The sequence below is a fragment of the Nannobrachium achirus genome, assembly GCF_963921795.1.
Source record: "Nannobrachium achirus genome assembly, chromosome: 8".
In the NCBI taxonomy this organism is placed as follows: domain Eukaryota; kingdom Metazoa; phylum Chordata; class Actinopteri; order Myctophiformes; family Myctophidae; genus Nannobrachium; species Nannobrachium achirus.
In genome coordinates, this window is record NC_137817.1 from 5,466,674 (window position 1) to 5,610,852 (window position 144,179).

Here is a 144,179-nt window from a genome sequence, read left to right on the forward strand (position 1 = left end):
CCGTTCAAAAGACTGGCTCATTAGTTACTTTGTAGATTTTGATATAATTACAAATAACTTCAACCCTATATTTATTTCTGCCATATATAGGTAGGCCTACATACCTGCCATTTGTTGCATTGTGAGCTTGTAGATCGGCTATTTTCAAAAGATTTTTCTACATTTTATTCATTGGAAAATCTGTGAAACAGGACATTCTGCCTACTTTCTACTATTGGTACTCTGTAGGCTACATTAATTAAATGTTGAATGATACCAATACGTTTGTACTTTTACTCAAGTATATTAAAAACCTCTACTTGTGGCAGAGTATTTCCACATTGATTGCAGTAGGCTATTTTCCCACCACTGTTCATTAGAAAGGAACGGCTCCCTACTGCGAACCGGATCCCATCGTTCATTTCAAAGAGCCGTTCAAAATACTCGATTCGTTCGCGAACGTCCCACCTACTTGCAAGGGATGTGTGCTGGTCGCGGTCTTTCTTCTGTTTGTTGTCTCCACCAGCCGAAGGCTGAGGGAGAGTATGTTTTCCCCTCCGTCCGTGTGTCCGTCCGTGCGTCCGTGCGTGCGTCCGTGCGTCCTCGCAGTTTGTGAGTGCCAAATCTCAGTCGCCGTTGGCCCGGTCGCTGCCAAAGTGAGCACACACATTCCCTGGATGCCAATCTAGAACCTCTGCCCTAAATTTTTCAAATGAGCCTTTTCTAGCGCCAACTAGTGGCCGATGTTTGCTAAACACATTTCTGTGCATTACTCTTACAGATTTTGTCCAAAAATCCTACAAATCGGTAGGCAATATCTCGACAGTCATGTGATCGACACGGATCTGTCCGATTTTGCATATTCCATCCTGATTGGCTAAGATTGGCTTCCAAAGTTTGTGGGATTGAGCCGTTTTGAACAAAATGCCTCAAATCACAAACGCAAAGTGCAATTATCATGAAATCGCGCACACACGTTCCCACTAGGCCGAGGAAGAAATGCCTCTTAATTTTTTTTTAATCAGCCTCATGGTGGCGCTATAACAGCCCGATTTGTGGTTTTACCTATAACTCCACCGATCAGTTTCAAACTTTGTAAGCGCACTCCCTAGAGGCTAAGAATAAACTTTTGCCCTGCATTTTTCACATCAGCCTTTTATAGCGCCACCTTTGGGCCGACTTATGTAAAACACAATTTTGGATATTACTCCTTGATATTTTATCCAAAAATCATGCAAATCGGTACACAGTATCTCTATAGTCATGTGATCAAGTCCGATCCGTCTGATATTTCACATTCCATCCTGATTGGCTAATATTAGCTTCCAAAGTTTGCAGGATTGCTCCGTTTTTGAACAAAATGCCTCAAATCATCAACGCAGCTTGCGATTACCGTGACATTTGCCACACATATTCCCACTAGGTCAAGGAACAAATGCTACCTTTTTAACATTGTCCTGTTATAGCGCCACCAGCAGGTAGACTTTAGCAAAACACATTTTTGGAACACAATGCTTGAAATCATGCATGCAGCGTCCGATTGCCATGAAAGATCTAAGGTGAAGAACATATGCCACCCTTTTTACATTGGCCTATTATACAGTAGCACCACCAGGACGCACGGCCTGGTGGAGACCTGTGCTCGGAAGAGCACTGCTTCTAGTTTGATATGCGCTGCCGTTGAGTTTTAATTTAAATCCCAATCATTCATGACCTGATGGACGGACGGACGCTTTGAAAAGTGTGTCTGCGCGCGCGCGCGTGCGTGCGCGCGTGCGTGCGTGCGTGCGTGCGTGCGAGCGAGCGAGTGAGAGGGAGAGGTGGAGAGAAAAAAAAAGAGATGGATCTGTCACTCAGTCAGATGTATGCTCAGAGACTTGCGTCTATCAGCGGCTGCTGTACCTATTTTCTCTCAGTCCCCTGCTGCCCTTCCAGTCTCAGACCAGTAGACCTACTGATCCAGGAAAATATCAAACATGTTTGAAAATTATTTAATTACCCTCCCGACAATCGGGCTGCCTCCGACTGAAACTGGCCCGACTATCGGGCATGAACGTCGTCTAGCGTGAGGTCTCACAGATCCACTCGGAGCCCAGCCGAGTGGCTCGGAGGACGATCGGGGGTAGCCCGACTCTTTTCAAACATGTTTGATATTTTCCTGGATCAGTACTGGTCTGGAAGACTGGAATAGCAGCAGGGGACTGATTGAAAATAGGTACAGCAGCTGCTGATAGACGCAAGTCTCTGAGCATACATATCTGAGTGACAGAGCTATCTCTTTTTCTCTCTCTACACACACACACACACACACACACACACACACACACACACACGCGCGCGCGCGCGCGCGAAATCAATCAATCAATCAACAAAGGCGTAAAACTAGGCCAAACCAATTAGTGCAAGAGCCACAGCTGATCTGGACTCGCTAATACCTTTCCAGCTCTGCTCTCCTCCTCCAACTCCAAGTTACATTAAACTTATGGTTCTCACTCTCAAATGTATGATAAACCTGTGCATTCTCCATGTTTCCACCTCAAAATGCTGGATTACAGTTCTTCAAATGGACCAGACAGAACCGTCCTCTCTTTCTCTCTCTCTCTCTGGGACATTGGATTTGAATCAGTATTTTGTCTGTTGCATATACAGTCTTTTGAGGCCAAAAAACTACCCGACCTGCCGGAGACCTGTTCAAAACGGCTAGTCTGAGCCTGTTTAGATTATCTGGTAAAATAATCTGAAGAAATTATCCTGTAGTGTTTAATTCTACCCGATTCAGTCGGGCCCGATTATCTTGTAGTGTATTGCCAGCTTTAGTTTTATTTGAAATCCCCCAGTTTAGTCTTTCAATTGGTACAAATGACACGTTTACACAGCACAGTACAGTCCAGTAGTCTACCTGTCAACATTATTGAGCGCTATTCCAATATAGTCCGGATACGATGCCTAATTATTAAGCTATGAGAAGTATCATTCAGAAACTACCTGCGTAATCTGATACTGTACTATAACCTTTGTTCTCTGTGTGTAGAAATGGCGTCTGCCAGCAGTCTCCTGTCTGAAGAGCAGTTCCTGTGTTCTATCTGTCTGGATGTGTTCACTGATCCAATCACCACTCCATGTGGACACAACTACTGTAAAACCTGTATCACACGTTACTGGGACACGAATGATGTGTGTCAGTGTCCATTGTGCAACAAAATCTTCTCTAGAAGACCAGAAGTCTTTGTCAATACTTTTATTTCTGAGATGGCTGATCAGTTCAGGACGTCACTACAGCTGAAAATAAATTCCAGCCCAAACCAAGAACCAGCTGAACCAGATGACGTGTCCTGTGACGTCTGTACTGAGACCAAGCTCAAGGCCCAGAAGTCCTGTCTGGTGTGTCTGGCCTCCTACTGTGCGACTCACCTGGAGCCTCACCAGAGAGTCACAGCATTAAAACGACACAAACTAATCAATCCTGTAAAGAACCTGGAAGACATTATGTGTAAGAAACATGACAGACCTATGGAGCTGTTCTGTAAGACTGACCAGATGTGTGTTTGTCAGTTCTGCGCAGTGTCAGACCACAAGTTACATCAAATTATATCTCTGAAAGAGGAATTTGAAGGTAAGAAGGCTGAGCTGGGAAAGACTGAGGTTGAAGTTCAACAGATGATCCAGATAAGGCAACTGAAGATTCAGGAGGTCAAACACTCAGTAAAGCTCAGCAAGAAAGATGCAGACAGAAAGATAGCAGACAGCGTGGAGGTCTTCACCGCTCTGATCAGCAGTATTCAAAAAAGCCAGGGCGAGCTTGTTGGTGTGATCGAAGAGAAGCAGAAAACAACAGAGAAACAGGCTGAAGGCCTCATTAAAGAGTTGCAACAGGAAATCTCTGAGTTAAAGAAGAGAAGCTCTGAGCTGAAGCAGCTCTCACAAACTGAATACCACCTCCACCTCCTCCAGAACATCACATCCATCAACACCCCTCCACCCACCAAGGACTGGACAAAGGTCAGTGTCCATCAGTCTTCATATGGGGAGACTGTGAGAACAGCTGTGGCTCAGCTGGTGAAGACACTCAGTAAAGAGATGGAGAAGAAGCTGTGTAGTGCTGAGCTGAGGGGGATCCAGCAACATGCAATGGATGTCCCTGTTCCAATCCCCTTCCATGATTGTTGTGACCTTTCCCACCCAGACCCCATGTTTGCCTGTGTCACCTGCTGGGCCTTCCACTCTGGTGCCTGTAGAGGGGTAGAACACTGCCAAAAGTATCATAAGATCCGCCCACTAAGGGTCTGCCCATGCGGAAGGACGTGCCCCAGAAAGCCTCTCATCTTGTGTAGGTATTGTGGAACAGAGTATTGTAATCTTTGTTGGTATAGGAATCCTGTTGCATGCACCTGTGGCCAAGCATTTGACCAGTCATACTCAGTGTGAATTACTGTACACTTGAACAAATTGCACTTAATAGGCACATTTAGATCAGTTAATTAAGTTCACACATATATATCAAAATTCCATGCTATACATGTGGGCAAAATGTAACATAAATCACAAGTGTAAATGTTGCCTTGCATTTAGAAATACATTTTAATATCAAGCAAGGTCTTAAGCCTATATATATATCTTTTAGGAAAACAAAGTTGATAATGTCATTTGTCCAAGTGTGGTACAGCCCTATGGAATGTATGGAACACATTTGCTAATAAAAAAAACAACTTAATACTTCATGAGGTCAATATGAGCATCCAAGCAATATTTTAAATCTTTTTTCTTTATTAGTAAATGCATTCCATACATTCCATAGGGTTGGACGAAATGACATCAACTTGCGACAGGAGTTGTCCCTATTGAGTGAAATATTAACTATTTCTAAAATAAATGTGGAAATTTTAATGTATTAAGGCAGTGGTTCTCAACCTTTTCAGGCCGCGACCCCCAAAATAATCATATTTTAACTGGGGACCCCCCCACCCTGACGAGCACTAAGAGTTGAGCCATTACATTTTGTATATTATGGTTCTATTGTGAAGATAGCAGATATTATATGCTCACAACGCCTCGCAAACGCGAGGCGTTGTGAGCATGTAGATCTACTATTTTCACAATTTCTGCCTCTACTTTTTGACAATTTGGCCAATGTTTAATTGGTCATTTTAGAGGTATTAAAATATGACCCCCCTGGGGGACCCGACCGGCCGACCCACAGGTTGAGAACCAGTGAGGCATAGAAGGTTTATTAGCCGGGGGTCCTTCTATGGAAAGTTTTCCTATGAGGTTAAAGGGAAGAGAACGTGGCGTTAAAGTTATACCATGTAACTTTTTTTATAAAACAAATCTTAAAATGGTCCTAACTGTTAAATCGCTAAAGTTTTAGGGGAGGCTCTCTCCATTCCGACATGTCGCCACTCCGAAATGGACTTCTTATTGTCGGAGTGGCGACACTCCCCATGGGCCTAAGGTTTAGGGTAGGGGTTTTAGAACCCCCACTCCGTTATTTTCAGCTTCAAAAGCCTTCTCTTTATATGTTTTCTATGAGCCGTGAGGGGGGGAGAATTTCGCGGCAAAATGACGTCATCATACTACCGGCCAATCACAGAGAGGGTTATACACTGCCGGCCAATCACAGTGCATCTTGGAGTGGGGTCGCTAGGGCGGCCATATTTGTAATCTCCCGTGTCTCTATACTCGGGTGCACGGTGAAAGCATGGGTGAAGGAGTGTATCTCCGGAATGGCTGAACGCACAGGAACCAGGGACCCCTCAAAAGATAGATCTCGGCGAGGTGGAGGCAGACGCGGGGGTGTGAGAACCGAAAAATGGCCGAAAGACGCGGACGCGACCGAGGTTTGCTATAGAGCTACTGACCACAAGTTGAGCAACTTACACAGTATAGCTTTAAGGAGTGGTCAGAGAGTCCATCATCAGGAAGAGAAATATTCCACCTAAGGCCAACAATAATGGAAATGAGTACAGTGCAGTGCTGCTGCTGGTCTTCCCGTCCTGTCCTCCCTGTGAGGGAAGAGCTCCAGAATGCAGTAGTGCTGATTGTGAGGAGGGTGTGGCCTGGTCTCCTTTTATGATGTGGACTCTTGTGGAGGCCAGAGTTCCTACTGTTTCAATGGCTGCACCTTCACTGCAGAAACTATTCATTTTGTCCGGGTCTTGATGATGATGATGGTAAAAAGCTCTGCTCCTCTGATCATCCCTCCTGTCAATCACACAGACTAGATTGATCCTTATTATGAGGGATGATTTGCATTTGCAAGATATCTTGATATTATTATTGTTGAACTGTTTACCTTAATGTTTTATTTCAAATATTTTGCTTCAATGTCTCACTATGGGAGAACACCCTCTGGCGTGAAACAGAAGCAAAAGGAAGTAGTCTACTCATTATGCAGAATGTTGTCTAATTTCACAACTTTTCAAATGTATTCTACTCTCCTTCAAAACCACACTTACAGGTGGCTTCAATTGGAAACTGGCCCCTGTAAAAGGTTGAAGCCACACCCCCACCCCCTCCCCCTGCACTAAATTTCATTGAATTGAGTGCAAAGGTCCCCAATGGAAACAAGCCATAGGCTTTCTTGGGTTTAAAATTCTCTTAGCAGAACTTTTATTGAACTGTACATGTGCTTTTTTCCCCTGCAAACTGCTAATAAAGTATTCAATCAGTCAGTGTGAAATGTATGAAAATATTTTGAAAATAGCAGATCTACAAGCTCACAATGTGTCACATCGCGACACATTGTAAATCGTCTATTTTCAAATGGACGAAATAGGGCTGAAGCTTAATGTGTGTATTGTAATAGTGGTAAAAAAAAAAAAAAGATTGTAATGGAATAAAAGTATAATATTTGCCTCCAAGTCTGAGATGTGGACTAGAAGTAAAAGTACAGGAATTTGGAAATACTCCATTAAGATACATAAAAAACAGCGGTGGCTCCTGCAGAGAATTATGGGGGAGCTGGCTTTTTTATTTTTATTGCAGGGGCTAATGAATTTCGCCAATTAAACAATAATGAATAGTGCTATATGACAAATGAGATTGTCTCTCTTAGGGTATGGATAGTCTCGCGAGGCCAGACTGTTCCCTCTGCGATTTGGGCAAATGCTCCCAGTCTGGCAAACTGTAATAGAAACGATGAGTGCGAGATAAAGCGGAAGTGAAGCCTCCTCGTCACTTCCGTTTCTGTCTCACATCGCACACATTTATCATTATATAAATAAAAATCATATAAACATGTTTAGCTTGCTGCTTGGCAGAAATGACATTTTAAAATATATTTTCTTGAACGGTAATGCCCATTTCCATTACTCGCCGTTAGGGAGCTGCTGTTCCAGACTCTATATAGCATTCAGAGATTGTGGAATAGTTGTCTGGCTACGCGAGACTAGGGTATGGATAACTGAACAGACCAGATCATTCATTGGCAGTTTCCAGCTCCAAACCTGAGGACTGTAAGTGATTGGATAGGGGTTTTGTGAGGCTGAAGATGCTTTCCAGCATAACAAAGTATGATTTTATACTATGGTTTACATCAGTTTTCTTATTTATTTATTCCTTAAATATTTTTCATCACAATTGGGTTTGTGGGGTGGGGGGCTAAAGCCGGCATCATAGTCGGCTCGGCGGTGGAAGGCTTTACACCGCGGTGTAGTCTTTTCGAGTCTTTTTGAGTCATGAAACTACAACGTTACATCATTCCTCGCGATGGAGAGCTTTCCACCGCGAGTCCCAACACCTCTCTCTGTTTTTACTATCAGACAGACAGGCTCTACACCTCGTTCACTGATTGGTCAATCTAGACTAGTCAGTCACAGTGAATAGGACTCCACCGTGGCGTACTATGATGGCCTGCACTTATTTTCTGACTTGAGGTGGAAAGCTTTCCACCGGTGGATAGCTCTCCACCGTACACTCTGATACGGGCTCAAGCCTTCACCAGGGGGGGGCAAAAGCCTCCTCTAGCCCCCCCCTGGAGCCGCCCCTGATAAAAAAGAAAAGTACACTAGGCTTACTTGATTAAACGTACTTAGACTACTTTACACCACTGTCACTTGTGCTGTACATACATAAAACATAGGGATTCAAGAACAAACTGGTGGTAAAAAATATCAAGACAAATTGAACCAAAGAAACAGATGTAACGTATGGGGCTTTTAAGCCGTGACATCATTTTGTAGGCAGAGGAAAATCTGCCCCCAGAGCATTTTCTGTCCCTCGCTATTTTCAACAGATCCGAGACAAAAATAACGACCAAAGTATAATTCTAACACTTTCCTTTCAACAACAAAGAGAAGAAAAATGTGTAAATAGTAAAAATAGTAAAAAGATTCACGGAAACTGGGGGCAGAAATGCTCCTCTGCCTACAAAATGATGTCATACTTAACAGCCCCTGTTATGACATCACCGCAAGATTCGGGGCTTAACTCCGCCCACTTTGGCGGCCATTGCCATTGCTAGGTCTTGGATGCATCAAGATCAGTCTGTACTAGTTCTACTTGTTGAGCAAGCAACAATACTTTTACTTCAATTGCTCTAGGCTTTGATTGCATTTCAATAAAACCATATTTGATCAACATAACGATCACACACATTTTACTGTTTATAGGGAATGTTATATTATTATAAACCGATCTTTATTTCCAAAGCAATGGATGAATGTGATGGCTGTTCTGATCTGCTTGTGCTCTTTCTGCGCTCATGCATAGACAGATTTTAGCGTGATATCTTTTTATTGGGAGACAATAATGAGCACCAGCAAATGAAAGCAGACATTCCAGTGAATATGGACACGTTTAAATTTTATTTTTTTGATGAAAATTGACCGAGTAATGGCCGAGTCAAATTGCAAGTGGTCTTGGCAGTGGCCCAATAACTGGCTGTAGGCACGCTATGTGGTATAAAGTAATTAAGTATATTTACTTAAAGGGGGCGTGACACCGGCCGAAATTTAACATTATGATACAGTAAGTCACGTGGTGTTTCTTCAAACGGTCTGAAAAGGAGGCGGGGCCGTATCAGTTAGTAGTGAATGTATACTTCGTCCGTTGTGCGGTGCCTCGCAATGTATACTTCGTCCGTCCTGCCGTGCCGCGCACCAACGTGATGTTGTTGTTAGCGTGTAGCAGCGCCGCACCGTAAGGCTATTTTGGAGAGCTATTGTGTGTGTACACACACACACAGGCTACACACACAGAGTGTATGAGCCACGGACCTCAGTCCTCCGAGACAGCAGGACATATGTCTGCTAAAAGGGCTCAAAGCTGCCGAGGAGAAGGAGATCGCTGGACGCTCGTTCTCCATCTTTCCCAGTGGGATCCATAATCACGCGTCCCGGTCAGGTCCTCCAGTCAGGTTTAGCGGAAGACACAGCAGGGTATGGCCGTCAAAACCGTCCCTTAGACGGGGAGAAGCGTGTTGACCCTCGTAACGAATCTCTGACACCTTTTTTTGAAGAAGACATGTACTTTTTTACCATTTTATAGCGAATGGTGTATAATTTTTACCCCTAGAACTGATAGTTTTAAAGTTGGTTTAGAAAGTCGGAAACATGCCTCGGACAGCTTTTTTTGGGGCAGTTTCAAAAGATAATGATATGGATACTCGACTCCGCGAGTCTCCGCCCCTCCCCCCATATTAGCCCAATCAAATTAATGTATTGCCGTTACTGTACAGAAAGTACTACTTTCAGTACAGTAACTACAATAAATTAATTTGATTGGGTAATTTAACATGGGGGTACATGACATCATTAAAAAAATTGGCTAATTTGATAGCCATAATTAGCTGTTTTGGCCATGTCACGCCCACTTTAAGTACTGTACTTAAGTAGGCCTACACTTTTGTACTTTGCCAATATTTTTACTTCTTCTCCACTACATCTCTGATCCAAATATTGTAGGCCTGCTTTTACTCCACTGCATTTATTTCAAAACTTTAGTTAGTAATGCTAGGCCTACTATACTTTTGATTATTATTACAAAACATCATCAACCACTTCAGCATATACATATATTTTGACCATTTGAAAATAGCCGATCTACAAGCTTACAATGTTAGATCCATGCTATTTTCAAAAGATGTTTTGATAACTTGAAAGGGACATTCTGCACAATGAGTAGGCCTACTTTTACTGTTGGTACTTTAAGTACATTTTGATACCATTACCAATACTTTTATACTTTTACTCATGTCAATTTTGAATAGGCCTACTGGACTTCGACTTGTAATAGAGTACACTTGCATTGACCAATCCATCTTATCTACAACAACCAGCGAACTGTCAATGCTGTTCTCCGGTCATCGCTTCCTTTTATCCAAGAGTCTTACAAGAAAGATAGCAACGAACATGGCGGGCGGAAGTGGCCGATTTTTGCAAGGCCCCGCCCAGTCCTCACACCCTATACAACTGAAAGGCTCTGGACTACAGTACCCACAATCCCCGTGATGACGTGACCTACGTCCTTTACGACACCCAGGGAACACACACAGCTTTACGGCAGTGTCATGGCGACGTACGGAGGCAGTTTTGAAAGTACGAGCAGCATTGACGAAAGAAAGGAATCTAAACGGAGAGCACGCCAGGATGCTCTGCACAAGGTAACGTGAATGTGCTGTTGTTTATTTATTCCACTGGGGAGTCACAGTAGCACTGGACAGAGCAGAAGACCTGCTGAGGTGTTGGAGCACCGGTGTCCACCAACTCTATGGTGTCCACACTCTCCACAGGCTTTTCTATTACAAAACAATACACACATATCAGCTAAAGAGCAATAGGAATACAGGGATTAAATATCGTATTATATAGCCAGAATTTATCTCTGGTCCGAGTTCCTTCTAACGCCATGAGATACTTAAATGGTTTCCTGTGGAAATAAGCTTATTCTTTTCTAGGATCTCCTTTTAGTAGACCTTGTACCAGTGAACTGTACCGTCATGAAACTGTACCTTTTCCTATGCAAACTTCTAATAAAGTCTTCAATCAATCAATCAAAAATGGATAGAGCTAGACAGAATTAAACATACATAATATTATAAGCTACAGACAATTTGATTGATTGATTGATTGATTGATTGATTGAAGACTATTAGAAGTTTGCATAGGAAAAGGTACAGTTTCATGACGGTACAGACAGTTCACTGGTACAAGGTCAACTAAAAGCTTATTTACACAGGAAACCATTGAAGTATCTCATAACATTGAATGACAGACGGATAGAACAAAGTATTATGCAGTAGATATAGTCAGGAATAAATAAAAATGAAAGAATAAAAGACTCTACAGGAGGCTTTTCTATTACAAAACATTACACATAATCTAAAACAGTGGTTCTCAACCTTTTCAGGCTGAGACCCCCAAAATAATCATATTTTAACTGGGGACCCCCCACCCTGACGAGCACTAAGAGTTGAGGCGTTACATTTTGTATAACACGGTTCTATTGCTCACAACGCAAGGCATTGTGAGCATGTAGATCGTCTATTTTCACAATATCTGCCTCGAATGTTTGACAATTTGGCCAATGTTTAATTTGTCATTTTAGAGGTATTAAAAAAAAATCCTCAAATTGTCACTTTAGAAGTGCAGATACCCTCTATACACTTAAACTTTATGTTGGTCTGTTTACTGTTGAGTGAGAAAACAATGTTGCACATTACGTTAATCCTCTGGGGACCCCCCGAAATAATTTGGGGACCCCCCTGGGGGTCCCGACCCACATGTTGAGAACCACTGATCTAAAAAGATGTAGGAATGCAGGGATTAAATATCGTATAGCCAGAATTTAGCTCTGGTCCGAGTTCCTTCTAACGCTATGGTCCAGAGCTAGACAGAATTAAATATACATATTATAGGCTACATACAACATGAACCATAGGACATGAACAGACTCGATCGTTCTGTCAAAATATGTTCATGACTGTGAAGTAGCCGCAAATTGCAACACTAGATTTTTTTTATAATCGGTTGAATCTAGGGTTGCAATACCTCCCATAGGGATCCAATGCATCAAAACAGTTTTTTGCTATCTGATTGTATTAAACGACTTCAAACTCACCAATATTGTGGCTCTATGGAAAGCTTGGAATTTACTCTTGCTATCTGCAAAGTGTTTGTTTCTGAAAAATCCACCGTATAATTGTTATGATTTATTTTCTGTCAAGAAATCCGAGCAGACATGGTTTATTTTCTAAGTGTTGAACTTCGGAAGCGCTCGTCTTCTATAACGCCATGTCCCGCTGCCTCCTGCATGCATTATGTGACATTTAGAACCAGGTGGTCACAGGACCGTTGAGGGATTTTCCACGAGCGCTTCCAAACTCCAGGACTTAGAAAAAATTACCACCTGAACCAAATTTCTTGGATAGAAAGTAGCTCCTAACATGTCTACTGTGGATTTTTCTGAAACAAACACTTTTGCAGATAGAAAGAGTAAATTCCAAGCTTTCCATAGAGCCACAATATTGGTGAGTTTGAAGTCGTTTAATACAATCAGATAGCAAAAAACTGTTTTGATGCATTGGATTCCTATGGGAGGTATTGCAACCCTAGATTCATCCGATTATAAAAAATCTAGTGTTGCAATTTGCGGCTAACTGTGAAGTGTGAACAGTGTTTATTAGAAGCGTGCTGCATTTATGACTACAGTGGTGGAAATAGTAGGCTACTCACATCTTATCAATCATCAAGTATCAATACTGCAATGTAGAAATACTGTTACAAGTGAAAGTCCAGAATTCAAAATTTACTTTAGTAAAAGTATGAAAGTGTTGGCATCAAAATGTACTTCAAGTACCAAATGTAAAAGTACAAAATGTCTGAAAAATAGCAGATCTACAAGCTCGCGATGCGTTATGAGCTTGTATATTGCTATTTTCAAATAGCCTAGGTATGAAATAGGGCTAAAGTGGTTAATGTATGTTTCATAATATTATGTTTAACTGGAAAGTAACTAGTAACTAAAGCTTCAAATAATTGTAGTGGAGTAAAAGTACAATATTTGGATCTGAGATGTACTGTAGTGGAGTAGAAGTGAAAGTACTGGAAATTGGAAATACTCAAGTAAGGTACACATAACTCAGAAGACTCGATCGTCCCGTCAAAATCTATTCATGACTGTGAACAGCGCTGTTTAGAATACTTTATTAGAAGCTTGCTGCATTTATGACGCATACGTCGTAATAATTACGTCACAAATGCTACGAGAGTCTGAATCTAATGGAAAAGGTACAGGACAGGACAGTACATTTCACTGACACAAGGTCAACTAAAAGGATGAGCACCACAAGAAAGCTGTTATGCTTGTTTAAATTGGGCTTTTTGAGCGGTGGTAAACTGCTCCATAGAGTGGCTGTGCGTGTGTCTGTAGCCACCTTTCCTCAGCGTTTTGCCATAGCAATGTGTTTTCCTCAGCGTTTTGCCATAGCAATATATGTGTGTGCGTAGCCATATTACATCATATTACATCACCAATTATCTGTAGCCACTTTTCCTCAGCGTTTTGCCATAGCAATGTGTTTTCCTCAGTGTTTTGCCATAGCAATATGTGTGTGTGTGTGTGTGTAGCCTGTATTACATCACCAATTACATCCTAGACCTATCTGTAGCCACTTTTCCCTCAGCGTTTTGCCATAGCAATGAGTTTTCCTCAGCGTTTTGCCATAGCAATGTGTGTGTGTGTGTAGCCTGTATTTAGGGTTGTTCGATATGGCCAAAAAATAAAATCTCGATTATTTTCTCTGAAATCCCGATTTTCGATTTCGATTTCGATTTTTTGTTAAAAGAATAATACATTGTTTCAACTATTTTGTTTTCATTTAAAAAATGCAAGGAAATGATTTTTGTTTTCATTATTGTTTCATTTTTTGATTTTTTTTATATAGCCAAATAGCAAAATGCAATAAAACAATAAGGGTATTAATAATAATAACTTTAGTTGTGCAACAATCACATACAACTTAGCGTCCTTAGTGTTTCATTATCAATAGTGAGTGACAAAACAGCCAAAACAAGCCAGCTCTTGGAGGCTGGTGAGGCATTTTGGTAGGCATTTCGCCTACCAAAATGTAATTCCTGGCTACGCCCCTGCCCTGCACCACTCATGCACGGAGATGTTGACTGATTGTAAACGGAGGCGAAGCGCTTCGCTTCCCGACGCAAAATTAACACAGTGACAGGGACAGTAGGACTAGGAGTAGACTACAGTCAGTAGGTGGGTAACACAGAATTAATAAGCTTCTTTCAAACTACAACAAGTAAGTAAGTTTACCAGCTCAGCAGCGTTTTGTTCTGTTTGCTGCTTGAACCATCGCGAGTGAGCGCAGTGCGGTGGTGAACTGAACTCTGCTCAGTCTGACGTGCGCTAAACGCGCATCAAAGAAATTACACATCAGATAGAAAGTAGTATTAATTTGGTGTCGGACCTTGTCGTCCTGCTTTAGGAGGACGGGGCTGTGTACTTTTTGCGCGTGCAAGGCTCCAATGAGTAAGAATTTCCCTAATTAAAGTGAAAATCGATTTTACGATTTCCATTTTTTTAAATCGTCCAAAGGAAAAAAACCGGGTTACGATTAAAAATCGATTAATCGAACAACCCTACCTGTATTACATCACCAATTACCAATTGAAGACGTTATGCAGGCACAACCACCGCTCACTTAACATTGGGTGTGATTTTTTCTCAATTCATACAAAATCATCACAAGACGGTTACCTCCCCCTGACCTTTCCATTGTAAATACCATTTTACAAGCTCAAAAGCTTTTGAGGTGTCCTTGTACCAGTGAACTGTATTGTCATAAAACTACCTTTTCCTATGTAAACTGACAATAAAGTCTTAATCAATCAGTCATAGTCTTGTATCAGGACACATTTTAACCATAATTTGCGTATCATGTTAAAAAATGTAATAAATGCCATCTGTCTTCTTTATATCTAAAGAGTAGGGCCAAAAGTGTGACGTGTCGTGACAGACAGACAGGTTGACAGACGAACAGCCGGTGGAGCTTTTCATTGTAACTTGCGACCTGATGGTTGCAATACATTGGACTGTGAATGGAGGGTATTATTATTAACAGTGGTAGCACTTTGTAACCCAGTTTTGAAAGGTGGTGGAGATTGGCTGCTCACAGACTGACACATGCACAGACAGACATACCTCTCTTTAACCCTGCAAGGCCCGAATTAATTTCTACTGGCCAAAAAAAATTGAAAAAAATCAGATGGTGTTGTAGGAGTCCTAATCACAGGAAAATGTAATTTAAAAAAATTAATCATGTTTTTGTAAGGTTTTATAGCCATAAATCATAAATCATAAATCATGCTCTAATTTGCATTTTGGGAATATTTTTCACATTATTAACATATGCACGTGTTCTAGACATTCTAATGATCACGAAAAAATATATTACAGGCATTTTACTTATGTTTTAGTGAGGAATAGCTTCAGTTAAAAAATGAGATGTTGTTCGTCCAGACGCTGGAATTTCAACTTCTCTGGGAGGTGTGAATGTCAGTCTCAGTGGGAGGTGTTTATATGCAAATATCGTGGCCAATGGCATTGTAATCCTAAACAATAGGATTTAATGGTGATGTTAATGTGAAAAAAGAACAAGAAAACGAATTATAACATTTTTTAAAAAATGATTTAAAAAACGTTGCCAAAAAGCTACGCTGGGCCTTGCAGGGTTAAAAATGAAGATGACCATTTGCGAGGCAGAACCACTGAGTGGCGCAATTGAGTTACATTACATGACCGACCCCATGACAATACAAGACAAATCAAATGTCCCTGTTCTGGGCATAATAGGCAGCCATTCAGCAAAAATACGGTAGGCAAAGATTTGGTGAAAATTATGTGAATATCTGGCAAAATACAAAATAGCAGATCTACAAGCTCACAACTCGTTGTGACATCACAGGCTCAGAGCAGGGATAACGCCTGATACTGTGGTTCCCCTGACACATCACAGGTGACATCACAGTCAGATACTCAGAACAGGGATCTCTATATATGGGCATAAATAGGTGACATCACAGTGGTGTGGCTGGTTCAGACAGGGATCTATGTATGCCGGGCATAAAATGTATTGTATGTTGTGATGTCATGGGAAGCACTCTAACAGAATCCCTTTTATGCCCATACTGTATATGGAGATCCCTGATGTCATCAATATTAAGCCCACATCTAACAGGACTTCATATGAGAATGCCCATATATGGAGGAAGACAGCCCATATCTGTGCGGCTGGTTCAGACAGGGATCTCCATGTATGGGCATGAAAGGGATTGTATGTATGATGTCAGATGTGGTAGACGTCATAGGATTTTCACATAACAAATAACTGAGTAAGCATGTTTGGGGGTCTCACAGCATATCTCCATATACACTCATGGATCTCCATCCAGACGGCCAAGACATGGCGCGACCTCGCATGTCGCCCTGAGGCGTCTTACTAGTTACTATATTTGAGAGGGCCGAATGTCCCCATGAATATAGTAGATGATGATTGAGGACCATTTTCCTGGTCCTCTCAAAGATTAAATTAAGATTAAGTTAAATATTTTCGGCTTTTAGAAATAAAAGGGTCAGAAATTACTCGTGTACTAAAATGTTGTCCTCACAAGTATAGTAATTAAAGTGTGTGTGTGTGTGTGTGTGTGTGTGTGTGTGTGTGTGTGTGTGTGTGTGTGTGTGTGTGTGTGTGTGTGTGTGTGTGTGTGTGTGTGTGTGTGTGTGTGTGTGTGTGTGTGTGTGTGTGTGTGTGTGTGCGTGCGCGCGCGCGTGCGTGCGTGCGTGCGGCTCTGTAATTTGTGTACATTGAATGAGCGTTGTTGCTGCTGTTAGAATCGAGACAGGAAATTGCAGAACAAATACTGTCCAATGCGATAAGAGCCCCGACTGTTCCAGGGTTTTCATTAACTCTCAAATACCTGGAACGCGCCCAAGTCGCGTTAGATTTTAACCACTTTAACCACGCGCTGCGAGCTTGTAGATCTGCTATTTTTGAAAAATCGTGAAAATGAGTGCAAGTCTTTGAATATCTTTGACCCGATCTTTGACCCGACTTCTAAATCCTTCCTCTAAATCAGTGGTTCTCAAACTTTTTCATGTCAAGGACCCCCAAAATTACAGGTATTTAGCCACGGACCCCCATCTCAAAATATGTTGTCCCAGGGACCCCCCAGAAGCAAATATTTGAGTTATAAATGTTCGCTTTTAAATAGATATATTCAAAGACTTGCAAAGAAATATCATGATTTTTCAAAAATAGCAGATCTACAAGCTCAAGCTTTGTATATCTGCTATTTTTCAATAGTTAAAGCAGTCAATAATTCTAGGCCTAAATGGGTTACATGGCCAGTTTCTACCGTCACACGTTGGTGTGCACACTGTCCAGTAAAGACAGACCGTCACACGCACGCACGTGCACGCATGCACACCAGTGTTGTTTTTGACAGCAAATTTTGATTTAGTTTTAGTTATAGTCTTTTGAATAAAATGTCATTTAGTTTTAGTCATAATTTAGTCGACTGAAAAGTATTAGTTTTAGTCTAATTTTAGTCGACTAAATCTACAGTTTATTTAGTCAACTTAAATGTATTTTGGCAGGCCTTGATGGCATCGTAATGACTGATTTTACACTTGGTTGTGTGCTGAAAATAGCATATCTACAAGACTATTTTCAGCATGCAACACCTGAGAGCAACCAAACATAAAATGACTCTCTTCTCCACCAGTCCCTCCCTAACATTTTAGGCTAGTTTTTATTTTGTTGACAAAATTGTCAATATTTAGTCACCACAGCTTAGTTTTTGTTTAGTTTTGAAAAAAACAGTTGACAAACATTTTTCGTTTTAGTCGACAAAATCAACACTGATGCACACCACTATACTTGCTGTGTAAGGACAGGACATCAACATGTTTGGACGTCATTTTTACAAATACCGTTTTTTAAATTTTTCTTTTGCTAAAGCTTAGTTGCGATGTCACACTTCACAATGCGCCGCCACGCAATGTTGTGAGGTTCGTAGATACAATTTCTGCTTGACACCAGCATGAAACGAATTATAAATCCGGCATAACTCCGACCCTAATCCCAACCTTTTATTTTTTTACCTTCAATTTGACAATTTCTCTTGTGAGGACAAGGGAACTGTCTATTTCTCAAATTCTGGTATTGCAGCAACTTGGCCCTAAAAAGTAAAAAATGTGCGCGCACGCACGCACGCACGCACGCACGCACGCACGCACGCACGCACGCACGCACGCACGCACACACACACACACACACACACACGCGTGCTGCGTGCTATCTCTTCGCAGAGCAGCTGTGTTTGCTTTGTGGCGACACAAGCACAATCACAAACACACTGGTTCTGCTCTGTACTGTTCATTCAATCACAAACACACTGGTTCTGCTCTGTACTGTTCATTTGTGTTTTGGAAATGGTGAAAAAGCATTGGAAAAGAGACACAGGGAACTGAAGATTGTCTTTTTCTTTTTTTGTAGTTTGTATTTGTTACTTTTTTTGTTGGCCTATGCAAATACTTGTACATAGATAATTGTATCCAATGAGGGGCTATGATTTATTTTTCTTTTAAATCAAGAACTTTGTGAAAATACCATGGTCAATAATCCAAACGACTCAATCGGTGATCGTCAATTTACCCGGTAGGGAGAAACCTGATTAGTATAATATGTGTGTGACAGGCTTAGACATGCTCCCCTTCTCCCTCACACACACAGGAATAGTTTTTAACGTGGGTTTTGACATATAATAATTATAGATTTAAAAAAAAAATGACCCCTTACACACAAGATCGGTATCGGCCGATGGTGAGAGAAAAATAAATCAGTGATCGGTGATCGGCCCCAAAAAAACCTAATCGGAGCTTCCTTAGATGGGTGGGTTGTGTGCATTTTCAGAGAATGTTATGATCAGTAAATCAATTATGAACTAAGATACTATACTTTAAGTTCATACTTTGTGGTATGAACTTAAAGTATGGAACAGCATATTTTGAGATGGGGGTCCCTGGCCAAATACATGTCGTTTTGGGGGTCCTTGGCATGAAACATTTTGAAAACCACTGACAGAAACATAATTTCTGTCAGCGGCACCGTGCGGCACTCGGTGCCGCGCTGTGAGCTTGTATATCTGCTATTTTTTAATATTTAAAGCTTAAAATATTGCGTAATAATGTGCTTAGGCCTAAATGGGTTAATCTGACATAAGGAACTAACGTAAACAGTAATGCTTTAGGCAGACGTCATGTGATCTATGAAATGCAATTATCAAAGGTGGGATGCAGTGGGCGACGCAGAGTTAAATATTTGCGTAAGTTCTTTTCATGTGACTCATGGGGAAAGAAGGCTTGAATGAGCTGAAATTAAAACAAGCGATCGAAACATGAAAGAATCATTATGACTGGCTGCCTTCAAGCCTACATGCAGGGCAAACGGACCTTGGTCTGTCACAATTCTTACATAATCGTCTAATCGCAATTATTTGACATAATCGCGATTATTTTTCATAATCGTCATAGTTGTGAGCTTGTAGATCTGCTATTTCCATTATCAATGTTCTTTTATTTAAGTATAAAGTTGTCAAATATGTCTTAACTCACTCAGTGCCAAACGACTTTCAGATCAACTATCTCACTATGGACTTCCCTGCCAAGCGACTTTAATCGACTTTTACTAAATTAAATCTAGTAAACATGATTTAAATCGCGATTTTGCATGTTCCACCCCCATACAACCCCACCTTTCATAACAGGGCAGCCATCTTTGCTTACATAACATGTAAAACATAATGGCTATTTTCTCAAGAATGCCTGAACGGATTTCCAATCGGATTTTTTTGTTTGAAAGCTGTGAACAGCCTGATCTGTGCATGGGCGTGCATGATCTGTGCACTATAAATTACATGGAAGTCTATGGAGATTTATGGCAGGGAGATCCTTTGAAGGCATATTTAAATGGCAGTAAATGTGTTGTCTTTGTATATTTAGGGTATGTGTCATATCTGCCATGTGCATGTGCAACTTCAAAGCCTAAAAGCCAAACAGAAATGTAATTGTCGAATGCAGTGGTTCTCAACCTTTTCAGGCCGCGACCCCCAAAATAATCATATTTTAACTGGGGACCCCCCACCCTGACAAGCACTAAGAGTTGAGGCATTACATATTGTAAAACACGATTCTATTGTGAAAATAGCAGATTGGCTTATTTTTATTTTTATTTATTATATTCAGGCGGCTAACAATGCTCCCTAAAAAACTAGTCTCTTTGGCACTTCTAGGAGCCGCAGTCTGCCTCCAAAACTATTATTTTATCTGTAAGAAGCTTTGTCATTAGCAGCTCATTGGTGCATGAACCAGCCGACCGGGGCTAAAAGGATTGACAGACAGGTCAACCAATCTGAACAAGAACAAGAGGTGGTCCTGATTGGTCTGTTATTTTGGATGGGCACCAGAGCATGTGAGCGAAGTGGAGCGGGAACAAAAGCCGATCCGCGCTCCAGACGGTTCTTGTCCCGCTCGCTCTTTGCTCTGGTCGGCCACCGGGCCGCTCCGCTCCACGCCGCTCCGCCGCTCACCTTGATTTGCACATTTGTCGCTCCACGCTCGCTCCACGCTCCGCTCAGCAGCCAACATAAAAAAAGTATTTTGCTACCATGTCCGAAACACTTTCTCCTTTGCTTTGTCACAAGTGTTCCCAACACAAATGCCTGCTGTTGAGCCTTTGAGGGAGAGCTGCCTACAATGTTACAAAAGACGCCATCTAAAGCATTTTATTTTTTAATAAGACAGGCAATCGTAAATCCAGTTGGTTATTGATTAATCACCACATTCGAGAAGGAGGCGACTTGTTGTGTGCTTTTTTCATCAGTCTCACTTGCATTTCAAATTGTATCCTTTGACTGGCTGGTGATAGGCCTATAACTTAACTGACACAAGGTAGGCTATTTATTATAAACATAGCCACTTGTATGGATGATATAGATACATTAAACTTGAGTGAAATCTTGATAAAGGTTCTCCTCTCCGCTGTGCTTTCTCCCTCCTGCGACATGGCTGCAGCTGCACTACCATGGACTGCACACGCCACTGTTTTGTTGGAAACATGCGGTGCGCGGCCCCAACAGGGACGGCTAGGAGCGGAGGAGGTCGGCGCTCCAAGGAGCGGAGGAAAATCCTCGCTCCAAAGCCGCTCAGACCCATTTGAAAAGTAGCTCGCTCACGTCAAAAACGGCCCGCTCCGCTCTGCTCACATGCTCTGATGGGCACCCAGTTTAATCGACCAATGACAGAAGTTCTCACAGATAAAAAATAATAGGTTTGGAGGCAGATTGTTGCCCCAGGAAGTGTCACACAGCACACACACACACAACATTTATTTAGGAAGCATTGTTAGCCGCCTGAATACACATTTTTAAATAAGCAATTGCATGATTCCTGCTTATAATGGATGGAGAAGAACGCCCGCACACTGTTTATATAATATGCTCCAAAAAACGTACTTTTATTATAGGCAACTGCAACGTTTCGACTTTACGTCTTCATCAGGCAAAACAGTGTGCAGGCGTTCTTCTCCATCCATTATCTGATACCTTGATGTCCAGCACCTGGCCTGAATATAGGCTTGAGATGTGCACACAATCTTGTCTATGAAATGATTCCTGCTTATGTCAGCAGAAAACTGCTTATTTCTGCTTTAAACTGTATGTTGGTTTGTTTACAGTTGACTGAGAAAACAATGTTGCACATTAAGCTAATCATCTGGGGACCACCCCCACAATAAATTGGGGACCCCCACACAGGTTGAGAACCACTGCTCAAATGGAAGTGACAATAAAAGTGTTTCTCCTCCTTGCAGGCTAAACAGCAGTACGAGAAGGAGGAGCAGAGGAAGGAGCTGAAGAGGCTGAGAGGAGAGGACACCTGGATGCTCCCCGACGTCAACCTGAGACTGGAGCAGATAGAGGAGGTCTGTAGTAGAGCTCTTCACGGGGGCCCCGACCCCCAAATTACACGAGCACCCGAGAGAGTCAGTGTTTTATCATAGTCACTCGGAGCCGGGTCGGAAACGGCCGCATTTCCCTCGGAACACCTCGGAACACGGGACTGTATTATCTAGGGATGTCAAAAATGGACCTTTATCAAAATCGATTATTCTATAGCAATAATCGAATATTATTCGAAAATCGATAATTAATTATTATTATTATTTTATAAAAAATAAAATAAAAAAAATCTTCTGTTTTTTTTTTTTTTTTACTGGATTTCAATGCACATTTACATATGTACAACATGGCTCTTCAGGTAATTGGTAGCCTAACTACTACTCTTCATCTTTCTTTTTAGTGTGCCAGTGTACTGTTCACCTAATCTCTCAAGAACAGATTCTGTGATGCTTTACAATACAGAGGACGCTGTTTTCCCTTTTCTTTGATGATGGCCACCAAGTACCAAACAATCAAGCCTGAATCAATCACACCTGTGTCTGAGACAGGGGGGGAGGGGAGTGTGTAGCAGGCAGCTGCCACTCTGCTGTGCTCCTTCACTCTGTCTACACAGTTTACAGTTGGTGCTGGTGTGAATAATAAATCAATGGCCATTTACTATTATCATTAATACTATTTTTAGCCTATATTCTATATTTTGGTTGAAACTAACTAACTAAGCCAAAAAATAGTATAAAAAAAATAAAAAAAAAAAAATAATATTTTTTCGATTTTCGATTATGAAATATTAAAATCGAATATTGATTAATCGAACGAATATTCGAAATTCGATTATTCGGTGACATCCCTAGTATTATCATCATGTGTATAACCCGAGAGGACCCGATAGGACCTGTACTGTGTGTGTGTGTGTGTGACGTGTGTACTTTTTTATGCAAACTGTAAAGCAATCAATCAATGTGTGCGCTGGCGTGCGCTGGCGTGCGCTGCTACGCTATGACCAGGATAAGAAACGAACAGGAGTTGTGTTTAACCTGTGCCCTGTGCGGTGTTTAGGCTGTCCTAGGATCAGATTCAGGTCAGTTATTAGCCGCGAGGCAGCGACATGAATAATGGCTGTGTAGCTGTGAGATGATAATGCTGGTCTAAGATCAGATTTACAGCGGGGGAAAAAAGAGCTTGGTGCGTGCGTAATGCATGCGTGTGCGTGATGCATAGCTTCTCCTGCTGTCAGGCTGATGAGAAAGTACAAGTTAAACCATGACAAACAAACCGAAAATGACTTACCTCTGTAGATAGAAAATAGCCTAAAAGTATTCCTTTATCCCTGGTTTTTGTTTCGATTTAATAATAGATTCCTTGGCAGCCTTCGTCTGCCTGTCAATCAGTTAACAGCGCACCCCGCACGGCTGCTGTGAATGAGGGATCTCGCCATCTCGGTACATGAAAGAGGGGTTTAATAATGATTAAATGGACAGGTTTCTCGGAACATCAGAAATAAAAGGATTTCGGGATAACATGTCACGGGTTACGGTCGGGTTACGGGCTGTAAAAAAAGAGCTCTAGTCTGTAGGGCTGCAACGATTAATCGTTATCAAAAATCAATCATTCAATTAGTTGCCAACTTATCTAGTAATCGTAATCGAATGGGCAACTAATCGCTGGAATTTGTATTTATACCGTGAAGGAATATAGGGTCGAGAACAAAAAAAATATGACTTGAATTTGAATATTTGAAAAGAATACTGTTACCCTATAGCCTGACAAATGCGTAGCTATTCTTTAATCAGCATGCAGTCAGAAAAAGGTGTTTATTTTTTGTATTTATTAGGAACCCAATCAGCAGCTGAGCAAAATGTAATAAATGATGTGTTTTTGAATGAATTATTCATCTTTAATGTATTTTTTTGTTAGTTAAAACATGTCTACAAGAAATTCAAATCGAATGTATAAGGTAATAGCTAATTAAATGCCACAATCTGATTAATCGATCAATTGTATAAATAATCAACCTATTAATCGATTATGAAACTAATCGTTAGTTGCAGCCATAGAGTTCTGATTAGGGTTCTCACCATTATGGCATTTTACATTAAATAATTGCGATTAACGATTTAATTGTGTTTTTTGTCGTTGACCGTTACATTTCCGTTTGGCTTGTGGGCTTTGGAGTTGCACGTGGCAGATACTGTATGACGCATTACCTAAATATTGTCACTGTCGGGCAGAAACCTTATATGTCCAAGTTTCAAATGTGTACGTTTTTTTCACAAAAAGTAGTGAAAACAGCAGATCTACAAGCACATAACGCCTCGCACCGCGAGGCGTTGTGTGCTTGTAGATCGGCTGTTTTCACTAGTTTAGTTAATTTTTTTTAAATGATAAAAAGGAATGGTTTTAGACATACAAGGTTTCCTCAAATCAATGACGATATATAAAGACATTGCTGACCTGTTTGGAACTTTTGTTGTCTGCTGTTGCACCACAGGAGGGCGCTGTCAAGAGCAAGAAGAAGAAAGAGAAGAAATCTAAAAAGGCCAAGAAGGAGAAGAAGAAGAAGAAGGACAAAAAGGAGAAGAGCAAGGCGGAGGCGGGACATGGATCTGACGACAGCTCAGAGGTGGGAACCGGAACCAGCTTCTCACGAGCTGCGTTTCCATAAAGCTTATTCGAAAATAGGAAGCCAATTGTCAGAAATTCGAAAAAAGAAAAAGCGATGATGAAATGCGATTCTTGGGAGACCTGCTGTAAATTACTTCCCGCGGGCCTGCACACACAGTGCACAGAGCTGGGATCGGCTGATTTTTTTTCAGACCGAACCTGATACGTGACCGACAGCTTTTTGTCCGCCCCGAATCGACGTCTCAACCTGCAAGTTTCTGCGTCTGGAAGGTGGCCGATCTGCAAGCTCACAACGCGGCGCGGATGCGAGGTGCTGTGAGCTTGTAGATCGTCCACTTTTGGCACGCACGACGAAGTGTTAGCCAGGATTTACTTGGGTGATGTGACGGACGAGGCTTGCACACAACAGCGCCGTAAAATAAACATCCGATGCAAGGTACAGCAGTTGGGAACACGGCGCCAACAAGTTGAGGAGCTCCCTTCAGCCAAATCGATATCATGCGAGTTCAATGCATTTTAATTAAAAACCTATTCGCTTAGTGTTTCCATTTCCCTTTGCGCATTTAGTTTTTTCGCTAGAGCTTCAAAATCCACCTCCTCCAAGTGCATATATGTTTTTGCGAATAATGAAAGTTTGTTCTAATTTTGAAGTGTTTCTATTAAAAGATTTATGCGCAAATCGAAACGCCACTACTGAGAGATCAGCGGGAACTTTCATGTTTTTAGCTACCATAGCTACAGTACCTATATTTTGTTCTGTGCAAGAATGTAATTTTCTAAAACAAAATTGGTGCAATCTAGGAACTTGTGGATCTTGGGATCTACCTAGCATCTACGGTCCTACCCTAATTTACAGTACAGAATAAAACAGAATAAAGCCATAATAAGAAATATTGTTTTTGGAATTAGGAATACTATGTTTTCATTAGGCAGAAACAAACACAGTTATACCTTAATTACCCCTGCATTATGTTCTAATTAGAAATCAAATAATGGCTCGAACACACTGCCCGACTTTTTGAGACGATTTATGCTGTCGCCGACCATTTTTGGCGCTCGCCGACAAAAACGGCGATCTGCCGCAAGATCGGGTTGCTCGCCGAGGTTTTGCTCGTCGTGTGTGAACACGAAACGTAATCATGATGCTGGTGTTCCCTAGCCTAGTGAACGACCAACTTCCGTAATCCAGTAGGATTTCCGGAAGAGGGCGGGTACGAGGCTAGGTGTTACCGGTGTAAAAAAAGTAAAAAACGCAGCCTTCCCAAAATGTAAAACAATTTAAGCAACATGTTTTTATCAATCTATTAATCTTTTCACTGGTATATCTTTCCACCATAACCATACCATACAAATGTGTTCTCTAAACTTCTCTAAACCCTATGTGTAGTCGCGAGTGTCTGATGATTGATTTATTGAATACTTTATTGACGAAAAATACAGGCAGTAATGTTGCGAAGGCCCTCTAAGATCAAAGTGGAGTGACTTTTCGTGGTTTTGTTTTTTCAAACTGAATTCTGGGATTGGTACTTCTAACAAGCCATAGACATAGGCTGTAATGACAACGGAGCTACCGGAGGTGTCGAAAAAATGACTTTACCATTTGCATTGTGTTTGTCTGTCAGGACTCGGAGGACCAGTGGGTGGAGGCTAAGCCACAACAAGAGGCTGCTAAAGCCTGCCAGAGTCCTGCTGAAGACCCCAGCCCTGACCGCACTGCCCAGGTAGGACCTGGGCTTTGCATTGATTGATTGAGAGAATACTTTAACCCATTTAGAACAGGTACACATTATAGTGTATCATTATGTTATGCTTTAACTATTGAAAAATAGCAGATATACAAGCTTGTAGATCTGCTATTTTTGAAAAAATCATGAAAATTAGAATTTTTACCCGATTCTATAAGTGTCTTTTGAATCCTTCTAAGATCTTTTGAAAAACCGATGTTTCTATGTCAGCAATCTGGCCAGCCATCGTCAAAGAAAAGGTCCTTTTCACTTCAACTGGAGCTCAGTTAGTCTGTTCTTGAGAGACTACTATGTCAGTGGTTCAAAAACCTTTTCATGTGAAGGACCCCCAAAATGAAATGTATTTGGCCACGGACCCCTATCTCAAAATATCTAGTTCCAGGGACTACCCAGAAGCAAAATTTGAGTTACAAACGTTCGCTTTGAAAATAACATATATTCAAAGATTTTGCACACATTTTCACGACTTTTTCAAAAATAGCAGATCTACAAGCTCGCACTGTGAGCTTGTATATCTGCTATCTTTTAATAGTTAAAGCATCCACTAATTTTAGGCCTAAATGGGTTAAGGCACTCTTCTGGTGGAAAAAAGTAAATAGCCTTTATTGAAGTGGCTAGTTCATTGTTCAGGGGGTCATTCAGGACAGGGTACCATGAAGAAGGTCCTGCTGGCCGATACACGTGGGTTATCCCAGTTTGTTTAACTTCCACTATGAACTAGCCACTTCAATGAAGGACTTTAAACTTGTTTTCACGCCGTCAACACGTTTGTTGATGTCATTGATCGTGCCGTTGTGGTCATTGTGTCTCGTAGAGAGATGATTGGATGACATTTGACTTCTTGGCGATGAGGACGACGTCCACAACAGAGAAGAGGGCTGAGAAAGAACGGCTGAAGGAAGAGGAGCGGGCCAAGGCCCAGGCTATTGAGCAGGTAGGAAGAGGAGCGGGCCAAGGCCCAGGCTATTGAACAGGTAGGAAGAGGAGCGAGCCAAGGCACAGGCTATTGAACAGGTAGGAAGAGGAGCGGGCCAAGGCCCAGGCTATTGAACAGGTAGGAAGAGGAGCGAGCCAAGGCCCAGGCTATTGAACAGGTAGGAAGAGGAGCGGGCCAAGGCCCAGGCTATTGAACAGGTAGGAAGAGGAGCGGGCCAAGGCCCAGGCTATTGAACAGGTAGGAAGAGGAGCGAGCCAAGGCACAGGCTATTGAACAGGTAGGAAGAGGAGCGGGCCAAGGCCCAGGCTATTGAACAGGTAGGAAGAGGAGCGGGCCAAGGCCCAGGCTATTGAACAGGTAGGAAGAGGAGCGAGCCAAGGCACAGGCTATTGAGCAGGTATGAAGGAAGAGGAGCGGGCCAAGGCCCAGGCTATTGAACAGGTAGGAAGAGGAGCGAGCCAAGGCACAGGCTATTGAACAGGTAGGAAGAGGAGCGAGCCAAGGCACAGGCTATTGAACAGGTAGGAAGAGGAGCGAGCCAAGGCCCAGGCTATTGAACAGGTAGGAAGAGGAGCGGGCCAAGGCCCAGGCTATTGAACAGGTAGGAAGAGGAGCGGGCCAAGGCCCAGGCTATTGAACAGGTAGGAAGAGGAGCGGGCCAAGGCCCAGGCTATTGAGCAGGTATGAAGGAAGAGGAGCGGGCCAAGGCCCAGGCTATTGAGCAGGTATGAAGGAAGAGGAGCGGGCCAAGGCCCAGGCTATTGAGCAGGTATGAAGGAAGAGGAGCGGGCCAAGGCCCAGGCTATTGAGCAGGTATGAAGGAAGAGGAGCGGGCCAAGGCCCAGGCTATTGAGCAGGTATGAAGGAAGAGGAGCGGGCCAAGGCACAGGCTATTGAGCAGGTATGAAGGAAGAGGAGCGGGCCAAGGCCCAGGCTATTGAGCAGGTATGAAGGAAGAGGAGCGGGCCAAGGCACAGGCTATTGAGCAGGTATGAAGGAAGAGGAGCGGGCCAAGGCCCAGGCTATTGAGCAGGTATGAAGGAAGAGGAGCGGGCCAAGGCCCAGGCTATTGAACAGGTAGGAAGAGGAGCGAGCCAAGGCACAGGCTATTGAACAGGTAGGAAGAGGAGCGAGCCAAGGCACAGGCTATTGAACAGGTAGGAAGAGGAGCGAGCCAAGGCACAGGCTATTGAACAGGTAGGAAGAGGAGCGAGCCAAGGCCCAGGCTATTGAACAGGTAGGAAGAGGAGCGGGCCAAGGCCCAGGCTATTGAACAGGTAGGAAGAGGAGCGGGCCAAGGCCCAGGCTATTGAACAGGTAGGAAGAGGAGCGGGCCAAGGCCCAGGCTATTGAGCAGGTATGAAGGAAGAGGAGAGGGCCAAGGCCCAGGCTATTGAGCAGGTATGAAGGAAGAGGAGCGGGCCAAGGCCCAGGCTATTGAGCAGGTATGAAGGAAGAGGAGCGGGCCAAGGCCCAGGCTATTGAGCAGGTATGAAGGAAGAGGAGCGGGCCAAGGCCCAGGCTATTGAGCAGGTATGAAGGAAGAGGAGCGGGCCAAGGCCCAGGCTATTGAGCAGGTATGAAGGAAGAGGAGCGGGCCAAGGCCCAGGCTATTGAGCAGGTATGAAGGAAGAGGAGCGGGCCAAGGCCCAGGCTATTGAACAGGTAGGAAGAGGAGCGGGCCAAGGCCCAGGCTATTGAACAGGTAGGAAGAGGAGCGAGCCAAGGCACAGGCTATTGAACAGGTAGGAAGAGGAGCGGGCCAAGGCCCAGGCTATTGAACAGGTATGCAGGGTTGAAGTTCTCAGTCTGGGGACTTGTTTCAGTCTTGAGGATTCCATGGGGGCTGTTTCTGAGATAAAGTTGTCAAAACGCTAGTCAAGTGATCTCCAAACTAAAAAGCAAGTTATAACTTTCAAGATATGAGGATTTTCATTGGCCAGACTCGGGTAGAATACAACAGAACTTCAGAAGATATACTTCTATAATATGAAGCATGGATTGGCGCACACACATTCACTGAAGGCAGTTCACTCACTGCTGCGCGCGCCATGTTTAAAGAATCACATATTGGGACATTGGTCTGAAAATAATATTTCAGTCTTGGGATTTATTTTGGCTTTAACCCCTTGGAGTGTAATTTATTATCATATTGTTGCTGTCCGGCAGAAACCTTGTATTTTGATACATTAACGCCCTACTTTATCATACTACAGCAGGGGTATTCAACTAGATTAGGCAGGGGGGCACAATGCTAAAATGACTTGGAAGTCGGGGGCCACAAGACCATTTTTGTAGTTAAACATTTGACATAATATGTCCATTGTTGCGTGTTAGTATTTATTGACCAGGGGTTTTCAAAGTGGGGGTGCCGTGACGGCAGTCCAGGGGTGCCGCGAGATAATTTGATAATATTTGGAATTTATTTGGACACTTGAAAAAAATATTTAGTATCATTTTAAACTTACAAAGTACAAAGTTATTTTCAGTCAGTTATAACCAAAATGGCTATTATCTCAACGTTTTCCTCGCAACATAATCACTAAAATATCATCACTGTCGGGCAGAAACCTTGTATCTCCAAGTTTCAAATGTGTACGTCTTTTGGTAAAGCAAAGCCCCGCTTCATCATACAAGACTGTCGCACAAAACTAGTGAAATCAGCCGATCTACAAGCACACAACGCCTTGCGATGCGAGGTGTTGTGTGCTTGTAGATCTGCTGTTTTCACTAGTTTAGTACATTTTATAGATGATAAATACAAAACGAACGGTTTTGGACATAGAAGGTTTCCACCCGACAACGACGATATGCTATAAATATAAGGTGCTGGGAGTGAAAATTATAATGTAGGGGTGCCTCGGATTAAAAGAATATTTATGGGGTGCCCTGAGACAAAAACGTTTGGGAACCCCTGGTATAGACCACAACAATGGACATATGTCCATTATGGTTACTTATTAGGGCCTGCTTTTATTTATTTTATTTACAGTATGCCTTTTCATGTTTGATAAGATAATTTCTGTGCCAGTCCTTTATAATGCACAGGCTTTGGCTTTTGAGAAAATAGGAAGTAAACTTGCCACAAAAAGTTCGGAAATCTAACTTTGGTCGATTATATCTCCCCTTTAATAAACCCAAATGGTATTGTGTTTTATATTATTTTTATCTTTGATTTGTCACCTTTACAACGAAGTACAGCTTGTAAGCATCGGGCATTTGAGGCATGAGCTACACAGCCAAACGTGTGGGTAGCGCCGACCAGAATTTTGCAAAAATGGCTTGCAATATACTGTTCTGCTGGCATTTACTCTCGTTTTGGGCTTCCCTGACACTGAGCTTAACATTAATAAAGTGTAAAAATTGCCAATATGCGTTGTTTTTTCTTTTCCTTATTACTGTGAGAGAGTGCAATCATTCAATGCCCCAAGTAACAAAGGTGAAGACCAAAAGAACAGTATTGCAGGCCTGCCAGGCCATTTTGACAATTTTTGGAGGAGCGCTACCCACACGTTTGGCTGTGTTTCTCATTCCACGAATGCCAGATCCTTACAAACTGTACCTCATTGTAAAGGTGACGAATCAACGATAACAATTATATCAAACACAATACCATTTGGCACAATTAAAGGGGGGATATAATGGACCGAATGTTGGCAAATGTTTGGTCAGCGCAACCCACACGTTTGGCTGTGTAGCTCATGCCTCGAATGCCCGATGCTTACAAGCTGTTTCTCGTTGTAAAGGTGACAAATCAGCAATGAAAATGATATAAATATACACTGAGAAAAGTATTGGACTCAGGCTGGCAAGATGAAGTGTTCACATGTTCGTTTTTAGTTTTTGAGCCTCCGGCTGAGAAGAGCACAAGCTCTTATGATGTGTTCCATTCATCTATAGTGGACATTTAATTGAGGACGAATGAATCGTACTGTGTAAAACCTAACTAAGTGGATGGAGAATGAAGAGATGGAAGATGGCCAAAAACTAGCTAATGGACGTTGAAGGAGAATTATTTATTTGGTGTAATGGACAGCAGCCACTCAAAACTCAGAAATAGCTACACATGGATGCAAGCTACAAATGAAGTGAGCTACCTGAACACCTTCTTATTGGTGACTTAAAGCTATACTCTGGAAGTTGCTCAACTACTGGTCAGTATTGCGGTATTGCAGCTATTTTTTTTAAAACGCGGTCACGTCTGCTTTTTTCGGCCGTTTTCACCCGAAGCCGCCGCGGACCACCGCGTCTGCCTTTGCCTCGCCGAGATGCATCCATAGAGGGGTCTCACGTCCCTCTGCGAGCAGGCATTCGGGAGTAACATGCTACTAACGACACCTCACCAGTGTAAACACTGCTGTTGAGACAAGCTACTTCCTGAGAAGACGGCAAGACGCGCTGTGATTGGCCGGTAGTTTATGATCCGCGCTGTGATTGGCCGGTAGTGTATGATCTGGGAGACACGTATACGGAATGATGCAGATTACGTAATTTTGCGGGGAAATGCAGTCCCGGTCACGGCCACACTGGCTCAGTAGAAAACATATAAAGAAAAGGCTTTTGGGGCTGAAATTAACGGAGTGGGTGTTCTAAAACTTTAGCGATTTAATAGTTAGGGCAATTTTAAGATTTGTTTTATTAAAAAAGTTACATAGTATAGCTTTAAAACTTAACTGGAGTAAAAATATCTTTCAGGTAAAATACAGTATCTGTACCTTTACTCAAGTATGGCTTTCAATTTCTCCATGTTCTTTTTTTGGATTAATCAAATAATCAAGAAACACCTTTTTCGTTGCTGTCAGCATGCGTGTGTGTGTGCGCCACTAGCAAGCGTTGGATCTTTACCTTTTTATTGTCTTTTAAATATGCGCGTGTGTGTGTGTGTGTGTGTGTGTATGTGTGTGTGTGTGTGTGTGTGTGTGTGTGTGTGTGTGTGTGTGTGTGTGTGTGTGTGTGTGTACGAGCGTGCCCAATCGTTGTGCTTCATTGGGGAGGGTCCTCAATGTTTTCGTTTTCATGGTTAAAAACATACATTGAGTTGAGGCCAATTTAACCACTTAAAGGAGAATTCCTGTCTAAATGGTTTTCTTACCTTCTTTGTTGTTAATTGTGTCTCGTCCAGGTGTTACTTTATCGCGACCACAGCCCACGGCGGGAGCAGCGGGCGGGGCTTATGCAAACACGCTCCAAAATCCATTCTTTCTGTACTTGTCTGGTGTTTATAAACACACTGTTGAGCTAACATGCAGAAGTGACCGCAGGGTTACGTTATTGTTGAGATTCTGCCGTAAAACGGCATTCAGTCATGCTCTAAATCTCGTCTCGCGAGACTTCGGAATCCTATTGATCCAATAGGATTCAGTATTAGGGCTGTCACGATTATGACATTTTACATGACGATTATTTGTCACTCAAATAATTGCGATTAACGATTTAATTGTGTTTTTTGTCGTTGATAATTACATTTCTGTTTGGCTTTTAGGCTTTTAATTTCCACATGATAGATATGACACATAACCCAAATATACAAAGAAATTACTGACATATTTGACAACTTTACACTTAGAAAAGAACATTGATAGTGGAAATAGCCGATCTACAAGCTTACAACGCGTCGCATCGCGACGCGTTGTGAGCTTGTAGATCTGCTATTTCCACTATTTTTGACTTTTTTTTAAATATATGAAACTTTTTCAACATGGAAACGATTATGACGATTATGAAAAAGAATCGCGATTATGTAAAATAATCACGATTAGACGATTATGTAATAATTGTGATAGCCCTATTCAGTATATGTCCTCATAAGTTTAATAATACCAACGTGTGTGTGTGTGTGTGTGTGTGTGTGTGTGCGTGTGCGTGTGCGTGTGCGTGTGTGTGCCCGTGCGTGTGTGTGTGTGTGCGCGTGCGTGCGCGTGTGTGTGCGTGCGTGCGCGTGTGTGTCTAAGGCTGGTCTGCACAAGCTGGAGTTGAATCCGTTCTGGAAGGATGGAGGGACTGGCCTGCCCCCGCAGGAGAAGGCCAGTACTGCAGTGAAGACGGGTAAGGGTCACTTGAACTGAATTGGAACCCCGTTATCCCATTCACACCATCATTCATCACCGAACGCTGTCATTTAAACCATGAATGTGGTTGCTCTCGGGTAGAAACCTTGTATCTCCATAGTTCAACGTTTTGTTCGGAGATGAAGAATTTTCTTTAAAGGAGTAGTTCACCCCCAAAATGATTTTTTTTCTATTGATTAGTCATGCCATGGAGACTAGAGTTCAATAATATTTTTAGTTTTTTGTCACATTCCTAAGACAAAAATGTGATAACAATAAATGTACCCCCATTCATTCCGTTTCGAAACGGGTCCCCACCCGGAATCAATGGGGGTAAATGTACTCGAATCGAATTTTTGTCTTAGGAATGTGACAAAAACCAAAAAATATTATTGAACTCTAGTCTCCATGGCGTGACTAATCAATAGAAAAAAAAAATCATTTTGGGGGTGAACTACTCCTTTAAGGTGAAAGTGGTTAAGTCTGTCTGTGGGTAATAACTATGTTGGATCCAATGGAACTCAGGTTATTTTTATATTTCCTGAAAAGTTACCCTTTTGGACATATGAGGTTTCCACCCGACAGCAACGATAATCACTTTTGTGTGTGTGTGTGTGTGTGTGTGTGTGTGTGTGTGTGTGTGTGTGTGTGTGTGTGTGTGTGTGTGTGTGTGTGTGTGTGTGTGTGTGTGTGTGTGTGTGTGTGTGTGTGTGTGTGTGTGTGTGTGTGTGTGTGTGTGCGCGCGTCTCAGAATGCAGGTTAAATTAACACGACAAAACGCTGTGGCTTCACTAATATTATTCAAGTGTCTTTTTTGTTGAGCGTCCTGCTTTCTATTCTCACACACCGGCCGCACATTCAGTTGATTGCTCATTTCCTTAATAAAAGCCTAAGCATTCTTCGGCGTGACCTCGGAGAGCCATTAGCATGCTGGGGTTAAATGTTGTCACAATACACTGTCCGAAGCTTTCAATTTATAATTAATTTACTGCAATTTAGGCATATATGCGGGCGATCTTTATCCAGAGCGACTTACAATAAGCAAGGTAAATGCACGCATCAAAGGCAGAGAGACAGTTTAGTGCCTCTGTGATCTAACAGATAACAGGTAAACAAAGAACAATATACTACTAGTAAGACGCCTCAGGGCGACATGCGACCTCGCCCTAGAGGCCGAGGTCGCGCCATGTCTTGACCATCTGGCCAGTGATGTATATTGGACCAGTTACCCATAATATGGAGACCCCTGGTACCCATATATGGAGATCCATGTACTGTATATGGAGATATGCTGTGAGAGCCCAAACATGCTTACTCAGTTATTTGTTATGTGAAAGACCCTATGATGTCTATGACATCGGACATCATACATACAATCCCTTTTATGCCCATACATGGAGATACCTGTCTTTAGAACCAGCCACTCAGATATGGGCTGTCTTGGCCATATATGGATTCTGTTAGTGTGGTATGTGGCCTCCATATATGGGCATTCCCATATGAAGTCCTGCTAGATATGGGCTTAATATTGATGACATCAGGGATCTCCATGTATGGGCATAAAAGGGATTTAGTCCAGTAATTTTAGGCCAAAATTAGGCTAAACCTAAAACAAATTGCAATAGTAGCAAACTCAACTGATTTTGTATCCTCAATATGTCCTTAGTGAGGGAAAAAAAGTCCCAAGGAATCCCATCAGGGGAAAGTTTTGAAAACAACCTACCTACCTTCACTTACTATACATTACACTATAAAGGAAAAAATGACTCCCAAAAAATCTGCTTTAAGTGGGATGTGAGGGGTCAAACTAGGGTTTTTTAATTATTCTGAATCCATTGCAAGCATTTGTTTTGCACGAAAAACATTCCTTGGGCAAGAAATGGCCCCTCAAAACGATGGTTTAGTGATTTTCACAGTCTTTTGGGGTTCGTTTTTAGCCCAAGGAATGTTTTTCATGCAAAACATTTTTTTCCTTTATAGTGTAGTGTATAGTAAGTGAAGGTAGGTAGGTCGTTTTCAAAACTTTCCCCTGATGGGATTCCTTGGGACTTTTTTTCCCTCACTAAGGACATATTGAGGATACAAAATCAGTTGAGTTTGCTACTATTGCAATTTGTTTTAGGTTTTTTCATATAACGACTGGACTAATTCTGTTAGTGTGGTTCCCAATCAGTGAAGTCAGAGTGTGATGTCAGAGCGGCAAACCCATAGACCGTATCCCTGCTCTGTGGATCTGACATCACTGTGACATCACATGTGATGTCGCAGTGATGTGTCAGGGGAACCACAGTGTCAGGCGTTACAGACAGACAGACAGACAGACAGACAGACAGACAGACAGACAGACAGACAGACAGACAGACAGACAGACAGACAGACAGACAGACAGACAGACAGAGATACAGTCAAGCTGCAACCTAGCATCTAAACGTCTTCATAAAACGTTTTCTAAATTACATTTTAACCTGCTTCAAGGGTTAGATCACCCCCAAAATGACTTAATTTCTATAGATTACTCATCCCATGGAGACTTCAATTCATGGATATTTTATTGTTTTTTATTTCTCATTCCTAAGCCAATAATTTGACCGACGGCAGTTCCCTATGGAGACACACAGAGTCTCCTTTGTGTCTCCACAGGGAACTGCTGCCAGTCATCAAATTATTGACTTAGGAATGCGACAAAAACTAAAAAAATATCCAACAAACAAATCCTACAAAAATCTAAGCAGAGCAAGTCCCGAGGCGTTTAACCAGGGTCGCATCATGCCCTGAAGGCAGCATGAGCTCCGTTCTGGCTCTCCCCAGGCGTGGGTTCTGTCTCTCCCCAGGCGTGGGTTCTGTCTCTCCCCAGGCGTGGGTTCTGGCTCTCCCCAGGCGTGGGTTCTAGCTCTCCCCAGGCGTGGGTTCTGTCTCTCCCCAGGCGTGGGTTCTGTCTCTCCCCAGGCGTGGGTTCTGGCTCTCCCCAGGCGTGGGTTCTGTCTCTCCCCAGGCGTGGGTTCTGTCTCTCCCCAGGCGTGGGTTCTGGCTCTCCCCAGGCATGGGTTCTGGCTCTCCCCAGGCGTGGGTTCTGGCTCTCCCCAGGCGTGGGTTCTGGCTCTCCCCAGGCGTGGGTTCTGGCTCTCCCCAGGCGTGGGTTCTGGCTCTCTCCAGGCGTGGGTTCTGGCTCTCCCCAGGCGTGGGTTCTGGCTCTCTCCAGGCGTGGGTTCTGGCTCTCCCCAGGCGTGGGTTCTGTCTCTCCCCAGGCGTGGGTTCTGTCTCTCCCCAGGCGTGGGTTCTGGCTCTCCCCAGGCGTGGGTTCTGGCTCTCCCCAGGCGTGGGTTCTGGCTCTCCCCAGGCGTGGGTTCTGGCTCTCCCCAGGCGTGGAAGAGGGAGAGCAGTGCCAAGGATTACAGCTGAGGCAATTTGCACTCTGTGAAAAAATGGGTTACAAAAATCGTGGGACAAAAAGTTTAGCAATTAAAAAAATCTTGGAAACGTGTGCAGTCCAAGTAGGGAATGAGGCTTTACTCCAGGTGAAGGAGTTTAAGTATCTCAGTGTCTTGTTCACGAATGAGAGAAAGGTCGCTAAACCGCACTGTGGTGAAGAAAAAAGAGTTGAGCCGGAAGGCAAAGCTCTCTGTCTACCGAGCAATCTTCATTCCTACTCTCACCTATGGTCATGAAGTGTGGGTCATGACCGAAAGTATAAGGTCTCGGGTGCAGGCGGACGAAATGGGTTTCCTCAGACGGGTGGCTGGTATCTCCCTTAGAGATAGGGTGAGAAGTTCAGTCACCCGAGAGAGACTTGGAGTAGAACCGCTGCTCCTACACTTGGAAAGGAGTCAGCTTAGGTGGTTCGGGCATCTGGTACGGATGCCTCCCGAGCGCCTTCCTAGGAAGGTCCTCGATGCACGTCCCACTGGGAGGAGACCCCGTGGCAGACCAAAGACCAGATGGAAGGATTATATCTCCAAATTGGCTTGGGAACGCCTCGGTATACTCCCTGAGGGAGTGGAGGAAGTTGCTCGGGATAAGGAAATCTGGAGGTCTCAGTTGGAACTGTTACCCCCGCGACCCGATTCCAGATAAGCGGTTGAAGATGGATGGATGGAAACAAACAAACAAAAAGGATATAACAAAACCTCTTAACTCCAGATTCTTTGGCATAAATCAGAGCTATTGAACACCCTTTACATCTGAGGGTTGGTTAAAATAATATTGAACCAATGGAAAGTAGTAAAAAGTGCTTGAGACAAAACCTCCTAACTCCACACTTTCTGCCGAAACCAGCTAACTCCACCCGATTGGACCTCTCTTTTTTTTCATAAATATATGCTATTGAACACCCTTTACGTGTGTTAAAATAAAATAAAAATAATATTGAACCAATGAAAAGTAGTAAAAACCCATTTAGGCCTAGAATTATTGAATGCTTTAACCAGTGAAAAACAGCAGATATACAAGCTCACAGCGCTGCGAGCTTGTAGATCTGCTAATCATATTTTCTAAGCGAACGTTTGTAACTCAGATTTTGCTTCTGGGTGGTCCCTGGAACTAAATATTTTGAGATGGGGGGTCCGTGGCCAAATACATGTCATTGTGGGGGTCCTTCACATGAAAAGGTTTGAGCACCACTGACATAGTAGTCTCTCAAGAACAGACTAACTGAGTTCCAGTTAACTCTTTGAGCGCCAGCGCCCTCTAGGGGCCAAGGAATGCCAGCGCATCTCTCATAGGCGAGCGCTTTAGCTTCCAGGACTTCAGCTTCCAGGACCTGACGTGCTCACGTTCCTGCACGGCATGGAAATGTCCCGGATGAAGATGCTAATTTTTTTGCCATTTTGTCATCTAAAAGATCATTTTTGGGCGATTTCGCCGTAAATAAACCTCGCGCCGCTTTCCTAAAACACAAAAAAGAGATATAAGCCTTTAAAGATGCAGCCTTTCATTGGATTAGGCGGAGATTGGCGATTGCGTTCGCAAATTACGGCCGGCCGGGACGTTGTTAGCTTTCGGCTAGTAGCTACAAAAATCAAGCCAGGCTTCAGAAGGCCTCTTATCATTTTATTCATTTAATTAAATAAAGCCGAACTACTTCGGGATCGGCACACTCGTGTACTCATCGGAAGCGGCGCCGAACATCGGGTGAACATTGGGGAGCTCAAAAATGTATTTTAAACCATTTTTAATGGAATATATCGTCGGACAGAGTAGAATGGCTAGCTGGCTAGCGGCTAGCGAGCCAGGACCACCCACGACTCTACAAGCAGCTCGGGGTAAGTGAATTAATAAAAAAAAGATTGTATTGGATTGAAATAAAGCCGAACTAGTTCGGGATCGGCACCAGATGAGTTAAGTGAAAAGGACCTTTTCTTTGACGATGGCTGGCCAGATTGCTGACATAGAAACACAGGTTTTTTCAAAAAAAAAAAGGATTCAAAAGACACTTATATGATTCTATAGGTCAAAATTCACATTTTCACGATTTTTCAAAAATAGCAGATCTACAAGCTCGCAGCGCGGCACTCAGTGCCGCGCTGTGAGCTTGTATATCTGCTATTTTTCAATAGTTAAAGCATAAAATAATGATACACAACATAGTGTACCTGTTCAGAATGGGTCAAACACACAACAAGCTGGATAATTATGGAACCTTGAGGTTCCCAAAAGATGGGTCCGACCCACAGTTTGGGAAATGCTGCTTTTTAACTCATTGACTGCCAAGGCCCGAGTTTCCCGAGTTATTACAGTAGTCCTAGCCTCCTAGGTTGCCACAGCCCGAGTTTCCCGAGTTGGAAGCCATTTTGAAAAAAAAAAATAATAATGTTTTCTTTTTTTCAATTTTTTTTTTTAATAAAAAAATTTCTAAAAATGCCTGAAATGTATTAGGCATGATCGTATTCGCGAAATTGCATGGTAAGCCCCAGAACAAACACATCCTTCAAAATGGCAAAAATGGCTGTTTTGTCTGACTTTGAAGGCTTCTATCTCATGAATGCCTGAACGGATTTCCAAGCGGATTTTTTTTGTTTGAAAGCTGTTAAAAAGTACTACACATATGGTGCATATATGGTGCATGGGCGTGCACGATCCGTGCACAAAGAATTGATCCATGCACTCGAAATTTAGGAAGGTGGCATCCTGGTACTTGGCGGCCATCTTGAAAAGGGCATTCAATGAGTTAAACACATACGTAACAAGCTGGATATGGCCTCTAACCAGAGCAGAAGAGTCGGTCAGCTAAAACCCGTCGACCACAACGAGGGAATTGACATTAATTCAACCAGCGCTGTTCCCTTGATCTCCCCCAACCCCCTTATCATCCTGGAAACCCCCTCTGGACACAAGATTGTTGTTTTCAGAGAGATTCAGCCACATTCCCACACTCTCCTGACACCACATCTCTCTCTCCCCACTCTCCCCGTTCCCTTTCTCCTCTTTTACACTCTTTTATCTTTTTAGTTTGAAAACAAGTTTTTTCTCCCTTCAGATGAGTATTGACACGATGCACACCATTTGGCTCAGGTTTAACCCATTTAGGCCTAAGTACGATAAAAAAATTATAATAAAAAAAATAAAAACCTATGGCCGATTTGAAAATGACCCCCTAAAATGTAAGGATTTTCTGGAAAAACGTATTACTCAGCCTCTGTAGCAGCTAGAAACAAAGTTCCCAAACTATTTGATAGCTTACACCTTTGGCTTTCATATAGAACTTTCAGAAAACTTCAAATATATATATAAAAAAACATATACATAACATATATATGTTGCTACATACTGTACATGTACTGTACAACACAAAAAATAAAAAATCCCGTCCACTATTTTGTGCCAAGGACTCCCAAAATGATGTGTACGATTCAGTTTTTTCAATATAAAACTAAAATGAATGAAAGTTTCAATACTATAATAGCTGTGTGTGTGTATACAATTTTCACACATTGTCAAAAACAGCAGATCTAAAAGGGCGACACGAACCCCAATTCACCCCACTTAAAAAATCTCCCCCTATCAACTGTCTCCCATGCTCTGTAAAATGCCTCCTGCACCTCCTACACACTGACACTGTATGAAGCTATTTTGCTGGGGATCTCCTGGTACCCCCCCCCCAAGGATCCACCGGTCTAGTGCATGCCTGTGTGTGTGTGTGTGTGTGTGTGTGTGTGTGTGTGTGTGTGTGTGTGTGTGTGTGTGTGTGTGTGTGTGTGTGTGTGTGTGTGTGTGTGTGTGTGTGTGTGTGTGTGTGTGTGTGTGTGTGTGTGTGTGTGTGTGTGTGTGTGTGTGTGTAGGTTCTTATCTTCCACCAGAAATAAATGGGAGAAACCTCATCCCACCTTTCTCTTTGAATCCATTACCTCGGGGGGGGGTGGGCCGTCCCTTAACCGTGACCTCAGAGTTACTAGGGCCTTCATTATTTTATACTTTAACTATTGAAACATAGCAGATATACAAGCTCAGAGTGCCACGCTGCGAGCTAGTAGATCTGCTATAAGTGGTGAAAATGTGTGCAAATCTTTGAATATATGTTTTTTTAAGCGAGCTCAAATGTTGCTTCGGGGTGGTCCATGGAACTAAATATTTTGAGATGGGGCTCCGTGGCCATATCATTACATATCATGTCATTTTGGGGGTCCTTCACACGAAAAGGTTTGACTACCACTGACATAGAAATATGGGTTTTTCAAAAAAGGATTTGAAATATTCAAAAACTTGCAAAATTTTTCAAAAAAAAATCAAAAATATCAGATCTACAAGCTCACAGAAAAAGCGATTTTTTTACAGAATTAGCTTTTTTCACTGTCAAAAAAGCGCCTGCCATGTAGTGCATTTGAAACTACATTGCAGTGCACATCATGGGGTGATCACTGCTTGCCTCCTCAGCAGACAAAGTGATGTGGGTGAGAGGAAAAAAACCTGGGTGAAATCTGCCAATCTCAATAGGCACTAACAGTAGTCCTGTTTTAACCCATTTAGACCTGAACGCAAATCTGTGTCTCTTTAGATTTGAACCACTTTAACTATTATTTTATGCTTTAACTATTAGAAAATAGCAGATATACAAGCTAGGGATGCCACGATATGAGATTTTACATGTCGTGGCACACCACGGAAACAATATACCGTGGTGTTCGGTTTCTACGGTTTTTCTCTGCGTGTTTAAAAAAAATATATACATGAACATACAACATACGCAGTAACCAAAATGTCATTGTAGTTGATCAACTCTTCCTTGTTTTCCAAGGTGACATATTTTGTTGTTACTTTTGGGTCAAATTACGCAGGGGTTGACACTAAGATCTCAGAGGCATTTTTTAGTGCACGCCCATGCCTAGATCATGCACCATATGTGTAGTACTTTTTAACAGCTTTCAAACAAAAAAAATCCGCTTGGAAATCCGTTCAGGCATTCATGAGATAGAAGCCTTCAAAGTCAGACAAAACAAACATTTTGCCATTTTGAAAGATGTGTTTGTTATGGGGCTAAACATGCAATTTCGCGATTGCGATCATGCCTAATACATTTTAGGCATTTTTGGAAAAAGATTTATAAAAAAAATGTTTTTTGAAAAAAAAAAAAAGAATTTGCTGCCAACTCGGGAAACTCGGGCTGTGGCAGCTTGGGACTACTGTAATAACTCGGGAAACTCTGGCCTTGGCAATCAATGAGTTAATATATGGTTTGATGACAATAATTGAGTACTTTAACACAAGTAACATGTTTTATTAACTAACTAGAAATGTGTGCTCTGTCGAGCGCCCATCTCCGCCAGACCAGGTGGAACTCCATAATTGGACGGGACTGATGTCATCAACATGACATCAGTAATTGCTGGCCACTTATCAATATAAGTTCCAGAACATCCAAAGTAACTGCATTCAACAACACTTGAAGAGGCTGCTTTTATTCACCGTCTTCTGTTTGAGAAATGTTGAGGTGGACCGTATGTCTGAAGGAAGGACCAACAGATTGTTTCAACACTGCTGTTCCTGTGGGACCCAAGGTTTACTTCTTTGGAAGGTACAGCAAAGTGAGTTCCAGTGATCAGATTGATGTGCACATCTTCAACACAGTGTCCTTATGCTGGAGGAAGTTGTCCCCAGTGACAAATGGAAAAGGAGAGGTTCCCTCTGGGCGCCGGGAACACACAGCTGTACTGATACAAGATGTAATTTACATCTGGGGAGGCTACCCACAATGCAACATTCTTTATGCATTTGATGTCGACACCCACAAGTGGTTGAAGCCCAAGGTGTCAGGGACTGTTCCAGATGGGAGGGAGGGTCACTCAGCATGTGTCTTTGGGAAGCTCATGTATGTCCATGGAGGATGCTGCCAGCTGCCTGGACGCACTAATGACATCTACAAGTTGGACACCACAATAATGATCTGGTCTTTAATCAACACCAGAGGCACTACACCACCTGTTTCAATGGGTCACTCTGCCACCATGATCGGGACAAAGATGTTTGTATTTGGAGGCTACGGGGGCTACGGGGTAAGTTACTGCAACAGCATCAGAGTGTTTGACACAGAGACCAACTGCTGGCTGAGTACACCTTCTTCACAGCTCCTTCCAGAAGGACGCTGTTCTCATTCAGCCTTTACCTACAATGGAGAGCTGTACATATTTGGTGGCAACAACAGGAACTATCTCAAAGATCTGTGGAAATTCAATCAAGAAACTCTCACCTGGAAGCAGGTTGAGCCCAAGGGAAAAGGCCCGGATAAGATGACGGGTATGTGCTGTTGCATGGTGGGAGATCGTATCATCCTCTTTGGAGGATACTCCACACCCAATGACCTGTACATCTTAGACTTGAGTCCTAGTCTGAAGTCATTATGCAAACTAGCAGTTATTCAGTACAGTGTGGAGCAGTCAGGACTCACACATGACATCAGGTGGGAACTGGCAGCCATGACTAAGAACAACAACAGTAGTGGACAAACTAACTAGTGTCTGTAGTTTTGAGAGAGCTGGTGGTGACTGAACAACTACATTGGATCTTTTTTTTTTCCATTTCCTGAAAAGGAAGTCCATTTTGGACTAAAAGGTTTCCACCCGACAGTGACGATATGAGGTCATAGTGTCACTGAACATGGAGAGAGATCAACGATCTAAAGGCCTGTGATTCCACACCGCTGTGACACATCACCTTCATGTCAGCTATTCTGAGACACAAGGACAGATGGACACAGGGGCGTCAATTGGGTATGGCGGCAGCTGCCATATCCTGGGTCCAGGGGGGAAAATAAAAGTTACTTTTAAATATAAATCCATGAATGTCTCTTTGTCTATCTGATTCTGCGCTGGTTATTATGTTGTTAAATTACAGTAAAATAACTACAAATGCAAAGTTTTACATAATGGTCACTTAAACAAGGTATTATAATTATATTCTCCACACTTGTATTCTCCCCAGCTTGACAGAATGGTATATTCCCAGGTTCCGCAGGTCAGCTGCACAGGTGCAATGCATTATTGTTAATTGTGACACGTTTACTAACATGCCAAGTTTAGCTGCACTTGAAAAACCATTCCAGGCTGCCATATCCAGCCCAAGAAACCACAGAAACCTGTGTAAAAAAACGGACAAAAGTCTTTCTTTCTTTTTTCCAGACATTGTGAAAATAGCCGATCTACATGCTCACAGCGCCTCGCGCAACCGTGTTATCCAAAATGTAATGCCTATTTTACATCAGGACTCCCATCTTTGCCATACCCTAGCTTTTGCTGAACTTACCACTGGATGGACAGAAGGACAAAAACACAGTGTGAATGGGTTAATTCAGGTGCCAGCTACACGGAGCTGGATATTTCTGAAGCTAGACATTTTTTTGTGCTGTTGGGGTTTGCAGCCACACGAAGCTGGATATTTCGGCTGTGAAACTGGATATTTTAAATAAGTGGAGAGAATGAAAAATATCCGATTCACTGGATCCGTGTAGACAGGGAACCCGGATATCTCTGAAGACTTTACTGTGTGTGTGTGTGCTTGTTAGACCTAGATATCTTTGTCGTGTGGCCCTAGATATTTTTTCTATGTGGATATCTGAAAAACCGGGATATATGAAAAATCCAGCTCCGTGTAGCCATGGCCTCAGACTCACCCCTCCCCTATCTATCTCTCTCTCTCTCTCCACAGCAGGGCTGGTGGATGACGGTGGTCTCAGCTGGCTGAGGAAGAGCTACCAGAGGATGAGTGAGCAGGCAGAGAGAGAGCAGCGCAGCCTGGATGAGGTGGTGGCTCAGAGATACGGGGTGAGAAAGACACAGGGCTCCCACCGTCAGGACATTCCTGGAAACATTTGGAAATTAGAACAATAATTTTTTCCCAGTACTGGAAAAGGTTTGGAATTGATCAAAGGTCCTGGAAAGTCCTGGAAAAATATTTGGCTATGCATAGTTTTTGACTATTTATTTTGATAAAAAGTAAAAATAAAACTCCACATTTTCTGAAACATGTTTAACTCATCTAGTGCCAATCCAGAGAATACTCGTGAAAAGTACTTGAGTACCTGCAGTGCCAATCCCGAGTATACTCGGGAAAAGTAATATATTACTGTAACGGCGAGTACATTACCGAGAAGAATGGCCGCGGGTCCGGAGACGAAATCCGTCGCTGATTTCGCATCATCACGGCTCCACGAGCACAAAATAGTCCCATCCATAACATTGAGGTGGACAGGGGATCTCATCTTAATGTCCATTATCTCAAAACTACACTTTAGAAGCTAGGATGGAGGCAGATGCTCGCTTATGTTACACACTGATAAAAGCTCCGGTCGGCCATTACACAACTCCACGTGGAGAACGATCGGTTCCGGCGCACGATCCGATGGCGTCAGACCGGAAGTGATTGCGTGGTGGACTTCTGGCCATCAAAATAAGATAACGGCGGTGATGCCAGCCTGAAGGTGGCATCGTGGACTTTATAATCCGTTAATTTCAGGGGCACTAAATGAGTTAACATTACACAAAATATGTAACACCAGTAAGACTCCCTAAATCGAGAGATAAGCGACCATCAGGTCGTACACTCAAACTTTAGAAGGCAATGGTAGCGAATCAGGAGGGAACATGGGAAATGGGACAGATCCATGTTGATGACATGACTTTAAAGATACTGTGTACCGCTGTGCGTGATTCTAGGGCGAAATATGTAGGAGCAGTGTCCAAAAAAATAGTTTTTAAAAAATCGGCCAGATGGTAGCGCTAGATGGGACAGATGCATTTTGATGACATGACTGTAGAGATACTGTGTACCGCTTTGTGTGATTTTAGGGCAAAATCTGTAGGAGCAGTTTCCAAAAATGTGTTTTTTTTTAATCGGCCAGATGGTGGCGCTAGATGGGACAGATGCATTTTGATGACATGACTGTAGAGATACTGTGTACCGCTTTGCGTGATATTAGGGCAAAATCTCTAGGAGCAGTGGCACAAAATGTGTCTTGCAAGAATCGGCCTCATGGTGGCGCTAGAAGAGGGGTATGTAAGAAAGCGGTGGGAGTTGTGGTTTGGCAGCCAAGGTAGTCGGAGGCCTTAGGGTTTTTTCGTGCTAATCAGTCTAAAAAGCGCCAAATTTTGCACAGATGTAGCCCAGGGCATGCTCTAATGATTTAGCTAGGGTGCGCGAGTCGGCGACCTTCGGGTTCGCCACAGCGGCCAAATCAAGTTAGGCTCCCATCGACTTTCTATACAGGAGGAAAATACCCAGAAAAACATGATGCTGAATCCATTGCAAGTGTGTTTGCACAAAAAAAAAAAAACATTCCTTGGGCTACAAATGGCCCCAAAAAATGCCCACAAAACTGTGAAGTGATGACTCAGTGATGACTCATCACTTTTCACCTCTAATCCATTGTTTTCCTTTATTTTGACCCATACAAGTCTGCAACTCTTGACAGTGGTACAAGTTTGTACACTGTCAGAGTTAAGGGGGGGACCGTCCTTGACATTTGAATGTTTGAGAAACACTTGGTCAATGGGGTTAATGCTGTGGGATCTCTCCTCCACAGTCCATGGAGCAGTTCCAGAAGAGACTGGCTCTGGCCGAGGAGAAGGCCTACGGACAGAGGAGAGGAGGACCGAGGGACCAGGGGCCGCCCGGGAGAGGGGGAGGAGGAGGAGGGTGGAGGAGAGGAGGAGAGACGGACAGGGACAGGGAGAGAGGAGGAGTGGACAGGAGAGGAGGAGAGACAGACAGGGACAGGGAGAGAGGTGATGGGGACAGGAGAGGAGGAGAGACGGACAGGGACAGGGAGAGAGGAGGAGTGGACAGGAGAGGAGGAGAGATGGACAGGGACAGGGAGAGAGGAGGGGAGAGACACGGGGCGGCGGACAGGGACAGGTGGAGGCGAAGCGAGAGAGACGGCAACGCGTCGCCCAGAGACAGACAGCGCGACGGAAGAGAGGATGACAGACATAGAGAGAGGGAACGAGAGAGAGACGGAGGCAGCGAAAGAGACAAGAATAGAGATAGAGAAAGGGATAGAGAGCGAGGTGGAGACAGAGACGGAGATGGAGATAGAGACAGGAATAGAGATAGGGAGAGGGATGGGGGAAGGGCCAGGGCCCCGGACAGGGGCGAGGAGCGCCACCATGCCCGCAGAGAGAGCCCCTCTGGCGGGCATGGCCGCGGCCAAGCTCCCCTCTCCTCTCGTGGTTCCCTGAAAGGCCGCTTTCTGAAGCCCTCGGAAGAAGATGAGGATGCAGGTGGGTGGACTTCAGGTTTAAACTCGATCAGAGCCCGTTATTTCAAAAGACATAAACTGTAAAAAAATAAAATATAGATACAGTCGTGGACAAAAGCATTGGCGCCCTTGCATTTATTTGGAAAAACACACCATTTCTTCCAGAAACTTGGCAAATGAAAACATATTTTGGCTTCAACATATCATCGTTGTCGGGTGGAAACCTCGTATCTCCAAGTTTCAAATTTGTACGTTCTTTTGCAAAGTAAAGCCCTGCTTCATCATACAAGGTTGTCGCACAAAAGTAGTGAAAACAGCCGATCTACAAGCACACAACGCCTCTCACCGCGAGGCGTTGTGTGCTTTTAGATCGTCTGTTTTCACTAGTTTAATCATCTTTAAAATGATAAATACCAAACGAACGGTTTTGGACATACAAGGTTTTCATCCGACAACGACGATATGTACTTATTTGGTTTGCAGAGGAACACAACAAAATATCAAATCCTAGCTCATTCCACACAGAAATGTAAAAAATGCCCTGGACAATATTATTGACACCCTGTTAGATTTGCATGACATACTTGAATTCCAGGCAGGCTATATTCACCTGGAACTCACCTGGTGAGTCAAAGTTGACTATAATCTTTAGTAATCACTAATCCACCCAGTTTAAACGGAGTAAATCCCTCATTCTGCTGTTTTATGTCAGTGCATGACCCACACTGAGCTTGGACAGAATAAAAAAAGGAGAGTATTGTCAGGAGGTCAGAGGTCAGATTGTAGCCAAGCATGGACAATCTCAAGACTCCCAAGTCCATCTCCAGAGACCTTGATGTTCCTTCACTGTGCACAATCAAGACGATTAAGACCCGTGACCTTTGTCATGTTCCTCTGCAAACCAAAAAAAAACAAAGTACATGTTATGTTGATGATCAAATATGTTTCCATTTGACACATTTCTGGAAGAGATGGTGTGTTTTACCCATTTAGAACCCATTTATTTTATGCTTTAACTATTGAAAAATAGCAGATATACAAGCTCGTACAGAGCTTGTAGATCTGCTATTTTCTTTTAAATCGTGATAATTGTCTTTTGAATCCTTCTAAGGTTTTTTGAAAAACCTATGTTTCTATGTCAGCAATCTGGCCAGCCATCGTCAAAGAAAAGGTCCTTTTCACTTAACTGGAGCTCAGTTAGTCTGTTCTTGAGAGACTACTGTATGTCAGTGGTTCTCAAACCTTTTCATGTCAAGGACTCCAAAACTGATATTTGGCCATGTATTCGCATCTCAAAATATCTAGTTCCAGGGACCCCCCAGAAGCAAAATTTGAGTTACAAATGTTAACTTTAAAAATACATACAAGTCAAAGATTTGCACACATTTTTCAAAAATAGAAGATCTACAAGCTCGCAGCGTGGTACTCTGTGCCGCGCTGGTTCGTTCTTGCAAACCGGCTTGCGTTTCCACCAGATTGAACCATGACTGAACCAGAGGACTTCTAGTTACTTCTACCCCACTACATCTCAGTAGGGCATTCAGTTACTTCTACCCCACTACATCTCAGTAGGGCATTCAGTTACTTCTACCCCACTACATCTCAGTAGGGCATTCTTCTACCCCACTACATCTCAGTAGGGCATTCAGTTACTTCTACCCCACTACATCTCAGTAGGGCATTCAGTTACTTCTACCCCACTACATCTCAGTAGGGCATTCTTCTACCCCACTACATCTCAGTAGGGCATTCTTCTACCCCACTACATCTCAGTAGGGCATTCTTCTACCCCACTACATCTCAGTAGGGCATTCTTCTACCCCACTACATCTCAGTAGGGCATTCTTCTACCCCACTACATCTCAGTAGGGCATTCTTCTACCCCACTACATCTCAGTAGGGCATTCTTCTACCCCACTACATCTCAGTAGGGCATTCTTCTACCCCACTACATCTCAGTAGGGCATTCACGAATAGTGATTTTTAGTATTCGAATTATTCAACCTCAAAGTATTCGAATAGTGGAATATTCGACAGGACTGGCCAAACTGTCCAATATTAAGTAAGCAAGAGGCGAACATTGTGAAAATAGCCGATCTGCATGCTCACTGTGAGCATGTAGATCTGCTATTTTCACAATATTTATCTGCAGAACCGAGTCACATTAAATGTAATACCTACAATTCCAAGTGCTTGTCAGGGTGGGGGTCCCCAGTTCAAATATGTTTATTTTGGGGGTCACAGCCTAAAAAGGTTTGAGAACCCCTGGTATAGAACATTAACAAATTCATTCACCAGTCCAGGGGCATTGACAACTCATTCTTATGACTTCCTATCTCGCCAAGCTTTATAAACTATATATTTTTTAAAGAGAAAACAATACACAAATACAAATAAGGGAATATTCGACTTTGGTGAACAATGTCGAATAGTGACTTTGATATTCGAATATTCGATTATTTGGATCTCAGAGGCAAATATTACACTTATACCCCACTACAATTATTTGAAAACTTTAGTGACTAGTTACAAAACATACATTACCCACTTAAGTCCTACCTTTTGGCCATTTGAAAATAGCTGCTCTACAAGCACACACTGTGCACGCATTGTGAGCTTGTAGATCTGCTATTTTCAAAGATTTTTATCCATTTGAAAACTTCCGCATAATGAGCACTTTCTACTTTTGGTACTTTTTGATACCAATTCTTTTTTACTTTTACTCAAGCACATTTTGAATTCCGGACCTTGTAACAAATTTAAATCCGGGAACCCCTTTTGGGGTAGTTGTTTACAACTGTAATCTTTGAATAAATATTTTTCAGAAAACTTAAAGGTAGGGTAAGTGATTTAATTTAATTCAAATAATACTAAAATGGGTCTATGTTCTGATAGTACTAGTTACTATAGAGTGTTTGGTCCATATTTGAAAAAAAAAAAAAAAACGTGTTAGTTGCTCCACCAAATCTGTTGGGTGACAGGTTTTCCTCCAATCAGGATAGAGTGGGGCCTTCCTCCAATCACGGTTGAGTGGGGGCGGGCCTTATGCGCACCAAGGCCCGCCCCTATTTGATCATGATTGGAGGAAGGCCTCCGCCTGTCACCTACATGAAAACTGAAACTGAAACTTGAAGGACAACTTTGTTTTTTTACAACAAGGGTTCATATTTTAGATTGTAATTACAGAAAAGAAAAAGTGAGGGTTAAAATGTTTTCATTTGCTTCTTCTATTGTTTTATCGCGTTTACCATGCTAAAATGTGGGGCATGCGTACGCATGGGGGCATGCGTACAAGTGGCTAAATATGTCTTTTTAGACACAATAAGCCAGCAGTTTCTTTATTGCTATTTACAGTAACACTTATAGCCCCCATAAGTCACATCCAACCATGAAAGGTTGTGTTGTAACTTGGGAATGGGCTTATTCTGTGTAAAATTACATATTTAGCCACGTGTACGCATGCCCCCAACCACTGAAATAAGAAAAATAGAAAGAAGTAAATGAAATCAATTTAACACTCATCTTTTATATTCTTTAATTACAATCTAAAATATGAACCCTTGTTGTAAAAAAACTAGATTTGTCCTTTAAGTGAAACCTAACCTCAGGATTTAGTAGGCGTTTTTTTAGAACAGTTTTTAGTTTCCCTTTTGCTGTTGGCAGGTCTCCAGCCTCTCCCATCTGTTGCTCCGACTCGGCCTTCCACGGCTTTCAAGAAGCCCGGTTCGGACGACGACGAGGAGGAGGGTTCTGACCGCCGCGGGCGGGTGGGCGCCGCCAGGGGGGTCCCGGCCTGGAAGAAGAGCGGTGGGCAGTCTGACCCTGCAGAGAGAGCAGAGCATGCTGGGATAGCTCCTCCACCTCCCGATGCACCCCAACAGGGTGGCCACGATGACAAGGCTGCAGAGACTTCATCATCATCATCATCATCAAGGTGAGGGGGGTCATGGGTAGGGATGGCACCAATTGTGACCATTTCATATCACGATTATTGTGACAAAATAAATCACGGTTTACGATATTATCGCCATAATCAAAATACCCCCAACATCCATTATCCTGGGGCAGAGCGTTTGCCAAAAAATAGCCCATCTACAAGCTCTACTGAGCTTGTAGATCGGCTATTTTTTGGCAAAGAGATTTGGTAGAAAGTGGAAAAAAAGACTGTATTAAGTACGTATATTATAAGTACATTTTACCAACAGAGGGTTTAAGTGATATCGGATATGCAGCTCGGCAAATAAAAGGTTAATTGATCCCAGTGCATGATAGAGGACGATTTCACGATAAATTAAATCTCCACGATATCCTGAGTGTTTTTTTAGCACGATAAACGATAATATCGCGTATCGTCCTATCCCTAGTCATGGGTAGGGAACTAGGGATGAAGCTCGAAACACGAGCTTGTTACGTACTCGATAAGACATTTTTTGAGTACCCGGTATCAATAAGCTTTGGGCTTATCAAGCCTGTTATCGAGCATAATAGCGTCCCATGACATAATTTTCAAACAATCAAGACAAGAGGCGATCAAGACATTATTACAGTACTATTCCTAATATAAAGCCATTTAACATGTATTGCACATTAATGAATGGTTGTTTTAATGATAGGCAAAATATTTTTTTTTACTTTTGTTAATTGTCATCTTCATAGATGGTGGTCAGCCACAAACTTGCAGTCACAACAACTGGCCAATCTACAAGCTAGGAATGTATAGGCTTATTTAAAGCATTATCACTAATAGGATCCAGACTAATAGGATCCAGAGAGGTTCTCACAACATCAAGGATGCACAGAGCTCGGTTCCAGTCCTCGTTGGTGCTTGATGTGCTTCCAGGAACCTGTCAGGAGACTTTCTAATGCGGATCTGCTCTGACACACCAGAGAGCCCTAGAGAGCCCCAGAACTCCCCCCACCAAAGGCCCATGGGAGCTGAACCTTGAGCCCCTTCACTCATTTCTGCCTCGCACTGCATTTATGTCTGAGGAGATATATTTAGTTCTCATGGATTAAAGTTCTCAGTCGCCACGATTGATTTCAGTCATTCAGGCTCCATAGAATGTCTTCTATGGCAGTGGTTCTCAACCTGTGGGTCGAGACCCCCAGGGGGGTCCCCAAATTATTTTGGGGGGGTCCCCAGATGATTAACTTAATGTGCAACATTGTTTTCTCCCTCAACAGTAAACAAACCAACATAAAGTTTACGTGTATATACTAGAGCAGGGGTGTCGAACTCATTGGATGAAAGGCGACTTAACCAGTCGCGGATCGGATGGCATGCACACTCGCGCACATGTTCGCTCTGTTTTTCTTCCTGTCGTCTCAGCCACTGCTATAGCTAGCAGTATATAGCAGTATATCATTTTACAAATTGTGTTAATTATTAAGTTAAATAGCTACTTTCATTATTGGTATTACAGTTGCAGTTAGGTACGAGAGATGCTATTTGTTTAAAGGAGTAGTTCATCCCCAAACTGACTTTTTTTTTCTCTTTGATTACTCACGCCATGGAGACTTGAGTTCAATAATATATTTTTATTTTATTTGTCGCATTACTAAGACAAAAATGTGATAATAAAAATGTGAATAAAAAATGTGAAAAATGTGATAATAGCACACTTCCCCCCATTGATTCCGGATGGGGACCCAAATGCATGTGGGTCCCCATCCGGAATCAATAGGCATGCATTTATTGTAATCAAATTTCTGTTTTAGGAATTGGGGGTGAACTACTCCTTTAAAAGTGCCAATAAGAATAAACCATTTGATAATAGAATAATTCAATTCCTGATAGTCTCTGCTATAATTTGTAAATGGCTAAAAAAAATATTATTGATGCAGGACAATAATTATTTTTATTGTATTTTATAATAAAAATAATAAAAGTAATGAACAATAATGGCATATTCAGAAAATATCTTGAATAATAAAACTTTTACATTTTATTATTATTATATTTTTTAAATAAGTTATTTTCTTAACAACATTTATTTCCATGTCTAATATGTGTAATCTTTGAGTACAGTTTGAATATTGTAGGTATGTTCAGGTATTATTCATAGCCAGACCCCCCACCCCATTCCTAGCAATGCTGTCATCTTCAGAGAGAGAGAGAGCTGGTCACTTAACATTCCAATCAATCAACTCAATCACTGCCAGCTGGTGGGAGAAACCTAGCATGCAGTGAGCAGGCATTAGTTAGGTTAATTCTTAAAACAATCATAACTCTTAACAGGAATGGAAATGCAATCTGAGTTCTCAGAGGTTCTTTTTGGGCCAAAACTATGATATTCCTGGCCAGGAAGTTGTCCCAGGCTCAGAATCTGAGCCTGGAAAATACAGGATGTAGAGCCCTGTGCAAACCTTCAAAACATTCAGAATAGAAACCAACCAAAAAGTTTAAACACTACAATAATATGCAGCACTACAACAAAATGTAATGCCTCAACTCTTAGTGCTCGTCATTTTGGGGGTCGCAGCCTGAAAAGGTTGAGAACCACTGTTCTATGGAAGCATGTTGCATTGTGAAAATAAGCTTATATCGTCAAGCTCTCGCTCGTAGATAGGCTATTTTGGGTTTTATTATTTCAAGGTTAGAGCATTTGAAGTGGTCAGCTCAGCAATATGTTCAGAAACATCTTCCATAACATCTTCAACAAATTGACATGCCGGGATTTAGAGAGTTTTCTTTTTTTTTACCAACCTTTGAAAAATCGCTGAAATGTGCAGAATCAGATCTACATCTGCACATTTCTAAAGTGAAAGGGACTTTTAAGAACTTTTTAATACCTAGTCCTAATATATAAATATATAGGGGTGTCTGTCAGTGGCTCAGTGGTAGAGTGGCCGGTAGAGCAGCCAGTTCGATCCCAGGCTCCCCCAGAGTTGGTGTCGAAGGGTCCTTGAGCAAGACTCTGAACCCCTAGTTGCTCCCGATGTGCAGGTTGGTGCCTTGCATGGCTTCCTCTGCCTTCGATGTATGAATGTGTGAATGTAAGGCACAATCTAGCGCTTTGGATGAAAGCAGCCAGTAATCAACAAACTATACTCAAACATTGGCTACATTTACAAATATTACATACAGTGCTTGTCAGGGTGGGGTGGGGGGGGGGGGGGGGGGGGGGGTCCCCCCACTTCAAATATGATTATTTTGTGGGGTCACAGCCTCAAAAGAGCCTCTAGAACAGTGGTTCCTTTTCAGGCCCGACCCCCAAAATCATTTTTGAACTTGGGACTCCCCGCCCTGCACAAGCACTTGGAATTGTAGGAGTTGGCATTACATTTAGTTTGACTTGATCTATTCCATTGTGAAAATAGCCATCTACATGAAGATCTGCTATTTTCACAATTATTACTGCCTCTAATATTTGACAATTTAATAATAATAATAATAATGATACATTTTATTTGTAACACACTTCATATTTTGAAACAAAATCTCAAAGTGCTACATTAAAATAACAAATAAATGAAGCAGAAGCAAACAAAAACCAACAAAAAGATTTAAAAGGTAAAAACAGTTAAATCAGAAAATTAAGAACAGTGCACACCTATTTTACACAGCTCAAAATAAGAAAAAATAAAAGCCAATGTTTGACCAGAGGTACTAAAAACGTCCTTAAATTGTCACTTTAGAAATGTGCAGATACCCCGTATACACTTATACTGTATGTTGAGTCTGTTTACTGTTGAGTGAGAAAACCATGTTAACATTTAGCTAAACATCCAGGGATCCCCCCAAAATAATGTGGGGACCCCTCGGGGGGTCCCGACCCACAGGTGGAGAACCACTGCTCTAGAACAGCACTTCACAATATTGTTTTTAAAGGGATTCTTCTACATCTAAAGTATCTTTTTACTGCGCTCCTCCAGCATGTGGCAGCAGGCAGTGCAGCGGTCCAAGCTGTGATGTCGCTGATTCTTTACTGCAGGGGTCTTCAACAGGGGGTCCGGGACCCCTAGGGGGTCCTCAGAGTTACTACAGGGGTAGCTGCCAAATCCTTGTGTGATAGGATAATTATTTTAAATTAACAACTTGAACCCTCATTTCCCTATTCCGAGGAGAACTTAAGCCAAAAATATTAGATCTACAAGCTCTCGAGGCGTTGAGAAATTGCAGATCAGCAGTGTTGATTTCGTTGACTAAAACTATGACGAAAAATAGTTGTCAACTGCGTTTTTTTCACTGACGAAAACTAAATAGAAACAAAATAAAAACTAAGCTGTGATGTCTAAAACTAAGACTAAATATATTGACAATTTCGTCAACGAAATAAGACTAAAACGTTAGGGAGGGACTAGTGGAGAAGAGAGTAATTTTATATTTGGTTGCTTTCAGGTGTTGCGTGCTGAAAATAGCAGATCTACAAGCTCACAACGCGTGGTTCCGTCCTGAAAATAGCCGATCGGCTATTTTCAGGACGGAACCAAGTGTAAAATCAGTCATTATGATGCCATCAAGGCCTGCCAAATTACAATTCTACAGTTGACTAAATCAACAGTGGATTTAGTCAAATAAAATCTTATGATATTTAGTCGACTAAGATTAGACTAAAACTAAAACTGTTCGGGTGACTAAATTATGACTAAAACTAAAATACATTTTATTCAAAAGACTATGACTAAAACTAAATCAAAATTTGCTGTCAAAAACAACACTGGTACACAGTGAAAGGTCAAGTTTTCAAAATACCTACGATTTAAGTGGTTAAATGTCTTAAAACGTACATTAACATGAATCCAACATAGACGGATGACAGCGCTGTCAAACAAGTCTATGAATCTATATGAATGAATCTGAATGAAAATATCTATATATGAATGAAGTCGATGAAAATCTGCAGCACACATTTATACAATATGTAGAGGGGGGTCCCTGCTTCATCTCTCTCTCAGCTTTAAGGGTCCTTGGTCTGAAAACGCTGAAGACGCCTGCTTTACTGCGTTGAGCTGCTTCTTCCCTGCGTCATGCATCATTAGGCTTAGTTGTTTAGCCAGACGGCCCTCTGAAAGCACCCGGCCAACAGCCTTGGAACGAGAGCACTGCTGTCTCATGGCAAACACAATGGAGGTCATCAGAGGTGTAATAGACTAGAACAGTGCTGACTAACCTGTCATCTCCTCATTCTCTACCTCCCACCCCCGTCAGACTGTACCTGTGGTAGTAGTCGGACGCACCCAGACTTCTTTATTTAAGTGAAAGTAGCAATACCACAATATAATATAATTATACTATTAAAAGTCCTGTGTACAATTTTGCTTTAGTAAAAGTATTAACTATATCGCCATAAAAATTATGCTTAAAGTACTCATATGTGTGTTTAGCACTGTCACGATTACAAATGTTTTTGACATTGAACATTGGAGATCATGATAATACAAACGTCATTTCTGTTTGCCTTTTAGGCTTCGTAATCAAAAATTGCTCAGGGCACACATTGTGGCAAATTACGTAAATGTAATTACTGACACATTTAATAATTTTAGTAATGGCAATAACTTACACACAGATCATTGCGGTTGTATTTTTTCTTCTCCGTGTTTTTTTTAGCGAGGTGAAACACAAACAAAAGCCACCGAGAAGATGCAGGTTGCAACGTAATTTGTATGGAGCATGTTTCTGGACATTATCTGCGGGGACGGGCGACATAAAGTCGGCAATAATGTTCTGTCTATCTGCAACACAGAGCAGAACGCACAAGACGCAGCTGAGGCTCGTCTCATTCTTGTGATAACCCTGGTGTTGAGCTTGGGACTGAGCTGAACATGTCCTCCTGCATGACGCACGCACGCATCCCTCCACTGTAGCTCTCGCCTCTCGGAGAGGCGGGCGAGGAGCGCTCTGTCTACGACCAGTCTCAAAGTAATGGTGAAACATAAGCATAATCTAGCATCGGACACACTTCGGGCCTTCGGGGTCAAAAGACCCGTCCAGAATTGGGTCCATTTTCCCAGGCTCCATTTTAGGGTCGGATCCAAATAAATTTTGCTCCATTTCGGACCGGATCTAATCACAATTCGGGCCGGGGCTAGTAAATCAGAATTTTTCTCTGGGCCATTCGGTTTGGTCCAAAGATCCTCGGTTCCATTTCGGCTCGGCTAGTATTTTTTTGACCCGTGCTACCCTCTACAATAGAGCTCGAATGACGGGAAAAAATCCTGTTACTGAACAAATAGAAATGATTACTAGCAGAATAAAGAGCTATTTAACACTTATTTTAACAAAACAATATCACTTACTACACCTAAGCCCTACATACTTAGTTGACCGCACTACCCCAGGGCTCTATATTAACTTCCGTTCAGACGACAACGGCATTTTCGTGGGTTGAAAATGGAACAAAGTGAGACTGGAATTTTGGGTGGAAAAGTTGACAACGGTCTCCCCTCGACAACACATCTGATGTCATGGCTCGCATACACATAGCGCATACAGCCTACTGAAGCCATGTTACCATGGTGAATAGTAAACTCTACTTATTATAAATCTATGATGGTAAACAAGGAAGTAGAATCGTCTATCCGTGCGTCACCGCCACCTAGGGAAATGACATGGACACTACATCATTTCATGATCAGATGCAGCTTCATATGAACGCTGGATGAAAAGCAAAACGCAACGGCGAGGTCCCGGGACCTCGACGTGGTGAGAGTGGTGTCATCTGAACATGGCCTTAGAACCCTCCTTTTTCACCTTTTACAGTGTAGAGGAAAACCATTGGTCAACGTTGGCTCTGGGGACCACCAGGAGTCCAAAATGGGGTCTGTCACTCAGACAGATATACTGTATCAAACGCTGGCTCTGATGAAAATAGGATTAAAGGAAATACATGTACAGTATGTGTGTTTTGTTGAGCTCTGCAGATGAGGTAAACACTAGGGCATTCACGAATAGTGATTTTTAGTATTCGAATTATTCAACCTCAAAGTATTCGAATAGTCGAATATTCGACAGGACTGGCCAAACTGTCAAATATTAAGTAAGCAAGAGGCGAACATTGTGAAAATAGCAGATCTACATGAGGCGTTGTGAGCATGTAGATCGGCTATTTTCACAATATTTATCTGCTGAACCGAGTCACATTAAATGTAATTCCTACAATTCCAAGTGCTTGTCAGGGTGTGGGTCCCCAGTTCAAATATGTTTATTTTGGGGGTCACGGCCTAAAAAGGTTTGAGAACCCCTGGTATAGAGCATTAACAAAGTCATCCACCAGGGGCAATGATAAACTCATTCTTATGACTTCCTATCTAGCCAAGCTTTATAAACTATATATTTTTTAAAGAGAGAAAAAAAAAAAAAAAGAGAATATTCGACTTCGGTGAACAACGTCAAATAGTGACATTGATATTCGAATATTTGATGAATGCCCTAGTATACACTCACCCTGGTTCTCTGTCTGTCTGTGTGTCTGTGTGTAGCAGTGAGAGCGAGGCAGAGGAGCTTCCGTTGCTGACAGACGAAGAGATGAACAAACTGGGAGCCAAGCTGGTGAAAGCAGAGATCATGGGGAACACGGTACAATTGATGATTTCATTGTGTTTTTTGGCATTGAACAGTGGAACACATGAGTAAGATTATATTTCTGTTTGTCTTTTAGGCTTTGTAAGCAAACTTTGAACAAGGCAGACATGACAAATTCCTATATTAAATTGGCCTAGAGCAGGGGTCTTCAACAGGGGGTCCGGCACACCTAGGGGGTCCTCAGAGTTACTACAGGGGGTCCTCCAAATCTTTGTGAAACTTGACACTTTTGTTCTCATTTTTCATATTAACCACTTGAACCCTAGTCAGTCTCCATATTCTGAGACGCCTCGCGCCTCGCACTGCGAGGCGTTGTGAGCTTGTAGATCAGCTATTTTTTGGCTGAAATAGAGGGGGAACAAGAGAAGACTAAGTACAGAGTGAAAGGTCAAGTTTATTGTGTATTGACGGTTCAGGTGGTTAAATAACTGAAAACACAAATTGACATGAATCCAAAATACACTGATGATTGTGCTGTCAAACAATGAAACTACATGGAATCTATGAAAAGGTTGTGGGGGTCCCTGCTTCATCCCTCTCTCAACTAAGGGGTCCTTGGCCTGAAAACGCTGAAGACCCCTGGCCTAGAGGTTGACTGGGTGCGTTGATTTTCAATTATCAACTAAATCAATTACTATCAATTAAAACGGGATATATCCGACTGAAAGTACCTAGGGGAACAAGCGAACCCTGGAAGGTGTTCCAGGTATGCAGGGCACACAACTTGAAAGCAGAATCTCAAGCATCAGTCCTGAGAGCACTATGGATTTATCCAAATCCAATAACCTGGAAGTTTAAGGGGCGAAACATTTTGGCGTGACGTCATTTCCCGGTTGTATCCGTCTCTAGCTTTAGTAGTTGTAATATTTGATGCCAAAGAAGGAGATCTCCTCCTTACCTCTTTTTGGTAGTTCAGTGCCAGGTATTTTAGGTGTTTTTACCTGTTTTTGGAGGACGATTGTTTGTGCGTTTTCTCGGTTTGCTTGCGGTCATTTCTATACCCTTTGTGTGTGTCAGCATGCAGTGGTTGCGTTTCCTTGTTTAAAAGTACACTGTGTGTCGTGTGCAAACATTCATGCGGGCGGGGCCATTTTTCCCTCTCCAGTGCTAGAACGGGAGATATGGACGATTCTTCTTCGTTGGTAGAATGGAACCGGATGGGGAAGGGATGTTTTGTTTCCGGGTTATTTTGTCTCCTAGCAACTATTATTAGCAACTTTAGCTTGATAGAACTATAGTCTAGAGCGATCTTAATTCGCTGATTAAATAAAACGCTAAGAAGAGATCTCCGACTTTGAGAGATCTCCGAACTTTGGCAGAAGAAAGGAGACACATAAAATGCATCATGCATTTAATGTGTCTCCTTTCCCCCTATGCTCTTGCTTTTTATCTTTTCTTCACTGCAATGATGATGGGTCTACACAAATAAGAATTTCACCCATATTACCTGTAATGTGATGTGACAAATAAAGATTGATTGATTGATTGAGAAGCTACCGACCATAATTCATAAACCCCTGGCAGGTTAAGTACTGTGAGGGTGTATCAGGAAGTCTCTCAGGATTGGTCCAGACAAGGTGTTTCCTAAAGTGGGGTCCAGGGACCCAGTTTTTTTAAGAACCTCCATAACCCAGAGTGTACAAATGGAACCAAATGGAACCTTATGGGTCCAGGATTTCTCAGGAAAGTCTGCTACAGTATGTTTCCCACTCACTGTATGAGTCAATGCCAATCGTTCTACTGGGAGCTTTTAGAGAGGTCGTAAAAGGATTGTCCCATGTGATACGCACACACATGCACACAGCTCTGTTAACAAACCAGTAAGACTCCCTAATCGGGAGATAAGCGACCGTCACGTCGCACACACAAACTTTAGAAGGCAATGGTAGCCAATCAGGAGGGAACATGGGAAATGGAACAGATCCATGTTGATGACATGACTTTAGAGATACTGTGTACCGCTCTGCGTGATGTTAGGCCAAAATCTCTAGGGGCAGTGTCCAAAAAATGTGTTTAGCAAAAATCTGCCTGATGGTGGTGCTAGAAGAGGGCCATGTGAGAATTGTATTCCCTTCAATTGAACATTGATTTCTTGGTTTTTATTTGTTCTCATATTGAATTGACTTTGCATGCTTGCGTGCGTGCGTGTGTTTGGAGCCAGTATTACGTACGTAACAATATTCTGCCTTACTCTTACCTCTTGCACTTCTTTGTAACTGGCTGTTTTCCAAATGATCTGACTGCACTGATATAGTTTACAGTATCTCCTTTGTACATTCTTGTACTCCTGCTTATGTGGACATAAATAATAAACCTTTCAAATGTGTGTGTGTGTTTCAGGCCATGGTGGAGAAGCTGAAATCCCAGTTGGAGGCGGCGAGGAAAGCCAAGGAGGACAGAGCTGCCAGACAGAAGCTGCTGCCAGTGGCAGTGCAGACACAACAGGTAGGAGCCATGACTTCATGGTTGGACGGACGGACAGACAGAGAGACAGACATATACTGTGTATAGTATATCGTTGCTGTCGGCCACAAACCTCTTATCTCCATATATATATATGTCACGGTTTTAAAGAGAACCAGGGCATTCGAGACGCGGAGCACTCGTGGTGCGGCACGGGGCGGAGCAAGCGGTCGCCAATACAACGTACTCCAGGCGGTGCGCCGCTCTATTGTCCACGACACTGCGAGCGGCTACCGAAGCCCCCCTGTATCCACGAAGCCCAAACGAGTTACGAGGCCCCCCTGGGTCCACGAAGCCCCAAGCGGCGCGAAGGCCAGCGGACCTTGGTCCTGCTCTTCGCCCCCGAGCGCCGCAGGCGCGAGTGGCCGCGAAGAGCGGGCCAGGGCCGCGCGGCCGGCGGAGCGCCGCGCGAGTTACGAAGCCGTGGTGAATGCAATCGTTATATTTATGCCCAGGCCGTAAGGCCTGGGCAAGCGCACGTTAAACGCCCTGTCCAAGTGACTACAATGGAGCTAATGGCTAGGCTAGGCTAGGCTAGGCTAGGCTAGGCTAGGCTAGGCTAGGCTAGTAAATAAAGAGTAAACACTTCCGGTCTGCGGCGAGTTCAAAGCGTGACGTAACTCTCTTATCCAGTGGCTGACGTCGCCATCTGGTGGTGATTAGTGTGTGGTGAACTACAAAACGAGCGCTCTTACCGAGGTCTCCCTGAGTTACCCATTTACCCTGTAACATATATATCAGAGGTTGCGCTAGGATTTTTAACAGCCGGTCACCGTGACCGGCATGATTAAAATTTATCGGACATCTGATAAAAATACCGGACATAATAATTTTAATGCATGGATGACAAGCAGGTGCAAAAACATAGCCAATAACAACAGTTTAAGTCCTGCTGTATAGTTGGGACTGAACTAATTGAATGTAAAGGAGTAGTAGGCTGTACAAAAAACATACAGCTTCCGAAGCTGTATGTTTTGATGATGATCGATCATCTTGCATAAGGAAATTAATTATATTGGACTACTCACGCAGGCTGTGTGTTTGCACAGATACTGCATGGTTTCATAACAAGTTGTTTCTGTTCTGCATCATATTTCAGGCCAACACATAATAATGTACAGAATAATGAGAAATAGTCTGAAAGTGGGGTCTGCGCAATGTTTCATAGGTTGATAGATTAATCTGGCCAGAAAGGAATCAATTATAGACTACTCACTAGTATGGTCGAGTGGTCACGATCATCCTGCATCTCTGTTATGCAACTTTGGGAAGGTTGAAAAGGCTTTGGTGGTGATCTTGTACAGTTTCCATAACATCTCCTCATAAAGAACTTCAATCGAGTGTATAAAGTTTGTTTTATATGGGTTGTAGTTGTCCTGCGTGCCTTCAATAATTCCCATGGGTTCACAGTGCGCATTGCAAAATGACGCTGAAATGGACTGCTGTCTTCTCTCTCCCCCAGCGCCCCGTTCGCAAATTAATGTTTAGGCTAAACAGTTCTGATAATACAACTTATTTTTGACTGTCCATTCATGTACTATAACTTAAACTGCGCGCTCATATTCCAAAACCAAGGCAGCTCATAGAGAGCATAGCGACAACATAACAAACCGACAACTAGGCCTACCCAGCAACAACTATCATTTCCTGTCTTACCTTCACAATAAAGTGTCTCCCGTTTACCTCCCAATGCAGCTTATTTCACACAGGTTATTATTAACAGGAAAAAGTGTAACTTAACCCGTGTGTGTTTGTGCAACCAGACGTGCATGTGAGAGAGAGTGATGAGGGAGAGAGAGAGAGAGAGAGAGAGAGACATTGAGAGAGAGAGAGAGAGAGAGAGAGAGAGAGATTTGCGGTGAACTGCTGTGTCATTTTCAATCGGTCCTTATGTCCGATGAGGTTTATATTTTCCGGTCTTTGTCATTATAAATCGGTCAAATCCGGCAATTTCCGGTCTAACGCAATCTCTGATATATATATATATATATATATATATATATATACATTTTTTAAACTTTTTTGTGTTTTTTGAATAGTAGGGGTGTAACGATACATTTAACTCATTTTGTGCCCCAGAAATTAACGGATTAAAATATCCAGTGTGCCTCTCGCTGGCTCCATAAACGGCCAGTCTCTTATTTTGAAGGCCAGAAGTCCATAGCTTAAACACTTCCGGTTTGACGTCATCGCGTCATTCACAGGAAGTGGTCATCGTCCACATGGTGTTGTATAATGGCAGAATGGAGCTTTTCAACATGTGTTATATAAGCGAGCATCTACTGCCATCCTCCCCTTTGAAAGTGTTGTTTGGAGATAATGGACATTAAAGATGAGATTCCCCGTCTGCCTCAATGTTATGGGATTACTATTTTGTGCTCGTGGATCCGTGATGATGATAAATCAGCGAGGGAGATTGTCTCGGGACCTTCCGCGCATGTACCCGGTAGGATAACCGCCGTTACAGTAATATATTACTTTTCACGAGACATCTCGCGATCGGCACTGCGGACATCAAAGGGAATTTCGCGAGACATCTCGGGAAAGGCACTAAATGAGTTAATAGTGATACGATACGCATCATGATACATGGTTGACGATACGATTCATGGACGATATTGGTTCATTCATGGCGATACGATACGATTCGATTCAATGATTTAAAATCGATATAGTAAGAAATTACATTTGTGTGAAACGTGTCAATAGTGCAGGTTTTTTAAGTGAAAAATCTATTATGGCTATAAATAAGTAAACACTGTGATTCTTTAGCAAATACACAGACATTATATCGTCACTGTCGGGCAGAAACCTCGTATCTCCAAGTTTCAAATTTGTATGTTTTTTTCGCAAGGTAAAGCCCTGCTTCATCATACAAGGCCGTCGCACAAAGGTAGTGAAAACAGCAGATCTACAAGCACACAACGCCTTGTGGTGCGAGGCGTTGTGTGCTTGTAGATCAGCTTTTTTCACTAGTTTTAATCATTTTTAAAATGATAAATGCAAAACGAACGGTTTTGGACATACAAGGTTTTCACCCGACAACGACGATATTACAACACATATGGACAAACCTGCACCTTGACATGAACACAGAGATTACACACATTTATCGATAGACCAAGAGTAGATATATGGAATGGAATTAGTTACAAAAAAGTTATTAGACTTGGACTATGGCATGGAAAAGTAATTAGACCTCTCTTTTGAATTCTCCTTCTTAAAATTGCAAGTACAAAAAATACAAGGCACGGATACTTAGTTTACATACAATCGATTATTTGCATTGCAAAACGATTCGATACCGATTATCTGGATTGTGATACGATACAAAGCCATAAGTACAATATTTAGTTTTGCATATCGATATAGTAGATCTTTGCAAATTAAAATCGAGTTTTCGATTCAGTTACTATATCGTTAACCTGACTTTCGCCAGATGGTGGCAGCATTGCTTATGCATTGCTTTACCATCTGGGCTCGCTCCAGCACAGTTGATAACACTCGTAAAGTCCCGGGCCGGACCAATCAGCGGCAGCTATGGGCGGGCTCTGAGCGGCTCTGAGCCAATAGAGTCTGATTGCAGACCACGTGGAAACCCAGGAGGCGGATTCTGGGTGCAACGTCATGCAGACAGGCCAATATGAGTGGTTGGAGTTGGCACGGCCATATCCAATCACCTGCTTTAGAATTTGAAAAAATGGCCCGCCCCTTACATCGGTTGTGCTGGACCGAGCCCAGATGGTAAAGCAGAGCGTTATGCAGGCATACGCAATGCTGCAAACCATCTGGCGAAAGTCAGGTTACTATATCGTTACACCTCTAATAAATAGCCATGTATTGAGGTCGACTCTGTGGGAGGATGGAGACAACACGTTTAGCATAACAGTTAATGATTTGATGATTTTGATCTGGATTCAAATTTGTGTTTGGCACTCGTGGTAACGGTCGTAACGATTTGAGATGTAGTTGAGGAGAACTGAAGGTACTTTTTGAAAATCGAAAATACTAAACTTTACCATTACTTGCTCAAAATTGTACAGTATTTGAGTACTTACTTTCCACCACTGACACGCACGCACGCACGCACGCACGCACACGCACACACACACACACACACACACACACACACACACACACACACACATAGAGAGACCAGGTGGAGTCCAGACAGTCCAGAACCCAAACATGGTTCTGTTATCTTTTGCTTTTAAAGAGGAATTTGTTTGTTGGACTCTTTCCCCTCGCTGACCTCCCAGAGCAGACTAATAGGAAACAAATGTCTTGTAGTGTGTTTACAGTACATCTGTGTGTGTGAGAGAGATGGAGAGAGGGAGGGATAATAGAGATATGGAGAGATAAAGATACAGAGAGAGAGAGAAAGAGAGAGCGCTATAGGCGTAGACAGAGACGGAGCGTCATGGTTGTGCCTCGATACTCCAGCACCGTATCTTCTTTCACTGGCACAGCTAATGCCTTTTTATAGACACACACACACACACACACACACACACACACACACACACACACCAACTAGAACAGTGGTTCCTTTTCAGGCCGCGACCCCCAAAAAAGAATCATATTCGAACTGGGGACCACCCACCCTGCACAAGCACTTGGAATTGTAGGAGTTGGCGTTACATTTAGTTTGACTCAATCTATTTCACTGCGTTGCGAGGCCTTGTGAGCCTAGATCGGCTATTTTCACAGTTTCTGCCTCTAATATTTGACAATTTGACCAATGTTTGACCAGAGGTACTAAAAAGGTCTTTAAAGTCCTTAAATTGTCACTTTAGAAATGTGCAGATACCCTGTATACACTTGTACTGTATGTTGGTCTGTTTCCTGTTGAGTGAGAAAACAATGTTAACATTTAGCTAAACATCTGGGGACCCCCCCAAAATAATTTGGGTCCCGACCCACAGGTTGAGAACCACTGGACTAGAGAACAGCCACCAAACATACGGCCAGATGAACCTCAGTGGTTTTCAAGCGTATGAGTACTGACCGGTGGATGATGTCAATATGAGCATTCTTCTCACCGTCTCTGATTGTCTTTAACCCATTTAGAACGGGGTACACATTTTGTGTATCATTATTTTATGCTTTAACTATTGAAAAATAGCAAATATACAAGCTCACAGTGCGGCACTCGGTGCCGCGCTGCGAGCTTGTAGATTTGCTATTTTTGAAAAATCGTAAAAATTAGAATTTTAACCTGATTCTATACGTGTCTTTTGAATCCTTCTAAGACTTTTCGAAAAACCCTATGTTTCTATGTCAGCAATCTGGCCAGCCATCGTCAAAGAAAAGGTCCTTTTCACTTAACTGGAGCTCAGTTAGCCTGTTCTTGAGAGACTATACTATGTCAGTGGTTCTCAAACCTTTTCATGTGAAGGACCCCCAAAATGATATGCATTTGGCCACGGACCCGCATCTCAAAATATCTAGTTCCAGGGACCACCCAGAAGCAAAATTTGAGTTACAAACGTTCGCTTAAAAAATACATATATTCAAAGATTTGCACACATTTTCACAACTTTTTCAAAAATTGCAGAACTACAAGCTCGCAGCGCGGCACTCGGTGCTGCGCTGTGAGCTTGTATATCTGCTATTTTTCACTGGTTAAAGCATTCAATAATTCTAGGCCTAAATGGGTTAATGCTTTGAACAGTTCAAAGCCATCACCTCAAGAAAGTGAAGAAGGTGAAGTAGAAGTAGACAAAAGTACGGAGATGGCCATGGAATAATGAACAATAATGCCCTTGACCTTTTAAAGCAATTTTTGAAATTGGTTACAAATTGCTCCATCTACGCCTTCCCTCTCAGCTGTCCTACTTACTATTAAATAATAATACAGTTCAAAGGGATGATGACTAACCACTCTGCCTTTTTAAAAACACAGCATGTGTTCTCCATCATGTCTACTGGACTATTTAGTATTTTATTTATGGTAATATTATTGTCTCCACCAGCCGAAGGCTGAGGGGAGAGTATGTTTTCCCCTCCGTCCGTCCGTCCGTCCGTGCGTGCGTCCGTGCGTCCGTCCGTCCGTCCGTGCGTCCTCGCAGTTTGTGAGCACCTAATCTCAGTCGCCGTTGGCCCGGACGCTGCCAAAGTGAGCACACACACTCCCTGGATGCCAATCTAGAACCTCTGCCCTAATTTTTTCAAATGGGCCTTTTCTAGCGCCACCTAGTGGCCAATGTTCACAAAACACATTTCTGTGCACTGCTCTTACAGATTTTGTCCAAAAATCCTACAAATCGGTAGGCAGTATCTCGACAGTCATGTGATCGAGACGGATCTGTCCGTTTTTGCATATTCCATCCTGATTGGCTAAGATTGGCTTCCAAAGTTTGTAGGATTGAGCCGTTTTGAACAAAATGCCTCAAATCCCAAACGCAAAGTGCAATTATCATGAAATCGCGCACACACGTTCCCACTAGGTCGAGGAAGAAATGCCACTTCAAATTTTTGAAATCAGCCTCATGGTGGCGCTATAACAGGCCGATTTGTGGTTTTACCTATAACTCCACCGATCAGTTTCAAACTTTGTAAGCGCACTCCCTAGAGGCCAAGGAAAAACCCTTTCCCTGCATTTTTCACATCAGCCTTTTATAGCGCCACCAGGAGGCCAACTTATGTAAAACACAATTTTTCCTATTATTCCTTGAGATTTTATCCAAAAATCATGCAAATCGGTACACAGTATCTCTATAGTCATGTGATCAAGTCCGATCAGTCTCATATTTCATATTCCATCCTAATTGGCTAATATTGGCTTCCAAAGTTTGCGGGATTGCTCCGTTTTTGAACAAAATGCCTCAAATCATCAACGCAGCTTGCGATTAGTGTGAAATTTGCCACACATATACCCACTAGGTCAACGAACAAATGATACCTTTTTCACATTGGGCTGTTATAGCGCCACCAGCAGGTAGACTTTAGCAAAACACATTTTTGGAACACAATGCCTCAAATCATGCATGCAGCGTCCGATTGCCATGAAAGATCTAAGGTGAAGAACATATGCCACCCTTTTTACATTGGCCTATTATACAGTAGCACCACCAGGACGCCTGGCCTGGTGGAGACCTGTGCTCGGAAGAGCACTGCTTCTAGTTGACCACTGATTTTGTATCTCCGTGGCAAAAATATAGTTTGAGGAAAATGTCCATCACAAGCCCACTGGTTTATGACCGCTGCTCCCAACCCCTGACTTATATAGGCACAAAGAGTTGCCTTCTACCTTTAACAGACTGTTAACTCATTCATTGCCTTTTCAAAATGGCCGCCAAGTTCCTCACTGCCACGTTCCTAAATTTCTAGTGCACGGATACATTTTTAGTGCACGCCCATGCCTAGTACCACATGTACTTTTTCACAGCTTTCAAACAAAAAAAAATCCGCTTGGAAATCCGTTCAGGCATTCATGAGATAGAAGCCTTCAAAGTCAAACAAAACAAACAAACATTTTGCCATTTTGAAAGATGTGTTTGTTATGGGGCTAAACATGCAATTTCGCGATTGAAATCATGCCTAATATATATCTTTTTTTTTTTTCAAAATGGCTGCCAACTCGGGAAACTCGGGCTGTGGCAGTCTGGGGGTACTGAAATAACTCGTGAAACTCGTGGCTTGGCTATGAATGAGTTAACAGACTGTTAACTGGTGTTCAACAGGGACAACTTGATAGGAAAAATATATACCTGGGCATTCCGGAAAGAATATCCAAATGAAATACTGCAGCACTCCACTGGGTCTGTACGTTTTATTATTATTATTATACAGTATGTAAGTGTCAAGAACTGAGTAGTCTTCTTTGACTCCGGGCTCTTCTGAAGTGCCCAGGTATTTTTCTTCATTAACTAATTTACTGCCATTAAAACAATGGCGACTTACAGGGTTCACTGCTACCATTTTCTTTTTAACGTGCACAATAGTGCACGGATCATGCACCACCGTGTGTGCATGCCGTTCACAGCTTTCAAACTAAATAAATCCACTCGGAAATCCTTTCAGCCATTCATGACATAGCAGCCATCATGTTTTTTAGAGGTGGGCAACGATTAATTTTTTTTAATCGCGATTAATCGCACTCGATCCTGGAGTTAATCGCGATTAATCGCGATTAAAATGGCTCATTTTAAGTCAGCCGAAGGCATTCAAAATTAGTGGCGTCCCTGAAAATCGCGGGCCCCCCTGCAAGGATGGGGGCAGGAGCCCTTTTTCAAATGATGATGGAGTTCTGTCCGTCTGTCATTCAATGTTATATGAGGTACATGAAGGTTTCCTGGGTAAATAAGGCGAAAAGCTTACTAGGATCTCCTTTTAGTTGATCTTGTACCAGTGAACTGTAATGTCATGAAACTACTTTTTCCTATGCAAACTTCTAATAAAGTCTTCAATCAATCAATCAATCAATCAATCTCTCTGGAAGAAGTTGCACATGATCTCTGCAGCCGAGGCTGAGGCGCTCCAACAAGACCACTCTGACAAGCTAAATGCTGGGTGCAGTAAATGTATTTGTCTGCAAACAGCCCAATGAGCCCATAATATTAACAGCTGCATGTTTATTTTATTTGTAGCCTATTTATTTATATATAAAAAAAAAAAAAAAAAAAAACGTAATTCACAAAATATTTTTGACAGTGTACTCAGTCTCGTTTTTGCGGTGGTCAGAACGAGAAGGCACAACGTTTTTTACAGTGTAGGCTACTTTGTGCTTCCTTGTGGTCGGAGCTGCTGCTGCACTTCTATCAACGGATTTACACACGTTTCTTTCTTGCAAAGTTGCACAAGTGATTTATAGGGGACTAAGGGGAGCATTTAACAACATGGAGCACTTTAAACATGCAGCTTGACAGTCAGAACGTGGTAGGAGGAGGCGGCTTGAAAACCCTTTTAGGGCACTCTAGCTCGGAGACAGAACGGGGAGACATGTCTGTCCATGCAGTGAGTTTGAGTAATAACAACTGAATATAGGTAAAGCTGACGTCTCATTATCAAAACTAGCACAGCACACAGGTGCAGCCAATGACAGGGTGACATTAACAGGCACATTGTTGTGAAATATACAGCCAGAATTTAGAACGCCTCTGCCTAGACAACATGTTGACTGCATCTAACAAAACAAGGCAGCGTGTCCTGTGCTGTGTGTGATGTCATTGCGCATGCAGCTCCCAGACCCAACTTTGATCCGCGATTAACGACGATATTTTTTTTTACCGCCGACAAGAGTCTCACGTTAACGCAGCACGATAACGCCGATAACGGCCCAGGTTTACTTCAAATGTAAACAAACATGGTCGCCATGTTTGAAAGATGGGGTTGGTATGGGGGTCAAACATGGCATTTCGCGAGCGCGATCATGCCTAGTAGATAGTAGGAAGTAAAACAATATATATATATATATATATATGCAATTTGGCGCCAAATTGCATAAAAAAAAAATATATATATATATATATATATATATATATATTTCTTTTTATGCGAATTCGGCGCCAACTCGAGAAACTCTGGCCGTAGCCAACACGGGAATAACTCTGGAAACTCGCAATAGCGTAGTCAATGAGTTAACCCATGATAATTGCGACCGTAGGTCGCAGTTTACTATCAGAACCGCCACAGCTTGTCCGTAGACGTCCATCCGGACGGATAACGCCTGACACTGTGGTTCCCCTGACACATCACTGTGACATCACAGGTGACATCACAGTGGTGTCAGATACTCAGAGCAGGGATCTCCATATATGGGCTTAAACAGGTGACATCACAGTGATGTTGGATATTCAGAGCAGGGATCTCCATATACAGTATGGGCATAATAGGGATCTCCATATATGGCATAAAAGGGATTCTGTTAGGGATCTCCATATATGGCATAAAAGGGATTCTGTTAGGTATCTCGATATATGGGCCTAAAAGGGATTGTATCCCAGATGATGCCCTGTAGGAGAACCACACTAACAGAATCCATATATGGCCAAGACAGATGGCCAAGACAGATGGCGCGACGTCAAGGTCGCTTTTCTCCCTTAGGCGTCTTACTGGTTTATTATGTTTTTGTGCAAAGTATGGTGACGACTGCACCACTCGTGAGAAGGCGAACTCACAAATTAATGATGCACTTCCGATTCTAAGTGTAGGATTTAAAAAAAAATAGCCAATCTGCACATTGGCTTGCAGATCTGGTATATTTGAAAATGTTGCAAATGTAGAAAAACTGAACACACCAGCTGCACTCAGTAATTGCCGATGCCCGTGCTGTCAGCGAAAGTCATGCATAATGGCCCGAAATAAAGCATACGTCTGTCTGCGTGGAATTCACCACATGCCCATACGTACTTATGAATTCGGCACCAAAGCACCCACTTGCGTTAACCCATTTAGGCCTAGAATTATTGAATGCTTTTAACCGGTGAAAAATAGCAGATATACAAGCTCACAGCGCGCTGCGAGCTTGTAGATCTGCTATTTTTGAAAAAAGTCGTGAAAATGTGTGCAAATCTTTGAATATATGTATTTTCGAAGCGAACGTTTGTAAGTCAAATTTTGCTTCTGGGGGGTCCCCGGAACTAAATATTTTGAGATGGGGGTCTGTGGCCAAATACATTTCATTTTGGGGGTCCTTCAAATGAAAAGGTTTGAGAACCACTGACATGGTAGTCTCTCAAGAACAGACTAACCGAGCTCCACAAGTGAAAAGGACCTTTTCTTTGACGATGGCTAGCCAGATTGCTGACATAGAAACATAGGGTTTTTCAAAAAATCTTAGAAGGATTCAAAAGACACTTATGGGGCTGTTAAGTATGACATCATTTTGTAGGCAGAGGAGAATTTCTGCCCCCAGTTTCCGTGAATCTTTTTACTATTTTTACTATTTACACATGTTTCTTCTCTTTGTTGTTGAAAGGAAAGTGTTAGAATTATACTTTAGTCGTTGTTTTTTAGTCGTTGTTTTTTGAAATAGCGAGGGACAGAAAATGCTCTGGGGGCAGATTCTCCTCTGCCTACAAAATGATGTCACCGCTTAAAAGCCCCATATTTCAAAAATAGCAGATCTACAAGCTCGCAGCGCGGCACCCTTGTATATCTGCTATTTTTCAATAGTTAAAGCATACAATAATGATACACAATAATGTGTACCCCGTTCTGAATGGGTTTTAAGAGAGACAGGCAATTACCACAGAGAGCTGCAGAATCATTGAGTGTGGCAGCTGCTATATCTCCCATCGATTCTGTCTGAGCGTACGTCAGAACACCCGCCGGCTCCGTCTCCTAAAATGTGTTCGGCATGTCTTATCACGACCGCCTTGTCCTCTTGAAACGCCTCCTGACCTTGAAGAAGAGATGTCGATCGATCATGCAAGCTGCTCACTCTGTTTCCCCAGCCCTTTGTTGGAGTTTTTTTATGTTTTTTAAACCCAGTTATACGCATGGTTTACAGAAGGCCAATTCCATATTCACTAGTAGAGACCCTAAAGAAAAAGATTACCGGTGCAGAAAAGACTACTCCTTTAAGACCCTGAATTCATAGAAATAGAGTATACATGTATTATATATCGCCGCTGTCCGGTGGAAACCTTGTATGTCCAAAACTGTTATTGTTACACGCTGTAGTATGATCAAGTAGGGAATTAATTTTACGAATTAAAAAACACAAAAAAGTTAGAATACGGCGATACGAGGTTTCTGCCCAACAGTAACGCAACGTAACATAAAGCTGATAGATGCGTTGCGTAGCATACGCAACGCATCTATCAGCGTCTTAAGGTTTCGGTACATGACTGTGTTATTGAGTGGTTTAAATAGACTCTTGTCTTCCTCTCACTTTTCCTCCCTCTCCTTCTCTCCACCTCCATCAGTCTTTATCTCTCTATCTTGACGATCGAACTCTGGTCTGGATGGCATACACAACATATCAACCAGATCAACCACATTACAAATAACAAGCAGGTGGTCAGACTGGTCACAAGTCAAGACGACCTGCCTTACCTTAACCATCAAAAATGTGTGGCAAAAAAAAAACAAGAAAAAAAAAAAAAAACGATGCCGAATGCCGGGTTTTCAACAAAAATTGGACTGCTAAGTATTTGCTAAGTCGGAGGTAAAGCTGTCTGTTTATGGGGAGCACATCTTGTGGGGAGCACTGCCTTTTGGCCCGGCCCTCCACAATACTTTCTGTTGTTCATGTGGCCCCATGGAAAAACATAAATTCCCACCCCTGCATTACATAATGTCGTCTCTATAGCGTAACTATTCCCAAAAATAAGGCAAACGTCTGTAGGTGGCAGGGCTTTCTTTCTCTTAGCAATCTCCTCGTCTCTGGAATCCTCTCCCCAATCCTTCCAGTGTTTAGCTCACTTGACATATCCAAATATACACACCTAATCACATCCAGCGTTGAGCAGCACTAAATTACAGTCATCCACTTTTAACTTCATCTGTATGCAGGAGATCTACACAGCACTAGTCGCCTTGGCATAGCTAATATGCCAACATCTATGCTTATTATTTGGGGGTATTTGCATGACTACTCTGCAATTAGGCCTATTTATATGAATAAAAACCTGAATTAAACCGATTATAAAATAAATTAAAAACGGTCTGGAAGGGTCCCTGGACCAGCACCTGCTGCTGTAAATGACTTCCCACGGCCGTGTGTGTGTGTGTGTGTGTGTGTGTGTGTGTGTGTGTGTGTGTGTGTGTGTGTGTGTGTGCGTGGGCGCGTGGGCGCGTGTGTGCGTGTGTGTGCGTGCGTGCGTGCGTGTGTGTGTATGTGTTGCTCTCCTCTGTACATACTTATTGTTCATTATTATTGTTTTGGGACATAATTACAGATTTTGTCTTTGTCGGGTGAAAACCTGATATGTCCAAAACTGCTCAGGATTCAAATTCAAAAACTGCAAAAGTAGCAGATCTACAAGCTTGTGGATCTGCTACTTATGATTCTTTGTGTGATGCTATACTTGTAGTATAATCAAGAAGGGCGTTGATTTATGTCAAAACACAAAACGTTTAAATATGAAGATCTATGAGGTTTCTGCCTGACAACAACGCTACTACATAAATGAACATATATGGATGTGTGTCCATATTGGGGCATAATCTGGGCACACAGAAAAATACAGCCACAGGCAACTTAAACTGTGTTTTGTAGATGTAAATGGTGCATTTATATAGCGCTTTTATCCAAGGTTACATAGATTGTGCATTACATTCACCCATTCACACACACATTCATACACCGATGGCAGAGGAAACCATGCAAGGCACCAACCTGCTCACCGGGAGCAACTAGGGGTTCAGAGTCTTGCTCAAGGACTCTTGGACATTAACTCAGGGGGAGCCCGGATTCGAACTGGGAACCCTTCGGGAACCCTTCGTGGTCTAATGACAGTTGCTTTACCCCTGAGCTATGTAATTTTCTATTATGTATTAGCTTGGTTCAAGTTACTTATTTTTTCTATTATTTATTAGCTTGGTACAAGTTACTCATTTTGGTAGCTATTTGATTTTGTTGCTGTTGAGAAACCAGCTGTGTTTATGTATGGGTCCTATTTCTGCATGCAAGTATGTTTGTCCATAACATACCGTATTTGTCCATAGTGGATATGTCTTGTGTTTGTTTATTGTTCCTGATGTGCAGCATTGTATATTTACTGGAACCATAGAGTGGGTGCTCTCTTGCGTTATTTTGTTTATTATGAGAACGGTCCAAATGTCAAATAAGAGCACCAGAATGATGGAAAAAACACGTTTCCCTCTCGACCATTCTGTTTGTTGAGGGCCAGGGGTGTCACACCAAATTCTGGGCCCCTGGGTACAAGGATTCACTGTGGGCCCCCCATGAATGTTCTTCAGAGGGGGAAGGGGTTTAACCCATTTAGACTGGGAACGCATTATTACCCATTATTTTGTGCTTTAACTTTTGAAAAATAGCAGATATACAAGCTCACAGCGCGGCACCGAGTGCCGCGCTGTAAGGTAAGGTTTCTTGAAAAACCTATGTTTCTATGTCAGTGGTGCTCAACCTTTTTCATGTTAAGGACCCCCAAAATGATAGGTATTTGGCCACGGAGGACCCCCATCTCATAATATTAGAGTTACAAATGTTACTAAATTAGAGTTACAAATGTTCACTTAAAAAATAAATATATTCAAAGATTTGCACACATCTTCACGACTTTTCAAAAATAGCAGATCTGCAAGCTTGCAGTGCGGCACTCGGTGCCGCGCTGTGAGCTTGTATATCTGCTATTTTTCAATAACTAAAGTATAAAATAATGAAGGCCCCTCCACCTTGGGCCCTAGTAACTCAGTCCCACTCCCCCCCCCCCCCCCCCCCCCACCCCTTGTGACGCCCCTGTTGAGGACATTTCTCAACCACAGAAAGAAGTCAACAGGCTGTAAACCAAACAGAGCACGTGTTGACAAAGCTATCGTCCTCGAGTTCTACTTCTCCATTGTCCGCGCTCGACTCGAGGTCTGGCCAAAGTTGACGTTACGACATTATGGTTAACCTAGTCAGACCGGGTACGCATTATTGCGTAACATTTTATGCTTTAGCTATTAAAAAATAGCAGATATACAAGTTTGCGAGCTTGTAGACCTGCTATTTTTGAAAAATCTTGAAAATGTGTGCAATTCTTTGAATATTGTGTAGTTTCTTCTGAATCCTTCCAAGGTTTTTTGAAAAAGATGTCGGCGGGGCTCAAACCTTTTCATGTGAAGGACCCCCAAATTGATATGTATTTGGCCACAGACCCCCCATCTCAAAACATTGTATCAGGGACCCCCCAGAAGCAAATATTAGAGTTACAAATGTTCCCTTTAAAAATATATATTAAAAGATTTGCACAAATCTTCATGATATTTCAAAAAATAGCAGATTTTCAAGCTCGCAGCGCGGCACTGGTCCACAGGTGCCGTGCTGCGAGCTTGTAGATCTGCTATTTTTCAACAGTTAAAGCATTCAATAATTCTAGGCCTAAATGGATTAATTTACAGTAGATAACAGGATTCATAAGAACCAGAGCGCGTGTTTTCGTCTCTCTGCCTTCCGACCGCGGAGCAGGATAAAGACGGCAAGCCATCACGTTCGCTTTCAGCAGAGAGCTGACCCTGTCAATGGCTCTCCGTCAACGATACGGTCACAGAGATAGATCAGCACGCTCAAATCCAAATAATTATGAAAACGTTATGCTCCTGGCTAGTTGTGTGTGCTAGGCCAGTGGTTCTCAAACTTTGACATTTGAAGGTCTCCCCTTAACTTTGACAGTGTACACATGGAACCAAATGGACCCTATATAGCTTGTAGATCTGCTACTGAGTACTTTCTACTTTTGGTACTTTAAAGGGATATTACACTTTCAAAGTCATTTTATCGTCTAATCAGGCTTTTATGAACACCCTGAACAGTTTTTAATTTGCTTGATTCAATATTTAGATATTTGATGTAAATGTTACCAGGCCCGACACGCCCAGGCCCTCTCCACATACACACCCATTGTAACTTCAAACTCCATTTTAACCATGATAAATTCATTAAAAACAACCATTATTTTTTCTGGTGACTCAAACTACCCTCCTAATACGTGAGCAGGCCGTGTTTTTTCGATAACTTTTTTCATTTATTTTTAATAATCCATTTTTGTATTAAATATTTTTCATTTTCCCAAATAATTATTAAAAATTTATGAAAAAGGTTATCGAAAAAACACGGCCTGCTCACGTATTAGGAGGGTAGTATGAGTCAACAGAAAAAACAACGGGTGTTTTTAATGAATCTATCATGGTTAAAATGGAGTTTGAAGTTACAATGGGTGTGTATGTGGAGAGGGCCTGGGCGTGTCGGGCCTGGTAACATTTACATCAAATATCTAAATATTGAATCAAGCAAATTAAAAACTGTTCAGGGTGTTCATAAAAGCCTGATTAGACGATAAAATGACTTTGAAAGTGTAATATCCCTTTAAGTACATTTTTATACCAGTACCTTTGTACTTTTACTCAAGTCGTTTGTTTGTAGTACAACATTTGAGTACTTTTTCCACCAGTGCTGTGAGAGGACATGATCCAGAGACATGACATACACTTCTAATGAGTTCATACAATAACTATATCATTACTGTCGGGTGAAACGAATACATAAAACCTTCAAATACATGCCCTATTTTAGACAAAATTTGCAGATCCACAAGCATCTGATGATTGATATTGTGATAGCAGAATCGGAGAGTCTGTAATTTTATATCTATCTAATGCATGAACTTGAAGGATTTCATGCATGTGCATACAGCATTACCTTATAGAAAATATTAGCATAATAAGATGACTGATAACTTTGTGCCCTGCTGCAAACTTTTGAAAGAATATCATAAATGTGTTTTTTTTTTTTTTTTTTATATACTTTTGAATGTTTTTTTTTTTTAACATAAATACTCTCTTCTGGGGGTCTCTGGCACAAAGGCTTTTCAGATGGGGGTCCACAGTTAAATACATATCAATTTGGGGGTCCTGAACTCTCATTAAAAACCCCAGGACAAAAATCCACTCGTCCTAGACAGTTTGCCCTCCTGGCCCCCAAACTGTGGAATAAACTCCCTGTTGCATTTAGAACTACAGACTCACTCCCTGGCTTCCGCCGTGGACTGAAGACTCACCTCTTCAGACTCCACCTAAACCATAGCACTTACCATAGCACTCGCCTACCCCCAGTGGTGAAAGTGAGCCGGAACGGCCGGAACCCCCGTTCCGTTAAAACATTTGGGGCCGGAACGGAGTTCCGTTAAGACGAGGAGAAGCCAGCTGTCAAAATCCCATGTTAAATAACCTTCCACAAACGCACGTCCAGGAAGAAAACAACAGCCTATACCAAAGTCAGATTAACATACAGTAGGCTACACAAGTGTTACTAGTTAGGCTATATTTTCTGATAAAGTGCTTCTAAATTATTCCCGTGGGTTTGTGTAGGTCAGTGTGATCCATTCTGTTCGCGTTTCAGTGTTTGTTTGACACGGAGCGAATAGAGGTGGGACGTTCGCGAACGAGTCGAGTCTTTTGAACGGCTCTTTGAAATGAACGATAGGATTCGGTTCACAGTAGGGAGCCGTTCCTTTCTAATGAACAGTGGCCGTCTTTTGAACGGCTCTTTGAAAGGAACGGATCCCAGAGATCCGGCTCACTTCAAAGAGCCATAAATCCCATCTCTAGGAGGACTCGCTGTGTCTGTGCCTGCATGGATGCTATTCTGCATGTGTAGTGGAGTAGAATTAAAAGTATTGGAAATACTCCAGTAAAGTAGGCTAGGCTATACTTAAAACTTCAGACTCCACCTAAACCATAGCACTTACCATAGCACTCGCCTACCCCCTCAATGACCATACATGTAAGCTAGACAGCATTCTTAGGTTTTATATAACGTTTTATTTACTGATTAGGTGCTTGGTCAACCTACGTTATCTTTTCTAGATTAATATTTCTCTGCAATTGATGTTGAAGTATTGATGTTTTACCCTGCTTATTGTAAATCGCTCTGGATTAAGAGCGTCAGCTAAATGCCTAAACTGTTGAAAAACACAAACACAAAAAAACAAAACATGATTACCAATGGTGTAGCTTCAGTACTGACCTCTGACCTCTGTGTGTCAGGTCCCGGGACGCTCCGAGGAGGACCAGGAAGTGCTGCTGTTCAGAACGGACCAATCGGGTCGCGCCTGGCCCGTCAACGCCTCGTCGGGACCGCAGGAACCCCGCGGAGGACGACGCAAGAAGAAACTGGTAAAGAGAGTGAGAGAAAGAGAGAGTGCACTTTTAACCTCAAACAAATTGCAACAGAAACGCTTTCAACTATGTTTGTTGGGGGGGGGGCGGGGGGGGGGGGGGATACAAAAAATAAATCCGCTTTAAGTAGCATATGAGGGGTCAAACTAGGGGTTTTTCATGATTCTGAATCCATTGCAAGCATTTGTTTTGCACGAAAAACATTCCTTGGGCTAAAACTATGAAAAGTGATGACTTGTCACTAAACCATAGTTATGTGGGTCCGTTTTTAGGCCAAGGAATGTTTTTCGTGCAAAACAATGAAAAACCCCTAGTTTGACCCCTCACATGCTACTTAAAGCAGATTTATTCTGTGTATTTCTTTCCTGTATTGTAAAATTAATGGGACCCAATCTTTCAGCAGCTGGTTATTACTAACATATTTATGAAACAAAAAGAGTTGAAAGTGTTTATAATCCATAAAATGCCCAGACCACTAGCCATCGACCAAGGTATGGCTGCTATGGAGACACATCTTGGTCACTTGTTCTCAGGTGTTTGTTTCTTTTTCTCACTGAAGGTGAGTTGGACAGCATGAGTTAGATCATACATGGGCAACTGGCGGCCCGGGGGCCACATGCGGCCCTCACCTTCACTTAATGCGGCCCGCAGGTTGATACCGGAATACTGATATATTATTGATTTCAGCTGTTACAGTTCCAAACATGACCTGCTTTAATTCCCAGTATATTTTAATTGCTTAATGACTAGTATAGTAGTATTAAAATGTATATATATATTTTTTTTATGTCCAATGTAGGTATTTGTATTTAGGTTCATAGAGTCAACATGAATATATAACTAAATGTGTTTGAAATTAAATCAAAATGTTAGATTTCAGGATTCCAATTAAAAAATAACAAAAAATATTTCAGGATTCCAATTCAAAAGAAGCAAAAATAGTCGATCTACAAGACTCAAAACGCATCGCAGCGCGATGCGTTTTGAGCTTGAAGATCTGCTATTTTTGCTTCTTTTGTATGAGATACTAGAATGACAAAGTAGGACGTAGCAATATGCAATGTGGCCCTCTGGAGTGAAGTTGGAAATATACAGTAGTGGCCCTCGCCATCATCAAAGTTGCCCACCCCTGAGTTAGATCATAGGATGGTTAGTTAGCAGGTATCCTAGTTTCTGTGAGGCACTAACTACACTGTTCTCTCTGCACTCTAGTTACAGTATGTGATTTCTTTTGTTTATTGACTAGAGTACATGCATGGTTAACACGGCTTGTGTTTAGAGATCGCAATTGGCCGATAATGCCTCTATCGGCTTTGAACGGCATCGGCTTTGACGATCTACAAGCTAGATCAGCTATTTTCACAATATTTATCTGTGGGACTGAATGTAACCTCAGCTTCAACTCCTACAAGTTGAATTGGATACTAAAGGACCGCAGCCTGCAATCTCCTAATGTTTATACTTAATATACAACAATGTCAATGTTTCGTAAGAAGAATCATTAAATATATAAATGCTGCTACAGTAACACAAGAAATAGAAGAATTTATGGATTTGACGCTGTGATCGGGAATATCGGTATCGGCAGATACTGATTCCAGTTGATCCATGATCGGTATCGGCCCCGTAAAATCGCAATCGGAGCATCTGTATTTATTAGGGGTGTAACGATATAGTAACTGTATCGAAATATCGTTTTTAACTTAAAAAATCAAAGTAGATCGAAATGAAAACAGCTAAAATCGAATCGTATCGTTTTATTTTGTATCGTATCGAATCGGCAGTGCAAAGAATCGATTGTATCGTTACTACCTACTTGTGCATTGTATTTAGCATTTTTAAGAAGAAAAATGAGAAGGAGGGGTTTAATTACTTTTCCTTTCCATATAGTTACTTACACTGGTCTATGGATAAATGTGTGTAATCTCTGGGTTCATGTCAAGGTGCAGGTTTGTCAATATACAATGTCCATGTATTTGGCAGATAATCACTGTGTTTACTTATTTATATCCATAATAATACACGTTTCCCTTAAAAACCTGCACTATCCACAACTTTCACACAGATTTAATGTCTTTGCTAAATAGTTACTATATCGATTTTAAATCATTGAATCGAATCGTATCGCCATGAATGAACCAATATTGTCCATGTATCGTATCGTCAACCATGTATCGTGATATGTATCGAATCACTATTAAAATGTATCGTTACACCACTAGTATTTATGTTCAGCACTTGTGAACCACTCTCAATAAGAGCATCTGCTACATGCCTTAATTGTAAATTGCAGAGACAGAGTCTGTCTCTGAGTCTCTCGTCTTGCTTTCTGTCATTAGGCATTCATCAGTGTGTAATGAGAACAGATCCTCTGTCTGTCTGTCTGTCTGTCTGTCTGTCTGTCTGACTGACTGTGTGTGTGTGTGTGTGTGTGTGTGTGTGTGTGTGTGTGTGTGTGTGTGTGTGTGTGTGTGTGTGTGTGTGTGTGTGTGTGTGTGTGTGTGTGCGGGTGCGGGTGTGCGGGCGCGCGTGCGTGTCGTTCTCTCTCTCCCCTCTCTGTCTCTCTCTCTATATATGTCTGTCTGTCTGCCTCTATATCTCTCTACTCCAGTGGTTCTCAACCTTTTCAGGCCGCATCCTCCCAAAATAATCATATTTTAACCCCACCCTGACGAGCACTTAAGATTTGAGGCATTTCATTTTGTATAACATGGTTCTATTGTGAAAATAGCAGATCTACATGCTCACAACGCCTCGCAACGTGAGGCGTTGTGAGCATGTAGATCTGCTACAGTATTTTCACAATTTCTGCCTCTAATTAATATTTGAAGATTTGGCCAATGTTTAATTTGTCATTTTAGAGGAATTTAAAAAGTCCTCAATTTGTCACTTTTAAAATGTGCAGATATTCTATACACTTAAACTTTATGTTGGTTTGTTTACAGTTGAGTGAGAAAACAATGTTGCACATTAAGTTAATCATCTGGGGACCCCCACAAAATTGTGTAATCAAATTATTTTACATAATAAAAATTATTTTGTCATAATCGTCATAATTGTTTTTATGTTGAAGATTTTTCATATATTTTCAAACATTTAAAAAAAATAGTGGAAATAGCAGATCTACGAGCTTGAAGATCGGCTATTTCCACTATCAATGTTCTTTTTAAAGTATAAAGTTGTCAAATATATCAGTAATTACTTGTATATTTAGGTTATGTGTCATATCTGCCGTGTGCAACTTCAAAGCCTAAAAGTCAAACAGAAACGTAATTGTAAATGACAAAAACAATTCAATCGTTAATCGCAATTATTCGAGCGACAATTAATTGTCATGTAAAATGTCAGATCATGTCTAATGGGTTGTGTGAATAAGATATTGTAGACCTGATCTCCTCTCTCTCTCTCTCTCTCTGTGCTGCAGATTGAGACCCATGTGGAGGGTGAGCGCGTGCGTTACTTCCAGGATGACGACGACGTGGGTCTGCGTGAGATGGTGAGGAGAGAGAAGATGAGCACCGCACAGGACCAGAACTCCCTCTACTCCCGCATGGCTGCCAAGGTAAGAGAAGTCGGGAGCGTGTTGACAGTGTTGTCGCACCTTGGCCCTGGGTACAAGGATTCACTCACATTTTGTGCTTTTAACTATTGAGGAAGGTCTAAGGACCAAAACGTTGCTTTCAATAAATTGTTACTTAGAACCTGCAAGTGGCAGTGTGCGGGTGCATTTCTTCACTGAAATTCATTCATTCGACTACTTTGTGACCAATCAGTGAACGGGGTGATGGGCCGATCTTTCTGAAAGTAAAAACAGAGAGATGTGTCGGGGTTCGCGGTGGATAGCTCTTCACCGCGAGTAATGACGTAATGTTGTAGTTTTATGACTTCATTTAAGGTTTTAAGACTACACCGTGGTGGGGATAGCTTATCACCGCGGTGCCTACTATGATAGGGGCTTTAAGTGGCCTATCAAAAAAATTACTTGGGTAAAGTAAATAATTCTGTCTAAATTGTACTTAAAGGCATAATTCACCCCCCCCCCCTGGAGATATATCCACGAGTTCTAGTCCCCATGTGGTGTGTAATTGTGTTTAAATGAAATTTGGGTAAACTACTCCTTTAACTACAGTACTTGATTAAATGCAATGAGTTACTTTCCGCCGCTAATAAAAAAAAAAACCTTTTAAGACTGACGGAATGGGATGGTGCCAAACCTGGCAACGGCAGTGCTGGACCCAAGAGGGGGAGGTTTGCCAAACTCACTTAACCTGAACATGTTGGAGTTATCAGAGCCTGGCAACCGCGGATGTCTGGGATTTATCACCAACACAATCTGGTTAACAAAAGGATGATTTGCCACAATATGTCAGATATAGAGCAAGACCAAGGCCCTCTAGAGGAGCAAGTGAGACAATAGGGACAGCAGCCATATTGGAGAGAAATTGGGTCTCTTCTCTGTTCCTTCACAGGTGTTACCAATGATACTAATGAAGGCTATGTTCCATTTCATGTAGTGGTTAACAAACCTGTTATTTCAAGTACCCCCATAACTCTGAGAGTGTATAAATGGAACCAAAAGGAACCCTAAGGGTTACCGAGTTATGTGAATAATGTAATAATAATAATAATAACTTGATCGCAGAGAAAAAAAAAAGGTTGTCCACGGTGACGGAGAGAAGTGACAGAGCGGGACGCGAACCCGGGGCACTCGGATCGTAAAACCAAATCGTTAACCACTCGGCCAGCATCCACAGCGCTAGGTAAGGCATTCAGTATGTATTAGTAGGAGAGAAAAAGACTAGCATGCGTTGTTGCTTATTGCGTTGTTGCTGTTGCTCACACGGTGACATGGACACTACATCATTTCGGCTGCATATGAACGCTTGATAAAAAGCAAAACGCAACGGCGATATCCCGGGACCTCGCTGTTTTCTCTACAGAGCGTTGCCATATGTACGGGGCCTTAGACACCTTTTTTTAGGGGTCATTTGGAACCCCCAAGGAACCACAAGGGTCCCTGAGACCCACCGGTGTAGCAGAGTGTTTCCAGTGAGCCTTTTGATTGATTGATTGAAGACTTTAGTAGAAGTTTGCATAGGAAAAGGTACAGTTTCATGACGGTACAGTTCACTGGTACAAGGTCTACTAAAAGGAGATCCATGAAAAGACTAAGCTTATTTCCACAGGAAACCATTTAAGCATCTCATATAACATTGAATGACAGACGAATAGAACACAGTACTATGCAGTAGATATGTAAAGAAAAGAAAAATGAGAGAACAAAAAAAAAAGTCTAAACAAACAGTAAGTATGCATACAAAGAAGGGGCAGGGGAGGGTAGGGTTGGGCTAGGTTAGTTTTTTTTACCAGTTGCGAACGGCTGCTGCCTGTAAGTGGTTTTTCAGGGCAATTTTAAAGGATGCTAGTGATCCACACTCCTTTATGGCCTTCGGTAAGGCTTTGCACGTTTTGGTGGTATAGCAGAAAAAAGAGTTTGACCCTTTGTTGGTTTTGACTCTGGGTTGAAAGTGATCTGTGGCGCTGCCTCTGGTGTTGTAATTATGGACATCCTTAATGTTTATAAAGTATTTTGACAGGTACTTGGGTATCATAGTGGTGCAGTGTATCTTGTACACCAGGCCCATTGCAAGTTGCTGTACTCTGTCATCTACTCTGAGCCACCCCACTCTTAACTGGTGAGTAGCGGTGAGGTGAGTCTGATAGGGAAGGTTAAGCAGGCCAACATGCACAATATCAGCACCCTGACTCTCGTGAAGGAAGTGAGAAGAGACCCAACTTTTCTCCAAAATGGCCTCTGTGCACAAGCAGCGGAAGCGAAGTGTCAACAAAGACACCAACATCTTCTGTTACCCCGTCCACCTCCAACACATCCGTGCCCAGACTGCCCCCGACTCTTCTACTCACGTCTTGGGCCTCCACAGTCACCTCCAGGCAGGGGCGTCACAAGGGGTAGGAAAGTTAGACTGAGTTACTGGGGCCCAAGGTGGAGGGGCCCTAATAACTTTATCTATTGAAAAATAGCAGATATACAAGCTCACAGCGCGGCACCGAGTGCCGCGCTGCGAGCTTGTAGATCTGCTATTTTTGAAAAAGTCGTGAAAATGTGTGAAAAATCTTTGAATAATATGCAATTTTTAAGCGAACATTTCTAACTCAAATTTTGCTTCTGGGGGTCCCTGGAAGGAAATATTTTGAGATCGTGGTCCGTGGCCAAATACATATCATCTTGGGGGTCCTTGACATAGGTTTCTTGCACACATTTTCATGATTTTTCAAAAATAGCAGATCTACAAGCTCGCAGCGCGGCACTCGGTGCCGCGCTGTGAGCTTGTATATCTGCTATTTTTTAATAGTTAAAGCACAGGGGCCCCACAGTGAATCCTTGTACCCGGGGCCCAGAATTTGGTGTGACGCCCCTGCCTCCAGGCACGCAGACGGAGAGTTCAGCTGGCTCAAAAGGAGAGCAAATGAATCCATGAGGAGAACGGACGCTGGTTTTCGAGGCTGCCATGATGATTGTGTTGGCTAAGGCAGTGGTTCTCTAAGTAAAGTTGAGGGACTCCCAGGGTCCCTTAACTCTTTTACTGCCATTTATATGATGTTATAAGGATCTAAGGATGTCTTTTAACTCATATGTTGCCATGGCCGAGGAGCCCGAAAAAATCCCGTTGTCCCGCCCTGCCACGCCCGAGGAACCCGAGAATTTTTTCAAAAAAAAAAAAAAAAAAAAAAAAAAAAATCAAAAAAAGTTTAAAAAAAAAATGTACCCCAAAAAATGTAGTAGGCATGATAGCGATCGCGAAATTGCATGTTTAATGCTGCATTCACACTGCAGATATATAGTTGAACGTTTTGCTTGCTTGGTCAATGTTATCTCAATGGAAACCAGCTTTAAAGCTACAGGACATACACAGAACAAAGCTTTGAAATCTTTAAAGGAGTAGTTCACCCCCAAAATGACTTTTTTTCTATTGATTACTCATGCCATGGAGAGTAGAGTTCAATAATATTTTTTGGTTTTTGTCACATTCCTAAGACAAAAATGTGATAACAATAAATTTACCCCCATTGATTCCGGATGGTGACCCGTTTCGAAACGGGTCACCATCCGGAATCAATGGGGGTACATTTACTCGAATCAAAATTTTGTCTTAGGAATGTGACAAAAAACAAAAAATATTATTGAACTCTACTCTCCATGACCTGAGTAATCAATAGAAAAAAAGTCATTTTGGGGGTGAACTACTCCTTTAAAGCTGGTTTCCATTGAGATTACATTGACCAAGCAAGCAAAACGTTCAACTATATATCTGCAGTGTGAATGAGGCATAACCCCCATAGCAACCCCATCTTTCAAACATGGCAGCCATCTTTGTTTACATTTTAGGAAAACATAATGGCTGCTATCTCATGAATGCCTGAACGGATTTCCATTCGGATTTTTTTGTTTGAAAGCTGTGAGCAATGTGGACACACGTGGTGCATTATCTAGGCATTGGTGTGCATGATCCGTGCACTATGAATTACATGGAAGTCTATGGAGACAGTTTGGCATATGAGAGTACGAAGGTATTGTTAAATGGCAGCAGATGAGTTAATGCCATAAAAGTAGCTTACCTTTGCAATTTTATAAAAAAATATCCATCTATTATTTCCAACTGCATTTTTTTTGTAAAAGAAACCTCTTTTTTTATTTTTTTTATGTTTTTTAGCCCACGATTTTTGCAACCCAATTTTTCTCACCCGGTGACTACCTAACCTGTAGTCCTGGTTTCCGCTGCCGCGCCAGGGGACATTGGGGAGCACCCGGCTGGCTAGGGGTAGTATATAGTAACCAGGACTACTGCATATTTTTGTGTGAGGGCCTATGCCCAAGGAGACACGGGGAGAACATGCAAACTCACCACAGAGAGGCCCCATCGCCAACCCCACCTAGGGTGTGGGTGCTGATGACGTGGGTGGAGGAACACTAAAAGAAACCCCTTATGTCCATATTTGTTTTTGTAAATGAACGTCCTACTAGATCACACTATAGCGTCACACGAACGTAGCAGATCCACAAAATCGTACCGAGTTTCGAGCTTGTCGATCTGCTACATTTGATGTTTTTGAATTTGAATTAGTTTTGGATAATATGTGAGGTTTCTAGCCGACAGACACTATTTGGGTTAAGGTTTGAGCATGACCACAGCCACATTGACTTCCATATCTTAAAATAAACACACAGAATCTCTGTACGCACGTCTGCAGCTCGCATAGAGATCCACATGCGTGTGTGTCTGTGTGTTTTCCTTTTCCGTTTTAGGTCTTTGTACACTTTTCCCCATCTTATCTGTCTCTGCCTCTATCTCTCAACTATCTCTCTGTCTGTCTGTCTTATTCACACACGTGTACATTGTACAGGGGCGTCACAATGGGGGATGGGGGTGGGGGGTGGGACTGAGTTACTAGGGCCCAAGGTGGAGGGGCCCTCATTATTTTATACTTTAGCTATTGAAAAATGCTGCGCTGCGAGCTTGTAGATCTGCTATTTTTGAAAAGTCTAAACATATTTTGAGATGGGGGTTCCGTGGCCAAATACATACACATTTTGGGGGGTCCTTCACATGACTTGAGCACCACTGACATAGAAACTTAGGTTTTTCAAAAAACATTAGAAGGATATTCAGATATTCAGAAAGATATTCAGACTCACGATAGATAAAATAGCAGATCTACAAGCTCGCAGTGCGGCACTCGGTGCCGCGCTGTGAGCTTGTATATCTGCTATTTTTTATAATATGATTGAATCCTTGTACCCAGGGCCCAGAATGTGGTGCGACACCCCTGCCAGTGTACATACATACAGTATTTACACGCACATACTGTGCCCGCAACCCTGGGACACTAAAAATACACGTAGCGTTGCTATGGCGAGACATCTGTAAATACACCACCTCTAATCACTGCTATACATGTACTACACTATCTAGATCACTGTGAGCTTGAACTATTGGCTATTTTTACAGTGGTCTTGTAGATCTGCTTTGTGCGTGGGCTTTATACTATACTGAACTATGATTTTAAACATAGGCTGAACTGTTTTCCTGACAAATTGTCCTTACCTTTTAACGTGGGCACGTGCACGCATAGTGCATGATCTGTGCGCGACTCATGTAGTAGACCGGTAGACAAGATGACAGCTTTCGAATAAAAAAAAATCCATTGGAATAGACAAATCCGTTGCCAGGCAGTATCCTGCTGTATCCGCCAGTATTTACATAAAAAAAAAAACATTGGAAACGGCCAGCTGTGCGCTATGGTAACACGTGGACACGTTCGCGCACATAGCAGACGATATGTGCGCGGATCATATGCCAGGCGGGCACAAGAATCAAACAGCTATCAAATAAAAAAAAAACGTGTGAAAAAAGACGATGATATGACCGTCCAGCTCCTTCCTCTGTTTACAATGCAAACTTATGGGACAGAAGCTACGATTGGGGCTTGGACAGGATACGGAAACCTAGATCCGGTCAGAACAGGAAATACGGCCGGATACAATTAGGAGGCGGGCCTAAGACTCCGAAACGGCCATATACTGCGATCATACTTTTAATTGTTTCATAATGATTAAAGCTAATTACATTTCCGGGATCTACGGGCATCGCAGAGTGGTACAGCGGGAAATCTCCGGTTTCGACGGGGATCGTGGGAAATGAGTTAACAAGAGCTTGTGATTAAATGGCTATATTGGATCCATTGGAACAGTAGTTGCGTTTCCATAAACCTTATTCGAAAATAAGAAGCAAATTGTCAAAAATTCGGAAAAAGAAAAAGCGAATTTAGCCTGTTTCCATCCACTGCTGTAAATGATTTCCCGCGGGCCTGCACACAGTGCACAGAGCTGGGATCGGGCAGATTTATTTTTTATTTTTTTCAGACCAAACCCGAGACGTGACGTTTTGTCCGCCCCAAATCGACGTCTCATCCTGCAAGTTTCCATGTCCGGAAGGTGGCTGATTGGCAAGCTCACAACATGTCGCAGATCATGTGAGGTGCTGTTTGCTTGTAGATTGTCCACTTTTGGCACGCAACACGTTGTGACGACGAACGAAGTGTTAGCCAGGATTTACTTGGGTGATGTGACGGACGAGGCTTGCACACAACAGCGCCGTAAAATAAACATCCGATGCAAGGTGCAGCAGTTGGGAACACGGCGCCAACAAGTTAGGAGCTCCCTTCAGCCAAATCGATATCATGCGAGTTCAATGCATTTTAATTAAAAACCCATCCGCTTAGTGTTTCCATTTCCCTTTGCGCATTTAGTTTTTTCGATAAAGCCTCAAAATCCACCTCCTCCAAGCGCATAAATGTTTTTGCGAATAATGAAAGTTTATTTGAATTTTGAAGTGTTTCCTTTAACACTTTGCCGTCCGAAATAGAATGGTGGTTGGTAGATTAGCCGTGAAATTTCTATTATTGTATTGTGATCTGAGACATAATATTATGTTTATAAACATGAGCCCGCCGCCCCTACTTCTTGGACAGCGCCGTTGTTTTTTCTTTTTTTCTTTTTTTTCCAGGTCATTAGCTCACCGTGATTTTCTCGATCTCCGTTGGGATAGAATGGGGGTTTTGGCCGATCATCGATCTCCCTGTGCGTTTCGCGTGTGCGATCCCTTCACGTAAATGTCCCCGCAAATAATCCATGTGTGACTCAAGAGCAGAACTGAAAATTTTCGCTAGCATAGCCCCTAGCATGGCTGCTGTAGAAGCACCAGGGTACAGACAGTAACCGAATGGGGGAATATGCCTTGGAAAAGGAAAGGCCAATGACATCACTTCTGCTTCATGTCAGCCCAGCCATGAGCTATCGATGCACGAGTGGTGACTAGGGAAGGTTAGACGATCGCCGATTTTCAGATGAAAATCATTTATTTCGGTAAATACGGGAAAGTACGGGAAAAGACGACGTGGCTGCCCCTCCCCCCCTAGGAAGTCCGATATAGTACGATTTTAACATTAAGGGGCTCCCCGTGGCTTACAAAGGGTTAAAAGATTCATGCACAAAAGCCTTAATGCGCAAACATCGGCTTTATGGAAACGCCACTAGTGGTTCTCAACCTTTTTAGGCCGCAACCCCCAAAATAAACATATTTTAACTGGGGACCCCCCCATCCTACGAGCGCTAAGAGCTACATTTTGTATAACACAGTTCTATGGTGAAAATAGCCAATCTACATGCTCACAACGCCTCTATACACTTAAAATGTATGTTGGTTTGTTTACTGTTGAGAGAGAAAACAATGTTGCACATTAAGTTAATCATCTAGGGGGCCCCAAAATTATTGTGGGGACCCCCCTGGGGGTCCTGACCCACAGGTTGAGAACAACTGCATTGGAACACAAGTTATTTTTTTCCCTTTTATTTAAACATTTTGGTCATACAAGGTTTCCACCTGGTAGTGCCGGTTATGTTGCATGTCCATCCCTCCATTACACATTATCAGCGTAATCTCTCTCTCTCTGTCTCTTTAGATCTGTCTGTCGTCTGTCCTTCTGTTCAAACAAAGAGTGAAAAGGTTATTCCATGCTAGCCAGGTGCCCATTGCTCACTGCAAGCTTATACAAACTTACACACAAAGCTTCTCTTCTGGGGGTCCCTGGCACACGACAATCTCAGACATACAGTGTAGATTTTGGCTCAAACAAGTTGCTTGACGCCACGTCTCAAGCTTGCGGATCTGCTATTTTTGATACTTTTGTGCGAGGCTGTAGTGCAGGGGTTTTCAAAGTGGGTGCCGGGGCACCCTGGGGTGCCGTGAGATAATTTGATAATATTTGGAATTTATTTGGACACTTGCAGAAGTATTTAGTATCATTTTAAACTTGAAGTTATTTTCAGTCAGTTCTAACCAAAATGGCTGTTATCTCAACGTTTTCCTCGCAACATAATCACTAAAATAGTGACACTGTCGGGCAGAAACCTCGTATCTCCAAGTTTCAAATGTGTACGTCTTTTGGTAAAGCAAAGCCCTGCTTCATCTCTCTCGGTCGTCCTCAGACGAGCTTCCATCGGAGTCTCCAATCCTTCCGGTTCTCCATACAACCGGCCAGCTCCAGCTTTCATCATACAAGACTCTCGCACGAAACTAGTGAAAACAGCCGATCTACAAGCATGCGAGGCGTTGTGTGCTTGTAGATCGGCTGTTTTCACTAGTTTAGTACATTTTATAGATGATACATACAAAACGAACGGTTTTGGACACACAAGGTTTCCACCAGACAACGATGATATGTTATAAATATAAGGTGAATGTAGGGGTGCCTCGGATAAAAAAATAATAATTATGGGGTGCCCTGAGACAAAAACGTTTGGGAACCCCTGCTGTGGTGTGTAGTAGCACATTAATTTACGAAAAAAACACCAAAAGTTAAAGACCCAATGAAACCAAGTTTTCCACTCGCTCCACTTCCATATAGTGACGCAGTTCCTCCTAAAACGCTCCAGAAAGGAGGTACAGAAAGGAGGTACAGAAAGGAGGTACAGAGCACTTGGGTGACTGTGATTTGACGGTCAAAAAGTAGGCAGTCCATAACTCTTTGAAGACATTAATATGTAAAGACGGGCGGGGCTGACGATCGGCGCTCAGTATCACAGCGTCGTGCTATAGACTGACAAGGCAGCGCCTACAGAAAAAAAAATTGTGTTCATAGGACATCAGATGTCGGCCGCAGCTTGTGATTGGCTGGAACAGAGGCAAGCCAGCGCTACAGACTGGCTCCGCTGTGCGGAGAGGACGAACGGGGAGGCGGGGGAAGGGGGGGAGACACGCGAACCAGCGGCTCGCGGGGAGTCGTTGACGTAGATGACATTTATTGACACAGACACCTGAATTATACATTTTCTTGATGTTCGTCATCACGCAAGACGTTTCTGTTTAGGGGCTGGGGTTTGGGCTCTTAATTGTTTCACAGGGTTCCCACGGTCATGACATTCCTGGAAATATTTTGAAATTAGAAAAAAAAAAAAAAATCCAGTACTGGAAAAGTTTTGGAATTCATCAAGGGTCCTGGAAGGTCCTGGAAAAAATAGCTATGCATTGTCTTTGGTTATTGATTTTGTTAATACCTCTGAAATGACAAATTCAACATTGGCCAAATTGTCAAATATACACAGGCAGAAATTGTGAAAATAGCAGATCTACATGCACACAACGCCTTGCAAAGCGAGGCGTTGTGAGCATGTACTGTAGATCGTCTATTTTCACAATAAAACCGTCTTATACAAAATTCCTCAACTCAGTGCTCGTCAGGGTGCCAGGGGTCTCCGGTTCAAATATGATTATTTCGGGGGTCATGGCCTGAAAAGGTTGAGAACCACTGGCATACACTGCCTGTCTTTGGGCATTGCGCATAGGAGTAAACGACTCATTATTGAGCTGAAACATTTTTGATTGCATTTCGACTTTGAAATATGGAGATTAGAGTTTTCTGCCCGACACGGATGTTATAATATGTGTAAAAGTGGACCTGTAAAGCAGTGTTTCATGTGCATGGGCACACTTTTCATGTCCCAAGAATCCATGGGCACACCGACATAATGCGGAGGTGTAAATATCGTCACTGTCGGGAAGAAACCTTGTATCTCCAAGTTTCAAATTTGTATGTTTCTTCGCAAAGTAAAGCCCTGCTTCATCATACAAGGCTGTCGCACAACAGTAGTGAGGCGTTGTGTGCTTGTAGATCGGCTGTTTTCACTAGTTTAAATCATCTTTAAAATGATAAATACAATACTGGCTTTCAAGCAGTTTCAAGGGCCACACTTGACCCTTCTCAGGGGCACACCAAAAAGGTCCCCAGGCACAGTGGTTGAGAAACCCCGGTGTAAAGGACCAATCCATTTTAAGGGTTACATTAACACCCAGGATTTGACTGTGCATACGCAGCTTCATTTATGTTATTATGGATTTCTGAGTGTCCGTCCGTCCGTCCGTCCGTCCGTCTGTCTTGTCACTCGCTGGCTGCTCTCGCGCATGCAGAGGATTCAGACCTGTTGCCTGCCTGGTTGGTTGCCACGGTGACAGGCATTGTGACGTAGAAACGGACACCGCGCCGCCAATACTCTGCATGCTGTCTCACACTGTTGATAACGCACACACACGCACGCACCCGCCGGGAGCCTCCCAAGTGTTGCACAAAATGAGAATACATCTAGCACAGTGGTTCTCAACCTTTTCAGGCCGCGACCACCAAAATAATCATATTTCAACTGGGGACCCCCCCACCCTGACAACTGACAAGCACTTGGGATTGTAGGAGTTGGCGTTACATATTAGTTTGAGTCGATCTGTATCATTGTGACAATATCAGATCTACATGCTCGTATCAGACACAACATAATTCGTAAGTCCCCCCCCCCCCCCCCCCCCAAAAAAAAGAATCAATATAAATGGTAAATGGTGCATTTATATAGCGCTTTTATCCAAAGCGCTTTTACATAGATTGTGCATTACATTCACCCATTCACGCACACATTCATACACCGGTGGCGGAGGAAACCATGCAAGGCACCAACCTACTCACCGGGAGGAACTAGGGGTTCAGAGTCTTGCCCAAGGACTCTTCGACATTAACTCAGGGGGAGCCCGGATTCGAACTGGGAACCCTTCGTGTTCTAATAACGGTTTCTCTACCCCTGAGCTATGCCGCCCCTAAATATAGTTAGTTAGTCACCAGCTCTCTCACACTTACAGTCACATGTTACTTTGTCCACTACTGTTCTTAGTCATGGCTGCCAGTTCCCACCTGATGTCGTGTGGGAGCCCCGACTGCTCCACACTGAGCTGAATAACTGCTAGCTTGCATAATGACTTCAGACTAGGACTCAAGTCTAAGATGTACAGGTCATTGGGTGTGTAGTATGATCCATAGACGTATCCTCCAAAGAGAATGATACGATCTCCCACCATGCAACAGCACATCCCTCTCATCCTATCAGGGCCTTTTCCCTTGGGCTCAAACTTCTTCCAGGTGAGATTTTCTGGGTTGAATTTCCACAGATCATTTATGTTCTGGTTCCTGTTGTTGCCACCAAACATGTACAGCTCTCCATTGTAGCTAAAGACTGAATGACAGCATGGTGGTTCTCTAAGGAGCTGTGCAGAAGGCATGCTCAGCCAGCAGTTGGTCTCTGTTTCAAACACTCTGATGCTGTTGTAGTCTCCATTCCCATCCTCGTCACAGCCCCCAAATACAAACATCTTTGTCCCGATGATGGTGGCAGAGTGAAGGTATGAAACAGGTGGTGGATTTCCTCTGGTGTTAATTAAAGACCAGACCATTATGGTGGTGTCCAACTTGTAGATGTCATTAGTGCATACAGACATCTGGTAGCTGTATCCTCCATGGACATACATGAGCTTCCCAGAGACACAGGCTGAGTGACCAAACCTCCCCTCTGGAACAGTCCCTGGTACCTTGGGCTTCAACCACCTGTGGGTGTCAACATCAAATGCATAAAGAATGTTGCAGGATGGTATACTGAAACCACTAGAGCCCCCCCAGATGTAAATGATATCCTGTATCAGTACAGCTGTGTTGTCCCAGCGCCTGGAGGGAACCTCTCCTTTTCCATTTGTCACTGGGGACAACTTCCTCCAGCGTAAGGACACTGTGTTGAAGATGTGCACATCCATCTTCTTCTTTCGTGTATCATCGTCAATCTGACCAAAGAAGTAAACCTTGGGGCCCACAGGAACAGAAGCATTATAGTATTCTGTTAGTCCTTCCTTCACACATACGGTCCACCTCAACATTTCTCAAACAGACAACAATGCCTCTTCAAGTGTTGTTAAATACAGTTATATTATGTGTTCTGACACTTATATTGGTACACTGGCCTTTAATTACTGATGTCATGATGATGACATCAGTCTAGTCCAATTATGGAGTCCCACCCGGCCTGGCGGAGATGACACTCGACTGAGCACATATCTTATTGCGACCGAAGGTCGCATATACTCTGAAAAACCGTGTCGCTTGAGTGACCTTCCTTCCTTCCGTAACCTTCCTTCTGTACGGGAGTGATGTCAGTGTGATGTCAGCGAGTTGTGACATCACTTCCTGTACGGGGCGGCTACACAAAATGTGGATAACACTATATATGGAGATAGTCCAGTCCATCATGTCATATGGGACTACCGTCATAGACAGTAGCCATTGTCAATGGCTGTCTGTCTGACTGACTGACAACGACGATATGCTATGCTACGGGCATAAACTGCCCCTCTCGTGGCCCTTATATATGCCCCGATGTTATGACGTCACCCTTTGCCCCTCTCTGACTGGCTACGGGCCCGTGGCATAACTCAGTGTTACATCACTGTGACTCAGTCCATTGAGTTGGCCTAACAATGGCTACTGTCTATGACGGTAGTCCCATATGACATGATGAAATGGACTTTCTCCATATATAGTGTTCTCCACATCTCCATGTTTAGGCCAAACAGATTCGCTCAATTTCTCCATGTATAGGTCCAAATGCCCAACATTGAGCTTGACAACGAAATGGAGCGAACCTGTTTGGCCTAAACATGGAGATGTGGTACAGAATGACTCATATATTGGCATAAAAAGTATGTCATGTGACATCACTTCCTCTACAGACAGTCAGACAGACAGCCATTGACTCCGGCCTAACAATGGCTACTTTCTATGATGGTAGTCCATTATGACATGATGGACTGGACTATCTCCATATATAGTGTTCTCCACATCTCCATGTTTAGTCCCTATCGCTCACACCATAGGTGGGGTTGGCGATAGGGCCTTTCTGTGTGGAGTTTGCATGTTCTCCCTGTGTCTCCTAGGGTTGATACCCTCACAAAAACATGAACAAACTCCCCCCAGAATGACAACAACTAGAATCGTCAGAGAAACGCTGTGGTTGGCCAGATAGTCATGTCACCCTGAGGTCGCATTCCACCCTCAGGTGTCTTACTAGTAGTTAGTTAATTCAACATTTTACTTTTACTTACAGGTAAAGTACAAAAGTATTGTCATCAAAACGTACAATACCAAATATAAAAGTCATTTTATGGTATCATTTATCACTTAACATACAAACTGTATGTTGTAATAATAATACAATTCTACTTTTTTTTATATACATCACATTGATTTTAGCTACTTTTGTGATACACTTGAATGACAAAGAGGGGGGTTAATTTTTTTTCCCGAAATCAAGTTAAATTGTTCCGTTTGAATCGATCTAAGGCGGCATTCACACAGGCACGTTTTTTTTGCGATTAAAACGAATCCTGTAACGTATTGTCGGAAAATACACAACGTTTGGGCATGTGTAAAGACGCATCCGTATTCTTTTTCGAATCAAAGAAACGAATGCGAATCCACAAAAAAACAGTGGTTTCGATTCGCTACAGCAAACGCGTCACTGTTGGTGTGAATCCATCCGTCTCAAATACAGGCAATGAAACATTGTGGTATATAGAGCCATGTGTGGGTTAAATCCATAGTTAGATTTAAAAGGTTAATAAATCCCCCTCCAGACCGTCCGCTCACATTAAAGGTCCATGCTGGCCGCCCCCTCCCCTCATTGATTTAATTTCTGATCACCGCTCCCTCGATCACGCATAGTGTATTATTTGTGATGAGTTGCTCACAGTCAGATAAAAGGAAAGTGCCACCGGAGTCACTATTGTATATCATATATAGGCTATAGGCCTAATATCATATAGGCCGATGTGTGGGTCTCTCGCCCTTGCTCGCGCTCACGCCCCCCCCTCTCTCTCTCTCTCTGTGCCAAATCATGTCCAAATGGAGACGCTTTACGGGCGGAGCGCAGAGAGGGAGGGAGCCAGGGAGGGCAAGACGAGGGGCAGAGAGAGAGAGAGAGAGAGAGAGATGTTGACGTTCTCCTCTTCGTAGATATTCATATCTTGCTAAAGTATTTGCTGTCTGGTTTATTGCTGGTAGATTTTGCGAGTCCCTCCGGCCGCCGCTGGTTTTATTTTTTTATCGCCCGTTTCCGACCGCAGATAAATAGGCTAACGCCTGTGCCGCAATTTTGCGGGGGTCCTGCGCTGTTACATCGTGAGTTGAACTTGAATAATTAATAAACACAGGGAGATGGAGGAGGCATTATTATGCAGCTTGGATACATACATGTCCCGTGGACAGACGTGGACTCAGTTATTCCTTGTTTCGGATGACAAAGTGCAGTGTGAGCGCAAACGTATCAATTAAATATGCAAGAATGTGGTAACTTCACCCCTCACGTTCGCACGACTAAACCGAATTAGATTATGAGAATGTGGCCTAAATCCTTTTTTTTTAAACTATTTTTGCGCCGATCCCGAACTAGTTCGGCTTTATTTCGGCCTTTTGATCGGCCGGTGTGCCGATCCCGAACTAGTTCGGCTTTTTATATAAAATTATTTAAACACCCAGAGGCCTTACCGAAGCACTGGGCTAAATTTTCGAGCCAGCCGCCGGCCGCGATTTGTTTACATCGGCCCGCGAGAGCGTCGCACCGCCGATATTTGCCGTCCACTCCAATGCAATCCAGGATCTTTAGAGCTCATTTTCTCTGTTCTATGCCTTTCTATGAGGGGCGCAAGGTTTAATCACGGCTAAATCGCCGAAAATTGGGCTTCTAAAATGAGTGGTAGCCAATAGCTAACTTCAAGCTAACTTCATCCTGTTCATGACACAAAGGAAAGTGTTCAGGCGCGTCATGGCTGCGCACGGCTTGTGCATATACAGCGTATGTCTATGGTGGATTCTCTGGCCATTGGGCGCCCTCATGTGGAGATTCCGTGCACTGGATGAGTTAATTTAAATCGTGACGTGCCTCCTCTCCCCTCCCTCTCCTCCTCCTCCTCCTCCTCCTACTCCCTCTCCTCCTCCTCCTCCTCCTCTCAGATGATGGGGAAGACGGACGGAGACAACTACACCCTGGACGACATGTTCGTGTCGAGCTCGGCGCAGCGGGAGGGCGAGGGCCGTGAGGAGGACAGGATGAGGAGCCGGGCGGTGGCGGAGCACCGGCGGCTGGCCGCCACCATGGACAAGTGTCCTCACTGCTTCAACAGCCAGGAGCTGCAGAAGCACCTCCTAGTGGCCATCGGGAGCAAGGTACACACAGTCATACACAGTCACCGCAGTATTCATTTCAACAGCAAATTTGGATTTAGTTCTAGTCCATAGTAGTCCGGCAGCCTAGGGGCCTTTTTGAAGCGGTGAAAGCCGCTTCCAAGGAGTGGCTTTGTCTGTCCTGTACATGTTTTTTTTTTGAGGATTCCCATAGATTCTCAAGGAGTGGCTTTGTCTGTCCCGTACATGTCCCATTGAGGATTGGTCAAGCTTCACATGACAATTTGGCCCTCCAGACAAAATCATTCATTCATTCAGAATTCATAAAAATATAGAACTAAAGCACATAGAAAGTATAGATCTAGAACACAGAATGTATAGATCTAGAACACAGATTTCATAGCTCTAGAACACATAGAAGGTTTGATATTATTTGGCTAAAGTGTGAAAGTTGGTATATAGTATTTTTTGTGGGTTCGTTTTTAGCCGAAGGAATGTTTTTCATGCAAAACAGATGCTTGCAATGGCTTCAGAATCATGAAAAACTCCTAGTTTGACCCCTCACATGCCACTTAAAACAAATGTATTGTCTCCATCAGCCGAAAGGCATGGGGAGAGAGTATGTTTTCGCCCCTGTCCGTCCATCCTGGACACACATTCCCACTAGGTCAAGGAACAAATTACACAGGGTTTCCTGCAGGAAAAAGTAGGGGAGGTCTCTGGCGCGTGTGCCGACATATTTTAATTAATTAATTAATTTAATTTGTTTAAATTAATTCCCTTATTTTAGACTAATTCTTATTTTTGCCCTTAACATAAGAGGAGAAGTTGACTCTTGTCTCTTGGCAGGGTGCTACAGATCTTAGGCCGGGTGGCCCCCCTGGCCAATAAAGCGCTGCAGGAAACCCTGACTCTTTTCACATTGGCCTGTTATAGCGCCACCAGCAGGTCGACTTTTGCCAAATTAATTTTTGGATCAAAATGCCTCAAATCATGCATGCAGTGTCACCGTTAAAGGAGTAGTTCACCCCCAAAATGTTTTTTTTCCTATTGTTTAGTCACGCCATGGAGACTAGAGTTCAATAATATTTTTTGTTTTTTGTCGCATTCCTAAGACAAAAATTTGATTCGAGTAAATTTACCCCTATTGGAATCAATGGGGGTGAATTTATTGTTATCACATTTTTGTCTTTGGAATGCAACAAAAACCTAAAAATATTATTGAACTCTAGTCTCCATGGCGTGACTAAACAATAGAAAAAAAATCATTTTGGGGGTGAACTACTCCTTTAAAGGCCAAAGAAGACATGGCATCCTTTTCACATTTAGCGCCACCAGGAGGCCACAATAACATAGCTGACCTGGTGGAGACCTGTGCTTGGAAGAGGACTGCTTCTAATTTTGTATATATTTTTCCTGTATAGTAAAGTTAACACGTTGCAAGCCGCGGCAGAACCCTCTGAACAGAGGTAGCGCCGAAGAAATAAGCCATTTATTTACAAACATGTTTTAAAAAAACAAAGCCCACATGATAACAACACGTACTGGAGTGCTCGACACAGCGTACATATTCATCCTGCAGAGGTCGGCGATCTTACTTTGGCGAGGCGGAGGGGAGATCAATTCCATTCGTTTACGTGCGGCGAAGCAGGGAAAGGAGCGATAGAGAAGCGGCGCCCGAACGTGATTGAAACCGCGATCCACGAACAGAGACAAAGACCAGCCATCTTGTTTGAGCTTCTTGCTGAGTTTCAACACTGGGGAGAGGATGAGGCTCCTCCTGGCCAGCCATCCATCCAGAATGTGAGTCAACGGCGTGGCCTGCTGGATATTAGGAGTATCACACCCAGCACCAGAAAATGACTGTCAGAGCATATTAACCCTTTCAGATCGCTCCAAAAAGACACAGAGAAGAATTTCCGATGTTTTTTTTATTTTTTATTATAATTTATATCAAAAGTCCGGGAATAGACGTGTGGCTGATGGGACCCAGTAGGAAGTCCGAGGGAGTACGGCCAGGCTTAGAAGGTGTTAATGGGACCCAAACTTTTACCCCCTATAAAAAAAAATTGCTCAATGCTGACAGGTGATCAGCAGGTGGTTTCATGAATGTATGTATATAGAAAATATTTTATGCCAATAAAAAAAGACTATATACAGGGGTTAAAGTTCTCCGTCCTGGGGACGGATTTCCCTAGGGGCCATTTATGAGATCAATTCAGATTTGCTAAAGAAATAATAAAGGGAGTGGGGGGTGTAGTAGCCATGGCCGCGATGTTAATAACATGTTAATAACATGACCGAAATCTTAAGCATAATACTTGCTAGTAAAGTCAAGTGATCTCCAAATTACAATTCATCCCTCCCAGGGTGAATTATTTTAAAATTGTGACTATGTGTGTGACTATGTGTGAAGATGCGCTGCTCAGATGTGCAACAGGCTGGCCGCTGCCGCTGCCCATGCACCTGCTGTAACTTGACACCATTCACACCAAGTCAAGGTCCAAGCGTTAGCCATAGCCTCAGCTAGCTTAGCTTTTAGCCCTGGTGTGTGGCTGTGTTGTGTGCATGACGTGCAGATGTGCAAGCTCATAATGTGTCACTTCGTGACTCAAAGTACTACGGATTTTAACGGTGAAGTTATGGAATTCGCTCTGTATGGATAGCAGTGTCCAAAATATGAAATCACGGGAATAATGGAAGTCACTGGAGTTTTACACCATGTAAACAGCAGGTACGCTATCTAGCAAAAATACATTTCCGTCTTGGGATTATTTTTTGCTTTAACCCCTGTATATAGCAAATGTCACACATGTGTGTGTGTCTTTTTGAATAAAATGCCACGTCTGTTCCACTGCATCACACAATATTGTTGTTGAGTTTCCCAAGTGTGTGCATCTACCATTGTTTGTGTTCAAGAATTTCTTGTTAACACATTAATTGCCTTTTCAAAATGGCCCCCAAGTTCCTCACTGCCAAGTTCCTACATTTCGTGTGCACGGATCAATTTTTAGTGCACGGATCGTGCACGCCCATGCCTAGATCATGCACCATATGTGTAGTACTTTTTCACAGCTTTCAAACGGATTTTGGAAATCCGTTCAGGCATTCATCATGAGATAAAAGCCTTCAAAGTCTTCAAATGTAAACAAACAAACAAAAAAGATTTTGTTTGTTATGGGGCTAAACATGCAATTTCGCGATTGCGATCGATCATGCCTAATACATTTTAGGCATTTTTGAAGAAAAAAAATAAAAGAAAAAAAATCTTTGAAAAAAAAAAAAAAAATTCTGGGGGTACTGTAATAACTCGGGGAAACTCGGGCCTTGGCAGTCAATGAGTTAAATATGAATGCACATTAAGATTTGTGTGTGTGTCCAGGTGTACCTCAGCCTGCCTGCGGGGGTGTCCATGGCAGAGGGCCACTGTCTCATCTGTCCTCTGCAGCACCACTGCTCTGCCACCGGATTGGACGAGGACGTCTGGACCGAAATGCAGGTTGGCCAATCAGCATGAGACTCCTGTCTCACGCGCGCGCGCGCACACACACACACACACACACACACACACACACACACACACACACACACACACACGCTGTTGCCATCAAGGAACAAGGAATTCTTGTACAAATAATTTCATCGTGTTTTAGGCATTGACTATTGGAACATAAATCAATCTAAATTACATTTCTGTTTGCCTTTTTTAGGCTTTGTAAACGAAAATAGCACCAGGCAGATTTGACAAATAACTTAATTATACTAAAGAAATGACTAAATACTGTAAATAATGTACAAAAAACAAATTTACAAAACAAATAAGGTGGCCAAAACAAGCCATAATATGGAAACTTTCCAAAAATAGAGCCGACAGGCGATATTTGAGCTTGTGGATCTGCAATTTTCTGCAATTGTTCCTCAAATAAATGGAGAAGCAAAATTCTTTCTAGACCAGTGGTTTTTTCGCCAAATTGATATGTATTTTGGCCACTGACCCCCCCGCCACAAATGAAAAGCTTTTATGCCAGGGACCTGCAGAAGAAAAGATTTGTTAAAAATCTAGAATTTTTAGAATTCCCCTCCCCCCGGACTCTACTCAGGGGTGTCAATTGGGTATGGTAAATGGTAAATGCTGCATTTGTATAGTGCATTTATCCAAGGCGTTTACAGAGATTGTGCATTACATTCACCCATTCACACACACATTCGTACACCGATGGCAGAGGAAACCATGCAAGGCACCAACCTGCTCATCGGGAGCAACTAGGGGTTCAGAGTCTTGCTCAAGGACTCTTCGACAAGACAAGAGTCTTCGGGAACCATCCGTGTTCTAATGAATTCTCTACCCCTGAGCCAATGCCGCCCCGTATTGGATACAGGGGGAAAAAATTCAATGTTCTTCTTAAAATAAATGCATCATGCCTGTTGCTAAGGTATGGCACGCGTGCAAGACACCAGTCATGTTGACATACCTTAGCTTTTGCTGAACTGACGGCACAGACTCTACTACTTTGGTCTGATGTATATTTCTCTGTGCTCCCAGCTGTTCCGGCGTGCGCTGGTGCGCGTGTTCGAGGCCCAGGAGATGGACTGTGTGTTCATGGAGACACACATGAACCCACGCAGGAGGCAACACATGGTGCTGGAGTGCATCCCTCTGCCCCGAGAGCTGGGGGACATGGCCCCCATATACTTCAAGGTACTGTGTGTGTGTGTGTGTGTGTGTGTGTGTGTGTGTGTGTGTTTGTGTGTGTGTGTGTGTGTGCGTGTGTGTGCGCGCGTCATCTCCAGGTTCCTAGAGGTCTACCCTACTTCGCGGTGGACTTCGGCCTCCAGGGTGGCTTCGCTCATGTCATTGAGAACGAGCTCCCTCACTACTTTGGGAAGACTCCCTGAATCGCCAAAACAAAATTTTAAAGGGGTGTGGCTAGCGATTCCGGTTCTGAACCAGGCTAGATTAAAACATTTTTGGGGGGAAACTTTAGGAAAAAAAAAAAAAAAAAAAAAAATGGTGAGCATGAGTCGATTTTTGAGTTGAGTTTTTTTTTTTTCACATCCCTAATTTATGCCAATGTTTATTACGGCAAGAAAGTCTAATGTAAAGTGTAAAAATGAATGCAGTCCTATGGCGAACATATTGCTGTTGGTACCAGAACAGCGCAACTAGCGGCCAATCATAGGAACCTTTAGTTCCAGGTTTGCTTCTTGTTGAATTCGAACTACTGGCTCCCTTGGCCATAGTCTCCGAACATCTACAAAACTATGGCACTCAGAGTCTAAGAGGGTTAGTTTCATTCACTAGAGTTGAATGAATGTGGCTCAATGAAATGTTGTGTGTGTACTTGTGTACTTGTATTATAATGCTTGCGACGTGAGGGCCACACATATAGTAGCAAAATGGAGAGCTAGACATTGTGATGAGCATTTCCCAGGTCCTCACAAGAGAAATGGTAGCTTCAGGAAAAGATTCAGGTTGGGGTTTGGTTTAGGATTAGTTTAGATCAGTGTGCTCAACCTTTTCAGGCCGTGACCCCCAAAATAATATTTTTTTTTAACTGGGGACCCCCCCCCCCCCCCCCACCACCACCACCACCCTGACGAGCACTAAGAGTTGAGGCATTACATGTTGTACATCACGGTTCTAATTTCTGCCTCTAATATTTGACATTTTTGGCCCATGTTTAATTTGTCATTTCAGAGGCATTAAAAAGTCCTTGATTTGTCACTTTAGAAATGTGCTATACACTTAAACTTTATGTTGGTTTGTTTAGTGTTGAGTGAGAAAACAACATTGCACATGAAGTTAATCATCTGGAGACCCCCCAAAATAATTTGGGGACCCCCCCCCCCTGACCCACAGGTTGAGAACCACTGATTTAGATGTTAGTCTTAGGGATTATAGATAGACGTGTCCCTGATTTATACTTAGTGCAACACGTTGTGAGCTTGTTGATTGCAACAGCAACATGTGGCGTGCAACTGACTATATCTCCAGCGTTGGGGTTAGAAATGGCAAACAAAGGCAAGAATACCATTCCTAATATAGCAAAACCTAAAGTTTGTGTGTGTGTGTGTGTGTGTGTGTGTGTGTGTGTGTGTGTGTGTGTGTGTGTGTGTGTGTGTGTGTGTGTGTGTGTGTGTGTGTGTGTGTGTGTGTGTGTGTGTGTGTGTGTTTACAGAAAGCCATCTTGGAGAGTGATGAGGAGTGGGCCATGAACAAGAAGCTGGTGGAGCTCTCAAAGAAAGATATCCGCCAAGCTGTGAGTCATCTTTCATCGTTAAATCATTAATCGTTCATTTCTTCTCTTCTCTTCTCTTCTCTTCTCTTCTCTTCTCTTCTCTTCTCTTCTCTTCTCTTCTCTTCTCCTGCACATTCTGAGCTGCCTTCTGATATTGCATTATCGTGTGTAGAGATGGGACAATAAGCGATATTATCGTTTATCGTGATAAAAAAACACCCACGATAATCGTATCGTGGAGATTTAATCTATCGTGAAATCGTCCTCCGTCATGCACTGGGATCAATTCACCTTTTATTTGCCCAGCTGCATATCCGGTGCCATTTAAACTCTCTATTGGTAAAGTATACTTATAATATACATACTTGATACAGTCTTTTTTACACTCTCTACTAAATGTCTTGACGATCTACGAGCGTTTGCGGCGCGTTGTGAGCTTTTAGATGTGCTATTTTTTTGGGGCAAAATGTTCCGCCCCAGGATAATGGATGTTGGAGATATTTTGATTATCGTGATAATATCGTAAATCGCTGTTTCATTGGTCACAATAATCGTGATATGAAATTTTCATATCGTCACATCCCTAAGAGTGTGTGTGTGTGCGTGTGCGTGTGCGTGTGTGTGTCATCTCCAGGTTCCTAGAGGTCTACCCTACTTCGCGGTGGACTTCGGCCTCCAGGGCGGCTTCGCTCATGTCATTGAGAACGAGCACAAGTTCCCTCACTACTTTGGGAAGGTCAGTGCTCTGCTCACACCTTTGACCGTCTCTGTGTGTTTGTGCTTGTTTGTTTGTTTACGCAAGTCAGTGACTTGAATCTTCTGTGTTGAAAGAAGGCGAGAAGTAGGGGTGTAACGATACATTTAACTCATTCGTAGTTTACGGCCGAGGAGCCCGGAGATATTTCTATTTTCTATGTCTTTCACTGCTGGCTTCTCCTACCTGTTAACGCGGCGCTAATCCAGTTCCCATCGTGCGTGATCGGACACAGCTATGCATCGTGTGTTCGCGTATTCCATCAGCTTCTCAACTCCTTTTAGATTTTTTCAATTGATCAATAAGTTCTCCGTCTGTAAGCCGTTTTGTATACAAAGAAAGCTAACAGCTGGATAGAGGCTGGATCCATCCTGCTTCCGGTTTCGGCTTCCGGTTAATAGGTCCGTCTCCATAATGTGTCAGTGTAGAAACCGATCCCGGAGCATTAGTTCCGGCCTATTTTAGTTCCGCTTCGATAAATTATTTCTTTTTAATTAAAGCTTATTAAATCTTCGGGTTCCTCGGGCATGGCAGGGAAGGGGTACAAAGGGGTATTTTTTTGAGTTAATAGCGATAAGATACGCATCACGATATGTGGTAGACGATACTATAGTATACATGGAGGATACGGTTCATGGCGATACGATTCGATTCAAAATTGATATAGTAACTATTTTGCAAAGAAATTAAATATGTGAACATGTGTCTATAATCTATTATTATGGATATAAATAAGTAAACACTGTGATTCTCTAGCAAATACATGGACATTATATTTCAACACATATGGACAAACCTGCACCTTGACATGAACACAGAGATTACACACGATGTACCAAGAGTAGCTATGGAATGGAATTAGTAAAAAAAAAAGTAATTAGACCCCTCTTTTTTATTTTCCCTCCTAAAATTGCTAAATACAACGCAACATACTTAGTTTCCATACAATCGATTATTTGCATTGCAAAACGTTTCGTTATCAATTATCTGCCTTGTAAAACGATACGATACAAAACGGTACGATATTTTGCTTTTGCATATCGATATAGTAGATCATTGCAAATTGAAAGCGATTTTTCGATTCAGTTACTATATCTTTACACCCCTAGCAGGCACGTGCACACATAGACATCAAAGGGGGCTTGAGCCCCTGCCCTTTTATCTGTCTTTAAAACTGCCCTTTTGGGGGCGCCTGATAGCCTGGTGGTCAAGGCACATACCACATATTAGGCTATGATGCCTGCTGGCGTCGCCGGTTCGGTTCCCGATCCGGACGACCTTTGCCGCGTGTCGTTCCCCATCTCTCTCCCCATTTCCTGTCAGTCTACTGTCCTATCAAATAAAGGCATAAAAAGCCCCAAAAACTCATCTTTAAAAAAAAAAAAACCTGCCCTCTCCGGACCAGCAATGCAGTTTTTACCATGGTGAAAGAAATGCAAACGCCCCTCTTTCCATGTCATACCTGAAGGCAGCATTCAAGAGAATTGCCTTGTCCAAACTCTCCTGAACTTGAATGCAGCATCTTATGTTGAAAGAATTGCCCTCTCTTTGTGGAAATCCATGCTGTTACACCACATCTCCAGTATCAACTTGATTATGCTTAGTTCAGTGTGGTTTCACACACCGAAAATAGCCGACCTTCAAGCTCACAACGTGTCGCAGCGCGACGCGTTGTGAGCTTGGAGGTCTGCTATTTTCGGGGCTTCCACCAAAAGGCCGTTTGGGAAGTTTCAGCCCCTGCCTCTCTAACATTAGCCAGTTTAAGCAACGCAACGGCAACGGCAGATGACAACGGTAACCCGAAATGATCCGCGCTCGATAGATAAACCTGCCGTAGCTGCAGCCGTCTCTACTACGGCAGAAGGTCCCTTCCCACGTAGCGCCTACTCCGTCTGCTGCGTGTACGCGTCGCCATGGGAACCAAAGCGTTCAGTGAAAGGGGTGGGAACCCGTCGCCCGCCAAGGCTTTGCTTAACCATTTTGACCGCTACGGCGATTACGTCATAGCAGCCGTAGTCTGCCTGGCGTTGCCGTCCTGAAAATCGTCGAGCTTAACTCATTGACTGCCAAGGCACGAGTTTCACGAGTTATTACAGTACTCCCAGGCTGCCACAGCCCGAGTTTCCCGAGTTGGAAGCCATTTTGAAAAAAAATAAAAAAATAAATATTTTTTTTTTTTTCAAAAAATTTTTTTATAAAAAAATTTCTAAAAATGCCTCAAATGTATTAGGCATGATCGCAATTGCGAAATTGCATGTTTAGCCCCATAACAAACACATCTTTCAAAATGTCAAAAATGGCTGTTTTGTCTGACTTTGAAGGCTTGTATCTCATGAATGCCTAAACGGATTTCCAAGCGGATTTTTTTGTTTGAAAGCTGTTAAAAAGTACTACACATATGGTGCATGATCTAGGCATGGGCGTGCACGATCCGTGCACTAAAAATTGATCCGTGCACTAGAAATTTGGAAGGTGGCAGTGTTTGTTTTGTCTGACTTTGAAGGCTTCTATCTCATGAATGCCTGAACGGATTTCCAAGCGGATTTTTTTGTTTGAAAGCTGTTAAAAAGTACTACAGATATGATGCATATATGGTGCATGGGCGTGCACGATCCGTGCACTAAAAATTGATCCGTGCACTAGAAATCTAGGATAGTGGCAGTCTGGTACTTGGGGGCCATCTTGAAATGGCATTCAATGAGTTAAGGTCGCTATTCTCTGCAAGTCCCTGACCCCTAGCAAGAAGGTAACGTTTGGGTGTCTCTCTCTCCCTTCAGGAGATCGTAGGAGGGATGATGGACCTGGAGCCCCGGCGTTGGAGGAAGCCCATCAGGGAGAACTTTGACGACCAGAGGAAGAAGGTCCTTCAGTTCGCACAGTGGTGGAAACCCTTCGACTGTACCAAGACACATGACTAACTGATCAGTGGTGGAAACCCTTCGACTGTACCAAGACACATGACTAACTGATCAGTGGTGGAAACCATTCGACTGTACCAAGACACATGACTAACTGATCAGTGGTGGAAACCATTCGACTGTACCAAGACACATGACTAACTGATCAGTGGTGGAAACCATTCGACTGTACCAAGACACATGACTAACTGATCACAGTGGTGGAAACCATTCGACTGCACCAAGACACATGACTAACTGATCACACACAGTGGTGGAAACCCTTCGACTGTACCAAGACACATGACTAACTGATCACAGTGGTGGAAACCATTCGACTGTACCAAGACACATGACTAACTGATCAGTGGTGGAAACCATTCGACTGTACCAAGACACATGACTAACTGATCAGTGGTGGAAACCATTCGACTGCACCAAGACACATGACTAACTGATCAGTGGTGGAAACCCTTCGACTGTACCAAGACACATGACTAACTGATCAGTGGTGGAAACCATTCGACTGTACCAAGACACATGACTAACTGATCAGTGGTGGAAACCATTCGACTGTACCAAGACACATGACTAACTGATCAGTGGTGGAAACCATTCGACTGTACCAAGACACATGACTAACTGATCAGTGGTGGAAACCATTCGACTGTACCAAGACACATGACTAACTGATCAGTGGTGGAAACCATTCGACTGTACCAAGACACATGACTAACTGATCAGTGGTGGAAACCATTCGACTGCACCAAGTCACATGACTAACTGATCACAGTGGTGGAAACCATTCGACTGTACCAAGACACATGACTAACTGATCACAGTGGTGGAAACCATTCGACTGCACCAAGTCACATGACTAACTGATCACACACACTCTCTCTCTCTCTCTCTCTCTCTCTCTCTCTCTCTCTCTTCAGGTATAGTCCGGGAATATTTTCAGAATATCTGTGAAAGCTGGGAATAAATTCCTTACGAAACGATTTCTACACCAATGTGTTTGTAAAGGTGTCAAGTGACATATCTAACAAAGATTGAAATTCAACATCCCTTGGAGAATCTGGACCCCACACAACTGTGACTCATAACTAAACCATCGTTTTGGGGGGCTGTTTTTATCCCAAGGAATGTTTTTCGTGCAAAACAAATACTTGCAATGGATTCAGAATAATTAAAAACACCTAGTTAGACCCCTCACATCCCACTTAAAGCATATGTTTTTGGGAGTCATTCCTTCCTTTATAGTATAGTGTATAGTACAGTGAAGTGAAAGAGACCCAAAGTTACCCTAGCTCTCAAAGATTCTCCTATGGATTTTGAATTTCAAACTTTGTTAGATATGTTAGACACCTTTACGAACACATTGGTGAAGAAATTGTTTCGTAAGGAATTTATTCCCAGGTTTTATTAATTAGTTTTATAGCTCTAATCACTGAAGCGTCCATAGTGTAAATATTTTTTCTTTTAATTTTGTGTTCATTTTGTGTTAAAGCCACAGTCCGTAAAGTGTAGATCCTACCCATAGGGCTGGGTAGTATATTGGTATTTTTATATTGATTTCATGATATGAGACCAGATATCGTCCGTAATTTTTTTGGGATATTGTGAAATACACATGTTCAGGTCGCGATACCAAGTGAATTTGGAAGAGATGATGACACAAAGAAATGAGCAGACAAAAGTTGGAACTGTAACACTGTAAGCTGATAAATGGGTACTCTCCTGATTGGCTGAAAATGTGCAGCCTATCTGAACATGTATTTTCAGTTTATTAAAGAGTAGGAGAGACGGCTGGAGACCCTGCTTTTCCTGCGAAAGCTTTCCCCCGTTAACAGAAAACGGAACATTCGAGTATGGAGCCCTGATGGACACCGGTCAACCATAAGGGGTTTAAGTGGTTTAACCCCTCCGTGAACCTCATCTGTCATAATCCATGAACACGTCTATACTTTGTTATTAAAAGATTAATAAAAGGTTTTGTTTGACTGTGCTTGAATGCGTCTTAATATTTACAAACATGTTAACCCATTCAGGCCGGGTACACATTGTAGTGTATGGGAGGGGCTTACAGTACATGTACAGTATGTAGCAACATATTTGTTTTTGTAGGCTAATTTCTGATTTAGGCCTGACTATAGGTTAGGCCTATTAAATATTGAAATATGAAATGCATGGATGGCAAATGCTTTAAAACACCCTTTTCATGTCAAGGACCCCATTTTGATATTCATTAGGCCACGGGCCCTGCGTTTGATATATAAATAATACATATACAGTATGTTTTTTTTGTTTTTTTTTTCAGTATCTGGTTTAGTTTTAGTCATAATTTAGTCACCCGAAAAGCTTTAGTTTTAGTCTAATTTTAGTCAACTAAATCTTTTATTTTTATTTTTTAAGATTTTTTGGGGGGCTTCAGTAGACTAACAGGAAATGGGGGGAGAGACAGGGAGTGACATGCGGCCAAGGTCATCCGGACCCGGAATCGAACCGGCGACGCCACCAGGCATCCATGCCTATGTGGTATGCGCCTGGACCAGTAGGCCAGCGGGCGCCCCCAAGTCGACTAAATCTACAGTTGATTTAGTCAACTGGGATGTATTTTGGCAGGCCTTGATGGCATCGCAATGACTGATTTTACACTTGATTGTGTGCGACGCGTTGTGAGCTTGTAGATCCTCTATTTTCAGCACGCAACACCTGAAGAGCAACCAAACATAAAGTGACTCTCTTCTCCACGAGTCCCTCCCTAACGTTTTAGTCTAGTTTTTATTTTGTTGACGAAATTGTCAATATATTTAGTCTTCGTTTTAGTCATCACAGCTTAGTTTTTATTTAGTTTTCAGTCGGTGAACAAAACGCAGTAGACGAAATCTTTCGTCATAGTTTTAGTCGAGGAAATCAACACTGCTTGTGTTTACACACCAGTGTGTGAACAATGTCATATCCCTACCCATGACGCATGTGGAGGCAGAAGAACCGGCAAACGGAGTTTGTCTGCTTTACCAAACTCGACAGTTGTTCACGTCAGCTTGTCACTGCACAGTTTCTCAGCTCCACTGTTCTCACACATTCTCACAGTTGATCTGTATCTGTGTCTGTTACACATTCATCCTCTCGCTGTCTCTGTGTGCAGGGGCGTCACAAGGGGGGGGGGGGGGGGGGGAGTGGGACTGAGTTACTAGGGCCCAAGTTGGAGGGGCCTTAATTAATGTTATACTTTAGCTATTGAAAAATAGCAGATATACAAGCTCACAGCGCGGCACCGAGTGCCGCGCTGCGAGCTTGTAGATCTGCTATTTTTGAAAAGTCGTGAAAATGTGTGCAAATCTTTGAATATTATGTAACATCTGTAACTCAAGAGAGATGCGGGGTCCGTGGCCAAATACATATCATTTTGGGGGTCCTTCACATGAAGAAGTTTGAGCACCATTGACCTAGAAACATAGGTTTTTCAAAAAAACGAATTTTCATGATTTTTTTCAAAAATAGCAGATCTACAAGCTCACCGTGCCAGATTGCTGACATAGAAATACATTTAAAAAAAAAAAACTTGGAAGGATTCAAAAGACACTTATAGAATCGGGTCAAAATTCAAATTTTCACGATTTTTCAAAAATAGCAATTCTACAAGCTCACAGTGCCATGCTGTGAGCTTGTAGATCTGCTATTTTTCAATAGTCGAAGCACAAAATGACGCGTAATAATGCGTTGCCAGTCTAAATAGATTCGACTATGAAGAACATTCATGGGTCGGCCCGCAGTCAATCCTTGTACCCAGGGCCCAGAATTTGGTGCGACGGCCCTGTCTGTTTGTGTCTCTCGCTCTCTCTCTCTCTGTCTCTCTGCCTCGCTCTCTCTCTCTCTCTCTCTCTCTCTCTCTCTCTCTCTCTCTCTCTCTCTCTCTCTGACTGTATGTAAAGTCCCCAGGGTGCCTCTATGTACTATACTGTGAATGAATCATCCCATCCTTATCAGGGAGGCAGTCTGAGGGACTCCCATAGGAACCAAACCCATACGGTCCTCAGCCAAAGTTAACAATAATGTGTGTGGGATTATCCCTAAATATATCTTTGACGAACGAGCTGTGATAATGGGCCATATAGGCGGTACATTCCGCTAGCTCCTGTAAGCTGCTCGCTTAGAAACGGAAAGGCTTCCGAACAGGGACGTGCCGAGAATGTTTGAGAGGCAGGGGCTGAACCTCCTAAAGGGGCCTTTTGGTGGAAATGTTGAAAATAGCAGACCTCCAAGCTCACGACGCGCCGCGCTGCGACGCGTTGTGAGCTTGGAGGTCGGCTATTTTCGGTGCTTGATACCACACTGATACCATACTGGAGATGTGGCGTAACGGTATTGATTTCTACACAGAGAGGGCAATTCTTTCAACATAAGATGCATGCATTCAGGTTCATGAGAGTTTGGACAAGGCAATTCTCTTGAATGCTGCCTTCAGGTATGGCATGGAAAGAGGGGGCATTTGCATTTCTTTCACCCTAGTGAAAACTGCATTCATGGTTCTGGAAGGGGCGGTTTTTTACAGACGGGTAAAAGGGTAGTGGCTCAAGCCCCCTTTGATGTCTATGTGTGCACGTGCTTGCTTCCGAACATATCAGAACATCAGCAGAAATCCCCCACCCTGTGCATAAAGTGTGCAACTCTCTCCCGATGGATATTCGCCATGCTCCAACACTGGACTCTTTAAAGGCTGCCTTGAAAAGACACCTATTCTCTCAGGCTTATGTTGTTTTGTTTGGTTGTTTGTTTGTAAATGGTCCATGGGTTCATGAAAGGCACTATTTAAATTCAAGCTATTATTACTATTACTACTTGACTACTACAGCATCACTCAAAAGCAGCAGATCTGCAAGCTCGAAACACGGCACAAAGCGACGTGTTTTGAGCTTGTAGATCTGCTACTTTCACTTTCCATGCCAGGCCAAAATGGCCCCAAAGTCCCTGTGCCAGGATTTTGTATGTTTTCTTTACTATGCAATGAAAAAAAAAAAGATTTTTTCCCCCACAGAGACAGACACAGTTGTTGTGATTCAGTGGCAAACATAATTTTGTCAATCAGACAAATGGTTCCAGAGATAGAGCTGAATGAATCAAAAAAAAGTGTCCATCCACTAGAATGAACACACATGAACACACATTTTCTCAATCAGCTAAACGAGGCAGCGAACACACAAACAGAGAAAAGCATCTCTCTGATCTCTGGTCATTTTGACATCTAAAAAAAAAAGAAAAAAAAAAGAAGAAAATCATTTTTTTATTATATACGTCAAAATACGTCATTGGCACTGACGGCTTTTGGCCCATTTACGTCAATCTACCACTGTGGCATGGTAAGAGTTAAAAAAATAATAATCCTGAAAACTGTTTTCGACGTGCGCTTTCCACCCGACAGAGACAATAAAATAAAATAAAAATAGCCATCCCGTCTTTAAAAAAATAAAATAATACGAAATACTTGAACCCCAACAATCTCAATTCTGGGGTGAGGGGATCTACAACGTAGATCTGTTTTTTTGAATAGCCAACATAGACTTATAGACTACAAGCTCAGCGAGCCACTTTGTGCTGCGCTGAAGCTTGTACATCTGCTATTTTTTAGATTTTTTTTTTTTTTTTTTTTTAAACAACATTGAGTGATAAAAGCGTAGAGTTCCAACTGGGGTCCGTCTCACTAAGAATAGGCCTAGAGGCTTTAAGTGGATAATCCCTGATAATGTAGGCTATCATTCTCCTCTTCTAGTCGCTCCCTCGCACAGCCGTATTACGCCACTGCTTTTAGTAAAGCTCACTGCGATTATAAACCAGACATGTTGAGTAAAAATGTCAGCTTAAAGTTAGTTTTTAATATCCTATTAAAATTCAACCACATGAACCCCTATAGCAGTGGTTCTCAAACTTGTTTGTGTCAAGGACCCCCGATTGAAAAAATAAAGTAGTTAAAATACTATATAGTTTTGCTGTGTGGGGACCCCCTGGAACCCCCAGGAGGACCCCCACTTAATTTAATATTATGGCTCCCCATTAGCACTTGCCTAAGCATGGCTATTCTTACTGGGCTCTGTCACACCCAAATACACATGATACACACCACTATACTACAGTAGATTCAGACATTTTGAGAAACAATGCCCTGTAGTGGCATTGGTGCATTGACTGCAGTGAAATTAAAGCCAAATACATCTTTCATATATGGTTTAGTTTGACAAAGTGACAGGCAGTAGAAGACAATGACTTGTTCAGAATTATGTGGTTATATTTAGCCTAAAACCAAAAAAACTATCCTAAAAGACGAAGACTATATTTCTAAGACTAATTCCAAAAGACTAAGACTAAAATATCGTCACTGTCGGAGGGAAACCTCGTATCTCCAAATTTCAAATTTGAACTTTTTTTCGTAAAGCAAAGCCCTGCTTCATCACACAAGACTGTCACACAAAACTAGTGAAAACAGCAGATCTACGATCAGGCGTTGTGCGCTTGTAGATCGGCTATTTTCACTAGTTTTGATCATTTTTAAAATGATAAATACAAAATGAACGGTTTTGGACATACAAGGTTTTCACCCGACAACAACGATATGTAGACTAGACTAAAACAATCTCATAAGACTAAGACAGGACTAAGACTACATGATGTGTTATTCAAAAGACTAAGACAATAAAATTGCTGAAAAAAATGAACACTGATACAGGGAATGTGTTTGTGTCCCAACCTTACATTTGGGGCATGTCCACTGTGACAGTGTTGATGGGGGAGTTATTTATAGCTGGTGACTGCAAGGTTCAAGGCTAATGGACGGTTGAATGGGGTGGAGTGATGTACGGTTATGGACACCTAGACGGCCTGGGGGAACGATTTATGACAGAAAGAGGGACATTTATCCGTCCTTTTATATCTGTCCTTCACCATGCCTTTCTCTCTCTCTCTCTCTCTGTCTTACCCTCTCTCTCTCTCTCTCTCTCTCTCTCTCTCTCTCTCTCTCTCTCTCTCTCTCTCTCTCTCTCTCTGACACACACACACAGGCACAATTTGTCTTTTGTTAATGTGTCATGCTGTCAGTGTCATGTGTACAAAACATTTGCTATGGTCACGTAAAAAAAATGACTGGCATTTTACATTCAGCTGTTGCAATAATTGACTAATCTGTTTACTGTAGCTGTCTGTCTGTCTGTCTGTCTGTCTGTCTGTCTGTCTGTCTGTCTTGTCATAGACATGAGGGATTGAAGCAGAACTTCCTTGATACTCTGGTAAGTACAGAGTGATCCCTCCCCTGCCAAAAATAGACCTTTTTTTTTTCTTTGTGCGTGCGTGCGAGCGCGTGTGTCAGTTACTTGGATGAAAGTAAAAATGAATTATTGTGTAGATCTGTCTGTCTGTCTGTCTGTCTGTCTCCGTGCCAAGGCACCTGGAGCACTGCACACAGTAAACGTCCGAGTGTTGATTTAACCCTGAGAGTGTAGAAACTGGACCCAAAAGGGTGAATCAACGAGTGAACGCGAGGGTTTTCCTGGGCCTCAGTGATCTATGTGTTTGCTGTGAACCTGCCTTATCTCCGCATACATTCCACCAGTTATCACAATGATTAAATGTTACTGGCTTTTAACACGGCTGGTTCTCAACATGCGGGCCGGGGCCACAATAGTCCAGTAATTTTAGGCTAAACCTAAAACAAATTGCAATAGTAGCAAACTCAACTGATTTTGTATCCTCAATATGTCCTTAGTGAGGGAAAAAAAGTCCCAAGGAATCCCACCGGGGCAAAGTTTTGAAAACGACCTACCTACCTTCACTTACTATACACTACACTATAAAGGAAAAAATGACTCCCAAAAAATCTGCTTTAAGTGGGATGTGAGGGGTCAAACTAGGGGTTTTTAATTATTCTGAATCCATTGCAAGCATTTGTTTTGCACGAAAAACATTCCTTAGGCAAGAAATGGACCCTCAAAACGATGTTTTAGTGATTTTCACAGTCTTTTGGGGTCCGTTTTTAGCCCAAGGAATGTTTTTCATGCAAAACAAATGCTTGCAATGGATTCAGAATAATTAAAAACCCCTAGTTTGACCCCTCACATCCCACTTAAAGGAGATTTTTTGGGGAGTCATTTTTTCCTTTATAGTGTAATGCTGTGTCCAGACCGGCGAATTAGCGAAAGCGACGTGAATAAGCGAACCAAAAAGGCGAAGAATTCGCGATTCGCCTTTTTCCATACACACCAAAAAGCGACGCGAATATGCGTATAATATTCGCTTAATTCGCCTAAATACGAGGGGTGATATCTGCCTGTAGCCACAGGAGGAGAAAGGAGAAGAAAGGAGAGAGAGGAGAGAGGAGAACGGACGGGGAAACAAATAAAACAATGGAAACTACATCCTCAAGTGATGATGACCTGGCCGTGGTTGTTAGCCTATTTAAATGGTAAAAAGAAAAAGAAGAATAGAAGTCTTCATCGGCGCACACAACCCATCACATCACAGAAGAGACACTTTCACCGTTCCCCCTCCGCTCCGTTCCTCCACAGACAGGCAGCTCGCAGCAGCAGTGGTGTAAAGTAGTTAAAAGTACATTTACTTGAGTAGCCTGTACTTATAGGTATTTGTACTTGAGTCCAATTCCCAGTGCTTTCCTTCTACTCCACTAAATTTCAGATATTGTATTTAATACCCAGCGATTTATTTTAAAACATTAGTCTTTTTGCTGATAGACTATAAATTAACAATAAAACATACATAAACCATGCTTTTACCAGTAGACATTCAAGTACTTTTTTCCAAGCAGCCACACAGACGAGAGACACGGAAAAGCAATGCAAAGAGAAGGTCCCTCGACCATGCTCTCTCTCTCTCTTTAAGTAGGATAGAGTGAGCTTGATTTAATACAGAGAGAGAGAGGAGTTCACCAGCGAATGTTCGCTAAATTCGACACAAGGGCGAATAAAAAACAGACGCCTTTTCGCTTTTTTAAAATTCGCGTTTGGTGTGGATGCTTCCATTGACTTTATAAGGTTTTAAACAAAAGGCGAATTATACGCTAATTCGCTATTCGCCAATTCGCCGGCGGTGTGTACGAAGCTTTAGTGTATAGTAAGTGAAGGTAGGTAGGTCGTTTTCAAAACTTTGCCCTGATGGGATTCCTTGGGACTTTTTTTCCCTCACTAAGGACACATTGAGGATACAAAATCAGTTGAGTTTGCTACTATTGCAATTTGTTTTAGGTTTTTTCATATAACGACTGAACTACAAGGGTATCTGACAGATACCCTTGCTAAAAACCCCAGGACAAAAATTCACTCATCCTAGACAATTTGCCCTCCTGACCCCCAAACTGTGGAATAAACTCCCTGTCGTACTTAGAACTACAGACTCACTCCATAGCTTTCACCGTGGACTGAAGACCCACCTCTTCAGACTCCACCTAAACCCATAGCACTACTGTAGCACTCCCCTTCCCTCGATGACCACACATGAAGCTAGATAGCATTTTGAGGTTTTAGAAAGGTTTTTTACTGATTAGGTGCGTGGTCTACCTATCTCATTGTTTTTCTAGATTGATATTCCTATGCATTGTTATATTGTTGTTGATGTGCTGTTGCCCACCCATCACCACTTAACACGGCAGCCGAATGGTCGGGCCGTGTTAAGTGGTCAGATGGGTGGTCAGGGGCCGTGTTAAGTGGTCAGATGGGTGGCCGTGTTAAGTGGTCAGATGGGTGGGCCGTGTTAAGTGGTCAGATGGGTGGGCCGCAATTTAAACGCTTTCGGGATTTTCAAGTGGGCCCTGATCCGGAACAGGTTGAGAATCACTGGCTCAAAGGAGCATGAAACCATTATAGGCCAGCGGTGGGGAGTATTCAGATTTTGACTTTTTGACTTTTTTTATTTGAAGGGATATTTCAAACATGTTTGGGGTCATTTTAACGTGTACTTTTGTGAGCACTCCAGACACGTTCTCCTCACACATTAGAGCCATTGGGAAAAGCGGGACAGCTCCCGAACGGCCGGTTCATTCCCGGTCGATCCAGGCCGACCATCAGGAAAAAAATAATAATATGTCGGCCTTCGTTCCATTTTGGGGGCTGGGCGGCCAACAAAGTAAATCGTCACTGTCGGGCAGAAACCTCGTATCTCCAAGTTTCAAAAAAATGTTTTTTTCGCAAAGTAAAGCCCTGCTTCATCATGCAAGGCTGTCGCACAAAAGTAGTGAAAACAGCAGATCTACAAGCACACAACGCCTCAAACCGCGAGGCGTTGTGTGCTCGTAGATCGGCTGTTTTCACTAGTTTAAATCATTTTTGAAATGGTTGGACATACATGGTTTCCACCCGACAACAACGAAATATAACTCATGTAATTGGCCCACTGGCTTGTCAGTTGTCATGATCTGAAATGGCAAATCTTTGAGTAGCAGCAGCACTACAGAGAGAGATCTCTCTCTATAGCGCACAATGAGGGCCTCTCCAACTCTTTTTCCCGGGCTGAATCAGGGGCCCAGCACGTCCCTGTTAGAAGGACACAATTTCAGTCAGTCACCAGAACCAGTGTTTTCAGTGAAACTTACATGGTTATCAGCTCAGTGTCCTTGTGGTTACAGTGTCCGCCCCGAGACTGGGAGGTCAGGTCATACCAAAGACTCTGAAAAAATGCGACCCAATGCCTCCCTGCTTGGCACTCGGACATGGGGTGTAACGATACATTTAATAGTGATACGATACACATCATGATACATGGTTGACGATACGATACATGTGCAATATAGGTTCATTCATGGCGATGCGATACGATTCGATGATTAAAAATCAATATAGTAACTAACAAATACATGGACATTATATTTCATCACATATGGACAAACCCACACCTTGACATGAACACAGAGATTACATTCATTTATCAATAAACCAAGAGTAGCTATATGAAATAGAAAAGTAATTAGACCCCTCTTTTTAATCTTTCTTCTTAAAATTGATAAATACAAGGCACAATTACTTCAGTATCCATACAATGATTATTTGCACATCGTTACACCCCTACTTCTGCCCCTTATGGCTATACTTAACATGGTTAAAATGGAGTTTGTTTTTACAATGGGTTCGTATAAAAAGGGGGCGTACTGGACGTGTCTGATCAAATTAATATCAAATATCTTAATAGCCTCCTGAATCAAGCACAACTGTCTGGGGTCCTCACAAAAGTGTAGACGTTAAAAAAATGACCCCAAACATGTTAGAACGTGAAATGTATTTAAGTAAAAGTATAAACACCACAATGTAGTAATACTGTACTCTATTACACATAAAAGTCTTCAACGTTTCACTCATTGATCGTATATAAAAGAATTGGTATCAAATTACACTGAATGTAACCAAAAGTAAAAGTACAATGCAGAATGCATGTGTGCTCCAGCTGTTATGCTCCTAATAAATGATGACTGTGATGATTAAACGACACCACAAATCCTGTCTCGACTGTGAAGCACTCAAGTCGCTTCCTCCCGCTCTGTCCTGTACTTGGATATCACAGTTTGTTTTTGATTTATTGTAAATGTTCATGTCAGGTACTAATGATTCGATAAGTACAGCGTAAAGCAGCTGTTATTTTGGTCTGGATGGGACCTAAATGGGGGATAATAATACATTACAATCCTTCTATCCTTAGTGTTCCTGATAGCTCAGTCGTCGCTAGAGGAACACTCCAGGTTCAAGGTTACTTTATTTTGGCCCCAGGGAGACGTTTGTCTTGGAGACGAGAACCAGCTGCATCTCATAAACAATGCCGTACCGTACCGTACCTTACCGTACCATACCATACCATACCATACCATACCATACCATACCATACCATACCATACCATACCATACCATACCATACCCGGCATTGACACTAAGGGTTTCCCACCTGCCCCTGGCAGGTAAATAAAACCTTCAGGCTGGTAGAGTTTGCTTTCAGGTTGCCCAACCGGGCCAAGTGCTCATTTGAGAGGGGATGCAACTGTTTATAAACACCACATGAGATATCTGTCTAAACACCTGAACGTGGCCAGAGTGCTCTGTATTCTGGTCTGTGGAATGTAAAATAAGAGCACTGTTTAGCTATAATGTGCTGTTTTTACTGTTGCTACACTTAAAAATATAAAAGTGTGAACCCATAGTCATATTCAATCATAGCTACTGTAGGCCTATGTAGGTATTTGGATACAAATGGAGGTATGACATTTCTTTATCACACAGCCCCAGAAAGTAAAAAAAAAAAGTGTTAAATTGAACAGTAATTCAAATCTTACCTATCATTTTATAATGGACAATTTACTTTGTGGGCAAGTGGGCTTGGGCAAGTAGAACATGACCTGTACTTTCCCGACCGGCAAGTGCCTCTGAGACCTTAGAGTCAACCCCTGCATACCATACCATACCATACCATACCATACCATACCATACCATACCATATACCATACCACATAGGGGTGTAACGATATAGTAACTGAATCGAAAAATTAATTTGCAATGATCTACTATATCAATATGAAAGAGCAAAATATCTTACCGTTTGGCTTTGTATCGTATTGGTATCGTTTTACAATGCAGATAATCGGTATCGAATCGTTTTGCAATGCAAATAATCGATTGTATGGACTAAGTATTTGTGCCTTGTATTTAGCAATTTTAAGAGGGAAAATGAAAAAGAGGCGTCTAATTACTTTTCCATTCCATATACTGTAGCTACAGCAAGGTGCGGGTTTGTCTATATGTGTTGAAATATAATGTCCATGTATTTGCTAGAGAATCAGTGTTTACTTATTTATATCCATATTCCATACTAATAGACTTTCCCCTTAAAAAAACTTCACCATTGACACGTTTCACACAGATTTCATTGCTTTGCTAAATAGTTACTATATACGATGCCATGCAATGCAATATAATGCAATGCAATACCAAAACACGGTGACACATGGATGTTGGGTGTTGTACACACTTAACATCATTCACAGTCATTTAGGCCTACTGTACCTAACAGCATAATCACTATAATGTATCACCGCAGCCAACGACATACAGTATAGTGCACAAGATCACCACCTTAGCTCCACCTCAAAACTACCTTCTAAAGCCTCGAACAGAGTCGGGTCCGCGGTGGAAGGCTATCCACCGCGGTGTAGTCTTTTTGAGTCATAAAACTACAACGTTAACGCGCAAAAAGACTACACCGCACTACACCGCGGACCCGACTCTGATCGAGGCTTAACCCCCCTCAGGAAGGAGTCAATTGAGGAGTGTGATTGACAGAGGGACAAATCAGTGCTTCAAAGTTGTATAGTGCCACGCAGGGACTAATAGGGCGCTATCTTCCCCTACTATTTTGGAAAAAAAAAAAAAAAAGAAATTGGTTTTCAAAACAGTAAAAAAGAAGATTAGGCATAATGGGTAATGGGCTGCCCATATATCTCCTATCGAGAGGTTGTGACTAAATAACAATTGTTGTTTTTATCCCATTACGTATTATAGATGAACTATTAAGTGCCGCGCTGTGAGCTTGTAGATCTGCTATTTCTTTTTAATCGCGAACATTTGTGCAAGTCTTTCAATATTTTGATCCGATTCTATAAATGTCTACTAAATCCTTCTAATGTTTCTATGTCAGTGATGCTCAGACTTTGTCATGTCAAGGACCCCCTAAATGATATGTATTTGGCCACGGACCCCCATCTCAAAATATTTAGTTCCAGGGACCCCAGAAAGCAAAATTTTAGTTACAAATGTTCACTTTAAAAATACATACGTATATTCAAAGATTTGCACAAATTATCACGACTTTTCAAAAATAGCAGATCTACAAGCTCGCAGCGCTGTGAGCTTGTATATCTGCTATTTTTCAATAGTTAAAGTATGAAATAAATCCAGGTCGAAATGGGTCAAGGTTTCCACCCCACAGCGTATGATACACAAATGGTTAATAGCAGTGATGGCAGAAGTACTCACATGTTTTACTTATGTAAAAGTATCAATACTGCAATGTAGAAATACTTATTTCTCCCTCATTCAAAATGTAAAAGTACAAAAGTATCTGCATCAAAATAGACTTGATGCACAGAGGTGGTGCCATAGTTTTGTACTAGAAGTTTTTGCTCTCTCTCTTCCCTTAGCTTCCTGTCCCTGGACACTCTGTGATCTAAATAAAGAACGTCTTTATTTAGATCATTTTTAACCACTAAACCACTTAAATCCTGTGTCAGGAATCATCAAGAGGGGTTTATTTGTCTCTCACTCATTCAGAGAGGAGCAGTAGTGCAATGTTGGTGGGATGTGCTCGGCAGAGACTGTGCTCACTAGTAAGACGCCCTAGGGCGACAAGCGAGGTCGCGCCATGTCTTGGCCATCTGGCCAGTGATGTATATCGGACCAGTTACCCATATATGGAGACTCCTGGTACCCATATATGGAGATCCATGTAATGTATATGGAGATATGCTGTGAGAGCCCAAACATGTCTACTCAGTTATTCATTATATGAAAGTCCTATGATGTCTACGACATCTGACATCATACATACAATCCCTTTTATGCCCATACATGGAGATCCCTGTCTGTAGAACCAGCCACACAGATATGGGCTGTCTTGGCCATCTGTCTTGGCCATATATGGATTATGTTAGTGTGGTATGTGGCCTCAATATATGGGCATTCCCATATGAAGGTTAGATATGGGCTTTCCCATATGAAGGTTAGATATGGGCTTAATATTGATGACATTGACAACAGGGAACTCCATGTATGGGCATAAATGTGATTCTGTTAGTGTGGTTCCCCTGACATCACAGTGATGTCAGAGCATGATGTCAGAGCTGCAAACCCATAGACCGTAAAAGTGTACACGTCCAGACAGACAGACAGACAGACAGACAGACAGACAGACAGACAGACAGACAGACAGAGTCAGCATGTGTCGATTCATATACTAAACTGCGAACTTCGTCGCAATTATACTGGATTCATCCAAAGTGTTCCCAGATTAATTTCTAATACGGTTAATAGGTCTGTCTTTCTATTTTTCTGATTGGTAGAATTAACATCAAAATTAATATATTCATTTTCGAGAACAAAGACAATTTTTGTATGGTTTAAGTTGAAATAATGGGTGCGTTCAGAAATGCGCACTCAACGCACTGGTGTGCCATGTTGTCGTTCATTTATTCAGTGCACTTGGTGCGTTGTCGTTCGGAAATCCAGTGCGCGTCGCACTGGTGTGTTGAGTGCACGTACTGACCAACCCTACTCAGAAGATGGGGTTTGACGGTGTGGTGGTGTGGTGCGGTGTTCTGATTGGTTGGTTTTCATGGCCGTGTCTCGAATGCTTCTCAGCTGTGAACAATGGAGGAAATGACCGCAAAATACAGCACTTGCAGCTTAATTGGTCGTTTGGGCTTGATAGTTTCACACACATCAACATGTAAATTAACAGCAGGTATGCCAATGTTGTGAATTAGACCTACATCTCCTAATAGCAACGTTACGTTAGCATACTCAGCAACTGCTGCTTTTCAGAAAGTTTACCTTCAGAGTTCAGAGTGAAAAAGCACACAGCTGCCTCTTAAAACTGGTCGTTCGTAAACAAGCCACACTGAACGCACTCTCCAACGCCACGCCCACTGCACTCACTACACTGAGCACACAATGAATGGATGCCCCAGGCTCCACTTGTACCCCACCACGATAGGGTGGGATACACTGTCCTAAGAGGCTATGGTGTTACTGTTGGCAGCTCAATTAAAGGACAACTTTGTTTTTTACAACAAGGGTTCATATTTTAGATTAATTAAAGAATATAAAAGATGCACGTTAAAATGTTTTAATTTACTCCTTTCTATTGTTTTAGATATTTTAATTATTTAGATTTCAGTGGCTGGGGGCATGCGTATGTCTTTTTACACAGAATAAGCCCATTCCCAACATGCACCACAATCTTTCATGGGCAGATGTGACTTCTGGGGTTAACCCTAACCCTGTAAATAGCAATATAGAAATTGCAGGCTTATTGTGTCTAAAAATACATATTTAGCCACTTGTTCACACGCCCCCATGCGTACGCATGCACCCATATTGTTTAGCACGCTAAACGAGCTAAAACGATAGAACGAAGTAAATGAAAACATTTTAACTCTCACTTTCTCTTTTCTCTAATTACAATCTAAAATATGAACCCTTGTTGTAAAAAAACAAAGTTGTCCTTTAACCCATTTAGAACGGGTAACACATTATAGTGTATCATTATTTGATGCTTTAACTATTGCCGCGCTGTGAGCTTGTAGATCTGCTATTTTTTAAAAATTGTGAAAATTTAAATTTTGACCCGAATCTATAAGTGTCTTTTGAATCCTTGTAAGGTTTTTTGAAAAACCTGTGTTTCTATGTCAGCAATCTGGCCAGCCATCGTCAAAAGAAAAGGTCCTTTTCACTTAACTGGAGCTCAGTTAGTCTGTTCTTGAGAGACTACTATGTCAGTGGTTCTCAAACCTTTTCATGTGAAGGACCCCCAAACTGATATTTATTTGGCCACGGACCCCCCATCTCAAAATATCTAGTTCCATGGACCACCCAGAAGCAAAATTTGAGTTACAAACGTTTGCTTTAAAAATACATATATTCAAATATTTGCACACATTTTCACAAAAATAGCAGATCTACAAGCTTGCGCGCTGTGAGCTTGTAGATCTGCTGTTTTTCAATAGTTAAAGCATTCAATAATTCTAGGCCTAAATTTAATAACATTGATGTTTTACTTCACAGCAGACAAATCCGCACGGAGAGCCACTGAGTCAGGCTCCTCGGGGTTATCGTTTCCTTCTTGACACGCCTTAAAAACCTCAAAAGAAAACGCATGTACTCCTATAGTTAAACATATGATTGTTGTCTGGTATGAGGTTGAAAAACATCTGGGAGAAGCTTCCTTCCTCTCCTGTTTTCACCCCATATTTGGGGAAATACTCACTTCTCTAGCTAGGACTCTAGTGGCCACATCAAGGATGTTTCTTTGATTCCATAATGGGACATGTAATCATTGGAGGAGCTTGTCATCAGTGGTGTAATGGTGATTCTGTTTTTCGAGAGAACGGCAGGCTATTTTGGACATTGCTCTTGTCTGTACTGTACTGTATGTCCTTATGTACTGTACGTAATCCTGTTTTGTTGCTTTGTGTTGTGTCAAATGTGTGTAGGACTATATCTCTGCTGTCGGGCCGAAACCTCTTAACTCCAAAATGTTCATTTTCGGGAAAATGAGCTCAAGTGAAGTTAGGAGGTTTTAGCCGAAGGGCTTTTTAATACTTTTCATTGGTTCAATATTATTCCGTCCCACTCCTCCTGCCCAACACTCCCAGCGAACAGGTTCCACCCCAACCCGTATAGATTACATGCATGACAATTATCACCCTCCCCGGGCCGGCTTACCTCCCCCGAACACAGACCTATTGTGTTCGTATAGACCAGTGGTTCTCAACCTTTTCAGGCCGTGACCCCCAAAATAATCATATTTTAACTGGGGACCCCCCCCACCCTACAAGCACTAAGAGTTGAGCCATTACATGTTGTATGACACGGTTCTATTGTGAGGCGTTGTGAACTAGGTCTGCCTCTAATATTCGACAATTTGACCAATATTTAATTTGTTGTTTTAGAGGTATTAAAAAGTCTTTAAATTGTCACTTCAGAAATGTGCAGATACCCTCTATATACTTAAACTTTACGCTGGTTTGTTTACTGTTGAGTGAGAAAACAATGTTGCACATTAAGTTAATCATCTGGGGACCCCCCAAAATAATTTGGCGACCACCCTGGGGGTCCCGACCCACAGATTGAGAACCACTGATATAGACAACGGACAATGCCTGATGCACCAAGGCGGATTCAAACACCCGGCCTCCGCGGTGGAGGGCAAGTACCATACCGCTGAGCCCAGGGGCGTCAATTGGGTATGGCAGGGGTATGCAGCTGCCATACCCTGGGTCCAGGAGGGAAAACAAAAGTTACTTAATTTAAACATAAATCCATGAATGTCTCTTTGTCTATCTGTACTGGTTATTATGTTGTTAAATTACAGTAAAATAACTACAAATGCAACTTTTAACAAAAATGGTCACTTTAACGTATTATATTCTCCACACTTTTATTTTCACCATTTTGACAGAATAGTATATTCCCAGGTTCCGCAGGTCAGCTGCACAGGTGCAATGCATTATTGTTAATTGTGGCACGTTTACTAACATGCCAAGTTTGGCTGCACTTGAACAACCGTTCCAGGCTGCCATATCCAGCCCAAGAATCTGTAGAAAACGGAGGGAAAAAATAAAATGTACTTGTACAAAATAAATGTATCATGCCTGTTGCTAAGGTATGGCAACATGACTGGTGTCTTTTGCAAGACACCAGTCATGTTTAGCTTTTTTCTGAACCTGAAATAGAAAGACTGTACAGTGTAAAGTCATTTTGAATTCCTCGACATAGAACAACATTAGACCAGGAAGTGGCCTCTCCAGTCCTTCTCATAGCGTGATTGTGCTACGCTAACAGATAGAGCTATATCGCCATGTGTGTTGCTGCTAGGCTCTAATTGGCCGTCAGCCAGGACGCGGCATTGTGTCTGCCTGTAAGCTTATCTTCACAGGAACATTATCTATATTCCACTGTGGTGTCCGCTTTATTAAATGTCCACAATATCACTGATGGATGGCAGCCTGATTACTAAAGACATACGGACAGATAAGCTAAAAGTGACTGCACGTGCGTGCGTGCGCGCGTGCGTACAGGGGCGTCACAAGGGGAGGGAAAGTGGGACTGAGTTACTAGGGCCCAAGGTGGAGGGGCCTTAATTTTTTTATGCTTTAACTATTGAAAAATAGCAGATCACAGCTTGGTACAAGCTCACAGCGCGAGTTCCGCGCTGCGAGCTTGTAGATCTGCTATTTTTGAAAAGGCGTGAAAATGTGTGCAAATCTTTGAATATATGTATTTTTTAAGCGAACATTTGTAACTCAAAACTAAATATTTTGAGATGCGGGTCCGTGGCCAAATACATTAGTTAGAGTTTTATTTATTTATTTATTTTAATAGCACATCTACAAGCTCGCAGAGCGGCACTCGGTGCCGCGCTGTGAGCTTGTATATCTGCTATTTTTCAATAGTTAAAGCACAAAATAATGCGTAATAATGCGTTCCCAGTCTAAATGAGTTAAACCCCTCATGAAGAACATTCATGGGGGCCCCGCAGTGAATACTTGTACCCAGGGCCCAGAATTTGGTGTGTGTGTGTGTGTGTGTGTGTGTGTGTGTGTGTGTGTGTGTGTGTGTGTGTGTGTGTGTGTGTGTGTGTGTGTGTGTGTGTGTGTGTGTGTGTGTGTGTGTGTGTGTGTGTGTGTGTGTGTCTTGGGGTGTGAGAGAGAGAGTGTGAAGGAGAAAGACACATTGTCTGCAGTCAATTAAGGTCAGGCCACGCTGCTCCAGAAAGCCAACTGAATTAGAAGTCACCTCCAGGAAATTAGTGCGTGCATGTCTGCGTGCGTGTGTGCCAGTGTTGTTTTTGACAGCAAATTTTGATTTAGTTTTAGTCATAGTCTTTTGAATAAAATGTCTTTTAGTTTTAGTCATAATTTAGTCATCTGAAATGTTTTAGTTTTAGTATAATTTTAGTTGACTAGATATCATAAGAAAGAGTTTCAGCGACTAAATCTACAGTTGATTTAGTCAACTAAAATGTATTTTGGCAGGCCTTGATGGCATCGTAATGGCTGATTTTACACTTGGTTGTGTGCTGAAAATAGCAGATCTACAAGCTCACAACGCGTCGCGCCGCGTTGTGAGCTTGTAGATCTGCTATTTTCATCACGCAACACCTGATAGCAAGGCTAACATGACTCTGTTTTCTATGAAGGGTGCTTACGGGCGCCCCGGCGCACCCTAAAAAAAAACATTGTACAGACACGTCTGCAGCACCCGTGGGAAACTTGCGGGAAAGGTGTTTGCTTCTAAAATCCTCCTTACGATGGCCATTCGTATGAGGTGTGCATTCAACCGTCATCACAGCCATTTGGTTCCATTGTACGAGACGACCTGTTTCCTGAAAGCCCTCGTTGCTCTTGATTGACAGGTGCCTGCGCAGACTGCGAAGAACGATTTTGGTCTCTACGACCATGCCTGAGCTTACGAGCACTCAAAATCGCTTTGGGAAACGCAGCCATTGTCTTTCTGACCATTTCTCTTTGCACCAGTTGTCCTGACAACTAGAGCTGCAATTATCAATTTTCCTGTATTGTTGTGAAATTATATTATTATTCTATACATGACTTTTTTTTTCGATGAATCAAATACTTTTTTTTATGTATTTGTTTTCTCATCAACGAAATTCCGTCATTGAATTTTGATAATAGACTATCATAGTCAGATTAGGCTATACTTAAGGCATGTTTTGTAACGCGTTGCACAAAAACACGTCTACAGGCTCAAACCATGTTACGATGCGACACGTTGTGACCAGATTAGATTGCTATTTTCTGTATTTTTTTATTTAAAATCTATATATTATAATCGTCTCAATTGTTCATTTCAATTAACTGTTGTGCTGATGACAACATGAGCACATTGAAGGTCTGTAAAGCTACAGCTATGAAAGAGCAGTGATTGTTTTTTTTGTTTTTTTGATTTTTGCTTTTATGCCTTTATCGATTGGACAGTAGACTGACAGGAAATGGGGAGAGACGTGCAGCAAGGGTCGTCGTGAACGTCGAACCCGCGACACGCCGTCATGCATCAGAGCCTATGTGGTATGCGCCTGGACCGCTAGGCCAGCAGGCACCCCGAGCAGAGATTGTTATAATTCCTTGTGTGAATCACGTTTATATCACCATCACCAGGTCAATTAAAGCTTTCTATTTGAAATGTGAGCGTCGGCTGTGCGTGTCCTATAGGCCTATGACAAGACATGGAATGAAATGAAAATGTTCGTTGATATTACGGCTATACAAGTTGACAGTCAAATGTAGGTCTACATACAACTGACAAGTAATGACATATGACGTGTACATGTACTACACACACACACACACATCTACTGTAGGGCCTATATGTGAGCTCTCAGGGAAGAGAGAGAGAGAGAAATACATTGGTATATTATTCTTAAGGCCGGGACTTTAACTGATTAATTGCGATTAATTAATTACAGAAAATTAACGTGATTAAAAAAAATACGCAGTTCAATAGCACTTAGTTTTTGCACCACAGAACCTTCAGTTTCGGGCATACCGATCATATCGATGCACCAACCAAGAAGAGACAACAAACGCAAAGGGAGAAGTAGCCGATCAGAGCGCTTTGCTTGGCCCAGTGGATGCGAAATTTAGATTTAAAAAACTCACTCGTTGATTCACTCGTACAACAAAATGTGTTTTACTTGAACAAAAAAAGCTTCTCGGGTCAAATATTAATCTGCGATTAAAATGTGATTCATTAATTACAAAGCCTAATTAATTTGATAAAAAAATTGAAGCGTATCCCAGCCCTAGTGAAAATACATAACAGGACACAAGTGACATAAATGACTTAAAAATGTAGAGACAAATGGGTGATACATTCACAACAACAGGAGTGTGTGTGTGTGTGTGTGTGTGTGTGTGTGTGTGTGTGTGTGTGTGTGTGTGTGTGTGTGTGTGCGTGCGTGTGCGTGTGCGTGTGTGTGTGTGTGCGTGCGTGCGTGCGGAGAATCACTGAGTTATGATTAGATAATTGATGAATCCAGAGCAGATGGGGTGTGCGACTATTGTGTTAGTGTCCAGGGATATGTAATGTATTATTACATTTGTCCAATGAGTAATGTTTGTTTCCCTTTGATTCCCAGATCATGAGGATAGTTTTCCTGGCGACAGTTGTAGGGCCACAAGGAGTAGTAGTCTGTTGTGTTCACTGTTTTGATCAATGTTTGATAGTGGTATCTGAACCCATATCGTCGTTGTCGGGTGGAAACCTTGTATGTCCAAAACCATTCGTTTTGCATTTATCATTTTAAAAATGATTTAAACTAGTGAAAACAGCAGATCTACGCGAGGCGTTGTGTGCTTGTAGATGTGCTGTTTTCACTACTGTTGTGCGACGGCCTTGTATTATGAAGCAGGGCTTTACTTTGCGAAAGAACATACAAATTTGAAACTTGGAGATACGAGATTTACACTCGACAACGGCGTTATGCTTTCCAAACACTAGCTCGTGACCCAAAAGACAAATTAGACATTTGCGTGGGAAACTTGTGAAAATAGCAGATCTGCAAGCTTCTATTTTCACTACTTTTCTGCTATTTCAAAGCTAACCCTTTTGTTTCATTTATTCATTTGCGGAAATTGTTGGATTTTTAAATATATATATGGAATACTTTTGAAGAAATATTGGAATTGTTTTTAATTGCTGAAAAGCTTAGATTTTTTTTATTTTTTATCTTTTGAAATAATTGAATATATATCTCTGCTGCTCTCTGCTATCCGAAACCTCTTAATTCCAAAATGTTCATTTTCGGGAAAATGAGCTCAAGTGGAGTTAGGAGGTTTTGACCGAAGCACTTTTTACTACTTTTCATTGGTTCAATATTATTTTAACCAACACTCAGCTGTAAAGGGTGTTCAATAGCCCTGATTTATGCCAAAAACCTCAAAAATGGAGTTAAGAGGTTTTGGCCAGACAGTGACGAATATATTTTTTATAGGAAATGAGACACAAAAGGGGGATATTTACTCGCAACCAATAAAGATTGGTCTGCGACCCAAACATGGCCCCGAGTCCCCGACGCGTGATTATGGATCCCACTGGGAAAGATGAATAACCACGCCCAGACTCATTTTTGAAGCTTGTGATTGGCTGAACCGGATGTAGGGAACCGTGGCAGAGGTGCACCAAAACCTAAACCTATACTTAACCCTAACTCTAACTCTAACCCTAACCTTAACCTGTCCTTAACCCTAACCCTAACCTAAAAAAAGAACTAACGCTGGTGATGCTAACCTGGTGAAATGCTAACCTGCCGACGCTGGTTAAAACGAGCGCTATATACCGTTTCCATCCATCTTCTCCAGTGGGATCCATAATAAGGCGTCCCCGACCTACAGTATGTGCGCTGTTTGGGAAACAGTGCCTTGACTGCAGTGACGTCCCGATAAAAATCCCCCCAAACATTTGTTATGTTCAAATCCAGCACGCTCGCTCAGCAACTCTACATGTCTGCGATGTCAAGACGACGCTGCGCTGGGCTAATTGTTTTCCAGAGATTTATTTTGGCATTTGATGCTCTTATTCCAGACAGAGACAGTGAGCAGACAGGGGATGACATGCACTACAGAGCCTCTGGTCAGATTCCAGCCGGGGCCAGCGACTGCTAAACAAGATTTCCGACAGACTAAATGGCAAATAAATGTGTTTTGCATTCCAGATAGCCCTTGCAAGTGCAACAACGCTGAGATGTCGGGTTTGGGAGATTATGTGCAAATGCAACTCAATCTACAATTTAAACGCAGTTTAGGACGGGGGTTTTCAAAGTGGGTGACGGGGCACCCTGGGGTGCCGCGACGGTAGTCCAGGGGTGCCACGAGATCATTTGATAATATTTGGAATTCATTTGGACACTTGAAAAAATATTTAGTATCATTTTAAACTTGAAGTACTCAGTTATTTTCAGTCAGTTCTAACCAAAATGGCTATTATCTCAACGTTTTCCTCGCAACATAATCACTAAAATATCATTACTGTCAGGCAGAAACCTCTGTCGCACAAAACTAGACAGCCAATCTACAAGCACACAACGCCTCGCGATTGTGCTTGTAGATCTGCTGTTTTCACTAGTTTAGTATATTTTATAGATGATAAATACAAAATGAACGGTTTTGGACATACAAGGTTTCCACCCGACAACGACGATATGCTATAAATACCAGTAAGACTCCCTAATCGGGAGATAAGCGACCGTTGGTCGCTTATCTCCACAATCTGTCGGTAGATAATGCCGGTCTTATATAAGGGTCATTTGTGTACGGTGCGATGTCATACTGATGTCAGCAGTGTGATGTCATACTGATGTCAGCAGCTATGTCTCTATATGGAGTTATATGTTGTTCGTGTCCAAATATGGGGCTTGTGAGGTCAGACTTAGTGAGATTCGTCGGTTATCTCCATATATGGAGGGATGTGTTGGTTATCTCCATATCTGGAGATTCAACCTTCAACGTGTAACTATGGCTACCTAACACCTAGCCACATGACGTGAAGGTGAGTGAGGGTCTTTGTAACAGCCACCCCCAGATTTCCCGTGGAAATCTGTACAATATCGAGAAGGCCCGAACGGAAACTCTTAGTCAACTGGCCACCCCATCAAAGAGTAAAGGGACATCAAGGCCTCTCTCTTGTCAATGGGCTGGTGTCGGCCACCCCGTACGGGTTCTAGTCTGAGGTGATAGCTTGCCACCCCGTTAGTAGGCAGGGGTCCCGACAAGCCAAGGGGTCGATTGCACCAGCTTCCTCCTGCCGCGAAGGGTGCCAGCATGACTCACACCATCCTTCCTAGACGATTTTGACATCTTGTTACTAATCTGTCGGTAGATAATGCCGGTCTTATATAAGGGTCATTTGTGTACGGTGTGATGTCATACTGATGTCAGCAGTGTGATGTCATACTGATGCGGAGATATGAGCAGGGCAAAGGTGTGACGTGTGACGTGTGACCGACGGACGGACGGACGGCCGGTGGAGGTTTTGATACTAAACTGCGACCTGACGGTCGCAATAAGGTGCTGGGAGTGAAAATTATAATGTAGGGGTGCCTCAGATTAAAACTATATTTATGGGGTGCCCTGAGACAAAAAAGTTTGGGAACCCCTGGTTTAGGACACGGTCCGTGTTTGTGCCCCCTTTCACTCAGCATTTATAAGACTAGAATCTAAACAACCTTTATCTGTATCCATTGAATTCAATTTAATATAGCTTATAGGCTAAGTTCTTGAGCGCCGGCTGGGAGAGCTCATGAACAAAAAATAATTCTGAACGATAGAGACCGTTGTTGTATAATCACTCCAGGAATATAAAAGAAGACACATCACAGGTATTTTTACAATCACTTGCTTTTCGATGTGCACAGTACATAATGTTATTGAGGCAGCTAAACTGCGGTGGCGGCAGTTTCTGTCTCAGAGCTATCGCGAGATTTGGATTCCAGACAGGGAATGGTGGAGAGTCTCCTGATACTAGCTAGTTCAGAAACGTAATTTGTGCTCTTTAGATGCCTCTATGATGTTATACAGCGTACACACCGAAAAGCAACACAACAGAAAACAATGTGTGACATGTCTTCTTAAATTTAGCACTGAATCACTGGTCAGGGGCCCACATCGGCACGAATTTAGCGCAGCAATCTCAGCAGCCCCCCAGACAGCCATCTGTCACTTTCTCTTTTTTTTTGGGCCAGTCCTTTGGTGCCCTGCGATACACCCCCTAAAGCATGTACAGATTAAGCCGGGCCTGGGCACAGCTTTCTTCATTATATATAGCTAGCGCCTTGCCCAGAAAGACCCGACAATTCATGGGTTTCATTTGTAGTCCTACACCAGCCATGTTGAGGACCAACACAGGTGTTCTGATCGGCATAGAATATTAGTTCCATGCCAATCAAACACATTGAAACACCTTTGTTGGTCCTCAACATGGCCGTTTAGGACTATACAAACAGTGGTGTGTTCTAGACTTTTTGGGGGGGGGCATACGATCCGCGGCTATTCGTGTGGCCAGGGCAGACGCCAGTGCATAATGCCCATCAAATACGCTACTTTGAAAGGTTCACGAGGGCAGACGCTATTCACATATATATTTTTTTCGACCGCAGACGCCGTATACGTGCGTTACAGGTAGGACTACAAATGCAACCCAGCCTGGCGGAGATATGCCCTCCGAGGTTTTTTTAAGTAGGCCTATGAAATCTTCTGCTTTGATGTTTCGATAGTCTGCCACGCTATGACACATCATAATAATAAATGAGAGAGAGAGAGAGAGAGAGAGAGAGAGAGAGAGAGAGAGAGAGAGAGAGAGAGAGAGAGAGAGAGAGAGAGAGAGAGAGAGAGAACACGCGCAGAGGCGTCAATTGGGTATGGCAAGCTATGGCAGCTGCCATACCTTGGCTACAGGGGAAAATAATAAAATGTACTGTAATCGTGCCTGTTGCTAAGGTATGGCAACATGACTGGTGTCTCGCGCGTGCGTGCAAGACACCATGTCATGTTGCCATACCTTAGCTTTTTCTGAACTGACACCACTGAGAGAGAGAGAGAGAGAGAGAGAGAGAGTGTCTCTCTCATGCGTGCTGCATGCATGCGTGCATGCGTGTGTGTGCCTGCGTGCGTGCGTGCCTGTGTTTGTGTGTGTGTGAGAGAGAGAGTCAGTCAGTGAGTGTGCAGGCAGCTCCCCTCACAGTAGCCTACAGCAGGCTGAAGTCAGTCAGTCAGTCAGTCGGTGGACGGACGCCGCGTGGAGAACAACACACAGCGACGCGTAGTGCGCCTCTCTCCCCGCATGCATGCGTTCATACCCCGGGCAGTGCGGGCAACCGGAGCCGCCGTCACCTCACCTCGTCTCACCACTGTGGCACTGACACACCTCTACTCCTCTGTGGAACCTCCTCTCCTCGACGCGGACTGACTGTCGTCGGTCATGCGTGACACAGAAACACGCATTCTGGTGACATTACGGTGACAGCCAAGAGGAGTGCACTGTTACTGTAGAAGATGCTGGAAACATGAGGAGTTGTTGGAGGACAGAGCAGCGGAGGAGAAGCCGCCGCCGCCGCCGCAGAGGAGCTGCTGTAGTGTCTGACCTGAGGGAGCAGAAGACATGACATTCTGCTTCAGACAAGCAGCCTACGTGGTGGAATATGTTTTGTTTTCTTCAACAAAACGTTGAAGCCTATTAAATAGCATGGCGTGTTTATAGCTCTGCGAATTATAACCGCGTTGTCGGTTTTTTTATTTTTATTTTGGGAGTAAAACGGCATCATTTAAAGGCAGCGCACCTTGACAGACTGCATGCGTCTGAAAATGCTCCTACACGCGCCGCGGCTCGCCCGTATCACGGACCACCGTTTATGAAACATTTATTTTCATTTATTTTTGTATTTTGTATTTTATTTTTGTTTTGTTTTTCGGACGGTGCAGCTCGGCGTCGGTTGGGAATAATAACTAGCTGTCATTGCACGAAAAATGCGTGCGTGCCATTAGTGTAGTCTCTCTCTCTCTCTCTCTCTCCCTCTCCCTCTCTCTCCCTGCAAGCCTATCCTCCCCATCCATACCCCTCCATACCACCACCACCCCCTCCATAATAATTTCTGATGTGTGGACCCGACGTGGCCCGCTCTAAAGGACCGGCGTCTCCATCACCACCACCATCACCACCACCACCACCATCATCATCATGTCCTCCTCCTCGCGCAAGATCTCCTCAGAGTCCTTCAGCAGCTCCGTGGGCTCGGACTGCGGACTAGAGTCCCCTGGTATCACCGGTAGCGCCACCAACACCACCACCGGTGCTGGGGGAGAACCTCTGACGGAGGAGAAGAACCCTCGCTCCGGAGGAGGCTGTCCCTTCTCCTCGTTCTCCTTCAACACCTCCAACACCTCCTCATCCTCCTCTTCCCAGTTATGGAACGGCAGGAGCCCGGCCGCCGCCACAGCCTCCTCCTCGGCCGGGGACAGGAGGCAGCTCCCCTCGGGAGGAGAGGAGCAGCAGCAGCAGCAGGGGACGCGGGGGTCCGCGGCCGCCGCGTCGTCGGGAGGCAGCGTCAACAAGCGGACCACCCGATCACGGAGGAGGGTGAACCTGGACTCGCTGGGGGAGAGCCTGAAGAGACTCACCTCACCCACGGTCAGTAGTTTTTTTTTTTTTGGCGAGAGTTCCTTTTTTTTTACCACTTAAAGCAGGGGTCTTCAACGTTTTCAGGCCAAGGAGGACCCCTTAGTTGAGAGAGAGAGATTGAAGCAGGGACCCCCACAACCTGTTCATTAAGTTTCATCGTTTGACAGCACAATCATCAGTGTATTTTGGATTCGTGTCAGTTTGTGTTTTCAGATATTTAACCACTTGAACCGTCAATGCTTTATTTTTATTATTTTTGTCTAAAGTTCTCAGAATGTGGATGCTAGGGTTCAAGTGGTTAATATAAAAAAAGGGGAAAAAAAGTTTCTATCACATAAAGATTTGGAGGACCCCCTGTAGTAACTCTGAGGACCCCCTAGGGGTCCCAGAGACCCCCTGTTGAAGACCCCTGACTTAAACACCAGCATCCTCATTGTGGGAAAGGCTTTCGCAGAAAATAGCAGAATGACAAGTTCACAACGCGAAAGCTTTCCCCACAATAACAGAAAACGGAGAAGACACTAGTATAGAGCCCTGAGGGACTCTGCTCACCCATATGGGGTTTAAGGGTAGATAAAAAGGGTCTACGAAGCAACCAGCAGCCAAACTCTATCGTAAATGTGTTGTTTCAATAACATTCACAGACTTTCCATCCACCCCAAAATAGCAAGATCTTATTTGAAAATATAAGATCTACAAGCTCACCATTTTACGTTATTTTCAAATAGCTGATGTGCATATGTAACTGAGGTGATCCGAACCTCCCCACCCGGGTCTGTACCCGGGTCTCCCACGCGAAAGTCCAATATCTTAACCACTAGACCAAAGAGACATCGCTTTCGTCCGGGGGAGATACTAGACATTTTGAGGCTTCAAGGCTGGGGCTGCGACTCTCTCCATCACACATATAGGGGTATTAAAGGAGTAGTTCACCCCCAAAATTGCTTTTTTTTATCTATTACTCACCCCGTTGAGACTTGAGTTCAATAAAATGTTTTTGTTTTTGCCGCATTCCGAAGCCGATAATTTGATTATAATAAATGTACCTCCATTGAATCCGGATGGAGACCCAAATGCATTTTGGTTCCCATCCGGAATCAATGGGCCTACAAAGAGTCTCCTCAAATGATTGGCTTCGGAATGCGACAAAAACTACGAAATATTATTGAACTCGAGTCTCCATGGGGTGAGTAATAATAGATAGAAACAAAAAGTTATTTTGGGGGTAAACTACTCCTTTAAGTGGTTCAACTGAAGCAAATCCCAAATAAACAACTACAAGTTTAGTAGAAAAAAAAAGCCCCAAAATCTGCAGCCCGCAGCTTCCAATATTTTAGAAGGAAAACAAGCCCAAAGCCAAGCATACTTGGCAACACTGCCCTGGCCTAAGTTACATCCTTTAATGGCTCAAAGGTTATCCTTAATGTGGCACGTTATAACTCAAACACTTTCATGTCAAGGACCCCCAAATTGATATGTAGTTGGCCGGGGGAATCTGAAGCCTCTGTAAAGGTTTTGTGTCAGGGACAGGGACATGCACTTATTAGAGGAGATTTATGTTGTTAAGAATCTTAGAGAGATATGAGAAGACACAATTGGAACTAGAACAAAGTACATTTGAAGCTTGTAAATCGTCACTGTCGGGCAGAAACCTCGTATCTCCCAAGTTTCAAATTTGTGCATTATTTTCGCAAAGTAAAGCACTGCTTCATCACACAAGGCCGTCGCACAAACGTAGTGAAAACAGCTGATCTACAAGCACACAACGCCTCGCGGCGCGAGGCGTTGTGTGCTTGTAGATCGGCTGTTTTCACTAGTTTAAATCATTTTAAAAATGATAAATACAACACAAACGAAAATGAAAATGTTTGTTCTGTTGACTAGATGAGCTGGAGAGACATGGATACTCTGGTTACTGAATAAACACTCTATATAGCAATGATTACTAGGGATGGGTATCGTTCACCTTTTAATCGATACGATACCTTTTTCGATACCTGGGAATCGATACGATACCTTTTTCGATACCATTTTAGATACTTTTTATTTATTATTATTATTATAATTATTATTTGCCTTTTTCTATGGGCTATTTTATAGATGTTGGATCATTATCATAATAATACACATTATAGGCTATTCTCTGCTATTTTCACAGTAACGAGTGTAGCCTACTAAAGCAGTCATTAAACTCTCAGTAGCCCAACTGTTACAGATGCGACCGGCAAGGGGTGCATTCAAAAGTATCGAAACAAGGTATCGTTCGTTTTGACGTGAACCGATACAGATAGTATCGACGTCATTGAATCGATACCATTAAAAGTATCGCTGACGATACCCAACCCTAATGATTACTGTCAGAATATAGAGCTTCAACGTTTTAACCAGAGAACTTTTAAATCACTTATGTCAGTGTTTGTCAGTGTGTCAGTGTGCTCGCGTTGTGAGCTTGGAGGTCGGCTATTTTCGGTGCGTGATACCACACCGAACTAAGCATAATCAAGTACAAATACTGGAGATGTGGTGTAACGGCATGGATTTCTACACAGAGAGGGCAATTATTTCAACATAAGCATGCGTTCAAGTTCAGGAGGGTTTGGTCGAGTCAATTCTCTTGAATGCTGCCTTCAGGTATGGCATGGAAAGCAGGCATTTGCATTAACTGCATTCATGGTCTGGAGAGGGAACTTTTTACAGACGGATAAAAGGGCAGGGGCTCAAGCCCCCTTTGTTGTCTATGTGTGCACGTTCCTGCTGCACGTAGCAGGGGTGGCACCTGTCAGCACTGTCTCCTCACTGGCAGGTGAGTCAGTAGGATACAATAGCAGCGACAACAACACACGGTTTAGGCAGGAACATTCACGTCAAGAAGATTTAACCATTTATTGCATAAATGTTACAGTTAATAATAATTACAGTTAATACAGTTAATCTTGGCATTTGAAGGGCTCCGCGTTTGGAGATGTTCCATGAATTTTGTGCAAGCTTTTCTGAGCATGCTAGGCAAAACCAGGGAACGCAAAGCAATACCACCCCATAGGGATATAATAGCAATACAGTGATATGTAACTTAGTCAAAATCACATTCATTGAGCTTAACATTGACATGTAACTTAGTCAAAATCACAGTATTGAGCTTAACATTGACATGAAACTTAGTCAAAATCACAGTATTTGAGCTTAACAACATTGACATGTAACTTAATCAGACAATCACAAGTATTTGAGCTTAGCCAGACTGATCGTGCAAAGGTGGAGGCTGGGGTGGAGGAGGCAGCCAGCAGCGAATGATTCCGAAGCTTCGGAAAACCAAGCATTGGTAGAGAAAGCAAGCTCTATTTAAAGGAGCCTTCCCTACTGATTGAGAGCTTTGATTGGAGTATGGCAGTCATGCGACATAATGACCTGCAGATATGTTTATGAGGTATGGGAACAGAGCTGACTGACATCTGACTACAGCTGGGCAGCAACTTGACTCCCATGTCCTGCATAAACTAACGCTGAAGCCTCATTAATATGTGTGGGGACATAGTAGCGTCATGTCCAGGGGGGGTACTTGTGCATCACGTGACATATACGCGTCATGTCCGGGGAAGGGGGTTATATACTTGGATATCTAGCTAGCTCACGCTACAGAAACCTTGGCCACATGGCCGCGGTATGTGACTTGTCCTATAGCACACAATTATGAAAAGAAGAGAGGGCCAGTCGGATGGAGTTAGCTGGTTTGGCAGAAAGTGTGGAGTTAAGCATGTTTTACTACTTTCCATTTGTTCAATATTATTTTAACCAACACTCAGATGTAAAGGGTGTTCAATAGCCCTGATTTATGCCAAAGAAAAAATCAAAAACCTCAATAATGGAGTTAAGAGGTTTTGGCCGTGACGATATGCAAATGTAGGTTGCTACTAGTGTCCTCAAAACATAGACACAACCAGTTGGCTTAATTGTCTCTGTCAGGGCAGTGTGACACACACACACACGTGCTGTTGATTACACCTAATTCTCTCTCTCGCACACTCGCGCACGCACACACACGCACACACACACACACACACACACACACGCACACACACACACACACACACACACACACACACACGCACACACACACACACACACGCACGCAGACACCGCGTGTACGCCATGATGACAGAGAGAATAGAGCATGTTCTGACCACAAAACAACACACACCACCACACAAACAGTCTAGCAGTTTAACTCTCTCTTTCTCAATGTTTGTCTCCCTTGCGCTCTTTCTCCTTCTCTTTCCGTCTCTCTCTGTCCCTCTCTCTCTCGCTCTTTCTCTCTCTCTCTCTGTGTGTGTGTGTGTGTGTGTGTGTGTGTGTGTGTGTGTGTGTGTGTGTGTGTGTGTGTGTGTGTGTGTGTGTGTGTGTGCGTGCGTGTGTGTGTTTTGGTTGTCGTGCATATGGTGCAAATGAGTTCGAATTACACTAATCCGTTTTTTTGGGACGGGCCAGGCAAAACTGACTGTAATTTAATGTTGTCTGAAGAAAATAGTACATCTTTGTGTACAGTATATTTAATCACCAAATGTGCCATTTCCTTTTCTCCCTTTCAAGCTAGGCCTTGAATCATTCCCATCGGCCCATGCTGATACTTAGTTCTGCGTAATGTTGCAAAGAGTCTTGTTGCTGCCAAACCTTGACATTGAAGTCACTCCAGACTTTAAGACGCACGCACGCACGCACACACACACACACACACACACACACAAACTTTACCGGCTTTTGCAATACAGAGAAATGTCACAATTAATGTTTAACAGAGGGTTTGTATCGTTAAGAAATCAAGTTGTTTGCGACCATAGGTCGCATTTACTACCAAAACCTCCACAGGCTGTCTGTGAGTGAGTGAGTCCGTCACACTTTTGCCCTGCTCATATCTCCACAACCGTTGCCCCCATCCATGCCAAATTTTGCACACACACTCCTTGACTGCCAAACTACAACCTCCAAGGACCCCCGGAGCCCCAGGTGTAAAAAATGACCAAATGTGCTCACATGTCACACGTCACACTTTTTCCCTGCTCATATCTCCGCAACCGTTGACCTGATCCATGCCACATTTTGCACACACACTCCTTGCCTGCCAAACTACAACCTCCAAGGACCCCCCGAGCCCCAGGGACCCCCAGCTCCCTGGGGGACCCCCAAGTGTAAAAAATTACCAAATGTGCAAAAATGACCAAATGACCACCCCAACGGGGCTGCTCACGGGAAATTCCCGGGGACCACCCACTCCTCGTGTTCCAGAACGGATGCAAAAGTGGTGACGCCCCCAGTGGAGGACCCCCTCCACTGCAGCTCACATAAAATGCCGATAAGCGACCTATGGTCGCTTATCTCCCGATTAGGGAGTCTTACTGGTAGTCTTTCAGGCAGCACTGTGTGTTTGGTTGTAGAGATGCCAGGGTTTCATTTGCATTCATTATATACTCTTCCTCCGCCCACTCCAGTTGAATTATAACCATTCTTTTATGTTTTAACTATTGAAAAATACCAGATCTACAAGCTCGCAGAGCGCTGCGAGCTTGTAGGTCTGCTATTTTTGAAAAATTGTGAACATTTGCCCAAGTCTTTGAATGTTTTGACCCGATTCTATAAATGTCTTATAAATTCTTCTAAATCAGTTAACTTTTTCATGTCAATGGACAGTTTACAGTTTACAGTTTAGGCATTTAGCAGACGCTTTTAATCCAAAGCGACTTACAATAAGCAGATACAAAACATCACAAGATAATATGTCAGTACATCAACAGCAATATAACAAGTGCAAAAGGATATCTATCTAGAAAAAAAACACAATAAAATCAAAGTTCTAAAAAAAACTAAATACAAATGCTAACTATCTTCATGTATGGTCATTGATTTTCTGTAGTGCTAAGGGTTTAGGTGGAGTCTGAAGAGGTGGTTCTTCAGTCCACGGCGAAAGCTAGCGAGTGAGTCCGTTGTTCTAAGTGCGACAGGGAGTTTATTCCATAACTTAGGGGCCAGGAGGGCAATATTACATGGACCCCCAATATTACATGTATTTGATCGCGGAGCCCCACCTCAAAATATATTGTTCCAGGGACCCCCAGAAGCAGAGATTTGAGATTTCAAAAATGGCAGATCTACAAGCTCACAGTGTGGCACTCGATGCCGCGCTGTGAGCTTGTAGATCTGCCATTTTTGAGCGGTGGAGCCGCTCCTCTGAGGGGCTATGTCCGTATCATGGCAATACCTCTGCTGACCACACACACACACACACATGCACGTTAACACATGGGAAGCCAAGGTTTCTAACATTTCTAGCTGTTGCTGCTGCCGTCGTTCACTTACGCTTTAATTTTGAAGAGCCTCGGAAGCTTTGTGCGTGTGCACGTGAGTGTCCACTGACGATTGAGGAGGATAATCCATTTGTTTACAAACGCTCGCCAAACTAAAATCCAAACCGGGGCCGACCATCGCGGTAAAGTGTCGCCGTGAAAACAGCCAGATCTCTGCTTCCCTGGCGTTCTTTGCACCTTATTCATAGATAAAGCTGTTTTTATGTTTCAGCCTAGAATCGAAGTCTATGAAGCCTAGACCATCCATTTTGTTTCTGTGCGAGCCACGTTATGACATATGGACCAGGGTCTTTCACAGACAACACAACATGTGCGCAGCAGCACGCTTCACAGTTAACCCTTTGTCTCGTACCTGAACGAGACAACTCCTTTTGGCACAGCGACCTCCAGTGGCCTTATCTCGTTACTGAACGAGTTTGGCCCCTTGGGTGTTAAGGGAGGTGCGCTGATCGCATGCATGAGACCGACTGGCGGTACACATTTAATTTGAATGAAGTTCGTCTTGGGGAAATCTCGCTTTTGCGAACGCCCATCATTTCGACCGGAGGGTTAAGGTTAGGGTGAGCGTTAGAGTCGGGTGTCGAAAAGATGAGATGTAGTAACAGCGACACACTCCCTAGTCAACCAACATTATTCAAATCTTGTGCGGGTGTGAGCTCTTGAAGCCAATGAAAGCTGCACTGCTCTGCGTGTAGGTATGGCTGTGGGGAATAACAGGGAAGTGATCCGACAAGAGTGACTGTCAATCAACAACAGCCTCGCGGACTGGAGGCGCACATAATTGCGTTCCTTTCTATGCGCTTAGACTGTGTGCGTTTTTCCTGGGTATGAACAGGGGTTAAATGGCTTAACTGTTGGCTTTTTGCGAGTGTTTTCTCTTTTATCTGAAAATTATACACTGGGTCTTACAGAGACAACTATAGTGCTGTTACTCAGCCAGTCCAGTCCAGACCCATGGCTGTGTGCCAGACAAACTTTTACCAAACGGAATCAATACATTTCACTGTCAGCTCAACCTCATTGTAACTAAGATATAATTGATTGAAATTCTGAATTTCTAATGCCAGAGGGGGTACGCAGGGCCTAAGTAATACATTGACAGATTGACCTGAGTCAGCAGACATTCATTCAGATCAGAATGGCCTTTGAGCCTCTGTCAGACTCTGAACTAAAAGGTGATCTAGAAGCAGCAGCAGAAGTGTAGAGAGGGAATCAGAGATCTAATGAATGAAGAATACAATAAGATACGACACAATAAGGAAACTCTTTTGTCTCAGGTCACCCCATAAATATTGTTTTAATCCGAGGCACCCCTACATAATAATTTTCACTCCCAGCACCTTATATTTATAGCATATCATCATTGTCGGGTGGAAACCGTGTATGTCCAAAACCGTTGTATTTATCATCTATAAAATGTACTAAACTAGTGAAAACAGCAGATCTACAAGATGTACTAAACTATCTATAAAATATACTAAACTAGTGAAAACAGCAGATCTACAAGCACACAATGCCTCGCGATGGGAGGCGTTGTGTGCTTGTAGATCTGCTGTTTTCACTAGTTTTGTGCGACAGAGGTTTCTGCCTGACAGTGAGGATATTTTAGTGATTATGTTGCGAGGAAAACGTTGAGATAACAGCCATTTTGGTTAGAACTGACTGAAAATAACGTAGTACTTCAAGTTTAAAATGATACTAAATAATTTTTTCAAGTGTCCAAATAAATTCCAAATATTATCAAATGATCTCGCAGCACCCCTGGACTGCAGTTGCGGCACCCCAGGGTGCCCCGTGACGTCACCCACTTTGAAAACCCCTGTCCCCAACCCAGTATGAGCTGGCCTATATGCAGTATTATGTATTTCACGTTTGTCAGACCACAGAACATGTCCACTGAAGGGAGTGAAATCATTATCATTAAGTCCAGCATAGACACCTTGGCTGAAGAATTGTGCCATCGGTGACACTGATGACCTCACTGAAACTCACCTGAGTGTGTCATCAGGTATGGTGTTTATCCCCGCCCAGAAAAAAAAGCCCCAAATAGGGCATTTCCTGTTCACAGGCTCTTTAAAGGAGCAGCCCTGTTGAGAGCATGAGATATGATTGGAGCA

The 144,179-nt window shown here is 42.7% G+C and overlaps 3 protein-coding genes across 3 annotated transcripts in view; all 3 read left to right on the forward strand.

Annotated features, from left to right (window-relative positions):
- Window positions 1-3,012: 3,012 nt before the first annotated feature.
- Window positions 3,013-6,197, forward strand: LOC308289469 (E3 ubiquitin-protein ligase TRIM47-like; the record flags this gene model as incomplete). The annotated part of the gene is made up of 2 exons (XM_080731157.1): window positions 3,013-4,210; window positions 6,067-6,197. The coding sequence occupies 2 exons, from the start codon at window positions 3,013-3,015 to the stop codon at window positions 6,195-6,197; spliced, it is 1,329 nt and encodes a 442-aa protein (XP_080587283.1).
- A 4,286-nt stretch (window positions 6,198-10,483) lies between these two features.
- Window positions 10,484-108,009, forward strand: cwf19l2 (CWF19 like cell cycle control factor 2; the record flags this gene model as incomplete). Its single annotated transcript, XM_080731159.1, has 20 exons — window positions 10,484-10,576; window positions 21,860-21,970; window positions 24,436-24,567; window positions 26,192-26,290; window positions 27,129-27,248; window positions 33,203-33,296; window positions 44,429-44,544; window positions 46,302-46,414; window positions 46,592-46,998; window positions 50,640-50,910; window positions 58,401-58,497; window positions 60,844-60,948; window positions 78,628-78,756; window positions 82,184-82,321; window positions 97,708-97,920; window positions 101,261-101,377; window positions 102,422-102,577; window positions 104,058-104,138; window positions 104,752-104,853; window positions 107,649-108,009. 20 exons carry the CDS (start codon window positions 10,484-10,486, stop codon window positions 107,787-107,789), a joined length of 2,835 nt encoding a protein of 944 aa, XP_080587285.1. The 3' UTR covers window positions 107,790-108,009.
- Window positions 108,010-135,268: 27,259 nt separating this feature from the next.
- gucy1a2 (guanylate cyclase 1, soluble, alpha 2) overlaps window positions 135,269-144,179 on the forward strand; it is a gene marked incomplete at both ends in the record, with an annotated part of 112,009 nt that continues 103,098 nt past the window's right edge. The window contains one exon of the mRNA XM_080731160.1: window positions 135,269-135,718. Within this exon, the coding sequence (XP_080587286.1) occupies window positions 135,269-135,718 (450 nt within the window). The remainder of the gene's footprint in view (window positions 135,719-144,179) is intronic.